The sequence below is a fragment of the Sorex fumeus genome, unplaced genomic scaffold, assembly GCF_029834395.1.
Source record: "Sorex fumeus unplaced genomic scaffold, SorFum_2.1 ptg000003l, whole genome shotgun sequence".
Taxonomy (NCBI): Eukaryota; Metazoa; Chordata; class Mammalia; order Eulipotyphla; family Soricidae; genus Sorex; species Sorex fumeus.
Genome location: NW_026606060.1, coordinates 4,261,198 through 4,403,633, shown reverse-complemented (window position 1 = coordinate 4,403,633; position 142,436 = coordinate 4,261,198). Strand labels below are relative to the sequence as shown.

General features: G+C 49.6%; 2 protein-coding genes across 2 annotated transcripts; both read left to right on the top strand.

Annotated features, from left to right (window-relative positions):
- The first annotated feature begins 64,480 nt into the window (after positions 1–64,480).
- On the top strand, positions 64,481–80,697 carry EPCAM (epithelial cell adhesion molecule). The gene is made up of 9 exons (XM_056116973.1): positions 64,481–64,682; positions 68,684–68,791; positions 69,045–69,285; positions 70,809–70,874; positions 72,303–72,366; positions 73,143–73,244; positions 75,200–75,400; positions 78,116–78,160; positions 80,251–80,697. Exons 1-9 carry the CDS (start codon positions 64,607–64,609, stop codon positions 80,287–80,289), a joined length of 942 nt encoding a protein of 313 aa, XP_055972948.1. The 5' UTR covers positions 64,481–64,606; the 3' UTR covers positions 80,290–80,697.
- Positions 80,698–85,933: 5,236 nt separating this feature from the next.
- MSH2 (mutS homolog 2) lies at positions 85,934–137,654 on the top strand. Its single transcript, XM_056116961.1, has 16 exons — positions 85,934–86,155; positions 88,445–88,599; positions 90,268–90,546; positions 94,803–94,949; positions 97,614–97,763; positions 99,740–99,873; positions 108,346–108,545; positions 112,484–112,593; positions 122,743–122,866; positions 123,609–123,759; positions 124,715–124,812; positions 126,000–126,245; positions 127,917–128,121; positions 131,590–131,837; positions 134,039–134,211; positions 137,342–137,654. The coding sequence occupies exons 1-16, from the start codon at positions 85,945–85,947 to the stop codon at positions 137,510–137,512; spliced, it is 2,802 nt and encodes a 933-aa protein (XP_055972936.1). The 5' UTR covers positions 85,934–85,944; the 3' UTR covers positions 137,513–137,654.
- Positions 137,655–142,436: the final 4,782 nt, after the last annotated feature.

Below are 142,436 nucleotides of genomic sequence, written 5' to 3'. Positions count from 1 at the left end.
CTCGGCTTCCCCGCGCACTTGCGGCCCCGGTCCCCAGCCCCCTGCCTCTGGCCGGGTGCGAGCAGCACAGACACTCTCAGTAGACCCGTGTCCTGGTGTGTCCTGGCGTGTCCTGGCGCGCACCTGAGCACTAGAAGGCAAGGCTGGGCAAGAGCGGAGACCGTCGTGTGTCCCCCCCCCCACCCCGCCCCCCATCCCACAGGACACTGTGAGTTCCTCTCTCGGTCCCTATCAACGTTATCTGCTGCTTGGGGGCGCTTATCTGCAAGCAGCAATTTAATCCCTTTTCCAGGAGGAGGGAGGGAGCGAGAAAGAGCGAAGTTTAGGGTTTCTCTTTGATAAGGATGCGTCTTGTCTAAACAAGATCCGCACAAAGGCTGGTCTGCTCCCACCTCCCTCCCCTCCCCGCTTGTCAGAAGACTGCTAGATCGTTCTAGAATATTGCCGGACCGTTCTTGCCAGTCTCCCTCCCAGCTTTCCAAGTCTGTCCCTCTGCCAGCGCTCTTGGCTGAGCCCCTTCCCCCACCTCCCTGCAGGTAGTGGATCACACACACACACACACACACACACACACACACACACGCACCAGAGGCTGGATGCTCAGACCTGCCTCTGGGCCCTTCCCCTTGGCTCTTGCTCATTTCCGTTCTTAAAGGAGAGCAAAGTTCAACCCTGTTGGCTTCTTCACCCTCTGAATTGCCCAACGCTGCCAAGAAAAAAGACAAATAGTGGCACCCTGGGGGAGCAGCACCCTGAACCGGTGCAGCAGCGTGGTGGTCTCTCAGGGGTCCTGGCCTTGACAAGGGGGAAACACCAGAGACTCCTGCAGCCCTGGCAAACGCCGTTCACACCGCGGGGTGCTTTCTTTTTTATTTTGAGGGCACTCCTAGGGCTTGCTCCAGCCTCTACCCAGAGGGTGCCCTTGGTGGTGCCTGGGGGAGCCTGTGACGAAAGGCAAGGGTCTGCCCTGCTGCACACTCCCTCCCTCCCTCCCTCCCTCTCTCCCTGCCTCCCTCCCTCCCCCTATCCTCTCATCTTTCTGTCTCTCTATCTCTCTTCTCCTCTTTTCTCTCTGTCTCTGTCTCTCTCTGTCTCTGTCTCTGTCCTTGTCTTTCTCTCTGTTCCCTCAGCCCCCAGTTGTGTGTTTTGTGGAAACTGTGTTGCCTGAGTGACACCCATTGTCTCCTGAGCTGAGGAAGCAGGGGGCAGGCAGAGATGCGGTTCTCTCTCTTTCCCTCTCTGGCTGCTGGCCCAGCCTGACCGGTCCTGTCCTCCCCCCACACACACACATACACATCTGAGTCCCCTGACCTTAAAGGGAGCAACCCATGGCCACGTGGAGGGGGCAGGTTCAGGCGGGCATCCAGGAGAGCCCCAAGGAAGGACCTGCACAGAGCCCAGCCCCACTGTGCTCTAGAAGCTTCCCCTTTATTCTCCAGGGTGAGTGAGCCCCAACACACACACACACACACACACACACACACACACACACACACACACACAGAGCACTGCATCCTGCCATCTTCCACCTTAGACAGATGTCAAATATTTGCTTTTGTGTGTGTGTGTAGGTGTGTTTTCTTCCTGTTTGTTTGGTTTGTGCTCAGGAGATCCCACCTTGGCCATCTCCCCCCAACACCCCCTTTGCTTTCTTATTCTAATGCTCCGCACTGGGGGTGCCCGGGGCTTCCTGCAGATGGCCACTCTCCAGAAGCTCTTTCCCGACCTGGAGCATCTGGGTCTGTTTGTGTTTGTTTTGGAACACATCTGGCTGCCCCAAGACTACACCTGGCTCAGGTCTGTGGTGACAGGATGCAGAGCAAGCTGGAGGCCACGGCCATAACCTGGGCACTCTCTCTCTGGCCTCGAGCCAGCCTTAAAGGACGACTGGGTGGAGACGTGCAGACTTGCATGGGCGCCCGGTTCAATCCCTGCACGCCTAAGGACCACCAGGAGTGACCTCAAGCTCAGAACCGGGAGGAGCCCCTCGAGTCCCCACAAGCATCCCTGCTGCCCCCCAAAGAGAGCCAGGTCAACGAGGGAGCAAAGGCCTGCGGGCACCCTGCACCCGGGGGTACCTCCTGCAAACACTGGCTCAGGGCTGCATCTGCACCGGCAAAAGGACCCGCCCGGCACCCTCAACATCCCGGGTGCCAGGCCGGGGCCCCAAGCCCTTGAGCACAGAACCTTTTGTACGTTCCTCCCCAACTGAAAGGACTTTTGTCTTCACACAGGAAGAACGAACAACAATGGCAGCTGTGTGTCTCCTCCAGCTGCTGGCCCGCCCAGTGGGGAAGAGAAACTTTCCCCAGGAGGACAGTTGGGCCTGAGTGACAGTGGCCACAGTGCAGGCCAGTGTCCATGGGTGCCCAGGGCTACACACACACATACACACACACACACACACACACACACACACACAGAGGCACAGACACAGACATTCAGACACAGACACGCACACTCGTATACACTCAGACACATACAGACACACAGAGACACAGACAATACAGAAACATACACAGACACACACTCATGCACAGACACACCTAGAGACATACACACACACAAACACACACAGAGAGAGAGACACTGACAACACAGAAGTATACACAAATGCTCTGACACACACAAAGACACACACATGCAGACAGAGACACACACTGACACACACAAACAGCCCCTGGGAATCTGGGCTGGTAGGTGGGGGAAGGCAACACCCATGCACCCCCACGCTCCAGCTCCCTCTTTCCCGGGTGAGCACCGACCATGCCCTTCTGTAGTCCCGAGACTCGTTCGGCCTGAACCCTGGTGGCACAGGGCGAGATGTGTGACCAGGCTGTGCTCCTTCCAAGCCCGCCTCCTGCCCTGAGAGCATGGACCCCCGAAGAGTCCCGTGTGGCTAAATCACGGTGGAGGGCAGGTGCCCCTTTGGCAGTTCTCTGCCCCCTCCTCACCTCTCCAGGCGGGCGAGGGGAGGCTGGCAGCCGGCGAGGGCTAACACTGTGCCAGGGATCCAATGCAGGGCCCCAGCTTTTATTTAATAACTTTTAGAACTCAGGCCCTCGGGTTTGTAAACCCATTATCAAATGAAAAGCTTTTTGTTTCATTTCAAGGCTTATTATTCCAAGTTTTAGGGAACTCTATTTTGTTTTGTTTGGGGCCACGCCTGGTGCTCAGGGCTGCTCCAGCAAGAGCTCAGGGACCGGGTGGCACCTGGAGATGGAACCATGTCCCCCACATGCGCGCCAAGTTTAACCCCTGTGCCACTGTGCCAGCCCCAAGGACTACTTTTATGGGGTCTTTTTTGGAGAGAGGGGTCTTGGGCACCCCTGGCAACGCTCTGGGTGCTTGGGGTACCATACCGGGATGCTGGGGATCACTCCTGGGTCTGTGGCGTGCAAGGCCACCCCCTTTCTGCTGTTCTGTCTCTCTGGCTCTCCCTAAGTGCAGCGTGTTCTCTCGTCTGTGTGGGACACTAAGAGAAGCCCAGGAAGGGAATAGCATGGTGAGTAGCAACAGGCTCGAGAGTTGGCCTGGGAAATGAGTACCAGAGGGGTGCAATAGGGCGGGAGGGGACTGGAGACACTGTGAAGGGATGAGGATCCAGGTAGTGGCACATCCCACACCCACAACTACCTCCTCAGACAGTATTGCAGGTCACAGTGCCTAAATCACATTGGGCAGAAAAGTTGAGCTTTTTTACTACTTCTTACAGCCTCCAGTCGCTTTTGACTGGGTCTTTCATGTGGAGGTGATTTAATCAAGATTATCACGTTCCGGGCTAGAGTGGTAGCACAGCAGGTGCTTTTTGCCTTGCACGCGGCCGACCCGGGTTCAATTCCCAGCATCTCATATCGTCCCCTGGGCACCGCCAAGAGTGATTCCTGCGTGCAGAGCCAGAAGTAACCCCTGTGCATCACGGGGTGTGACCCAAGAAGAAAAAAAAGAAAAGCACGTTGGCTACTTTCAAAATGAAAATGACAAAACAAAATTCCTAAGAACTGAAGGCAAATGGGCCAGAACAATAGTACAACATGGAAGGTGTTTGCTTGCCTGTGAGGAATAGAAAAACTTCAAAACCATAAATGATAATGCTATTGGTAACATCTTACCTAAACTACAATAATTAAAGGGAATTTGTTTAAACGGACCTTTGGGGCTAGGGAAATGGTACGCGGGAAGGGCACTTGCTTTGCACAGGGCCGACCAAGAGTCAAGAGGGAGCACCATATATGGGCAGTCCCCGGGGGAACTGCCAGGAATAAGCCCTGAGTATTACCGGCTGTGGCCCCCAAATAAAAAATTAAATAAACTGTCCTCTGGGGGTGGGGGTGGGAGAATAATCTGCAAATTCCACTTAAGAATAAATAGATCTGGTCAGGAATGCGGTTCATTCTGGTTATGGGTCCCCCTGGTGCTTGGGGGACCAGAATGGGATGCCGGGGATCGAACCTGGGTCAGTCATGTGCCTCCCTAAATCAGAAGAATGTTCTCTCTCCGGTGGCACATAAATCATTTCGCCTAATTTAGTGATTGTTGACGCCCCTTTGGTCTGTGAGAGGAAAAGTGTCTCTGAGGAAACGGCCTCGTCCGCCTCGTGTTCTGTGAACAGAGCGCTGGGCCCCGCCGCTCCCGAGACCTTCAGGGTGAGTTACAGGAGCTGACACTTGCCGGGAAACGCTCCGAAGGGCTCTGCCCGGGGTCTGTGTGTTGGGTGTCACCTGGCACTCTTAGTGCAGACAGCACGGGCCAGCCCTGTGCGAGCACTCCCACCCTCCTGGGAGAGCTGGGAGCCCGGGTGTGGGACTTCTGTCTAATCAGCAGTGCTACCGCGGGCAGGACACCTCCTCCAGGCAGCCTCAAGCTCCCCGTCCGTGACGCATCCGCACTGGCCTCTGACGGTTGCCATACCTGTTGTAGGGTCACCCAGGGCTTCTGTCTACCATGCAGATCTCCTGTCCCCTTCTCTGAATGGGGCAGGGTGGGAACGGGGCCAGAATCTGAATCCTGAAACCCAGTACCCAGTTGTTGAAAAAGAAATTACAAAATGGGGGGCCGTGTTGATAGTATAGCGGGTAGGGCTTGCAAACAGCCGATCCGGGTTCGATCCCGGCACCCCATCTGGTCTCCTGAGCCCCAGCAGTAATCCCTATGTAGAATCAGGAGGAATCCCTGAGGATCGCCGAGTATAATTCCCCAAAGCAAAGAAAATTACAACATGGAGTCACTTGGGCTAAGGTCACCAACCGACGGAGACTCTATGTCTAAGGTAGCTGTGGGTCAGCCTTGCCGAGAACGTCAACTTAACCAGTCAGTCTGGAATTTCCAGGCCCACAGCAGCAAGGTCATCTGCCCAATCTGCCCCAAAGAAGGTGACCTCATCCTGAAGCAGTTCCCTCTGCCCTCATCTCGCCCCAGACTGTACACACGCCTTTCATCTGGTCCAGCTATGAGCACTCAAAGGTTGCAGCCCCATTCACGAGTATTTGAATAAAGCAAGTTTCATTCTCTCATCCTCCCTCTCATTCTCTCTCCACACTCCCTCTCTCCCCCCTCTCCCCTTCCCCCCCTGTCCCTCTCTCTCCACAGTGGTGGTATCTTGTGGCAGTTTGGTAAACACTAACCCACAATTCATCTCTATAAACCCTTCCTTAGCGAGTCAATGGAGCAGGAGGCCTCCTGGTTGTGTTCTGAGAGTCTGTACCCCATCCCTCTCGGGTGTCAGGCTGCGATGCTCAGTGCCCATGAGCACCCCGCACCCCCTTGGCAAGAGCAGAGGGCTCCCTCCTCGGCAGTGCCCTGCTAGGCTTCAGCTCTCCCACCCAAGGAGGGGCCCTCCTCGGGGACTGCAGATGTTTCCCCAAACCCTCGCCTCAGCCCTGTGCCACTTCATGGGCGAGCTTCGCCAGGGTTAAACCATGTGCCTCTGCCCCACTCAGCCCTTCCCCTTTGCCCTCAGCACCACCCCCTCCGAATATGTCACTGTTCCTGTCGCGGTCTCTGTCACAACAGCACAGGCTTCTTTAGGGGCAGGAGTTTGCCCATTTCTGTCCTGGCAGGGACGGTTGGTGCCCAGTCAGCTTTGAGACGGAGGAATCAGATGCTCGCTGGTGGGCCCTAGCGCAGGGCTGAAGGCCAACCTAGGTTTTTGTTGTTGTTATTTTGGGGTCACACCTGGCGGTGCTCTGGGGTTACTCTGGAATTATTCCTGGCAGTGCTTAGGGGACTGCATGGGATGCTGGGGAGCAAACCCAGGTCACCACGTGCAAGGCAAATGCCCTCCCTGCTGGGCTATGACTCAGACCCCAACGCCAACCTAGGTTTGATCCCCGGCACCCCAGCTGGTCCCCTGAGCCCCGCCAGGAGTGATCCCTGAGCTCTGAGCCTGGAGTGAGCCCTGGGCACCTCCGGGTGTAGCCCCCAAAACAAACAAAAAAGTTGCTGGATGAACTGAAGAACAAATGACCTTCTGTGAAGCTCCCCCTGTCTGACCCCGGGGACAGCCCTCTGCATTCTCGCCCAGCTCTGGTTTCCACGGCTTTGGGTTTTTGAGCATTTGGGAGCCATGCCTGGCAGTGCTCAGGGTGTTCCTTGCTCCGTGGGGCTGGGAGGGGGCGGGGGCGGGGGTCCCCCCCCCCCAAGGTAGCCCTGGGGGAGGGCCAGGGCCAGGGAAAGGCCTTCACACCAGCAGGAGCTCAGCCCGCTGTGGGCACCCCTCCAGCTCCCAGCCCGTCTCCCCTGACTTCCTGGGTCAGCATGGAGACCCACAGTGAGCCCTTCCCACTGGGCATGGCTGTACGTGACTCCGACCTGCTTGCTCCGTCCTGAGCCCTGAGCGTGTCTCCCTGTGAGCTGAGCTGACGAGGGCGCGGTCTCTCTCTGCCTCCCACCAGGCTCAGGAGACCCAAGTCACCTCTGGGCACCTGGGTGTGTCCAGACTCAATGTCACTGCTGCACCTCAGCGAGCAAAATTCGCATGTCAGGAGAGAAAAGAGCTGAGAGCTGAGACTCATGTCACCCCTGGCGGGGGGAAGACAGAATCCCCATCAGGGGCATCGAGGGTGCCCCGAGCTGTTCACTTGGGTCATGCCAGCCACACGTGTTCAGTTACCTGTCACCCAACACACAGCCTCTCTCCCCAACAACGGCTTTATGTGTCTGCCTATGTTGCCTCTCTTTCAAACACTAGTGAAGTGAAATTAGGTTGACGCTTTTTCTTTCTTTCATTTTTCCCTCCCCGGGGCAGGAATCGAACCCAGAGCCCCGGCTGTTCAAGTGTGTGACAAGCTGAGCCTGGAGCAGGCCTATTATTCTTTTAGGAAGACTCAAGAAATAACTCGCGAGGGGAAAGGAACCAAATGTGCAAACATCCATCAAACCCCTAGGTCGAACCCGCCACACTGGGCCGCATGGGCAGGTCTCAGCCCAGGGTCCATCTGGGCACCAGCTAATGTCCACAGCCCATCGCTCTCAGGCCAGGGTCAGCTGAACGTGCTGGATTCACTGTAAGTGACACATGCCCGACAGAGTGAGCGCCGGGAGGGCCCTGCATGGCGCTTAGGGGACTGTGTGTCACCAGAGCTGCCTTGCACAAGACTCAGAACCCCCTTGAGCACTCCACATGCCCCTTCCATGCCATCCATGAGTCCCAGTGAAAAGCTGGTGACCCAGGTGGGCATCCAGCCTTCATAGCTCAGCAAAGAGAGGATGCAAAAGGGGATGGAGTAATAGTAGAGCAGGTAGTGTGTTTGGGCCGACCCAGGTTCGATTCCCAGCATCCCCTATGATCCCCCTAGCACTGCCTGGAGTAATTCCTGAGTGCAGAGCCAAAAAGCCAAAAAAAAAAAAAGAGAGAGAGAGAGAGAGAGAAAGGCTTCAAAATAGGAAATAAAAATTAGGACGGGGGAACTCGTGAGGTAAGGCATGTGCATGTGATTGATCAGGCTCCATTTCCAGTGCCACCTGCCCTTCCTGCAGCAGGGGTGTGGGCTGGAGGCCTCTGAGAGCCCCCGGAGGCCGGAGCACAGCAGCTGAGCTGAGGGTCCAATGGGCAGAGAATCTGTGGGGTGGGGGGTGGGGTCCCCTGAGCACTGCTTGGTAGGTGCCCCTCAGAGAATAGTCCTGAGGGTGGAGGCCAGAGAGACAGCCCAACCAGTTAGCATGCAGATTTCTATCCCCAGCGTCCCATATGCCACCTCTCTTCCCCAGCACCGCCAGGAGTCATTCCTGAGGACAGAGCCAGGAAGAACCCCTGAGCATTGCTAGGTGTGGCGCCCAAACAAATAATCCAATTCCATAAAAAATAAAAAACAGAGAAGCAAAAAGAAAACACACACACACACACACACACACACACACACCCCACATCTGCATATTTGCAATAACAATGGCCCCTTGGCAGAAGTTACTTCACGTGTGTGTGTGTGTGTGTGTGTGTGTGTGTGTGTGTTTTGCTTTTTGGGTCACACCCGGCGATGCTCAGGGGTTACTCTTGGTTCTGCACTCAGGAATTATCCCTGGGGTGCACAGGGGATCATATGGGATGCTGGGAATCAAACCTGGGTCAGCCGCGTGCAAGGTAAACGCCCTACCCACTGTGCTATCACCCCAGCGCCTGTGGTGAGCGTTTTAATCTGAGTTCTCTCAGTGCTATGGAAGAGGAGGTTTGGGGATCTACATGTCGCAGATTCCCTGAGGCCCGAAGCCCGAGGCTGAGGTGAGCTGCCTGCCTGCAGGGCTGCTTCACCCGGATCAGGGCTTGGCTGGGAGTTTGGCCCGCCGCCTGCTTTCTTCCCCTTCAAGGAACGCCCAGGCAGTGGCAAGGGTATGTGGGAGCCAGGGAGCTCTTTCGAGGGGCCAGAAATCTCAATCTGCTGGCAGCCTCCCGCTCCGGAGTTCCCGGCCCTCTGCAGCTGCCCTTCGTGCGTGTTGGAATTGCCTCATCCCTGCCAGCACGGAGTCTCAGGGAAACTCCCACAGGGCCGGGCAGAGCTGACTGGCCGGGCCTGGCCCTGAAGGTCCAGCTCCTGAAGGTCAAGGCAGGTGCCTTGAGAACCCACGTCTCACCAGCTTCCTTTGGTTCTGAAGGTGGCTAAGTAGGCAAGACCACCCAGACAGCTCAGAGGCCTTGGAGCAAAGACAGTTACTGACAGGACAAAGGTAAGAAGAATCTGTGATAGTACAGCGGCAAGGGCGTTTGCCCTGCACCCAGCTGACCCAGGTTTGATCCCCGGCATCCCTTATGGTCCCTCAAGCACCGCCAGGAGTAATTCCTGAGTGCAAAACCAGGAGTAACCCCTGAGCATCACTGGGTGTGGCCCAAAAAGAAAAAAAAAGACAAAGTCTGCGTAGGTTGGATCCCTGGGACCTTCTGTCCCTGAGCACAGCAGGAGAAGACACTGAGCAGCGCAGGGTGTGACCGATAGGAGAATATGGACACAGCCTGTGACAATGCTGGAAGGGCACTGGGGTGATTTGGAGTCCGAGGACAGACAGACAGGCCAGCCCCGGTGGAAGGTCGTCACGGAACAGGACCCAGCAAACGCACGTCCATCAGAACGTTGTCCTGCCGTGCATGACTCGAGCAGCCCGAGGGACCCCGGAGCAGTCAGCCCTGCAGCGAGGCAGAGGAGGGTCAGGGCCGGGAGTACCCACGGGTCACCTGCCCCGAGAGGCTGGCTCCCCATCCGTGTCGTCTAGCCCAGGGAGTTTATGGACTCGGGGCTCTGCTCCGGCGTCTGAGACCCCGGCCACGCTAGCCAGGGCCACCCGGAGCGTCCCGAGCTCGGCCCTGCTGGCCACCGCGTGGCTCTCGGCCCCGTGCCTAGCAGTCTGAATGGCAGCTTGAAGAAGAAAGGCCTGTATTTCTCCTCAGCCTCAGCGGACTCCAGAACAATGCCACTTCTGTTCTGATGCCCTAAAGTGACCTGCCTGGCCCTGCCCCTTTCCACGCACTTAGCAAGAATCTATCAGCTCCCGTCTGCAGAGGGCCTGAGCACCACGGCCATGTCGGAAGCCCGAAGACACCCAGAGCAGACTTTCCCCAAAAGGGGCACTGCATGACACCCCCCCCCCCCAGAGGGTGCTGGACCAGTGGGGGAGAGCCTGGCCTTGGAAACAATTGGGAACACTTTTTTGGTTTGGGGGCCACACTCAGCGGTGCTCGGGGTAAATCCAGGCTCTGCACTCAGGAATCACTCCTGGTGGTGCTCAGGGGACCCTCTGGGATGCCGGGGATTGAACCCGGGTCTGCCACATGCAAGGCAAGCGCTCTTCGAACTGATCTCTCTGGCCCCAAGGCAACACTTTTTGTTTGTTCCCTTAAGGAAGGCAGATTTCCAGGGAGGTACAAAGAGATGTTTGTCGTGGGTTGCTTTGGTTTGGGGGCACATCCAGTAGGACTCAGGACTGACCCCGGCTCTGAGTTCAGGGTTCACTCCCAGCAGTGTTGGGAGACCATATAGGGTGCTGGAAATCGAACCAGGCCAGCTGCATGCCAGACAAGTGCTTTATCCCCTGTACTCCCTCTGGTCCCAGATAGATCTGTTTGTTTTATTTACACCCTGCTGGGTTTTATAGTCTCTGGGTCTTGGCCTTTGATGGGATTACATGGGGGGACAGTTGGTGGGTGTAACGCCTACATACTGGAAGATGGGGGATCTGGGTGGAGGAGGCCCAGTCCCAATCCGAGCAGGCTTGGAGATCTACGCCCCGGGTCCCGCACACCTGGGTTCCTCTGCTGGTTCCTTCCTGCGTGAGGCTCGTCCGAACGTGTGGAGAGTGGTCTTGAGCATGGCTGTGGCTGGAACCGGAGGTCTTCAGCTGCCGGGGCTCTGCTCGGGGTGGGGAGGGAAACTCAACCTACCTCCTTCAAGGGGCCCCGGTGAGGATAGCCAGGCACGGAGGCAGGAGACTCTGCCATCTTATTATCTAGTTCTTACTCTGGAGAACCTGGCAGGCTACCAAAGTATCCTGCCCACACGGCAGAGTCTGGCAAACTCCCCGTGGCGTAACCAATATGCCAAAAACCAGTGACAGTGATGGGTCTCATTCTCCTGACCCTGAAAGAGCCTCAAATGTGGCACTTTCTAAAATCTCAGGGCTAGGACAAAGGAAGGAGACATTACTGGTGCCTGCTCGAGGAAATCGATGAACAACAGGATGACAGTGTTACAGTGTTACCCTGCAGGGGACTGGAAGCAGCAGTTGCCACAGCAAGCAAGTACCTCGCCCCTGATGCATTCTCCCTTCTGCCCTGTGGTGGTTTGTTTCCTTTCTGTAAAGGGGGGTAGCCGGGGCTGGAGAGAGAGTCCAGCGGGGAAGGCCTTTGTCTTGTACACATCCAAGCCTGGTTGGATCGCTGGCACCCCACAGAGTGTCCTGAATACCAGGAGAGATTCCTGAGCACAGACCCAGGAGTAAGCCCTGAGCACCGCCAGCTGTGACCCAAAACAAACAAATTGAAAGTGGCTCTTCCCCCGGGGTTACACAATCCAGTCGCTGTCCTCAAGGAGCTCAGCATCCAGACCTTGTCGCGGTCACCTTGGGGCTCCTCTGGACATGAGGAAAAAAAAAATCCAGGAAATACCTTCCTCGGTGTCAATGTCAGCAGAGGAACACTTTGCTGCTGACATTTGTCTGTTTGTAGCAGTGTTCACAGGCCTGTCGCACAGTGCAGCGTGTTCCACAACTGGAACTTGCCTTTGCAGCTTGGTTCATGCTGGCCAGGGCTGGAAAAGGCCAGGCAAGGCACCTTGGCGAGTTCCTGCCCAAGTAGAGCACTGTACGGGGAGCTCCAGAGCTGCCAGGGGGTGGCATGTGTGTCAGTTGTCTCTCCTGGACAGGGTTGCGGCCGTGGGCAGGGCTGCTGGGCTGGATCCTGTGCAGGTCGGGGGAGGACGGCCACTTGAGGGAGCTGGGCTGCATGAAGGCCATGGGCGCCTGCCGAGGGAGGGGCAGGTGGAAGAGGCCAGGTCGCAGAATGAGACAGGAGAGAAGGCTCTGGAAGGGCAGATCACACACACACACGCGCACACACACACACACACACACACACACACACACACACACACACACACAGACAATCTTTGATCCAAAGCAATCATTTGAATACCCAGATTTAAATGTCGGACCCAAGCCAGGGGCGCCTGCACCCATGTGAGTAGCAGAACTTGGCTTAGCCCAGCCCGCTCGGCCGTTCTGCAGCCCACCCTGACCGCCTGGGCCAGGGGAGGCCACCCGCGTTTGCAGTTGAGGTACTGGGCCCGTCACTGGAGAAAGGTGACTTTCTGGGGTCCTCTCTCCCTGTCCTGTAAAAGGGAGTCAGCTCTTCGTTTCTCTGGGTGGTGTGGACCTTAGCTGGCCCCTGGGGCTCAGGGACTCCCTGGACAGTGCCCGGCAGCCTGGCCTTCCCCGTGGAGCAACACTGCTCCCCAGCGGCCAAGAGAGGAACGACAGCCCCGCCAGGCCGCTCCTGCCCACAGCGCAAGTCCACAACCGTTTCCCTCTCCCCTCCCAGTGCCGCCCAAGCCTGGGGGCCCCGGACTGTGTAGCAGCGACCCTCAAACCCAGGGCAGCCTGGGCTCTGGGCAGGAAGAAGCACCCCAGAGCAGCCTGGGCACCTTTTCCTGCAGAAGGTCCCGGGCGGCCAGCCCCCATGCCCCGGCCCACTCCGGCCGGCGTAAAGGGACCCCCGGGCTGGGGGCCAGGGCCAGACAATGCGGGGCTCAAGGGGGCGGCAGGATGCATTGGCCACCAGGCTACTCGGCCCTATTCTGGTCACTGCGGAGGGGGCAGCTGCCGCACAGGGAGGCCGCGAGAAGACGGCGGGTTTCCAAAAGGCGCGTCCCGGATGGAGGGGCAGCACCGGGGCCACCTGCGGGCAGCTGACCCGGTCCCAGCCCCACCAGGGGCCAGGAGAGGGCCCTGGGCATGAGCCCCAACCCCTCCCCTGCCCCCAAAGGCCATCCCAGAGGCAGGGATCGTCTGTCCTCCCAGGACCCTCGCCGCCCAAGACGCCGTGAGTGTCCAGGCCACGCAGGAGGGACAGCCGCTTCCCTGGCTGTGCCGGAGCCCCCCACCCCTCAAGGCGAGGGGACACGGTGACCGATGGAACAAGCAGCCAATCGGCTCCGCTCTCGGCCCCTGGCCCCGCCCCACCGCGCTCGCTTGTCCCCGCGGGTGCCCGCGCTCTTGTTCAGACAGTGGACACAGGGCTGACCCACGCGGGTAGGGACACGAAGAGCCGAGCTAACCGGGGCCGGATGGCGAGCCGAGCCCTGGAACCTTCACTTCTGCATCGGAACCGACTCTAGGGGCCCCGCGGGCCATGCCCCGGGTGAGGGCCCCTTGGCGGAGTGCCACCAGGTGGTGAGCGTGAATCCTATGCTCTTCCTCCTCCCCTTCCTCCTCTTCTTCCTCTTCCTCTACTACCTTCTTTTTCTCTTCATTTCCTCCTCTTCCTCTTCTTCTTCTTCTTCTTCTTCTTCTTCTTCTTCTTCTTCTTCTTCTTCTTCTTCTTCTTCTTCTTCTTCTTCTTCTTCTTCTGCTCCCTCCTCTTCCTCCTCCTCCTCCTCCTCCTCCTCCTCCTCCTCCTCCTCCTCCTCCTCCTCCTCCTCCTCCTCCTCCTCCTCCTCCTTCTCCTCCTCCAGGGGGCCAAGGCCCTTGCACAGAGCAGATTGGTTGCTTGTTGGGTCGGTCATTGTGTCCCCTCGCTTCTGGAGCTGAGCTGGGCTTCGGGAACCAGCCAAAACTGCATTGTGCCGCCTGAGAAGCAGCTGCCAACTCCCAGGACACATGGGTATCAGGGCCCTCAGGAGTTTATTGGGTCAGACCAGCGATGCTCGGGGGCTGGAGAGTATTGCTCATTGCTCTGAAGCCAAGCCCAGGCCTGGGCGCCAGGTCCATTGACTCTCCTTTGTCCACTCAGCACTTCTGCCCACCCTACTGTCCCCCAGGAAGTCAGGCCTTAGCACTCCTCAGGACTGGTCCTTCCACTCTTGCTAGTGCCAATGTCTCCTCAGCATAAACTTCCCTGATCACACCACTGCACCCCCCAAACTTCAAACTCCCTTCACTCCCTCCTCTGCTCCCCAACTTAGCTTTCCTGCAAAGGACTGTCCCCGCGGGCATCCTATTCCTTTTCTTTCTAGAAACAACAACCTCTGAAAAGAGCGATTTCCTGCGGACTCCCAGCAGCCTCCCATTCTAGAACTATCCTGACACTAGTAAATGTGGATAAGACTCTTGCCTCGCACGCGGCCGACCCGGGTCCAATCCCCAGTATCCCACATGGCCCCTGAGTGCAGAGCCAGGAGTGAGCCTGCTGGTATGGCCCCCAAACAAAACCAAAAAACTACTATTTGGGCCAGAGCAGTGGGAGGGCTCTTGCCTTGCATGGGCCAACCTGAGTTCAATTCCCAGCACCTGGAACATCAAAACCCAAACCACGCCTGGGGCTGGAGTGCTGGAATGGTCGGGGCGGGAGCTGGCCCTGCACACGTCTGACCCGGGGGTGATGCACAATGTTCAGAGGAAGCCCTGCACCCAGATGTGGCCCCAAATCAAAAACCAGCCAAACAAGAACAAGAAACAAGCCTGCAACGGGGGAGTCCTGGCCCACACCGGAGTGGCAGAGCCCAGCGGGGGAGGCAGTGACTGGCACGGGCAGCCGTGGACACAGGTGTGCCCTGGGGCTCTGATTTTCCTGGTGCCCTGAGCAACCTGGAGGCTTTCAGGACCATCTGCAGAGGTGCAGGGAGACGCCTGCCCTTCCTCTTCACTAGGGGCTTCTTGGGGACGGACCAGACAAACAGCTCCAAGGCCGCTGGCATGAGTCTGGGTCAGCCCCTGGCCCTGCATGGTCTCCCAGCACCTGCATTAGCCCTGGTGGCCCCTGCTGTGTCAGGGAGGTCCTCTCCCCAGAGGGTGGTGATGTGACGAGTCGGCCATCACAGCTGGCCCTGCTCCGTCAGGCTTGGCCAGCCAAAGTCCTGTTCCGGTTGTTTGTTTGGGACCACACTCACCTATGTCTTCTATCTCTCTGGCCACTAGGGTCACTTTTGTGTAAATTTTTTTTTTTTTTTTTTTTTTTTTTTTTGCTTTTTGAGTCACACCTGGTGATTCACAGTGGTTACTCTTGGCTTTGCACTCAGGAATTACTACTGCCGGTGCTCAGGGGACCATATGGGATGCTGGGAATTGAACTTGGGTCGGCTGCATACAAGGCAAATGCCCTACCCACTGTACTATCACTCCAGCCCCCATATTAAGTTGTTTTTCTTTTTGGGTCACACCTGGCAATGCTCAGGGGTTACTCCTGGCGCTGCACTCAGGAATTACCCCTGACGATGCTCAGGGGACCATATAGGATGCTGGGAATCGAACTCGGGTTGGCCGCGTGCAAGGCAAGCGCCTTACCTGCTGTACTGTTGCTCCAGCCCCAGATATTATTTTTTTATGCAAATTTTCTTGTACACTTATGGCATTGATAGAAACAGTACAATTTATAAATGTAATTTCTCTTCCTTATGATATTTTTTTTGAGGGGCAGGTGTAGGGGGTGGGCTACACCTGGCAGTGCTCAGGGCTGACTCCTACATCTGTGCTCAAGGGTTACTCCTGGCGGAGCTCAGGGGACCTTATGGGATGTGGGGATCCAACCCAGGTCAGCTGTAAGCACCGCCAGCACCCTACCCGCCGGACTATCTTCAGCCTCCTATGTTGTCTGTCACCCCCACCTTGCCTTCCCTTTGCTGCTGCCGCTGCAATGACCAGATGTCACACGTGTCTGGGCTGCGGTTTCTGCTCCCAGACTCAGCGGAGCGTGCACCCTGTTCGTTACTGAGCTCTATGCTCTGGGCATGGTGCTCCCGGTGCTCCCGAGGGTCGCTGTGGCGCTCACACAGCTCGGAGGCAGGTCTGGCCACCTGGTCGCAGTGCCCCTGGACACACAGCTCTGGTTGCTGTGCGCCAGGCCAGCTCGGATTGGCTCCCCAGCACCGGCACCGTATATGGTTCCCCAAGCACCACCAGGAGTGGTGGCTGAATGCAGAGTCCTGAGTGCAGCTGGATGTGGCCCCCAAGTGAAAAGCCAAATTAAACCCCAACGAATAAATTTTGCCTCAGAAATCAGACGCTCGCTTCCTGCGGGCTCCTGGCCTCCCCTTGGCTACTCTCTCGCCTTTGCCCGACGGGGTGTGGGTATGTTAGACAGTGCGGCCAGCAGAGGGTAGCACTGCATTTCAGAGCTGCCGGCTGGGCACCGTGACGCAGTGGAAAGGATTGGGCACATTCGCCCCACTGAAAGACCAAAACTGCCCGCCAAAAATACTTTATCAGGCAAAATTAGCATCCAACTGTGATGGAAAAACAAAGGCTTCTTCAGACAAACAAAAGTTAATAGAGGGCTGGGGTTAGCAACAAAATAATAATAATATAAAGAATAATAACTGCACTGCACTGTCCTCCCGTTGTTCATCAATTAGCTTGAGTGGGCACCAGTAACGTCTCACAACAAATCGTGAGACTTGTTGTTACTGTTTTTGGCATATCGAATACATCATGGGTCGCTTGCCAGGCTCTACTGTGCGGGTGAGATACTCTCGGTAGCTTGCTGGGCTCTCCGAGAGGGGCGAAGGAATAGAACCCGGGTCGGCTGCATGCAAGGCAAATACTCCACCCGCTGTGCTATCACTCCAGCCCAGAAAATAATAATAAAATAATAAAAATTATAGAATGCAAAGGGCCGAGCACTGTGTTCGCACATGCTTTGCATGATGCCCAAAGTGATCCTCAGAGCCCCACCCCCCAAGCCTTAAGCCCATAGTAGCCTGTGAGTACTGTCAGGGCTAAAGCAAACTAACAAAAGCTAATTTTGTTTACTGCCACCTGCTCTACTGGAGATGTTGAAAGGGCTTCTTCTCTATGGAAAGATGTTGAAAGGGCTTTTTTCTCTGTGGACAGAAAAAACAAAGGACCCTGAAGTGTGAAGCAAGGGAAGAAACAGAATAAGAAACAAAAGCTGCCAGCAGCCCGGAGTGAGAGCATAAAGAAGGCAGGAAGTGCAGAGTTAGCATAGACAAAGGCTAAGCGTGGCTAGGCCTCTAGGTCGTGCACGTTGGGCTGGAGAGGGGCTTGCATCTGAGGGGCTGGACCCAATCTCCCCCATGCCATAGGCCCATGGAGCTTCCTTGGCACCCCCAAACTGGTACTATCCAAAAAACAGAGTCCAGGGACACAGATATGTTGAAGGACACAGTGCAGGGACAGTGTATCAGGGGACCCTGCCATGGGGAGTTGTGAATCACAGTGTCTCAATTAAAACTGAAAAAAAAAGGGGGAAAAAGCCAAAAATCATTTAAAGAGTATGATGCAGGGCTGGAGCGATAGCACAGTGGGAAGGGCCTTTGCCTTGCAAGCAGCCAACATGGCCGACCCGAGTTCGATTCCTCCGCCCCTCTCGGAGAGCCCGGCAAGCTACCGAGAGTATCTCGCCCGCACAGCAGAGCCTGGCAAGCTCCCTGAGACGTATTCGATATGCCAGACACAGTAACAACAAAGTCTCCGATGGAGACGTTACTGGGCCCGCTCGAGCAAATCGATGATCAACGGGAGGACAGTGACAGGATGCAGCCACAGTCCACCCCCCTTCCCCACCCCAATTTAACAAGAAAACAATGGCATTAAATTGAGTTTAGTCACAACTACAGAACAAGCACCCTCCCCCCCCACCCCCATACACTTTGGTTTTTGACCTCAGGGATTTCTCCAGACTCTGTGCTCAGGGATCACTTCTGGTGGAGTTCAGAGAGCCATAAGGGGCCCCAGGGATCAAACCTGGGCCTGCCATATACAAGGCAAGTACCCTACCCACTATATGACCTCGCTGGCTTAAAAATAGAGTTATTTAGAAGAAGGGAAAAAAAACTGAATAAGGGGCCAGAGCAATAGTATAGCAGGTAGGGCGTTTGCCTTGCACATGGCCAACCTGGGTTCAATCCCCGGCATCTCATATGGTCCCCCAAGTACTGCCAGGAGTAATTGCTGAGTGCAGAGCCAGGAGTAACCCCTGTGCATCGCCAGGTGTGACCCAAAAAGCAAAAAACAAACACAAAAAAAAACTGAATAAATAGAGAATCTCCAGGGTAAACCATTCACACGAAAAGTCAGAAACAAATGGGAGATGAACAACGGAAATATAAAACAACCAGAAAACAAAGGATACAAGTCAGTAAGACCCATATATCAATAAGCACCCTACATATGAATAGTTTGAGCTCACCAATCAAAAAGTAAAAATAAATAAGATGTGTCTATACTGGGCTGGAGCAATAGCACAGCGGGTAGGGCATTTGCCTTGCACGCCGCCAGCCTGGACGACCTGGGTTCGATTCCTCTGCCCCTCTCGGAGAGCCCGACAAGCTACCGAGAGTATCTCACCCGCACAGCAAAGCCTGGCAAGCTACCCCGACATATTCAATATGCTAAACACAGTAACAACAAGTCTCACAATGGAGATGTTACTGGGCCCTCTGGAGCAAATCAGGGAGGACAGTGCTACAGTGCTACAGTGTGTCTATACTATGCACACAAGTCTCATGTCAGACACAAAGGTAAACATAAACTCAGCATGAAGTGTTCCAAGCAACACAGCAGGGGCAGGAATATAGACTTTCAACTAAAACAGGTAATAGGAGATGACAGGCAGGGGCCAGAGAGATGGTACAGTGGGTAGCGCTTTTGCTTTGTGTGTGGCCAACTCAGGTTTCATCCCCAGCACCACACCGGATCTCCCAAGCCCTGTCCGGAGTGATCCTGGAGCACTGAATCAGGAGAAAGGACTGAGCACTGCTGGGTATAACCCTACACCAACCAACGAAACAAAAAGTGATGAGGCATATTGTATATTGAACAAAGGGTCAGTCTAGCAAGAAGATCTAACGATTATTAGTATGTATGCACATAATGTGGGGAATCCAAATCTTTAACACGATTATTAGCAGACTTCTAGGGCTGTCACATTGATGGCTATACAAAAATTTGTAAGGGATCTCACACAGCACCTAAGGTAAGGGACTAGTGACCCAGACAAAATCTTAATGAGACAGGCTGGATGGATCGCACTGCAGGTAAGGCGCTGCTCATCTTGCCTGCAGCCAACCCCAGTTTAATCCTCATGCTGTGTATGGTGTGAGGGACAGGCCCAAAATGGACCACCACCAGAATTAACTTAGCTTAGCTTAATAGGAACCTGCATTGCAAAATAACTGTTTTTTCAAGGAATAGGTCTAGATGAGCTTTTTCAGATCTGCTTTACAGGAGCCTGCACTGCAAAATAACTGGTTTTTCTGCCCCTGAGCAAGAAATTCAGAAACAGGTACTCGAGTTGCAAGTCACGAAAAGAGTGAGGGTCAGACCAGATAACCAGATGTCTCTCACAAGACCCAAGTTGCAAGACCCAGGACTACCCTAAAAACCAGGACATTCCTAAGCACTGACGCAAATGCTGATCTTTAAACTATAGGCTAAGAAGTGGTGTACCCTTAATTGGATTGGTTAGGAAAGTATTTGTGATTACAAATCTATTGGCTATGAAATGTGCGGGCTCTGCTGTAACGGTCAGTGAAGGCCTATATAAGATCTCCTTTGGAGAAGCTTGGGGTCTTTACCCAACCTGCCAGACCTGAGTGTCTGTGTAGGCGGTGGGACCCTGGCTAGCCAGTCTTGCAATAAACCCTGCTTGCTGTTTGCAGTCTCTGGAGTCTCTTTGTCATCAAAGGGAGATTTCGATCCGTGCCCTAACAATGGTCCCTTGAGCAGGACCCAAAGTGAGCCCCTAGCAGAGCCAGGAGAAAGCCTTGTGCACTGATGGGTGCGACCCAAAAACAAAAAATGATTTTTTTTACCCCTTAATTTAACAAGAAAATAATGGCATTCAATTGAGTAATGAGGTAGCTAGTACAAGAGTCTGAGGCCAGAGTGACAGTACAGCGGGAAGGGCACTTGCCTTGCACACAGCTGGCCGGGTTTGATCCCCGGCATCCCAAATGGTCCCAACACTGCCAGGAGTGACTGATGAGCCAGAGCTGGCCTCTCTGGGCCCCACATACCCGTTTCATCCTCGGTTACTGGTCTTGAGGAAGGGCCTTGTTCTTCTATTCCCTTGTTCAGGAAAGCAGAGAGCCTCTCTGAATGGATTCTGTAACTGTTGGAAAAGGGGGATAGCAGATTTTCCTTCGAGGTCAAATGGAACTGTCCTATGCCCCCAGGTCAAGACCTTGCAGGCTCCAGGAGACACCAGCAGCTGCGTGATCCCAGGAAGGCCTGGTGTCACAGGCCACGGTCTCTGGATCTTAGACAGGAGGAGGGTCGTCCGAGGCCCAGCCCTGCCCAAGCCTCTACCCACCCACAGCCGGCTCCCAGCTTGGCCGGACAAAGGCCCAGTCTCAGAACTGACCTCGGAGAGGCCAGTCACCTGCAGGGGGTGGTCCCAGCTCCAAAGGCTCTGAAGCACGCAGCCGCATATGTGACCACAGAAACGCCCAGATCCCCAGCGCCCAGCCCGGGAGAAAGCAGAACTTAGATGGAACACTGAGGAAGCCCGCAGAGCGCCACGAGGGAAAACAATGACCCAGGAGGCCCGGCTCTGGCTCTCGCAGGGCAGCTCAGGGGATCCTCAGGCCAGGACTCAGCAGCCCCATCCCGAGAAGATGCTGTAGCGAGCTGCACTGCAAGAATCCCTTCCTGCAGGGGGAGCGGCTGGGGGCCGGCAGGAAACTGGGGATGTGGGGGGAGGGGCGCATTGATGCTGGGGCTAGTGATGGAACATTGAACATAAGTCACATAAGTGATGGACATAAGTCACATAAGTGTGACTTATGTGAGGCGGGGTGGGGACCCAGAGTTACTGGGTTCTTTTTTTTTTTTTTTTTTTTTTTTGCTTTTTGGGTCACACCCGGCGATGCACAGGGGTTACTCCTGGCTGCTCAGGGGACCATATGGGATGCTGGGAATCGAACCCAGGTCCACTGTGTGCAAGGCAAACGCCCTATCCGCTACGCTATCTTCCCCCCTTCCTCCCCACCCCCTGCCCAGAGTTGCTGGATTCTTGTCTCACCTTGCAGGAAAGAATTTCAGGAGTTGACGAGCAGTGAAGTAAAACAGATTTTATTTGGAGGGTTTTGAAGGGGAGGAGAGAGAGAAAGTGGGAGGAGGTGGAAAGCAACGTGCTCAAGAGAGAGCCGGGGCTTCTCCAACGGTGGAGAAAGCCTCTACACACACCTCAGCATTAGACACGAAAGCAGAAAATCCGAATCTCTAGAGGGGAGATGTGAGCCACGAGGGCGGAAGGAGCACTTTGGCTCGGGCAGCATTAACACTCCCTTCCTTTGTTCCAGGTGGCCTTTATAGGGTTTCTCCGATCTGCCCCCACCAGGGGCTTCTCCGGAGGTCAAAGTCCGTTGCTAGGGAGGTTGCCAGGGGGGTAGGGCTGGGAGTGCTAACCGGCTTCTTTGAAATTCCTTTCCCGGCCTTTTGTTCCTGCCCAGCTTCTGTCGGAGGGGGGTCCAGCCTTTGGCCAGGTGAAAGTCTTATCAGGCCTTAGTTCCCATTTTCTGCAAGGCTGGCTTTTTGCAACTTCAGGGCTATTGATATTTCCCAGCAAATTCCTTGCCATTGCCTGGGGGGCGGGAGGGGGGGTTGGCTTCCCTACCTGCCCACCTCCCTCATTCCCATCTATTTCCACAGCACAGCCAGGAGTAACCCCAAGCATCTCTGGGTGTGACTCCCACCAAGAACAAACAGAAACAAAACAAACCAACCTAAGGTGGGACTCCGGGCTCTGGGGTGTATGGCGACCCCAGGCCTCTCTCCAGCCTCTCTGAAACTCCCACAGTCCAGCCATCTCCCATGAGGCTGCTGGGCAGGTGAGGGGCCAACCTGAGCGGTTCTGATCAGTTCTGAGGACCCAGTGAAATGGCCCCAAGCGCCGCCCCCTTCCTATCTCTGCCCCCAGGACCTCCCTTCCCGTCCCACATTTTTCTGGTGGATCCTCAGTGGGTGTCCCAGAAATTCCATGCCATTGAGCAACCTTGCAGGCTTACGACGTGACGTCAGCCGAGCATTACAAACCTCTTGGTGTAATACTTACACACACCCCGGGCTCACTCGGGAATGCAAGCCTTCCAAGGGCCTGTCTAGTTCCCACAGGAGCCCTGAGGGGAGGTGTGGGGCTCCTCTCTGTCTGGGAAGAACAGATGAGGAGAGACTTCCGGTCGCCTCTGGTATGAGACGAGAGATAGCCCAGGGGTCAAGGTGCTGATGTGGGTCAACAGGGTTCAGCAGCGCCTTAGACGGGCCCAGCACAGAGCCAGGAGTGAGCCCTTGGAGGAGGGAGAGAGGAAGGGAGGAAGGACGGAAAGAAGAAAGGAGGGAAGGAGGAAAGGAAGGAAGGAGGGAGGGAAGGAGAAAAGGAAGGAGGGACGGAGGGAGGGAGGGAAGATCGTGTGGATGGAGGGATAGTAGAGGGGCTAAGGTACTATCGGCCTTGCACACAGCTGACTTTGCTCCAACCCCCACCACTGAACACCTGAGTATGTTCTTCCGAGCACCACCAGGCGTCACTTCTGAGCACAGAGCCAGAAGGAAGCCCTGAGTATGATTGGGTGCAGCATGTGCTCGTGTACACACACACACACACACACACACACACGCACACACACACGCACACACACACGCACGCACACATGCACACACACGCACACATGCACGCATGCACACCTATGGAAGTGCGGACGGTGAGGGCAGCACCCCCAACTAGCAGGCAGACTGGCAAAGCAAGCTGATGAGTTTAGAGTAGGGAGTCAGGCGTGACAACGCTGAGCTGCAGAGGAGGTGGCCCTGGGCGGGGAGGGAGAAACTGCATCTCCCACTGTCCATGTCACACCGCCACCACCGCAGGCTCTCAGTTGTCGTGGACCCAGGAGTGTCGTGGGGCAAAGTGGGGTTCCCACCCTCCTCTCTTGAGCCAGGCACCAGCTCAAGCTCTTTCATTGTTTGGGGCCACACCTGATGATGCTCAGGGTTCTGCACTCAGGGACCGCTCCTGGCGGGCTCAGGAGACCATATGGGGTGCCGGGATGGAACTCGGGCTGGCCATATGCAGAGAGCGTCCTCCTCGCTGTACTATTGCTCCGGGGCCCCTCAAGCTTTTTTTTTTGCTTTTGGGGTCACACCCGGCAATGCACAGGGGTCACTCCTGGGTCTGCACTCAAGAGTTACCCCTGGCGGTGCTCAGGGGACCGTATGGGATGCTGGGAATCTAACTATGGTTGACCGCATGCAAAGCAAATGCACTACCCGCTGTGCTATCACTCCAGCCCCCCCCCTCAAACTTTTAAGCTGTAAGTTAATGTGGAGGATTCCAATCGGGTTTATCAGCTCTTTGACCTCTGACAGTTTATGTCTGTCTGCCTGTGTATATTCATTTACTAGGGGGATGGGCCACACCCAGCGGTGCTCAGGCTTACTCCTGGCCCTGTGCTCAAGGGATCACTCCTGGCAGAGTTCAGGGGACCATATGAGGGGCCAGGGTTGAACTCAGATCAATGTCATGCAAAGCAAGTGCCTTACCTGTAGTACTATCTCGCTGACCCAATGGAAGATAATATTTTAACGTAATTTCCAGGGATGGAATTAATGGGAGGCTAGGTACTGCAGTAGAAAAGATCAGGGCCAGAGGGATATACAGGGCTAAGGCCATACTAGCGTGAGATCACCCAGGTTTGATCCCGGCACGACATAAAATCTCCTGAGTTCTGCTAGAAACGATCCCTGAGCCCAGAGCCAGGAGCATAAAGTCAGGAATAGTCCTGAGCACTGCCTGGAATGCTGAAAAATCCTAAAGAGAGGCCAGAGCAACAGCAAGGAGGGCCCTAGCCTCACACAGGCACAGTCGACCTGGGTTCAATCCCCGGCACCCCATGGGGCCCTGAATCTGACACCAGTGACAGGAGCAAGCCCTGAGTCGCCAGGTGTGGTTCCCAAACCAACCATAATCATAAAAAGATAAAGAAAAGAGAAGAGATTTCCGGGGCCCCAGAGAGCAGAGCAGGGAGAGCCCAGGTTGGACTTCCCGGCAGCCATCCGGTCGCCAGGGCTGGGGCTGGGAGATGGGACAGCGGGGAGGGCCTCGCCTCACGTGCTTGACCCGGGTTCAATCCCTGGCAACCCAGAGGCTCCCCGGAGCACGGCCAGGCATGTAGAGCCAGGAGTATTCCCCTGAGCATTGCTGGATGTGGCCCAGAAAACAATCCCCAGAGCCACAGGGTCTCCAGGACTGGAGCCTCCCCAAGGTACCCAGCACCTGTCCTCGGGGTGGTTGGCTGGGGGTCAGTGGGGCTTGAGACCACCCCACCCCCAGGAAAAAGAAAGAAAGAAAGAAAGAAAGAAAGAAAGAAAGATTACTGCCCCTAAGTCACAGTAATAGAAACCAGTGACTAAAACAGAGATAAAAAAAAAAACAGAACAAAACTGAAAAATGAACCCGGGTCAGTGATGGTGAGGCAATAGAAATGAGCCCATTAAGATAGCCCCCAACCCCCAGCCCCAGCCCCCACCCCACCCCTGTCAAGGAGGGAGGAAAGACAAAAACATCTGAAGAGATGACAGCCAAGACGCTTCCCAAAGGGATGAGGGATGCTGTTCAAGAGAAAAGTACTAATGCAGGGGTGGGGGTGGGGGGCAGCACGGGACAGTACCTTGCACCTGTACAGGGAGGGTTTGGGTCCGCTCCCCATATGGTCCCAAAGTCCGTCCGTCCTTCCTTCCTTCCTTCCTTCCTTCCTTCCTTCCTTCCTTCCTTCCTTCCTTCCTTCCTTTCTTCCTTCCTTCCCTGCTTCCTTTCCTCCCTCCCTTCATGTTTCCTTTCTTCCTTCCTTCATTCCCCACTCTTTCCTTTCTTCCCTCCTTCCTTCCCTCCTTCCCTCCTTCCTTCCTCCCTCCCTCTCTCCCTCCTTCCTCTCTTTCTTTCTTTCTTTCTTTCTATTGTTTTCTGAAGTCTGAGGTCTTTGCTACAGAAAACCTGGGAGGCGAGTATCATCATAAACCTGGGTTGTACCTGATGGACCCACTGCTGAGGTAAGAAACAAGGAGAACAAAACCCAAGTTTTTGTTGGACCCAGTTGTAGTGCGTTGAGAGCAGCCCCGGCATCACAGCCTAGAGCTGCAGTGGGAGAAGCCCCAGGAGGGGACCGGTCAGACTGGTTTTCTCAGAAAAACCCTGTGACTTGAATCCCTGCTGGGTCAGATTTTAAAGTTAATTGATTCAGTGAGTAATGCCTGAGTGGCTTCAAGGGATGTGTGTGTGGCACTGTGTGTGTGGTTAAGTGTGTGTGTGTGTGTGTGGTTATGTGTGTGTGATTGTGTGTGTGCGATTGTGTACGTGTGTGAAAGTGTGTGGGTATGTGTGGGATGTATGTACGGAGTGTGATGTGTGTGGTTGTGTATGTGTCTGATAGTAAGTGGATATGTCTGTGGCGTGGTATCCAATAGTGTGTGGGGTGTATGTGTGTGGTTATGTATGTGAGTATGTGTGCGGTGTGGTGTATGTGGTTGTATATATGAATGTGTGGGTCTGTGTGGGTGTAGGGTTGTATATGTAGTGTGTATGTGTGTGTGTATATGTGTGATTGTGTGAGTGTATGTGTGGTGCATATGTGTATGGTTGTGTATGGTTGTGTGAGTGTATGTGTGGTGTGTATGTGTGTGCGCTTGTGTGTGGGTGGATGTGGTTGTGTGAGTGTATGTGTGGTGTGTATGTGTGTGTGCTTGTGTGTGGGTGGGCGTGGTTGTGTGAGTGTATATGTGGTGTGTATGTATGTGGGTGGGTGTGGTTATGTAAGTGTATGTATGTGTGTGGTTGTGTGAATGTATGTGTGGTGTGTATGTATGTGGTTGTGTGTGGGTATATGTGTGTGGTTGTGTGAGTGTATGATGTGTGTGGTTGTGTGAGTGTATGTGTGATGTGTATGTGTGTAGCTGTGTGTGGGTGTATGTATGTGATTGTGTGCGTGTATCTGTATGTGTGTTGTTGTGAGTGTGTGTATGGTGCGTATGTGTGTGGTTTTGCATGTGTGTATGTGTGTGGTGTGCATGGTGGGGAGTAGGCAGACAGCTGGGTCCGGGGACCCCTGGTCCCTGAGAGTCTGGTGCGACTGACTGACTGACCTTGGTGAGTGGCCAGCAGGTGCGAGAGGCAGGTGACTCATCTCATCCAGGGCAGGGCGGGCACTTGGCTTCACCAGGATGCACCTGCTGTGGGGCTGCGCCTAGCCCAGGCCGCTTCTCTTCTTCTTTTGGTTTTGTGTGTGTGTGGGGGGGGGGGGTGACACCCAGCAGTGTGGGGACTGACTCCTGAATCTGTGTTCAGGGGTCACACAGCACCAGGCATCAAACCTATGTCTCCCGCCCACAAAGCTCGCACCCTGCCTTCAGCTCTCCACAGCTCTCCAGGGGGTTGTTTCTTAAGCTTTCTCCAGTCTTAACCCTGTTCTACTGTGGCTGAAGGTTGCTGGACACCTCAGATTCATTATGTGTTAAAAGTCTGATCACTGAAGAAGCCCATGACAAACACTGACCTCAGTGAAGCAGAGTGGAAAGGTCCCCGCCCCCGCAGGTCAGGTACATGACAGGTGATACCCTACTCGGGTCGGTCAGGTGCTGAAGTCCGGACGGTAGCAATTAGTCAGGAAAGATACAAAGGCATTCGGACCACGGGGCGGAGAGAGTGAAAAGGGCACTTGCCTTCCGTGTGGCCGACCCAGGATCAGTTCCCACACAGTCCCCAGATCACCACCAGAAGCAGAGCCAGGAGTAACCCCTGAGTATGCAGCTGATCCAGGTTCGATCTCCAGAACCACATGTGGTCCCCCAAGCCCCTCCAGGAGTCATCTCTGAGTACAGAGCACAGAATCCCGAGCACTACTGGGTCTGGCTCAAAACACGTTCTTTTTTTTCTCATTTAAAAAAAAGTATATTGGCAGAAGAGAAATGTTTTATTATTTATTTATTTAATTTTTGCTTTTTGGGTCACACCCGGCAACGCACAGGGGTTATTCCTGGCTCATGCACTCAGGAATTACTCCTGGCGGTTCTCAGGGGACCATATGGGATGCTGGGAATCGAACCCAGGTCGACCACGGCCACGTGCAAGGCAAATGCCCTACCCGCTGTGCTATTGCTCCAGCACCAAGAGAAATGTTTTAAAGAGACAGCCTCTAACTAAAAGGAAATGTGATTCTTTGTCTTCCAAGACCTAGAAGGACACTCTAGGCATAATCGGATTAAAAGACTGGCCCGAGGGCTGTACTTAATAAATATGACCAAATACTCACTGAAATAGAGCCATCTTGCACTGATTTAACTAAATATAAAGTTTCAAATTATGACCTCAGTTCTCACTGTACCTATGCAAAATAATGCCAGGTTTACTGAAAACAAACTTAATCCGGCCCTGTAATTGTAAAGGTGGAGAGAAAAATCCCACTTCGCTTCAGGAACATGACTGTACGTTCCTAAAATAAAACTAGCTCCAACCGTATAACACAGGCAACGGGCTTGGTTTTAGGTGCCCAGGTTTCGGTTAAGGTTTTATTTTATTGAGTTGGTTTTCAGGCCACACTGCAATGCTTACTCCTGGCTCTGCACCCATTACTCCTGGCAGTGCTCTGGGAGCAATATGGGATGTCAGGGATGGAACCTGGGTTGGTCACGTGCAAGGCCCTTGTACTGTTGTACTATCCCCATTGTGCTGTTGGTCCTGCCCCAAGTACCCCGCTTCTAATGGATGGACAGAAGTAACCTCTGATTTCTCCTGTCTCCGTCACAGTTCTGCTCTAAGATCCCTGTCTCTTGTTTGGCTTTCTGAACCCAAAGGCTGAACTCCTGTGTCCCCCCCCCCCAGCTACTGTAATCAGACTGGCTTCGAACAATGGCTTCATGAGTGGGGACACCCATTCAACCAGGCTTTGGATTTTTTTAATAGAATAATAAACAGCTTTATTACATGAACAGAGGGTTTATTTTTCCTTTTTGGGCCTTGATCTTCCTCAGATAGAACTCCTGGATTTTTTTTATGGCGTTTATTTATTTATTTATTTATTTATTTGCTTTTTGGGTCACACCTGGCAATGCACAGGGGTTACTCCTGGCTCTGCACTCAGGAATTACTCCTGGCGGTGCTCAGGAGACCATATGGGATGCTGGGAATCGAACCCAGGTCGGCTGAGTGCAAGGCAAATGCCCTACCCGTTGTGCTATCACTCCAGCCCCCAGGCTTTGGATTTTTTCACTTCCTATCTCTGTCATACTTTCATTCCTAGTCTTAATATTTGGCCTATGTCTCCTAAATATGTTAATAAAACTTTTTTCTTCTTGCCTGAAAATGTTTCTGTTACGTTAGAGATGAGATACCGGTCAGATGGACAATCCATCTGGTTTCTACACAGGGACCATGGACAGGCCCTTTTTTTACTGGGAGGGTTTTGGGCCACACCCAGCCCTGTGTTCAGGAATCTCGCCTGGTGGGCTGAAGGGGACCACATGGGGTGCGAGGGATGGAACCTGGCTGGGTGAGTGCAAGGCTATAGCTGTACCTGATGTCCTCTCTGTGGCTCCTGGTTGGCCCTTTGTAGAGGAAGCTCCCCCTGTAATCTACTCCCCTGACCATTCAGCAGGAAGTAAACAAAGGGCATCATCTCAGTAACCTCCTGACACAGCTGGACCCCTGCTAGAGGAGAAATAGTATCGTGTGATAGGGACAGGAGAGAAATAGGGAAGATGAGATTAAAAAATAAATAAATAAAAGATGGACCCAAAGAAAAACTTCTCTGCGGGGCTGGAGAGATAATACAGTGGGTAAGGTGCTTACCCTACATGTTTCTGACCTGATTTGATTCCCAGCATTTCACACAGTCCCCTGAGCACTGCCAGGAGTAATACCTGAGTGCAGAGCCAGGAGTGACCCAAACACACACACACACACACACATACACACACACACACACACACAAAGATATCCCTATATGGAATGTCCTGAGAATGGGCTCAGTAAATATCCACAGAATAAATGTGCAAATGTGCAGGTGCTCACAGATAGAGCCTCCTAATTCAGAGTTTGTTTTTCTTTATTGTTTATTTTGTTTTTGGTCCACACCCAGTGGCTCTCGGACTTTCTACTGGCTCTGCACTCAGAAGTCACTCCTGGTGGGGTTTGGGGGACCATACGGGGTGCCAGGGACCAAACCCAGGTTGAACATGTACAAGACAAACGTCCTATCTGCTGTGCTATGGCTCAGACCTCCTTAAAAGATATTTTTAAAAATTTGGGACGGGGAGGGGGAGACACACAAATGAATCTCGGACCCGAGCAACTTGCTGCAGAGAGGGCCCTGGACTTCGCAATGGGCCGTTTCTGCTGGGCTGCTCCAGGCGGGGGCAGGTGTTGTCTCAACAGCCACCGTTTTCTAGAAGGCAGCGACAAGCTCCAGGTACGGGTGGTGGTGCCAGGAAACACCAGGACTCACAGGACAGGAAGGAGTACGTCCTTCTCCTTGCCCCCACATTGATGGGACTCTGAGATGACGCCATATCTGGCCACCATCAACTTAAGCTCCCACATGGCCATGATCCAGAGACTCACAAACAAATCTTGGACCCAAGCAACCTGCTGCGATCTCTTCAGACCCTATTTTTTTTTTTTTTTGCTTTTTGGGTCATACCTGGCAATGCACAGGTGTTACTCCTGGCTCTGCACTCAGGAGTTACTCCTGGTGGTGCTCAGGGGACCATATAGGATTCTGGGAATCGAACCCGGGTCGGCCACGTGCAAGGCAAGGCTCCAGCCCCAAGACTCTAATTATTAAAAATTTTAGAATTCTTAGAGCTCGAGGCTGCGACATTATATTGTATCCATAACAAGCAACACAAAACACATTGTCTAGCATTGCATTTTCGGCAGGTATGAGGGGTGGTGGGACTGGCCTCGAAATATCGAAGGTAACTAAGTAGAGAAAGAGTACTGTGCAAATTGTCTGCCACACAGGCAGGGAGAGGTGCGGAATGGGGTAGGGGGATACTGGAAATTTTGGTGGTGGAAAACGTGCACTGGTGAAGGGATGGGTGTTTGATGACTGTATGATCGCAGCTCAAACATGAAAGTTTTGTTACTGTACCTCACGGTGAGTCAATTAAAAAAAAGGGGGGGGGGGCGGATCAAAGAGGCAGTACCATAGGTAAGGCATAGGTTTGCAGGCAATCTTCCCGGATTTGACCCCTGGGAGCAGATATCATCACTCAAGCTCCACCCAGAGAACCTGAGTCAGGAGTAAGCCCTGAGTACAGCTGGCAGGGGCCCAAACCCAAATAAAAAACAAAGAGGTTTCTCACCTTTCCCAGTTGTTCGTTTAAGGACACCCCACACCACAGCTTTCATACTCACCTTCTCTTTCCAAATAAACTTGGCGCATGGAATCAGCCAGACTTGCCTCCTCAGTATTGTGGTCACCTGGGGCCTCTGCAGTGAGGCTATGGATCTGACCGGCAGCAAATGTGGCATGCATGGATGTCTCGCTAAGTTAGCATCTTGGCTCAGTCTACACTAACTCTATATGCTGTACTCATGGGCAGGCCCAGGGCGTAATTCTCCTGCTGATCTGTGAAGGGGCCTGAACATGTTCAGGCCAAAAATGACATTGTTGAAAATGGGGTCTGCCTTTGGTCCCTGGCAAGGTGGAGGTTTTCCTCTCCATCTGTACCGGAGTGGCTCCCCTAATTCCTGGGCCACTTGGCGCAACAACAGCTGAAGACGAAAAGCCAGTTTTGTATACTATCAATCCAAACAGACTCCAGAAAGATCGGCTTTTGGTTTTTCGACCACACCCAGGGGTGCTCAGGGGTTACTCCTGGTTCTGGGCTCTGCAGAGTCCTGCTGGGGCTCCTGCAGGTGGTGCCGGGGACAGAACCTGGTCAGCAGCAGGTAAGGCCAGGGCCTCACCCACTGGATTATCTCTCCAGCCCCTCGGAGAGTTTTTTTTAATGACAAGATTTTATTTATTTGCTTAACTATTTAAGTGCGGTTTGGGGCCACACCAAGAGGCGGGCAGAGGGCCCTGAGCTTGGGAATGTCCCCTGACCTTCAGGGGACCTTATTTGGGGGCAGGAACCAAACAGGGTGGGCAGGATACATACAAAGGCAAGTGCCTTCATCTTTGTTTCCTTCCTTCTCCTTTCTACCTCCAGCTGGGTCCTGACCCCAGGATTAAACACCCCAAACAAGAAAGGGTGGGAAATGCTGAGGGAATATTTGCCGCACATTTTTTTCAAGGCTGAAACCCCTGGGCCCTGGGAAATCTTTTTTTTTTTTTAACTTTGGGGTTTTTTTTGGGGGGGGGATATATACAGAAGTAGAGAAACGGGAAGTGGAGGATTCTGGGGTTCTGGCTGTTTCAGAACACCTGGTCTGGTGGTTTCCAACCGGCAACTGGGAGGCTTATCTCTCAAGATCTGGGACGCCGGCAGAGCATCCGTTTTGGGGAAGAAATAGAACAAAACATCCTTTCTGCAAGTAAGAACAGATGAGCTTAATGTTGCTTCTGGCAAAAAAAAAAAGAAAGAAAAAGTTTCCAGTGACCTTAAAAACATTGAAACCTAAGAAATGAGATTGTTCATGGGCGAGGTAAGGGGATCCCGGGCTACGGACAGACAGCGCGTCACCCGCAGAGCGCGCGGGTCGGGAAACGCGCGGCTGCCAACGGGGACGGTCGGCGCCACGTGACCCGCCTCGGCCGGACAAAGAGCCGGGAGCGCCGGCGGGCGGCGGAAGGTTGAGACTGAGAGCGGCCCTGCCGACCCCCACGGGGTGGACGGACCCCCCAGTCCCCTGCAGACCCCCGCGGGGTGGACGGACCCCCCAGTCCCCTGCAGACCCCTTGGGGGTGGACAGAACCCCCCAGGCCTCCCCCGACCGCGTGGATGTCCCGCAGGCCGGGCTCCTGGGGTCCCGGGGTCCCTTAGGGGCAGCTGGGCAGGAGAGGGCGCGCGCGGGGCCAGATGCTTTCCTTTGTGTCTCGGTGTGGGCCTGCCCAGAGGAGGAGCAACAAGACCTTGGGGTACTGTGAAACTCCAGCTCCCCAGGCCTGAAGGGTTCCATTGTTGAGGAGCTACCCGCCCCCTTTTTCCTCTTTCTTTTTATGTCGCATCCAGTGATCTCAGTGGGTTACTCCTGGCTTTGCAATCAGCAATTACTCCTGGCGGTGCGCTGGGGACCAGGTGGGATGCGCGGGTGGGGGATGGAACCCAGACCAGCTGCAAGGCAGAGCTGGACTATCCCCACTCCCACCTCTCCCCCCACCTCCCTTATCTCTCCTCCCTCCCTCTGTCTCCCTCCCACTTTATCCCACGCTCTCCCTCCCTCCTTCTCCCTCTCCGTCTTCCCCCTCTCCCTCTTGCATTGCGTCCCTCCCTCTCTCTTTCTCATTCTTTCACTCCCTCCCACTCTCCCTCTCCCTGTCCGCTGCCTCCTCCCCCGCCCCCAAACACACACACACACACTGGAGCTGACTGAATGAAAGCTGCCTCTTCAGAAGGGTCTGTGCCTGTTTCCCCCAGTTGGCAGCTGAGCCATTCCTGAGAAGCTCCAAGTGGGGCTTAAGGAGCATCTCCCCTGACTTCCCTGCTCCCGTCCCCCGAGGCTGTGCTAGGCTTAGTGGGCAGCCCTGTAAGGTCAGTCCATCCAAGTAGCCCCTCACGCGGGTGGAGGGAGCAGAGTGTGTGGCCGCTTAGTAGCCCTTAGCTCCAGTGGCACTTTGTTTTGTCTTGCCTTTTGGTTTGAATAATTTGGTTTGAATAATTTACGTGTTATTGAAATGGAAGGTCCTAGCAATGTCAGTGGGCCCCACGGGTGACTTATGTGAAGTGGGGAGGAGAAAGACAGTCACTTTCTCCCCACCCGCCTCTGCCACCTGGGACTCAGGGTTAGGAGTTGCGCTGGAGCTGGGAACAGTGGCAGGGCAGAGGGCGCTTGTCTTGCAGGGTTTGAATCTGGGCATCCCCACATGGTCCTCTGAGCCCCTCTAGGAGTGATTGCAGAGCTAGGAATAAACTCTGAGCACCCGGGGCTGTGGCCCCCAAATAAACAGATAATGACATTTCAAGGAGCCAGAGGGATGGTACAGCCCGTAAGTCTGAGTGGCTGACATGGGTTCAATCCCGGCACCTGTATGGTCCCCTGAGCCTCCCAGGAAGAAGCCCCGAGTGGAGCTCAGTGTGACCCCTCTCCCTGTAAAAACAAATCTGGGGGTCTGAGGGATAGTACAGCGGGTAAGGCATTCTCCTTGCACGTGGCCGACCCGGGTTCGATACCCGGCATCCCACATGGTCCCTTGAGCACTGCCAGGAGTAATTCCTGAGTGCAAATCCAGGAGTAACCCCTGTGCATTGCCAGGTGTGACCCAAAAAGCAAAAGAAAAAAAAACACAACAAAAAAACAAACAAGAAACCCAAATCTGGATGCATAGCTGACATCTCCTTTTCCTTCTCGGCCCCAGTTTCCTTGTGTCCCTTCCTAGCCGTGCCCCTCCCAGGCCTCGCCTTGTCCCTGCAGCTTTGTTTCAATTTTATCACCACAAATTACTTTTGTCTATTCTAAATACCCATGTGAGTGAAATCATACTGTGTGAATAATCCTTTATCTGGCTTTTATTGCTTGGCATTTTATGTCCTTGAGATTCATCTAGATTGTTGCAGATATCTGTGGATGAAAGTTTGCAGTTTGGGGCACAAAGATGAATGTGCAAAGGTTTGAAGTCAAACCTGGTAAGGGGATAAATTGAAGCTTTCTCTGTCTGTGGAGATCACCCCTCCTCCAGCCCCATCTGTGACTAGTCATAGCGCCTGGGAAGACGCTTTGCGTTGAGTTCCCACCTTGACGAAAATCCTGTATTCCTAATTTGTATTTCCCTCAAGTGATATCAGTCTGAGAAATAGCCTTCTGTGCATTAAAATGTGCACTTTCTTGTTCAGCCAGGATTTTAGGGATGTTCTTTGTTCTTAGGACAAAGGCTTTGCTACTTCTAATGACTAATGTAAATGTTTTCTCTATTAAGAATGGCCCATAGGGGCTGGAAGCACAGCGGGTAGGGCGTTTGCCTTGCATGCGGCCCACCCGGATTCCATTCCCAGCATCCCATATGGTCCCCCAGCACCGCCAGGAGTAATTCCTGAGTGCAGAGCTAAGAAGTAACCCCTGAACATCATCGGGGGTGACACAAAAAGCAAAAAAATAAAAAAGAATAGCCTATCCGGTTTTGATTCCTGGCATCCCATATGGTTCCTTGAGGGTTACCAGGATCCCTGAGTGCAAAGCAAGTAGGAAGTCCTGAGCATAGCCAAGAGTGACCCAGCCCCCAGATAGCCCATGGGCCTTGGAGAAATATGTGTGTGGGGGGAGGGGCGCTGGTTAAGACATCTACCTTACGTGCTGGCCCCAGTTAGATCCCAGCACCTTATATGAGCAGACTCAAAGAGTGATTCTGGAGCACAAAGCCAGGAGCAACCTCTGAGCATTTCCAAGTGTGGCCTAAACATAGAAGGAAATAGAAGCGGAGGAGGAGGAAGAGGAATTGCCTTGTATGTATGAAACCTGGGTTTGACCCCCAAGTTTGAGGGGAAAAAAGCCTGGGAACTAGGATAGCAAGAAGGGCTTGCCCAACTTGACTCAGGTTCGCATCCAGCGCCACGTGTAGTCAGCTGAGAACTGCTAGAAGTGATCCTTGAGCACTGCCAGGTGAGGCCCCAAAATAAACCGTAACAAAAAACAAAAAGCAAAGAAGAAAGAGACGCAGACCTGGGTTTTGTACGTCCTCGTACGTCCTCACGCAGTCCACTCTGCTGTTTGTGTGGTCAGCTGTAGTAACCAAAGGCTAACTAGACACGGTGGCCTTGCTGACTGTTTCCGGTTCCAGAATGATTCTCTATAATACCCTGTATCCCATCCTTCATACTCTTCCTTGATCTCTCTGGTCAAACCCTGACGGATTGGGGAAGCGGGAGAAGCCAATATTCAACAGACGCAGCCCTAGATTCTTGTCCGAGCCTTTCTCCCAGGAGTCCCCTTCAGACCTTGCTTCTTTCCTTGGATGCACCCTCCCTACGGGCTGGCCCCCAGTCTCGTGCCATGCCCCCGCCCACGTACACGACTTTTACCCTTAGCCCCCTTGGTATACGCTGGGACCCCCACAAGAGTCATCGGGTTCCCCATCGCCAGACGCTGCTCCAGTTCCTTCACTGCAGAAGGTGCTGTCCACAGCCCGCCCTGCTCTGCCCTAGGCTGGACTCCGGGCATCTCCCTATTGCCCGGCACAAACTGTACCTCCACTTTCTCACTCCTGTATGCTCCCACCTCCTGCTCTGGGGCCTGGTCCTGGCCACCTGACCCACAGTGTCCCCTTTGATCCCCTTATGTCTCCTCCAGCCTACACCTCACAAGTTGTTACTTGCACCACTTCCTGGCCAGCCGCTCCAGGTAGGCCCAAACAGCCCCCCTGGGAAGCCAAGCGAGAGGCAGACACTGTCCGTTCAGTGTTGATCCAGTCTGGGTGCAGTGGTGGCACGTGGGCTTCAACGCCCAGCGCCCGGGTTTGTCCAACAGGGCTTCGCTGCCTCAAAGAATGAATGAAGTTTGAGTTTGCTACTTGTTGCCGTGTCTAGCCCCACACTGTCGTGTTTCCTAGCAACTTGCAGGTTTTTGTCCAATCAAGATGCAAATGTTTTCTTCTGGTGGGAAAGATCAGCGATGGTTCTGTTCCCTGGAGCATAAGCTAGTTTGTACCTTCACAAACATATTCTAACATTCCCTCTCCCACCTTCCCCCCCACCCCGCACCATAATAACTGGTTCCTCAATGCTCTTAGACTAAATTTTACCATTTCGCTCATTGATGGATGACTTTTTAAATTTATTTTTATTTTTTAATGAATGACCGTGAGGTACAGTTACAGATTTGCAAACTTTCGTGCTTATGTTTCAGTCATACAATGTTCGAGTTCCCATCCCTCTACCAGTGCCCATTCTCCACCACCAATGATCCCAGTATCCCTCCCCCCACCCCCATCCCATCCCCCCACCCCGCCTCTGTGGCAGGGCATTCCCTTTTGCGCTCTCTCTCTCTCTCTCTCTCTCTCTGTCTCTCTCTCTCTCCCCTTTGGTTGTTGTGGTTTGCAATAGAGGTATTGAATGACCATCATTTGGTCTATAGTCTACTTTCAGCATGCATCTCCCATCCCAAGTGGGCCCTCCAAGCACCCTTTACTTGATAGTCCTTTCTCTATCTGAGTTGCTTTTTCCCCAAGCATGTGAGGCCGGCTTCCAAGCCATGGAGCGATCCTCCTGGTACTCCTCTCTATTATTCTTGGGTGTAAGATGTATGAATTTTTGATATGCATGCAATTTCTATTTCTATTAGAATTGTGCTTTTTAATTTGGGGGGGGGTTGTTTGTGGTACTGCTCTTGCTGTAATACTCTGTGGGAACAATTGTGAGATTTTAAAGTTTTGTTTGTTTTTTTTGGGGGGTGTCACACCCGGCGGTTCTCAGGGCTTCACTAGCACTGCTTCAGGGGTTCTGTGTGGTACAGAATTGGCCGTGTGCAAGGCAAGCACCCTCTACTCTCTCTCCAGCCTCTCAGCATCGGTTTTCAATAGTGACCTGACAATTGGAGGTACCACAAACACCTCAAGCTTCGAGACAAACTCTGCTCTTCTTTCTTTCTTTCTTTCCTTTCTTTCTTCCTTCCTTTCTTTCTCTCTCTCTCTTTCTTTTTCTTTTTTGCTTTTTGGGTCACACTGGGCGATGCCCTGGGGTTACTCCTGGCTCCGCACTCAGGAATTACTCTTAGTGGTGCTTGGGGGACCATATGGAATGTTGGGAATCGAACCTGGGTCAGCCACGTGCAAGGCAAACACCCTATCCACTGTACTATCACTCCATCCCAACTCTGCTCCTGGCCCTCCTCCCTGGCTCCTGTACGTGATGCCGTGGGTGACCGCTTCTCCTGTTGCCAGCTTGCTCTGTGGTCATCCCAGTCCTCTCCAGGGCCTCATTCCAGCCCTTGTTCGCTCTCTCCTCTCCCGAAGCTGCCTCGCTCCGGGCCTCTGTCACTCCAGTCGGTTCTGTCACTCCAAAGGAGTTTTCCATCTACACGACCACTTCACTTCCTGGATTAATCATCACTCAGGCAGAGTCCAAGCTCCCTGAACCCCGGGACTGTAGCTTCAGCCTCTTCTCTCAGTGTCTGGGCAGCTGCAGTTGCTTGCGGTTCCCCAGAATTGTCAGTTTTATTGTTAGGCCTTGGGATAAGTTGTTCCTCGGGTCCAAATGCCTTTCCCTCAGCTGTTGGCCTGACTACTTAGGCATCTTGCAGACCCTCTCAGCCTCCCTTCCGTGCTCTCCTGTGGCTGGCCTTTCCGCTGTGTGCCACTTACCTTCCCTATGATCATTTTGACCCACCTGAGTTCTGGACTACGAACTCTCTGGAGCAGAGTGAGTCTGTTTTATTGGCGTTAAAATCCCCCATGCCTAACGCTCTGAGTAACCTTGTAAACAGTGACTGGGAAGATAGACGATTACATGGACTGAAATTAATTATTGAGGGAGCAGGAGCTATATGCATGGGTAGGGCTCTTATCTTACATGCAGTGAACCTGGTTCAATCCCTGGCACCCCATGTGATCCTCTGAGCACTGCCAGGAGGAATCCCTGAGTGCAGAGCCAGGAGTAACTGCGAGGCGCTCCCCACTACTGCCAGAGAAAACAGGTATTATTCAGCATAGCATAAGCACCACCGTTTTGAAGTGGCAGCTATTCTGCACCCAGAGCTTGCTTAGTGTAAAATTTGTATGCTATTACCATGGCCTTGAGGCGTATCTAAGGACTAGGAGTTAGAAACCCTGATGCGCAGCAGGATGTGGAAACCTGCGGTCCATCAGTCCTTAGAGACCGATGAGAAGAACCCCTAGTGGTGACAACCAATAGGAGTTAGACACAGCATTTGTCCAGCACAAACCAGCTGGAGGTGGCCAATCAAGTCGAAGGTCACCAGGAAGTTAGCTAGACCACCGAGATATGGGCAACCTGCAGAAATCAGAGATTAAAAAAAGTGTGAGAACAAAGGAGGAGGGTCGCTCTACTACTAGAGGGGAGGACCCTGACCCTCAACTTCCTCAGCTTTCTCAGCTTTCTGAACCCAACGCTTGCTTGATTCATGCCAAATAAAACTTAGTGCTACAAAGCTCATTGCTTTGTGTGGTCTTTCGAATATTAGACCCGAACATAACCTCTGAGTGTGCCCCCTCACCAAAGAAAAATGTTAGGTAAAACTAATATATAAATTAAAATGGAAAAAGAAGGTATAGTTATGTACAAATCAATGCAAATTAAATAAAAGACAATTAGATAAAGATAATAATTTGCTGAAAATGGGGCAGGAGTACTATAGTACAGTGAGTAGGGCACTTGCCTTGCATGTGGCCAACCCAGGTCCGATCCCCCCTCATCCCATATGGACTTCTGAGTCCTCCAGGAGTGACCCCAGAGCACAGAGCCAGGAGTAAGTCCCGAGCACAACTGGGTGTGACCCAAAAACCAAAACAAAGTAAGAATTTGTTGATAAGACAAGCATCTTGAGCCTACTGGAAAGAGACAAAATACTTTTCCTGCGAGAGGAAAAGTATTGCTTTAGGACCCAGGCTGCTCAGCACCTACCTCGGGTTTGGGCCAGGAATATGGCTCAGAGGCAGAGACTTGCATGTTTGGAGTTCTAGGTTCAATCTCCAATTGCTGCCCCGGCACTGCTGGATGTGACCCCACCAAAAAATGACAAAGATTTGAATAGAAAATAAAGGACATCATTCATATAAAGGAAAGTATGTGGTTAATAAACAAATTAAGGAGATGGAGAGACAGTCCAGTGGGTAGGTCATTTGCTTTGCATGTTACCAACTCATCTTCCATACCACATGCGATCCCCTGATGTAGGATAACATTGCTTTGTCCTTTCTCCCTTGCCACAGGAGCTAAGGTTTATCATGTTATACCCATAGGGATAACAAAGATAGGGATAGGAAAGACTATCTGGCCTGAGCACTGTAGTCTGAGATCAAGATGGCCCTAGGAGAGCAATCCTATAAGTTTAAGGTATTTCTTACTGTATCCATACAAAATGATTTATATTATGTATGCTTGTATGTTTGTTGGTCAAGGAGAGGAGAAACACACCCAGCGGATTCTAGGGTGGGTCATCCTGCTGAGAGAGTATCTGTCCTAGAAGTGGGGAAAGCCCCAAGGGAAAGAATTCTACCCCTATTGATTGTGACCACACCTATGTGTAATTGTTACCCCAACCCCTCATGCTTTGGGATTTAACTGTACTGTAAGAGTGGGCTGGGGGATCAGGATCCAGACTCCAGAAGGAGGAGGAGAAATGGGATCCAGATTCCAGAGCCAGGAGAATGAAGGGGGATCGAGAAGGAGAATGAAGTAGCATGGGAGAGGCAAAGGAGATGGACAGGAGTGGATGGAGAAAGGATTGGAATAAACTGCAACTAAGACCAACCAACCTGACCCTCGTTTCCTTCCTTTGCCTGCCCATCACCACTGACCTCCCTGAGGTGGGGGAAACAGCATGAGACTACTACCGAACGTGGGTGGCAGAAAAGATAGAGCCGCCGCTGTCTCCTTTTTTGAGTTTACACACCCTGAAAACCTCCAGAAGTGATCCCTGAACACAGAACCAGTGTTAGCCCTGAACACCCCCAAACCAATAAATATCATTAAGTATCAATGAAAACAATGGTTGGGTACGACTTCTTGGTCTATCATATTGATAAAGATTTTGAGGAGACTGTGGGAAGGACACCCCAAACTCGGCTCTGAGACCTTGAGGCCCTCCTGGAGATTCTCAGCCAACCAAGTGGTTCAATGCAAGAGCCAAGGACACAGTGCAACTCACAAATCAATACAGATCCAGGGGGCCTGAGTGACAGTACAGCAGGGAGGGTGTTTGCCCTCACATGGCCCATCCAGGTACGATCCCCGGCATCCCATAAGGTCCCCTGAGCAGCGCCAGGAGTGATTCCTGAGTGCAGAGCCAGGACAACCCCTGAGCATCGCCAGGTGTGACTCTCACCCTGTGCTGCCAAATTGATTCAGATCTGAAAGATGACAAAGTCCGTGGAAATATGGTCCAGTGAGCCACATACCCATGTCAAGCAGTGGGAAATGTAAACAGAACTTTAGGAAAACACTGTGAAAATAAGTATTAAGAGGCTAATAGTCACATCTTCTTGCCTCTTGATTCAATTTCAAGAATGAGTTTTGTGGGGCCTGAGTGACAGTACAGTGGGTAGAGTGCTTGCCTTGCCTGCAGCTGACCCAGGTTTGATGACTGGCAACACACACACACACACACATATTGTATACACACCTGAAGTCAGCTGAGTATATTGCTGAGTGGTAGAACATTTGCTTTGCACACGTGAGACCCTCTCTGGTTTGATTCCCAGCATTAAAAGAAACAACAATACTGAACCATATAGTTTGGTATATGGTGTATACTGTACAGTTTTATAGGGATGTGTTTTATGACCAAATGGTTGCAATTTGTAAAAGCTGCATGAGAAATTAACATACAGTAATAGCAAAGCTTAATTATTAGCCAAAGTGCTCTCTCAGTGGAAATGTTTACTCTTTAGTCTGCAGTTTGCAGTGAATGTGCTCAAATAATAATCATTGCCCTTGGCGTTTGTGGGAAAGATCAGTAACCAGACAGGGTTTGGCAGCCCTGAGAGAAAAGCAGTTCATTCTCCCCCAAAGATACTCCCTGTCCCGGCAGCTAGCACCGAGGGTTCAAGTGAAGACCTTGCCTGTTTCTGTTCCTGATTCTTTCTTTTCCTTTTTTTTCAATTTTATTATTTAAAAAAAATTTTTTAAGTGTTTGGATCACACTGGATGATGCTCAGGAGTCACTCCCTCCTGGCTCTTCACTCAGAATTTACTCCTGGTGGTACATAGGGCCAGGGGTGTGGGATACCATAGGGGATACCAGGGATTTTTTTTTTTTTAATTTTTGCTCTTTGGCTCACACCCAGCAATGCTCAGGGTTCTCCTGGCTCTGCACTCAGGAATTATTCCTGGTAGTGCTCGAGGGATCATATGGGACGTCGGGGACCATATGGGATGTCAGGGATCGATCCTGCGTCAGCCGCATGCAAGGCAAACACCCTACCCGCTGTGCTATCACTCTGGCCCCTGGCCCCAATTCTGAGTGCCCCAAGCAAAAGCACAGAAGTTACTTGGAAAGAACACATGGAGTCGGCATTTATACTGGCCCAGGAGGAGACTTGAGAGCAGGTTTGCTTGCTTCCTCTTTGGCGGCGTGGGTGGTGGCGCTCAGCTCCAGGCTTGGGGGACGCCTGCTCGCCTGCCCAGCACTGTCCCTGCAGCCCTCGCTGTGAGTGTATGTGCAGTTCCCTGCTCCGTGTGAGTGTGTGTGCAGTTCCCTGCTCCGTGTGAGTGTGTGTGCAGTTCCCTGTTCCGTGTGAGTGTATGTGCAGTTCCCTGCTCCGTGTGAGTGTGTGTGCAGTTCCCTGCTCCGTGTGAGTGTGTGTGCAGTTCCCTGCTCCGTGTGACTGTGTGTGCAGTTCCCTGCTCCGTGTGAGTGTGTGTGCAGTTCCCTGCTCCGTGTGAGTGTGTGTGCAGTTCCCTGCTCCGTGTGAGTGTGTGTGCAGTTCCCTGCTCCGTGTGAGTGTGTGTGCAGTTCCCTGCTCCGTGTGAGTGTGTGTGCAGTTCCCTGCTCCGTGTGAGTGTATGTGCAGTTCCCTGCTCTGTGTGAGTGTATACGCAGTTCCCTGCTTGAACTCGTGAGAGTAGCTGGTCTCTAGGCTGTCCTGAGCCAACGAGGCAGCCGTGTGCCTCCGTGGAGCGAAGCGCCCTCACCCTGCAGTGCTCCCTCCTAGACCTGCCTCTTTTCACTTTGTCATCTGTATTGGGGGCCAGAGGCATAGTACAGGGTTTAAGGCACTTGCCTTGTAAGCAGCCGAGCCTGGTTGTATCCCGGCATCCCATAGGGTCCCCCCAGCCAGGAGGGATCCTTGAGCACAGAGCCAGAAGCAAGCCCTAAGCACCCCTGGGTGTGACCTTAGCCCTTCTACCCCCCCCAATAAAATGTTATCTAAATTGAGGGGTGTCAGCCAGCACTGTGTGCAGTAGTTTCTTAGAGGAGAACTTGGACCTAGGATTGTGTTGAAGACAGCAGAAAGCCTCAGGTGCCACTTTAGGGGCGGGGTGGGTGGCATCCACCACCGCAGTGGCGAGCAGGTGTGGGGCATGGGGCCTGAGTCTGTTGGGCCGGCACCTGTGGGTGAGGCAGGAGAATGACTCTGGGGGTTCAAGTGCCAGTGGACACAGCCAGAGCTGATCTGGAGCCCAGCGCCTTTCCAGATGAACCTGTTGGCAAGTCCTGGAGTTGGAACTCTCATCCAGGCAGCCAGACTGATGCCAGGTCCAGGACTGAGCGTGGCTGGGAGCGGGGTGGGACTTGGCCACTGCTCTCAGAGCTGTTGATCCCATTGCAGTGAGCAGGACCACACCCAGTGATGCTCAGGGGCTCTCCCAGCCCAGTGCTCAGCTTGTTCCCTGCCCTCATGGTCTCTCAGTGGTTCTATGTCATTTTTTTTTAATTTTAATTTTTTAAATTGAGTCACCATGAGAAACACAGCTGCAAAGCTGTTGATGATTGGGTCTCAGTTATACAGTGATACAATACCTGTCCCTTCTCGGTGGGCCTGGGCATGGAAACGGGCTGAATCTTAGTGCTGGCAGGCGAGGCACAACTCCAGCCATTTGGGACTTCTCCCCAGCCTTACGTTCTTATCAGGAGCTGGCCTGCAGGGTCATGTGGGGAGGGGTTAGCGTGAGATGGCCCTTGGTCCACAAACAATCTGGCCTCTGAATTCCCAGTAATCTGCAGAGGAGACATCTGTGCCTGGCCTGGTGTACCCGCGTTGAGGTGCCTTCATGTTCCAGGCTTTTCTGTTTTGCTCGCCAGGGAGATGGGGAGGATTTGTGAGCGAGCAGCGAGCAGCGTCCCAGGGGGAGCTGGAGGTCAAGGTGCTTCTCCCCTGCCCAGGCCCCAGAAGGAAGCGGAAGCAGAGGCCCCATTATCGTTGTCGTTCCTATGGCGACACAGGCTTGACTGCTTTATTGTGTTTACTCTTGTGGGTGTCTTTTTACAGGATGTCAGTAAGGTAGGAAATATTTATACCCCTTCAGATAGTGAGTCTGACATCCCGTTCTTTGCAAGAATGCATGTCTCTGTAGAGGATGGTGGCTGAGGACAGAGAGATAGGACAGGGGAGAAGGCATGTGCCTCACACAGAGCTGACTGAGCCTTGTTTGCAGGCGCCATATGTGGTCCTCCGGGCCCTCTAGTAGTGATCCCTGAGCACAGAGCCAGGAGTAAGTCCTGAGCACCACCAGGTGTGGCCCAGCCTACCTGACCCCCACCAAAATAAGATTACCTTACAATGAGATCTTGGGGAATTCATTAAAACTTGGGGACCAGAGTGTATCCAAGAAGATGTTTCTCTGCTTTCAGTATTCAGACATGAGCTGTAAGGGCCTGAAGCAAGGCGGTCGAGACAGAGCGCAAGTTTGGGGGCCGTACAGATCCAAGGTCAAGCCCCAGCACCACCGAGCGCCAAGGGCCGGGGCCTCCTGGGGACGACTTAGCTTTGTTCCCACAGTTTTTGTATTTGTAAAATGGAAATCAGTGTTAGCTAGCTCGCAGTACTGTGGTGGTTAAGATGAACAAAGCACCTTGAAAGAACGTACGAAATGTCCATTTCCCTTCCCTCCCCTCCCTTCCCTTCCCTCCCCTCCCCTCCCCTCCCTTCCCTTCCCTTCCCTTCCCTTCCCTTCCCTTCCCTTCCCTTCCCTTCCCTTCCCTTCTCTCCCCTTCTCTTCCCTCCCCTTCTTTTCCAGCTCCTTCCCCCTCCCCTCCCCTCCCTTTCCCTTTCCCTTTCCTTCCCTTCTTTTCCCTTCTTTTCCATTTATTCCTTCCCCCTGCTCTCTCTTTCTTACCACACATACACACACAATACACACACATATTTTTTCTCAGTCCTTCTCTTCCTTTCTGAAAACTTAGCTAGGGGCCAGATAGATAGTACAATGGTTAGAACATTTGCTTTGCATGTGGCTGACCCAGGTTCGATCCCTGGCACCACATATAGTCTCCTGAATATCACCAAGACTGATCCCTAAGCACAGAGCCAGGCATAAACCTTGAGCATCATTAGTTGAGGCTCAAAATAGAAAAATAAATAAATATAGCACTGTAGCATTGTAGCACTGTCCTCCTGTTGTTCATCAATTTGCTCGAGCGGGCACCAGTAATGTCTCCATTGTGAGACTTGTTGTTACTGTTTTTGGCATATCGAATACGCCACAGGGAGCTTGCCAGGCTCTGCCGTGTGGGTGGGATACTCTGAGTAGCTTGCTGTGCTCTCCGAGAGGGATGGAAGAATCAAACTCGGGTCAGCCGTGTGCAAGGCAAATGCCCTACCCACTGTGCTATCGCTCCAGCCCCCAAATAAATAAATATAATAATAAAAATTAAAACTCAGCTAATTAACTATGTACCAGAAAAGATTTTAGCCAGGTGCCAAATAAGGCTCTGAGAGCCCTGATGAGTCAGAGGAATACAGAAGAATATTAATATTAATTGTCTCTTTCATTAGCACTTACAATTATCTGCTACAGAGTAGCCAGGTGAATTCTGTCAATTTTATGGACTGGAGTAACCCACCAGTGAAGCTAGAAATTTGCGAGGAGGAGGGCTACATCATGAACAAGTAGCCCGTCCACTGAACCTGAGTCTTCATAAAGCATGGACCTTCATAGTTTGATTAAGACAGAATTGTTTTCTCTGGCCGTGAGTTGGTTCTGAAATACCATTCTTCCAGAGTGATTTTGAACCCCTCTCCCCCGTTTTTTGGGTGTGGCCCAGACCTGATTTCGCTTATTTCTGGCAGTCTCAGGGTACCATGTGATTGCTGAGGAGCAAACTCCGGTTGACCAACGTAAGGCAAACGCCCTACGCACTGGACTATCTCTCTGGCCTTTGAATCCTTTGAAAACTTAAATGTAGGCCCATGTTCACATTGCCCCCACTTTATGTTCAGTAAAATATACCAGGGCCAGAGAGGGGCAGGTGATTGTCTTGCACAGTCTGACCTGGATATGATCTCTGTCATCCCCTATGAGCCCCGAGCACTGCCAGTTGTGATCCCTGAGTGCAGAGCCAGGAGTAATCCCAGAGCACTGCTGGGTGTGACCCAAAACAAAAAACAAAAGAAAAAAAGAAAATGAAAAAAACAAAAATGCACAAAATGCTTTCTTGTACATTGTGCTCTGTGTGTGTCTGTGTGCGTGTGTGTGAGTGTGTGTGAGTGTGCGTGTGTGTGTGAGTATGCATGTGTGAGTATATGAGTGTGTGTGACTCTTGTGTGTGTGTGTGCTCGCCAGGGAACGAATGCAGGGCTGTAGACATGCAAGGCAGGTGCCCAGCCACAGACCCATAGCCCTGGCCTCTGCCTGTGCCTTTGGACAGATGCTGGGCAGGAGTGAGCCAGCCGGAGTGAGGTACAGACCAGGCTGCGCCTGTCCCTACCTACACATCGTGACTCCAGCAGACTTCATTCCAGGGACCGCTTGTTTTCTCCTACTACACCTTTTGTATCTATAGATAGAAGAAAATGTGATGTCCACAGAGTCAAGATGACTTGGAAACCTTTCACTGGGTCAGTATTCTGAGCTCTCTGTAGCATGTAGACTTACATGCTGCCCGTTCCCCTCTGATTTTCTCTTTGACTCAGAGGAGGTGAAGTGTGGTCCTCATGGTCCTAAGCAGTGCTCCCTTTGTAAGCAATTCACCTCACCACCTGACGGCTGCTAACTGCAAGCCAGCAAGTTCTGCTCGCTGCTGACAGGGAAACATAACTGCTGGTTTGTTTCAATGAAGAACTGGCCACTGTCACCGTCGTCACCAACATTAACAGGCACCAGTTTTTTTTCTTTTTTGGGTCATACCTGGCAATGCAGGCTAGAGCAATAGCACAGTGGGTAGGGAATTTGCCTTGCATACGACCGACCCTGCTGACGCGGGTTCGATTCTTCCACCCCTCTCGGAGAGCCTGGCAAGCTACCCGTGACGTATTCAATATGCCAAACACAGTCACAAGTCTCACAATGGAGACGTTACTGTGCCCACTCGAGCAAATCGATGAACAACGGGAGGACAGTGACAGTGACCCAGTGATGCATAGGGGTTATTCCTGGCTTATCCACTCCTGGCGGTGCTCAGGGGACCATATGGGATGCTGGGAATTGAACCCGGGTCGGCCGCATGCAAGGCAAACACCCTACCAGCTGTGCTATTGCTCCAGCCCCAAAGCACCAGTTTTTAATGTTTGTTGTTTACAAGCTGTATTTTAACCAGCTGCAAGGGAACAGCAATGTGATCATTAGTTTATAGGTTCATAAGACTTCCCTACAGGCTTCTGAAGCCTGCCTGCCTACTTTCTTTCTTTCTTTCTTTCTTTCTTTCTTTCTTTCTTTCTTTCTTTCTTTCTTTCTCTCTCTTTCTTTTCATTTTTTTCTTTCTTTTTCACTTCCTGCCACCACCCCAGGACACTCATCATCTCTCTTACTTGGTCCCCAGTGACTGTTGGTCCTTGTCAACAGCAGGATGGGGCAAAGCCTGGACTTCTACCCACATTGTCAAGGGAGGTAAATTCTGACTCAGTCTAGACCATAGTGATGTGTGTTCTGTACGGCCCAGTTGGACTCTGACACTCAGTAAGTCATGCATCCTGAGTTGGAGTGCCAATGAAATGAAGGTTGTCATTTGTTTCTTTCTTATCACACAGAGTGATTTTCTGGGTTCATCTCAGGAGTTTCCATTGAGCCATACAGAATTTTCCAGAAAGGAAAGTGATCTAAGTGCGTGTTTCCTTGGTGTAACATTCATCCTTATACTCCTCCTTATCATGATGTGCTGGTCTTCAGTGAACCCATTTCAACTAGCAAACTGGGACCCCACAGGGACAGCTTAGTTGCCCGGAAGCAGACCTGCACACCATGTCGTTAGCAGCCTGGGCCATTCCCAAGATGTCATTAACTATGAACTCTGTCGGAAAGCTCTCTGGTTTCATCAGGGCTGTGGCACACACCATAAATGACCCTCATAAAGACCCCACCTTCTCTTATCCTGACCATCCTGACAAAGCAAAGGTCAAGGTCCGTGGTTGTTTGCCACACTACTTCCTCCTGTGGTGATACCGACTTGTTCCTCTCCGGGAGAGGAGCCTAGGAACCTAGGCTCCTAGGAGAGGAGAACTCTAGGTTCTTTTTCGGGGTTCTCCTCAGAGCAAGTGTCCAGTAATTCTTCTGAGGATCACCAAATGTTCAGGTGATTTTTAAGCTAAGACGGACTTCCCGAAGCCCCCTACTTAAGCCATCCTCCAGAGAGAGTCCTGTTCCCTCTCTGGAAACGTTTGCCACTGTTCCCTGTGCAAGGGAGACGGCACCTTGACATCCCCTGAGCTTCCTTCTGTGTTCTTTTTTAAATTTTTTTTTTTTTTGCTGTTGTTCTTTGGGCCACACCTGGTGATAGATACTCAGGGCTTACTCCTGGCTCTGCGCTCAGAGATCACTCCTGGTGGGGCTCAGGAGACTGTACAGGACGCTAGGGATTGAACCTGGGTGGGCAAATGCTCTCCATCTCTCCAGTCAGCCCCACTTCCGACTATGTTCAGAACCCGCAAGGCTCAGGCCAATTCCCATCTCCCCCCAAGAGCCTCTAGGTTAGTTCCGTCCTGACTCATGCTTGCAGCTGCCCAGGGGCTGTCAGAAGAACCAGCCCTCCAGGTCAGCCTGCAGCAGTAGCCTTGTCTGATCATCCCAGGGCCCTGAGTTTGTCACCTGATGGAATCCACCCGCTCTTGCCTCTTGAACTCTTTCAGGCCGCACTGCAACTCCCGTCCTGTCATCAGCAGTCATGCAGTGGACACTCCCATTCTGTGGACACTGCCTCCTCTCCATGGCCGGAAGTGAGGCTCTGAGTCCCTCTACAAGGAGCCCCTTCATGGGGAAGCAAACCCTCCCCTTGCATCACAGAGTGTCTGTTGGCTCGCTGATTACAAACGATTTAGGTCCTGTTGTCAGCTTCTGTCCCTCAGGCCCCTCTGCTCAGGACTCCCATGGCCCCAAACTCCAGCCCTCTTGGACACTCCCTCCTTCTCGCCTATATTGTCTATACTTCCTGTTTCCAGACCCTCTGAGTCCAGCCTCCAGATCCCACTGGTTTTGTCTTGCTTTTGTTTGTTTGTTTGGGGGATTATGCCTAGCAATGCTCAGGGCTTACTCCTGGCAGGGGTCCAGGGACCATGTGAGGTGCTGGGGATCAGAGCTGGGTCAGGAGCCAGAGCAATAGTACAGCGGAGAGGGCATTTGTCTTGCATTCGGCTGACCTGGGTTGGATTCCCGGCATCCCATATTGTCACCCAAGTACCACTAGGAGTAATTCCTGAGTGCAGAGCCAGGAGTAACCCCTGAGCATTTCTGGGTGTGACACTGCCCCTTGCCCCTGCCCCAGCAAAAAGAGCAAAAAAACCAAACCCGGGTCGTCACATACAAGTAAAGTGCCCGAACTGCTGTACTGTCACTCTGTCAGGTTTTTTTTTTCCACAAAAATTTATTACATTTAATATTCCCATGCCAATCACACCACCATTACACCTTCCCACCACCATATTTGGAATGTTTCCACCCCGACCCCAAAAGCCTGCCCCCAGAGCGGGACCTAAATAATTTATTTTGTACTGCTTGTTATGAGTAATCCATTAAAAGTGATCCAAAAAAGTTTCCTTAGAGGAAAGTGTGTGAAGATTGTTGTATTTCACCTTGGAGCCATTATGAGAGAATTGTATGAGAAATTACTCACATGTTGTTAAGGGTTGAACCCGTGGGCTTTTATATATATATATTTTTGTTTCTTCCCCCACCCCAAGATTTGTTGTCTACTTTACACTCCATCAAATGTGGTGTGCTACTCTTGGTACATCAGTGGTATAGAGTATGAGATGTTTCCAGGACTTGGCCCTAGGAATTAAAAAATTTTAAATACAGTGAAACAGCTGAGATTACTTTACTTTTTTTTTTTAACTGGATGGTGACTTTGGGGTCTGGAGGCATCTCTGCGGTGTGTTGCTCTCGTGTTGCTCTTTTCCGAGGATTTTCTATTAGTGATCTCTGGATTATGGCTGTTAATGATCTTAGATGGCGCCAGAGACAGTTTGTGGGTGTGACTGCCAGGCTACCTGAAGCACAGGGAGATGGGGGGAGGTCACCCATTCTGGACTTCTTGTAAGCCTGGAGATTTCAGTCACGATTCTCACATATCTGGGTTTTTCAGCTGATTAATTCATGGGTGAGTCTTGTTCAAGCCTGTGGAGATCGGCCATGAGCATGGTGGCGAGTTCTCATCTCATCTCACTTCTTGCAAACACTTTCCCTGGCCATCTTCTGTTACACTGGCCTGGATTGTCCTGTTACAGTTCAGCCCCATCCCTGTGCTCTCAGAGCCTGCACCCTCACAGCTGGGAAAATAACAATATGCATTTTTACTTTGGCTCACACCATGTGATTTTACTTTGAATCACACCAGATGGTGTTCAGGTGTTACTCCTGGCTCTGCATTCAGTGATCACTCCTAGTAGTTCTCAGGGGATATGGGCTTGAACCTGGGTTGGCTGTGTGCAAGGCCAAGCATCCTGCTCGTTGCACTATTTCTGGCTCGATGGGTTTCATTTTGCACTGGCTGCCCTAGCTTCAACAGGTGTGTTTCTTTCCATGTGGACCCCTTTGGGGATCTCTCAACACCCTTGCTCGGGAGTTTTGTTACTCTTGTCTTTATTATTCCAATTTCAGTCTATGGGCTGCTGAAGTGAGCACAACTTTAACACTTTTAATCTTTGTTTTGTTTTGGGTCACACCCAGCAATGCTCAGAGCTTACTCCTGGCTCCGGTGCTCAGGGATCACTTCTGGCTGTGCTTAGGGTCCTGATGGAGTGCTGAGGAGCAAACGAGGATTGGCCGTGTGCAAGGCAACCCTAGTTGTTGGCTGTGTGTACTTTCCTGTCGTCGCTCTGGCTCCACTGGAAGTGTGGGATTGCTTGGTCCTCCTTGGCGCACCAACCTGGTTTCTTTTCCTCCCCTCCCCTTTGCTGTTCTGTATTGCTATGATGTTGTGTGTCACAGTTTAGTGGAACCTCTGTCAGTTGGAGTTTGCTGGATGTTTTCTCAGGAGGATCTTGAGGTCATGGATTTGCGGGGGAAATGGCTGCAGAGGAGGTCTGCCCTTCTGTTCAATTACGTCAGGCCGTAAATGACAGCAACAAGATCTGTTACTTGGCGACTTGATTCGTTTCATGACTCAGATCATAGGTGGAAGGTGTGGTCCCCAGCTTTCCCCTGTCACATCGTCACTTTTCTCTTTCCTACTCTCTTCAGTTCAGCAGGATCACATATGGAGCCCCCACTCTAGAGAGGAAAATAAAGCACCTCTCTTCAGCGGAAGACTGTGAAAGAACTTGTTATAAAGCAAATTTAACTAGGTTAAAAAAGCTATGCTGGAGAGATAGCTCAGCAGAAAGTGTGTTTGCCCTGCATGTGGATGGCCAGGTTTGATCCCTGGGGTGCCATATGGTCCCCGAGCCCCACCTGTCACCTCTCAATCCAAGAGGCACCAGTTTATAGTTTATCTTTCTCTGTTTGCTTTTCTCTGGGAGCTATTCTGCTTCACCAGGATGCTCCAGAGCTTGGACCGATTTTAATGTGTAGCGAGGTGATTCAATGGACAGAAGGCTGTCCTTGAATTGCATGGTGCTAAGACTGAGGCTGGAGGCAGGACAGGGGGTCAGGCACTAACCTGGCATCTGACCAACTCGAGTTTGATCCTAGCACCACATAGGGTCCCCTGAGCACCATGAGGAATGATCCCTGACCACTAGCCAGGGGCTGGGACATCTTCAGCAGGTTCTTCTTTCTGTCTGAGTCACTCTGAGTCATCTTAGTTTTTAGTTTCAGGTGAATCATGATTCTCCCCATCTCATATCAACTTCATCATGACCGCTAAGCCCAAGTCCACACCTGGTCAGTACCCTCCTCCCCACCGCTGAGACTAACATCCTATCTTGTCTTCTTCCTGTGCGCGGGAGTGAGATGCTGATTTATGGCCTCCTGGCCTGGTCATGAGCAACAGTTGTTTCCTCTCTCAGCCCATTAATCCCAAGAACATTATATTTTTTTGATTTTTGGGTCATCCCCAAAATCAGGACTTACTCCTGACTCTGCACTTGGGAATCACTCCTGGCACTTTTGGGGGACCATATGGGAGTGCTGGGAATCAAACCTGGCTCAACTACATGCCAGGCAAGTGCCCAACCCGCTGTACCATAACTCCAGCACCAAGAACATTCTTTTCCTTTCTTATGGCTGTCTCCCAACTTCAAGATCCCCTGGGGAGGCTGAACGCAGAAACCCTCCCAGGAAATGCCACATCCGACAGTGGATCCATGGTGCCATCTGTCTGGAGCCTGCCACCTGCCTGAGCGACCTCTGTTTTCTTTTTTAGATGGGGGAGCGGGGCCAGTCTGGGTGAAGCAGCCCTGCACTGCAGGCCTGACTGCAGTGCCCCCCACGATCTGTGCCCTGACAGGATGGCGGTGCTGGAGAATCATGTGTGCCATGGATCCAAGTCAGAGCCTCATGCATGCTGGACATGTGCTCTACTGCCAAAGTTACCTTCCCAGACCCTGAACTCTTCTGTTCTTCTTTTCTCTTTTGAGGTCCACTTCCAGCAGTGCCCAAGGCTTACCTACAAGGCTCAACTACAAGACTCTGTGCTCAGGGATCACTCCTCAAACAGTGCTCAGGGGGCCATATGTGGTCCTGGGGACTGAGGCCTGGTCAGTGCCTGGGAAGGCAAATGCCCTATCTGCTGTCCTATTGCTCTGGTTCTCTTCTTTCTTTCTTTTCCTTTTTTTTTTTCTTTTTGGGTCATACCCGGCGATGCACAGGGGTTACTTCTGGCTCATGCACTCAGGAATTATTCCTGGTGATGTTCGGGGGACCATATGGGATGCTGGGAATGGAACCCGGGTTGGCCGCGTGCAAGGCAAACGCCCTACCTGCTCTTTCTTTTCTTTTTTCCTCCAGCCCCTCTTTCTTTTGTTTTGTTTGTTTTTTGTCTTTGGTTCACATCTGGTGGTGCTCAGGCATTACTCCTGGCTGTACTCAGGATCACTCCTGATGGTACTCAGGGATCATATGCAGTGCCAGGGATTGAATTGAGGCTGATCATATGCAAGGTGAGAGCCTTAACCCCATGTACAAACCCCTCCTTTCTTCCTCTCGATGGCTATTTCCTATCAGTTTCTCTCCTTGCTCATCATGACTAAATCCAATAGACTGTTAGATGCCATCATTCTTGATTTTTTCATCAGTACTCAGCAAGGTGAATCAGTCATTCATTTAACTTTTTTTTTCTTTTTGGGTCACACCTGGCGATGCACAGGGGTTACTCCTGGCTCTGCACTCAGGAGTTGCTCCTCGCGGTGCTCAGGGGACCATATGGGTGCTGGGAATCGAACCCTGGGTCGGTTGCGTGCAAGGCAAACGCCCTACCCACTGTGCTGTTTCTCCAGCCCCTCATTTAACTTTTTTTCATTCATTCATTCATTGAAAAAAATCCTTTCTCTTTTTTGCGGGGGAGGAGGAGGAAAGGGCACACCTGGGTGTGCTCAGGACTTACTCCTGATTTCGTGCCCAGGGATCACTCCTGGTGTGGTTCAGGGGACCATATGGGGTGCCAGAAATCAAACCTGGGTCAGTTGCATGCAAGGCAAGTGCCTTCCATGTGGTGCCTTCCACGTGGTACTATCTCTCTGGCCTCTAAAAATCCTTTCTACGGTGACATGTCTCCTAGCTCGTTCCTGTCTCAGTGGCCACTGCTCTTCCGCATCCTTCCCTGCCTCCTCTCCTGGAGGGGAAGCGGGTGGGGAAAGACTCAGCTTCCAAACCCCTCTGTCCACAGACACTTGTTCCTGGTCCTTTCCTTAGGTCAAAGAAATAGTACAAGGGGCTGGGTGCATGCTGCATGTGGGCGACCCAGATTTGATTCCCGCCACAACACCATGCAGGACTGGCCACTGGGCACTGCCAGGTGTGGCACAACAACAAAAGAAAGGAAAAGTACAAAGCCCTGGGTTCCATCCCTGGGGTACACGCACACACACACACAAACGAAAAACCAGAACAAATCCCAAACTCAGTATGCAAATGGCTCCCATTTGAGGCCTGGTAGGCTTCCCTACGCGGCGCCTTCCTTCCCCAATAGTATCCTCAGCAAATGGTCCTATGGACCATAGCTGCTAGAGGTAAGAAGCTAGGAGTCAGCTCTGCTTGGCCACTTCCCCTCCAGTCTGGCTTGGCCTCTGCGACTGCTGCCCACTCCAAGCCTAGAGCGCTCGGGAATCTCTCTTCTCCTTCAGTGCGGCCTTCTGGTCCACGTTAACATGTGGTCCACGTTCGCTTCTCTCCTGGATCACAGATATAGCTGTGCAAAATGAAAACATGGGGTCCTTTATTAAAATATTTAAAATTTCAAGGACTGAAGAGATAGTTCTGGGGTTAAGGTTCTTGCCTTGCATGGGGCTGACCCTGGTTCAACTCCCCATAACTGCTTAAGGTCTCCTGAGTAGGTTGATCCCAGACAACAGAGCCAGAAAAAAGCCCTTACCAAGCACTGCCGACGTGGCCCAAAGCGTTGAGCACTGCTGGGCACCCCCTCCCCTCCACCCTTTTTCCTTTTTTTTTTTTTTTTTTTAGTTTCACAATTTTTGCCACGAGAAGCCGCTTGTGGTACTGGGTTGGAGATTGCAGAGCTGCTTACTTGGGACCCCAGGATTTGAGCGTGACCATACACTTGCAAGGCATCTGCGTTAAGCCTCGCATCATCCCTCTGGACCTGGAATCAATTCAACGTTATCCAATCCTGATGGAAATCTCAGAAGACCTCTTTTGAAAATGTTGATTGACTTGTTCTAAAATGGGTTCGATTCCCAGCATCCCATATGGTGCCCTGAGCATATCCAGTAGTGATTCCTGAGTGCAGAGTCAGGAGTAACCCCTGTGCATTACTGGGTGTGACCCAAAAAAAAAAAAGCAAAAATAAATAAATAAATAAAGTAAAATCTGTAGGGAATTGCAAAGGGTCAAGAATGGCCAAAAAAAAAAAATAATAATAATAATTTAAAAAAGAAGAGCCCAAAGAGGGCCAGAGTGATAGTACAATGGGTAGGGCCACCTGCTCTGCACATGACTGACCTGGGTTCAATCCCCAGCATCTCATAGGTCCCCTGAGCACCACTATAAGAAATTTCTTAGTGCAGAGGCAGGAGTAACCCTTGAGCACTGCCAAGTATGGCCAAAAGTTCAAAAAAAAGAAAAAAGAAAAAGGCCAAACCAACATGAAAAAGGTCAAAGATCCTGAGCACCACATATGGTTCCTTAGAGCACCTCTGGAATGGTCTTAAATGTGTCCCTTGGAGCATCTCTCATCCCCTAGCCAGGAGCAAACCCTGGGCACTACTGGCAAGGCAAGAACCTTAACCCCAGAACTATCTCTCCAGTCCTTGAAATTTTAAAGACTACCTAATTTTAAGACTCCAGTAATAAAGAGAGTGTAGGACTGGCGCAAGACAGACAGACAGACAGACAGATCAATGAAACTACCAAGTTTAGAAATAGACATGCCAACCTGCATATACCATTTACCTAATTTTTATGTATGGGGAGTTGATCCATTGGAGAAAAGATCAACTATCTTTTAATTGCATGGTTCTAGAACTATGGCTGGAGAGACAGTACAGAGGGTAAGGCACTTACCTTGCACGTGGCTGACCCCAGTTAGATCCTGAGCACCACATATGGTTCCTTAGAGCACCTCTGGAATGGGCTTAAATGTGTCCCTTGGAGCATCTCTCATCCCCTAGCCAGGAGCAAACCCTGGGCACTACTGGATGTGGCCCCAAACTGCCAACCCCACTCCCTACCCAAGAGGATAGAACAACTAGGCAGATATGGAAGGGAAAAAACTCAAACCTAGATCTAGGAAGTTGGTCCAAGGAGTTAGTCTGTATACTTTGCATGAGGGATGCTCTGGTTCAAACCCGGACACTCTCTAACCCTAACATAAAAAATAAACAACTCTCCCAAACATTGACTCTCACTTAATGCCATATACCAAAAAATGGAAATGAATTACAGAGCTAATCTTAACAGGGAAAACTGTGACGTTCTAGAAGAAAAAAGTGAGAAGTCAACAAGAAGTGGGATTATCTCCACATAAGCAATGACAGAGAGATGCTGGGAACAGGGCTTCCTAAGAGAGAAAAAGAATGTTTTCTACAATAGGAAGGTGAGAAATACCATGTGAATTTGGGGTGGGGGAGGGGAAGCAGGCAAACAGAGTGGGACAGCAGGAATCAGAAGGGGGTAGGAGTATACCTATTTTTATTTATCTATTTATTTATTGCTTTTTGGGTCACACCCAGCGATGCTCAGGGGTTACTCCTGGTTCTGCACTCAGGAATTACTCCTGGGGGGTGTTCGGGGGACCATATAGGATGCCAGGGATCGAACCCGGGTCGGCAGCATGCAAGGCAAATGCTCTCCCCACTGTGCTATCGCCCCAGTCCCCCATCTTTATTTTAACTTTGTAGGATGATTTGACTTTTATGATCTATATATGTATTTCTTTGATACAGAAACAGTTTATTATTTTACAGTATAATAGATATAATTTAGTAAGCACTTATATATTAATGAACTAGTGTACTAAATATTATATTTTGTTTTATAAAACAATTTCAGGACAAGGGATGGAGTGAGAGCTCAGCAAACTGAAGAATGTACTCTGCATGCAGAAGACCTGAGTTCTTTCCCCAGCATCATATGGTCCCCCCAGCAGGGCCAGGAGGGACCCCCTCCTGAGCACAGAACAGGGAGTAGCCCCTGAGCAACTGCCAGGTGTGACCCAAAGAAACAAAAACAATTTTAAAGTGTAGAGAGATATGAAAGGGGTTTTCTCTTGGTTCAGATTTTAGTTTTGGGACTTTCATTCATTGTTGGTGGGAATGCCAACTGGTACAGCCTTTTGGGAAAATAAAAATATGGACATTCCTCCAAAACCTAGAAATTGAGCTCCCATATGACCCAGCAATATCACTTATGTGACTATATCCTGGGGATGCAGCAAAGCACAGTAGAAATGACATCTGCACTTATTTTGTTGGGATCGGGAGTTCCCTGGCCCTGGGAGGCGCGGAGAGACCAGATAGACACAATTCCTGCAGGAGTAAAAACGGGGTTTATTTAGACCAGCATGCTGGGGCTCCGCAGCATACCCCAAAAATGGGCAGTGGCTGAGAGCCCCGAACTTCTTCAAAGGGGATCTTATATAGGCCTTCACTGGCCGTTACAGCAAAGCCCGCGCATTTCATAGCCAATAGATTTGTAACAACATATACTTTCTTAACCAATCCATTTAAAAGTACCTCACTCCTTAGCCTATAGATTCAAAGATCAGCATTTACGTACATCGATTGTCAGCACAAGCAAGGTTATAGCTGGAATCATTAAGCCTTAGGTAATCTCCCTTGACCATCCTCGTTTTGTGTTACCCAAGTCTGCAGGGTGCTTTAGTGAGACAATACATTCCAGGAAAGGGCAATTTCCCCCAACCACCAGCATCCTGAGTTAGCCTTTACCCAAATCTGCAGGGTGCTTTACTGAGACAATACATTTCAGGGACAGTAAATACACCTGAATCTTGTAGAAAGAAGTTATGCCCTGTTCACTTTGCAAGTGCCCTCTCCCCCAGGTGCAAAGCAGCCAAGCAGTTTTACAGAAAGCAATGTTGCAAGTTAGCTAAAGTACACAAAAATTTGATGCCCTAATATGGATTCTTTCAATTTGTTAACAGTGTTTATTGCAGCACTGTTCATAAAAGCCAGAATCTGGAAATAACCCGAGTGCCTGAGAACAGATGACTGGTTAAAGAAACTTTGGTACATCTACACAGTGGAATACTGTGCAGCTGTTAGAAAAGATGAAGTAATGAAATGTGCTTCTAAATGTGTGGACATGGAGAGTATCATGCTAAATGAAATTAATCAGAAAGAGAGGAACAGACATAGAATGACTGCACTCACTGTGAAATATAAAATAACATAATGTGAGACCAACACCCAAGGATAGTAGAGGCAAGGTCCAGGAGGATTGCTCTGTGGTTTGGAAGCCTGCCTCATGTGCTGGAGGAGAAGACAGCTGGGATCGAGAAGGGATCACTAAGTCAATGATGGTTGGAGAGGTTGCTCGGGATGGGAAATGTGTACTGAAAGTAGACTATGGACCAAATTATGATAGCCTCTCAGTATCTTTATTGCAAACCATGATGCCCCAAAGTAGAGAGAGAGAGTAAGAGGGAAGGTGTCTGCCACAGAGGCAGGGAATAGGTAACTGGGAACAATGACGGTGGAAAATGCACACTGGTGGAGGGTTGGGTGTTTGATCATTGTGACTGAAACTCAATCAAGAAACTATTTTTTGTTTTAAATTTTAATGTAGGAGTATTGCTATTTATTCAGCCATTGATTAGGCTGATTGAATTGGGCATGAACTCCACCTTACTTTTTTCCCCCCTTTTTATAAATTTATATATTGAATCACCGTGAGAGCAGTTACAAAGCTTTTGGGTTTGAGTCTCTGTCATACAGTGATGAAACACTCATCCCTTCACCAGTGCCCATTTTCCACCACCAAAAAACCTAGTATCCCCCTATCCCACACCCTCCTCCTACCTGTGGGGCAGATAATTTCCACATTACTCTCTCTCTACTTTGATTACATTCAATATTTTGACACCAGACCCACCACTATTATTTGGGATTTTACCCCAACACTCATATCTGCCAAAAAGGCAACCGTAGACAATTTGTTTTCTATTGCTTGTTATAAATAACATATGATGTCTTATGGCCTCAGTAATGGCCGTGTGATTTTGAGATTCTGAAATTTTAACTCACGACCTTCAGATTATAAGACCAGACTGGAGTGATAGCACAGCGGTAGGGCATTTGCCTTGTGTGGGGCCAGCCAGGCTGAGCCGGGTTCCTCTACCCCTCTCGGAGTGCCCAGCAAGCTACCGAGAGTATTTCGCCCACATGGCAAAGCCTGGCACGCTACTCGTGATGTATTCAATATGCCAAACACAGTAACAACAAGTCTCACAATGGAGACGTTACTGGGCCTGCTCGAGCAAATGGATGAGCAACGGGAGGACAGTGCTACAGTGCTACAGAAATTTTAACAATTAAATCTGGAGGGATTTCTGCCAAAACCTTCTGGGTTCTGAGATTTGTTCCTGAGTCTCTGGGATCATGGCTCTTAAGCAGCTTGATCAGGAGCCAGAGAGGTCCTTCGTAGGCGGTGACTTGGGGTCTCTTTGGGGCAGGGAGGAAAGGGCCCGCTCCACCCCCATTCCGTAAGGCCCTGTGTGTCTCGTTATTGTGGGCCCAAACCTGACTGTCCAATGACCTCTGGAGGATGGCGGCCACCAAGCTGCCAAGGGGGAGCATGCGGAGGGAGAGCACCCTCTCCCCCTGGGGTGGCCTGGCACTGGTAACCTACTGTGGGGACCAGACGCATTTCTGCAAAAAGCTGCTGGGTTCCGAGATTTGTTTCTGAGTCTCTGGGATCATGGCCATTAAGCAGTTTGATCAGGAACCAGAGAGGTCTTGCCTCTAATTATATAGCTGAGTTGGAGGTGATTTGTGGGTGTGTCTCCCACATACTTAACTTTTGGCAGTTTACTTTCTTGGGAAACTTGGCCCCAAGTTGTTGGGGTCTGGCCAAAGGCACAGCAGCAATTTTGGGTTACCTAGAAGTCTGAAGGCACCATCAGGCTGCTGATGCACTCGCCTTACAGATTGACCTGCTGGCGGCACCATACCCCAGTCAATCATGAAACTTTGTAACTGTATCTCACAGTGATTAAATAAAAAAATTAAAAAAAAATTTAGTTTTGTGGAAAAGTTAATTTTTGTTCTTTTTTTTTTTAAATTTGGGGGCCACACCCAGCAGAAGAATTTATTTATTTACTTATTTATTATTTTTCAAGCCTTTTCTAACAGATGGGTGAATAAAGAAACTATGGCACACCTACACAATGAACAGTACATAACTGTTAGGAAAACTGAAGTCATAAAATTTGCTCTACATGGATGGACATGGAGCATATGTACTAAGTGAAATGAATCGGAGGGAGAGTGACAGACAGAATTACTGCACTCCTTTGTGGGATCTTAAAAAAAAATCCAAAAACCAACATACTATGTGAATAATACCCAAGATAGTAGAAATAAGAGCGAGGAGGACTGGTCCATGATAGGAAGCTGGCCACTGAGGCGGAGGGACAGAGAAGGGAATACTATGACAATGATAGTTGGAAATGATCCCTCTGGACAAGAACTGAGTGCTAAAAGGAGGTAAAGTGATATGCATGATACCCTTTCAGTAAGAGTATTGCAAACCATTGTGGCCAAAAGGAAAATAAGAGAGAGAGACAGAGACAGAAGGGGGGGGGGGAGAGAGAGAGAGAGAGAGAGAGAGAGAGAGAGAAAAGTAACTGCCGTAATAGGCAGGCTGTGGGGTGGGAGAAGGTAGGCTTGGGACATTGGTGTCAGGAAATGTACACTGGTGAAGGGATGGGTGGGTGCTGGAACACTTTATGACTGCAACTCAATCATGAATAACTTTGTAACTGTATATCTCATGGTTATTCAATGAAAAAAAAAGTCACAGGAGTCCTAAATTAAATGTTTATCCAGGAGGGATGAATTTACTACATTACTAGATGATGTAGACAGGAAGAACTCTCATTCTAGATAGTTCTTTCCTACTTGTGTATTACTCATGAATTAACACAAGTTTCATGAACTAGTCACCCATGATAGCAAATATGTAAACATTACACTTTCCTAAGCACTTGCAAGAATGTCATTTACCCAATTTAACATTCGCATCCTACCTACCAATCAAACTGTCTATTTATTTGGGTTTTTTTTCGCCACACCCAGTGGTGCTCAGGGCTTAATTCCTGGCTCTGCACTCAGGAATCTCTCCTGGCAGTGCTCAGGGGACCATATGGGATGCTGGGGATTGACTGTGGGTCAGCTGCTTGCCTATGTGCTGTACTATTGCTCCGGCCCTATAAGATGCATTAACTTTATATCAGTAACTGTAAAGCACAGGGCAAAACCTTACCAAAAAAATCCATCTCTTAGAAGCAGACTTACTGGTGGGCCAGAGCGGGGGATTGGGGGGTTGAAGCGACAGGGGGAAGGGAGTAGAAACACTGTATGCCTGGTAGCTAATCATTGATAACTTGGTAATTTCATGTGACTAAAAAAATTCATTAAGGTTTTACAAGTATGTCTTTCTACATTTCTCCAGTGTACATCAGAAAATTGTGACAGAATTGATTGGCGCAATTTTTTTTCTACTATAAAGCTGAATTGCTTCCTTTCACATCTTTAAATTTTTGACTTTTTGGGTCACACCCAGCAATGCACAGGGGTTACTCATGGCTCTGCAGTCAGGAATTACTCCTGGTGGTGCTTGGGGGACCATATGGGATGCTGGGGATCAAACCCGGGTCTGCCTTGTGCAAGGCAAATGCCCTCCCCGCTATACCATTGCTCTGGCCCCTGATGTAGGCTTTTAAACGTAATTTTGTTTTGTTGTGTTTTGTGACTACACCCCCAATGCAGTGCGCAGGGCTTATTCCTGACTCTACACTCAGGGATTACTCCTGGTGGGCTTTGGGGATCATATGGGTAGCTGAGTTTCCAATCCAGGTCATTCATCTCCAAGGCAAGCACCCTATCCATTTTACTATTGCTCTGGCCCCTTTAATTGGAATTTTAAATGGATGGACTGCTGGAGTTTGGTTAGGAAAGTTTAGGTAGGTCTATATTTGTTTGTTTATTTGTTTGGGGGTCATACCAGTGGTGCTCAAGGCTCACTCCAGGCTCTGTGCTCAGGGATCACTCCTAGTGAGGCTCAGGGGGCCATATGGGGTACCGGGGATTGAACCTGGGCTGTGGTGTGCAAGGCAAGTACCTTACCGGCTACACTTAGTTGTCTTTTAGTCTTGTCATATTTCTTTAGGAATAAACTTGGCTTTGAAATTATACAAAAATATTAAAGAATGTTTAAAAATGTGGCACGAGGCCCGAGCGATAGTACCGCAGGTAGGGTGTTTGCCTTGCATGCAGCCGACCCAGATTCAATCTCTGGCATCCCATATAGTCCCCCAAGCACTGCCAGGAGTGATTCTTGAGTGCAGATCCAGGAATAACCCCTGAGCATCGCCGGGTGTGACCCACAAAGAAAAAAAAATAGTGGCACTAGAAGTCCAAAAGATCCACAAAGTCTAAAGTGATTGTTTTTGATTTCACTTTTGGGTCACACCTAGAGGTTCTCAGGGGAATATTAAGTCAAAATTGTAGTTAATCTTACAAGATCTTATTTTTTTTTTGCTTTTTTTGGGGGGGTCACACCCAGTGATGCATGGGGGTTACTCCTGGCTCTGCGCTCAGGAATTACCCCTGCGGTGTTCAGTGGACCATATGGGATGCTGGATATCAAACCCGGGTCAGCTGCGTGCAAGGCAAACGCTCTACCCGCTGTGCTATTGCTCCAACCCCACAAGATCTTATTTTTAACATTTTTTATTGAAGCAAGACAAAATGTATTGAATCACTACCGTGATGTAGACCCTTACAAAGCCGTTCATGATTAGGTTTCAGTCATACAGTGTTCCAGCACCCGTCCCTCCACCAGGGTACATTTCCCAGCACCAGTGTCCCCACATCCCTAATCTTACTAAGATTTTAATGGACACTTTGGAATGTACCTTTTTTTTTGCTTTTTGGGTCACACCCAGCGATGCACAGAGGTTACTCCTGGCTCTGCACTCAGGAATCACCCCTGGCAGTGCTCAGGGGATGCTGGGAATATGGGATGCTGGGAATTGAACCCGGGTCAGCCACGTGCAAGGCAAACGCGCTACCCACTGTGCTATTGCTCCAGCCCCTGGAATGTGCTTTTGAAGTATAAATGCAACCTCAGTTTTTGAATAATTTGTCTAAGGGGGACCCATCGTGATGAAATAAACTTCTGTCTTCCTCATCTCCATGTTCCAGACATCTCATTTAGTTATGATAAGCACAGTGAGTCAGAGTTTAGTTTGTGTGGAATATTGTCATTTATTTAATAGTCATGTTTATTCAATTTGTTATATTGCAATGAACAACTTAATCAACAGCTGTCAAGTTACAAGATGCAGCTTTTTTGGTTAGGTTGTAGATCTGGCAATAGAACACTAAGCAAATGAGGCCACAATAACCAGTTAGATTGTTCTTCTTGGTAAGTATGTGTAGTTTAGGGGCCGAACATGAGTGTGAAGCTTCACGAAAATATTCCAAATACAGAAGAAAACAACATTCCGGTTAAGAACTTGGTTTCTAATTTGATACATTCTTTTTCAAACTGATGACAATGTTCTGAAATTAAGGCTAGCAACTGGTATGTAGATGCCAAATAGCTTATTTATCTACAAGTAAAATTCCAATTAAACAGATTTATGTGGATATTTATGTGAATATTCACATAAACCATAGAAAAATACTTAAACAGTTGCTTCAGTAAAACCATATTTGGATTTGCATACATATTTGTAAAAATTAATCAAACTGGGGCTGGAGCGATAGCACAGCGGGTAGGGTGTTTGCCTTGCATGCGGCTGACCAGGGTTCGATTCCCAGCATCCCATATGATCCCCCAAGCACAGCCAGGAGTAATTCCTGAGTTCAGAGCTAGGAGTAACCCCTGAGCATCGCTGGGTGTGACCCCCCAAAATATTAGCCAAACTGTTGAATATTTTTTCTTTTTTAGTTTTTAAAAATTATTTTTTAATTGAATCATAGTGACATACACAGTTACAAAGTTGCTCTGTTCCAAAACCTGTCACTTCACCAGTGTACATTTCCATTCACCAATGTCCCCAATCTCCCTCCAGCCTGTCCCCCCTAGCCAGGGCAGACTCCCTCTCCCTCCCCTCTGGGCATTATGATTTACAATACAGACACTGAAAGGTTATCATGTACATCCCTTTACCTCCTTTCAACACTCTGTTCTTGTCCAGAGCGATCATTTCCATCTATTACTGTCTTATTGGCCCTTTCTCTATCCTAATATTTCTATTTCACCTTGTCTCTTTTGGACTCCTCTAGTGATTTCTTAAGCAGAAAAGTCTTTTAAAAAACGGGTTATAGTATCAGTTAACAAAAATAATTCCAAAAAGTGTTTATAACTTAACAGTTATTAAGGGCTTCATTATTAGTTCTTTGGAGACTGCAAGAATAGCGTATTGTTAAATCCTTTGGCACGGAAATAAATTTCTATACTTTTTCCAAGGCCGCAACGTAATTCTTCGTTTCGATTTTTCCGTCCCCGTCGGTGATGCTTAGTCCTGGCTCTGCACTCAAGGGACCACTCCCGAGGACGCTGCGGGGACCCAACTCGGGTGGGCGCAATTGCTCTACCCGCTGTGAATCTCTCCAGCCCTCCAATACTTCTTTCATGTTAATGAAACGGAATCATTTCACCTTCCAGCATTCGACTTGATGAGTCCACGTATCCTCCAGCCTTACAGGGCCGTCTTAAAAAAAAAGGCGGGGGGAACAGGACGGTTACAAAGAGGAGCCGGGTTAGTGGGAGGGGGGCGGCTCCCGCAGCCCCCCGTGGCAGAGGCGCGCGAGGTCGCCGCCCCGGACGCTCAAAGGTCGCCTCCTCGGCTGCGACCGCGCAGTTTCCTGCCCTCTTTGTCCCCGGGTAGGCGGCCGCCTCCGAGTCGGCCTCGCCACCCCCCCTGCGGCCCGGCCCCGGGGGAAAGCAGCCCCCGGGCGCCCCGCGTCGAGCCCGGCGCACCTGGCGGTGGCGGGGGAGGGGCGGCGGTGAGTCACGGCGGGAGGCGGCGGCCGGGGCGGGGCCGCCAGGTGGAGGCGGCAGGTGGGGCCGCGCCGCGCGCACTCGGAGCCCCGGCCCGGCCCGCGAGCACCTGCACCGACCCCGGCCCGCGCGCACTCGGTGTCCCCGGCCCGCGCGCACCAGCCCCGGCCCGACCCGCGAGCGCCTGCACCGACCCCGCCCGCGCGCACTCGGTGTCCCCGGCCCGACCCGGCCCGCGCGCACCGGCACCGACCCCGGCCGGCCCGACCCCGCGGAGCCCTGTCGCCGTCGCCGTCGCAGCATGGCGCCCCTGCAGGGCGGCGCGCTCGGGCTGCTGCTGGCCCTGGCCGCGGCCACGCTGGCCGGCGCGCAGCAAGGTGAGCGGGCGCGAGCGGCGGCGGCGGGAAGGGCCGGGGACCCGCGGGCCCGAGGGCTGCGGACGCGCCTCCCGCCCGCGCACCCACTGCGTCCCCGGGCGCCCGCGGGGGCGCGGAGTCGTTCTCTGCGGGGGCCGGGGGCCGGGGGAGCGGGGTCAGGGGCCCTCGGGGAGCGGGAGCGCTCGGGCTTCCCAGGACTCCGGAACCCGGGGCGCCCGGGGCTGCCGGGTCTCGGTCGGGGCCTGGGGCCGTCGGGGAGCGGGAGCGCTGGGGACTTCCTGGGACTCGGGGACGGGGACTCGGGGGCGCTGGGTGCCGCGAGGCCTCGGGGACAGGGACGCCGGGGGCAGTGGGGCCTCGGGGACAGCGGACGCCGGGGGCAGCGGGGCCTCGGGGACAGGGGACGCCGGGGGCAGCGGGACCTCGGGGATAGGGGATCTGGGCAGCGGGGCCTCGGGGACAGGGGATCTGGGCAGCGGGGCCTCGGGGACAGGGGATCTGGGCAGCGGGGCCTCGGGGACAGGGGACGCCGGGGTCAGCGAGGCCTCGGGGACAGCGGACGCCGGGGGCAGCGGGGCCTCGGGGACAGGGGATCGGGGCAGCGGGACCTCGGGGACAGGGGACGCCGGGGGCAGCGGGGCCTCGGGGACAGGGGATCGGGGCAGCGGGGCCTCGGGGACAGGGGATCTGGGCAGCGGGGCCTCGGGGACAGGGGATCTGGGCAGCGGGACCTCGGGGACAGGGGACGCCGGGGTCAGCGAGGCCTCGGGGACAGCGGACGCCGGGGGCAGCGGGGCCTCGGGGACAGGGCCCGGGCAGCGGGGCCTCGGGGACAGGGGCCGGGGGCAGCGGGGCCTCGGGGACAGGGGGCCGGGGGCAGCGGGACCTCGGGGACAGGGGATCTGGGCAGCGGGGCCTCGGGGACAGGGGACGCCGGGGGCAGCGGGGCCTCGGGGACAGTGGACGTCGGGAGCAGCGGAGCCTCGGGGACAGGGGCCCGGGGCAGCGGGGCCTCGGGGACAGCGGACGCCGGGGCAGCGGGGCCTCTGCTGGGGCGCCGGGAGCTGCCAGGCCGCTGTGCACCTGCGCCCGCAGGTCTCCCGGGCCCGTGAGGCGGCGGGCGGGCGGGCGGGCGGGCGGAGCGGGCGCTTTTCTAAGGATCGTTGAAGACTAAAGCCCGGCGTTCGTGGTTGGAAGCGCAGCAATATCGACAGTCTTAGATGCTAAAAGCAAACGTCGGACAAAAGCCTGAAAACCAGTTTCCACCACTTGGAGGAAATCCCGTAGTTAAATAATGGAGTATATTATTCTTTTAGACATCCCGTTAATCCTAAACATAGTTTTGTGTTAACAATGTGTACCCTTCCCTAAAGAGCAAGGTTTTCATTTCTTGTAGCTGTGCAAAGCACGGTTTATTGTGATTTTTGATTATTGTTTGGCGCCGCTGCCCTGCCCGCCTGCAGGATTTAAATGCGCGGCATCTCGTTGTCCAAACGTGGCCCTGGTTGGTTGAGGCTATTTTTTTCTTCTTAATCCAGGACAAACTTGCAGGCTATCGAATGTAGCCTGCCCACAGGGCAGAGTCTGGCAAACTCCCCGCGGCGTACCAAATATGCCAAATACCAGTAACAATGATGGGTCTCATTCTCCTAAAGAGCCTTGAATATAATCTCAGGGCTAGGATGAAGGAGACGTTACTGGGGCCTGCTCGAAGCAATGGACGAAGAAATCCAGAATAAATACCTTGACTGCTCTCTGTTGTGAGAAGGTGGCTAGAAGTGATGTGACAGCTGACAAAGCTTCTCGGGGAAAGTTAATTTGTTTCTTCATTTGTACCAAGACCTGAATTCATTTCACTTCAAAAGTCATCTTAATGTGTTTCTTGCCTCCAGTTTGAGGGGAAGAGACTAAACTTAAAGGGGCCAGAGGGATAGGACAGTGTGTAGGGCGTTTGCCTTGCACACAGTAGACCAGGGTTCCATCCCTGGCATCCCATATCGTCCCCAAGAAAGGGGGGGGGATGATTCCTGAGTGCAGAGCCGGAAATAGCCCCTGAGCATTGCTCAGTGTGACCAAAAACACGATTGATTAATTAATTAAGAAAAAATACTAAACTTAAAACCAAAGTGCCAGTACTTACTATGTATAGACCATTGTATCTGACAGGTCTTTTAGTTTAAAAAGAATTTTTTTGTGTGTGTTGGGGGGGGGGGGGCTACACCCGGTGCCTCTGTCTCCCGGCAGTGGGCTCACTCCCAATCGAGCTGGTGATCAAACCCAGGACCTTACACTAGCGAGGCCAGTGCTGGACCACTGAGCCCCATTCCCAGTGCTGAGAGCCTTTTAAATTTTGTGTTTCGGCTTGAAAAAATGTGCTTTGAGGTGGACCGTATGGTGCTGTATGACCACAGAGACTCAGCTTTTCCTTCTGGGATCTTCATACCGAATTGAGCGCTAGGCTGTTACAGATATGGTTCATAGTGATTATAATTTTAATCACTTAATCACTTAACTTCCCGTTAGTCGTCGATTTGCTCGAGCGGGCGCCAGTAACATCTCCATTTGTCCCTGTCGCGTGCTAGTGTAGCCCAATGGCATCTCTTCGCTCCGGGAACATGGAGGAGCGAAGAGATGGATTATAATTTAAACAGAAAAAATTAAAGACAACTTGTAAAATGAAGTCAATATAAAAATTCTTTGGTTTAGGGACCAGATAATACAGGAACCGAAAAGAATTAGTTGAACTTGTCAATTGGAAGTTAAAATGAATAATCGAGAGTCTTAGCTCTAACTACTAAACTAACATTAATACCCAAGATGGGCTGCTTGCGATCAGTTTCAAAATTTGGTATAGGGGAGCTGGGGCCAAGATACGGGTAGGGCACTTGCCTTCCACACAGCCAACCCAGGGTGGACCCCTGGCATCCCTCTGGTTCCTCAAGTACCACCAGGAGTGACCCCTGAATGTAGAGCCAGGAATAAGCCCAGAGCACTGCCGGATGTGACCTTCAAATCAAAAACAAATAAAACTGAGAAAATAATAAGAAATGTGGGGAGGGGACTTGGGGCCACGGGGTTGTGAATTATTCACAGATCCTAGAATTGCGATTTTGTCTTTTCGGACACTCTCAGCAGTGCTCTGGGCCTGCTCTGAGTTTGGTGTTGATGACCTTGCCATGAACCCGGCCTCCGGCGTGGGCTCCCGAGTTGGACTCATCTCCCCGGCCCGGGAGGGAGCTGGTGACTTCCAGCCAGTGGTTCATCTTGCAGGAGGAAACAAGCTGAAATTGGGCATCTTTTAAAGGCTGAAATTTGGAGAGCTGGATTATTCTTTGTTAAACAAAAAACATCCAAACAGGACCAGAGTGATAGTACAGCTGTAGGGTGTTTGCCTTGCACAGGGCTGACCCTGGTTTGAATCCCAGGTTCCCATTCCCTGTCAGGAATGAGCCCTGAGTGCTGCGGAGTGTGGCCCCCAAAACCCAACAAAATGAAGCAACCAAAATTAACTGTCCGACGTTAGATTGTATGTGAAATTAGCCCTCGGGAATGGTTTTTTTTTTTTTGGGCTTTTTGGGTCATACCTAGTGATATACAGTGCTCGGGGGTCGGGAGGACCATATGGGATGCTGGGCATTGAACCCAGGTTTGCCTCATACCTTGCAAGGCAAACGTCCTACCCACTGTGCTATTGCTCCAGCCCCCAGAAATGCCTTTTTAGATGGTTTCCCTATAAGTTGGACATTATTGTGAGAACAGAATTGATAGTTGTTGTGGGATTCACATTTTTTTTTGCCTTTTTTTGGGTCACACCTGGCGATGCTCAGGGGTTACTCCTGGCTCTGCACTCAGGAATTACCCCTGGCGGTGCTCGGGGGACCATATGGGATACTGGGAACCGAACTCGGTTTGGCTGTGTGCAAGGCAAATGCCCTACTCACTGTGCTATAGCTCCAGCCCCAGGATTCACATTTTAATGAGCATTTTTTTTCCTCCTGTAGACTGTGTCTGTGAAAATTATAAGCTGACAACTAACTGCTCCCTTAACATGAATGGTCAATGCCAGTGTACTTCCCTCGGCACGCAACATACTGTGATCTGCTCGAAATGTAAGTAGTGTATCCTCCTGGTTGGTGCATTTCAACTTGGGGAGCTTTTCTTTACACCTGGATTTGGAAGGTATCATCATGAGATCACGTGTGAAGGGGGTTATTTCCTAGAAAAGCTCTTGTCTTTAGAAAGTGAGAATGGGAATATCCAAGTCTGTCCTTGGCCTTAGGAGTTTGGAATTAAAACGTTCCCCCTTACGTGTAAAATTGCACTGTTGATTCTTCTCAGATTGACGGTAAATGTTCTTTCCAGTGGCTTCCAAATGTTTGGTGATGAAGGCTGAGATGAGCAGCAGCAAGTCTGGGAGACGAGTGAAGCCTGAGGGCGCCATTGAGAACAACGACGGGCTCTACGACCCTGAGTGCGATGACATGGGGCTCTTCAAGGCCAAGCAGTGCAACGGCACCACCACGTGCTGGTGTGTGAACAGCGCAGGTGTCCGCAGGACAGACAAGGCCACCGAAATGACCTGCTCCGAGAGAGTGCGGACCTAGTGAGTCAGGGCTGCCCGGGGCTGCTTGTTTCATGCTTTTCAAAGCCTTTCATCATGTTTATTTACTTTCTTTTTTCTTTTTGGATCACATCTGCCAATGCTTAGGGGTTATTCACTCAGGAATTACTCTTTTTTTTTTCTTTTTGGGTCACACCTGGTGATGCACAGGGATTACTCCTGGCTCATGCACTCAGGAATTGCTCCTGGCGGTGCTCGGGGGACCATATGGGATGCTGGGAATCGAATCTGTGTCGGCCACGTTGGCTGCGTGCAAGGCAAACACCTCCCTGCTGCCTGCTGTGCTATTGCTCCATCATCGTGTTTATTTTTTAAATATGCAGTTGGATGTTGTGGGGCCGCTTAGAAGCTCCCAAAGAGCTGTGCAGTGAGAGGTCTTGTCCCCAGGGCTCCCCAGGTGACCTGCCTCCCTAGGACTGATGTCGCCAGCTCATCAGCCTGGCAGGGATGGGTGCAAGTTTACTAACAATATAGTTTCCTCGTGCTTTTTGTTTTGGATGGTTCTTATTTTGCCGACTGAACTGATATCTCTAGTGTTTTTGTTTTGCCTAATGAACAATTTTCCTTTTATAATTTAGATTAAAACTCTTCAACATTTTACTGGGTTGGCGGTGCCAGGGGTTGAACAGGCAGGACCAGGGCTCTCCTGGCCCACCGCTAGCCAGTATTTTCAACTTAGTGTTTGGTATATAAAAATCTTTGATGCTGTTAGAATATTGGCTTATTGATGGTGTTGAAAAGTGATCAGTGGTTGTTGTCCAGATTGTGTAACATAAAGAAACAGAAAGCTAGTTTTAGCCTAAATGATTTTATTGGGAGGGACTGGAAACCGGAAAGAGGTCAAGGCAGGCACTTATTATTTCCTTCTGGGATTTTGAGGTCACTTGTCTTTTGGTGCCTGGTCTTTTCAGGTGGATATGGTCCAGCGTGCCAACTAAATTTGACTTGATGTGATCTAGTGTGATAGCCAGAGGCCAGAGAGTTGGTGTTGGGTACGGCACCCCCTCCCGGATAAATTCATTGGACCATACCAAGCTGTGCTTCGGGCTATTCCCAACTCTGCTTGGTGGCTGCTCCTGGCAGTACTGGGTGGCCCTCTGGTACTTGGCGTAGAAGCAGGGTCTGCAGCACAAAAGGCAGGAACCTCTACCCCTGTGTTATCTGTCTGGAATCGAGATAAGTGCTTTATGAAAGAGGTACGGGCTGAGGAGGAGATAAAAGGCACATCTATTGCATAAATACATTTTTTTTTCTCCTTTTTGGGTCAGACCCAGCAATGTTCAGGGTTACTCCTGGCTCTGCACTCAGGAATACTCCTGGCGGTGCTCGGGGGACCCTATGGGATGCTGGGAATCAAATCCGGGTCAGCTGCGTGCAAGGCAAATGCCCTACCCACTGTGTTTTCGCTCCAGCCCCCACATAAGTACTTTCTGTTAATTCTTCTGTAGTCCTAATAAAAGATTGAGTTGTTATTGTCAATCACTATTGTCTTTTTTACTCTACAGCTGGATCATCATTGAACTCAGACATAAAAAGAGAGAAAAGCCTTTTGAAGCTGAAAGTTTGAGAACGTAAGTGCTAAGAATATGAAATCCACTCTGTTTGCATAGGTGGGATTCACATCCATTCACCATTAGGAAGCTATAATAACTTTCAGTGCTTTTGCATTTTTTGAAAGGAAGACATTAAAAATAGTGTTTCTAACCTTTTAAAATTGATTTATAAGAATAGAACAGATGTCCGTCGTAGCCCTCACTTGTCACCCTCAGCAAGCATCTCGCCCTGTTTTCCTTGTATTCGTTCTTTCGCGGTGCTGGGGATTGGTCCCAGGCCTCCTGCACGCTGGGCTTGCTTCCACAGCTAAGCCGCTAAGCCACAGCCCGTATTTCCCCTGGATATGTGTATGCGTGTGTGTGTCTGCTGTGTAATTCCTCTTGCATGAGGAGCTTTCTCAGAACCATGTGAGAGCAAGTTGTGACATGTCCCCTGTGTGGGGTGGGAGGTTAGGCCCCCTGGATAGTGCTCAGGGAATCAGGTGAGGTCGTGCAGGAAACCATTGGGCTGCATGCAAAGCAAGCACGGGAACCCTGTGCTGTCTTTGGTCCCCACATTATGTCTTTCTTGGGTTGGGTTTTTGGGGGTCACAGTCATTATGCATGACCCCTGGTGGTGCTCAGGGGACTCTTACCCCAGGGATCAGGCCAGGCAATGTTTTTCCAGCCCAACATCATGCCCTTTCAGTCCTGGTGTATGTTTTTCTAGGAACAAAAGGCATTTGCTTACATAGTCAATGTACAGTTAGCAAGTTTGGGGAAAGTTTTGGCCTTGGGGTTAACTGACAGTACCCCAGGCATGCTCCCAGCTCGGTGCTCAGTGCTTGGGATCACTCTGGCTGTGACTGAGTCCATGTCTCTCTCTTGGAAAGCCTGCACTCAGTGTTCTGAGTGATCGGTCCAGCCCTAATTGCCCAAATTCTGAAATGTAATTTTACTGTCATTGTGTAAAGTTCACAAATTGTTCTTTGTAGCTGTTTGCTGTCCTCTGGTTCAGGAGCCAGATAGGATTATTTGTTGTATTTAGTTTGTTATTGCTTAGTTATTGTTATATCTTAATGGATGCTATCTTACTCTTTATTTTTTTTATTGTACTGATATTTTTGAAGAACATAGAGAAATTGTTTCTTTTTGCATTTTGGGCGACTCCTGGCTCTGCATTCAGGAGTCAGTTCTGGTAGTGCTTGGGACCATACAGGATACCGGGGATCGAACCTGGGTCAGCTGCCTGCAGTGCAAGTCCCCTACCTACTGTCCTATTGCTCTGGCCCTGGCAGATGGTTTCTTTACTGTCCCTGAGGTTCTAGGACTATGGTCTCTCATATTTACCACTGAGACCCTCCCTGAGTTCCACAGATTCTTCGAAAACAAACAAAGCGCCAAATGTGTTCTTAATGTTATAAATAAAATATAGACATTTTTTTAAACACAAATTTTTCCTTACAGAGCACTCACGCAAGTAATGTCATCTCGTTATCAACTGGATCCAAAATATATCCAAAACATTTTGGTAAGATATTTTTATTTATTTTTGGGGGTGTCATACCCGGCAGTGCTCAGGACTTACCCTAGCGGGGCTCAGGGGACCATAGGTGTGATGGGGATTGAACCAGGGCTAGCAGTGTGCAAGGCAGGCTGCACGATCCAGTCCAGTCCCCAGGTAAGATTTTTTGGATGTGTTAGAAAATTGGTAGACGGCATGGTTTGGTGCCCTTTTGGTAGTGGCTTTTAGTGATTCTGTCTATTTATTTATTTATGTGCTTTTTGGGCCATGATTCACAGAGGTTACTCAGGAATTACTCCTGGTGGTGCTCAGGGGACCCTAGGGGATGTTGGGAATCGAACCCAGGTTGGCCTTGTGCAAGACCGCAAGGGCTAGAGTGATAGCACAGCGGGTAGGGCGTTTGCCTTGCATGTGGCTGAGCTGGGTTTGATTCCCAGCATCCCATATGGTCCCCCGAGCACCGCCAGGAGTGATTCCTGAGTGCAGAGCCAGAAGTAACTGCTGAGCATCGCTGAGTGTGACCCAAAAATTAAAAAAAAAAAAAAAAGGAAAAAGAAAATGTTCATTGTAATTGCATTGTAGTCTTACTTCCTTCAATAGATTTACCCAGAGATTTAACAAAATGAAATGAGTGATAAACTGAGGTACTCACTAACGGAATAAAACACCCACCTGTTTAGGTTACAGAAAATTAAACTGTGATTGTTCCGCTCTTAGGACAATGAAACCTTCTTGTGATTTTGATTATGTTGTTAATTTGTGTTTTCCTGTTTTCTTCGCAGTATGAGAATGATGTTATCACTATTGATCTCATGCAAAACTCCACTCAAAAAAACCAGAATGATGTGGATATAGCTGATGTGGCTTATTACTTTGAAAAAGATGTGAGTATAATGTTCCCCAGGTTTTTTTTTGTTTGTTTGTTTATTTAATAATGTCTGTTATGCCTCAGTGGACTCAAGCTCTTTCACTGTTTCTCCTTTAGAGAGAAACCTCTCTTCTGGCTGATGTGTGTGCGGCTCTCTCCAAATCTCTCGGACTTCTCTGTTACGTACAGATAGCTCCCTCCTCTGCCTGACCCCTTGGAGACCTCTCCTGCCTAATCGATTTGCTCGAGCAGGCAACAGTAACGTCTCCATTGTGAGACTTGTTACTGTTTTTTGGCATATCAAATATGTCATGGTTAGCTTGCCAGGCTTTGCCAAGCAGGTGCGATACTCTCGGTAGCTTACCAGGTTCTCCGAGAGGGGCGGAGGAATTGAACCCGGGTCGGCCCAGGTCGGCTGCGTGCAAGGCAAGCACCCTACCCGCTGTGCTCTCGCTCCTGCCTAATAGACACACTTATCTCTGTCTCCTCTCCAAATGGCTCTTGTGCTGTGGTCGGTTCTGTCCCCGCTATTGTACTTTTTACTATAGCCTTTTTGCCTTTTTTGCCTTTTTTTTAAGGGTGCTCCCAGCAGTGTTTACGGGGTCCCAGGGTCCATGTCCAAGGTGCTGGGGCACCAAGGGCCCCTGCCGTATTGGGGATTGAACTTGGCCTCCTTCTGTCCGACTTGAGTTCCCGCCCTCTGAGCTGGCCCCTCTCTCCTCGGGGGTTGAAGGGGGGGGGGGCAGGGCGGTCTGTCCTTGTCTCTGATACCGGGGGGCTACTCTTTGCTTGTTTCTGGGGGGACTGCATGGTGTCAGGGCCTGACCCAGGCCTCCTGCAGCCTTCATGCGTGCTGCAGCTCTTGGGGCTGTTTCCCTGGCCCCGCAGTCCTCTTTCTTACCATAATTGTGGATTTATACCTTTTCATCAAACGGCTCTACCTAGAATATGTTCTTGTAATTCTTACCTCTTACCCTTGGCAGTTACTTAGTACTAGTTGGTTTAGTCTTCCCCTGTTGTATTTCTGTGAATGAGAGACCACATGAGAAGGTGCAGTGGAGAGGAGAGCCCACGCTTGGCTCAGGTTGGATCCTTGGCTCACAGCATCCTCCCCTGAGCCCTGGGCTGAAGTAGCCCTTGAATACCTCCAGGTGTGGCTCAAAAAAAAAGCAAAAAGCAACTCACCAAAGATACTATGTTAAAAATGTATGACTAATATGATTAAAGTCCTTCATCTGGGACCAGAGAGATCCTATAGTGGGTAAAGAGTTGTAGCACAGGAAGCTGTTTCCTGAGAATCTCAGATTTGCTTTAAATCTGGCCTGAGGGAGGCGGGCTGACAGGATAGAAAGAAGAATGAATGAAATGAGATAGACCACATGTTTGTATAGTTGATTCTGGGACATAAGCATGTGGACGTCACTACAAGGTTTATACTTTCGTGTGTGTTCGGCATTTGCCTGTAGTGTATTAGTTTCACTGTATTTATTTTATTTTAAGTTTTTGGGGCACACCTGGAGGTGCTCAGGAGTTACTCTTGGCTGTGCACTCAGGAATCATTCCTGGCGGTGCTCAGGGCACTATATGTGATACCAGGGTCAAGGCCAGGTTGGCTGTGTGCAGGCTTTACCTGCTGTACTATTGCTTCAGCCCCCATAGGAGATTATTATCACAGGAAACCACAGAGATTGTTGGCGGCAGTACTGCTGCTAGTCCATAATCATTGTGTAATTATATGTGTCCATGGTTGGTTTTCTTTTTTTTTGACCTTTGGGCCACATCCAGTGGTGCTCAGGGCTTGCTTCTGGCTCTGTGTGCAGGGGTTATTCCTGGCAGGGCTGTCGGGACCATGTGGGGTGCTGGGGATCAGATCAGGGGTGGCCGTGTGCAAGGCAAGTGCCTTAACTGCCGCACTAGCTCTCGGCCCTCAGTGGTTGATTTTGTTCCGAATTGCTTTTCTCCTCACTATAGGTCAAAGATGAATCCTTGTTCCTTAACAAAAAAATGGACCTGACAGTAGACGGGGAACTACTGGATTTGGACGCTGGTCGAACTTTAATTTATTACGTTGATGAAAAACCACCAGAGTTTTCAATGCAGGGTCTGCAAGCTGGGATCATTGCTGTCATTGTGGTTGTCACATTAGCACTTATCGCCGGAATTGTTGTGCTGGTGAGTATAACAAGTAAAATGTCATGAGAGGGCCATCTTCCAAGAAGAGAGGATAAAGGAAAGAGCTACATCTGTGCTCCAAAACAGAAATGAAATCAAATCTTCATTTTTAAAAACTCTCCACGTGAGTGAGCTGGTGGCTTTTTATCTAATAGGCATTTTATGAAGGATACTTATTTGAGACTAACTTAACATCTCAAAGGACAGTTTTGTTTGTTTCGTACAGCAAATTTCCTTCAGTTCTACTCACAGCAAACAATCAAACACTCCTACCAGAATTGGTATAAAATATTTGGATGCTGAATCCACTCAGTGAAATGGAGCCACCCCGAAATTCCAGTTAGCACAGAAAAGAATTAAGAGTCGTAAACATAAAGAGTTAAAAGTGAGAAACAGGGCCGGATCAATAGTACAGCGGGTAGGGCATTTGCCTTGTTAGCAGCTGACCTGGGTTCAATCCTCGACATCCCATATGATACCCCAAGCACTGCCAGTTGTAATTCCTGAGTGTGGAGCCAGGAATAACCCCTGAGCATTGCTGGTGTACCCAAAGAGCAGAAATAAATAGATAAAAAATAGAAGAGAAACATAAAGCGAAAATCTAAATAGAGGGACTGGAGAGCTAGTATAGAGGCAAAGTTGCTTCCCTTGCACACAGCTGACCCTCCACCTGTGGTCTGCTGAGCACTGCTAGGAGTGGCCCCTGAGCACAGAGCCAAGAGTAAGCCACTGAGCATTGCCAGGTATGACGCAAAGTCTGCCTCCTCACCCCTTAATACTAAATTTAATCTAGCACTACTTCAGGAAAACATTAATTGACAGAAGCAGTATTCTAGAAATGTAAAGATGCTTCAACATCAGCATTGCCAACACACAAGAATTCAGGAGTTTGAGGAAACTTGTATTTTCTGTTCAGGGTCCGAGAGATAGTGCAGGAGGTAAGGCGCTTGTCTTGGGTGCAGCTGATGCTGGTTGAGTCCCTGCTACTGCTTATGGCCTCCGAGTACTGCCAGGTGTGGTGCACAAACACACAAAGATCGGAAACAAAAACAACACCAAAATGAAACATCTTGGTTGCCGGAGAGAGAACTGGGTGGCTGAGTACGTGCATAAGTGCTCGGCTGAGTCCCATCCTGCTACCACATGGCCCCTAGCACTGCTGGCTATAGCCCTTCTAATAAAAAGGAATAGGGCATCCAGATAGCTTAGAGGGCTGGAACACTCTTAACCTGTACACAGACGCTGGGGTTTGGTCCCAGGCACTGATGGATATGACCCACCCCAGAAAGGAAAATGTTTGTCGTGGCAAAGCACAGTGAGAAATCAGTGCTGGGGGGCTGGAGAGCAGAGGAGCATGAACATGTCTCCGCATGAGCGTGTGGGAGGCCTGGGCACTGGCCTCCAGGCACATCAAGGGGTGGCCCCACAACAAAATAGGGGAAGTCAGCAATGGCCCAGCGTTAGTCCAGTGGTGGGTGCGTGCCTGCGTGTGGGGCTGTGTTCAGAAGAGCCAGGGAGGGCCAAGGCCATAGGACAGCAGGGAGGGCATCTGCCTAGCACACAGCCAACCTGGCTTCCGTCCCCGGCACCCCAGATGGTCCCCTGAGCACAGAGCCATGAGTAACCCCTGAGCATTGCCAAGCTGTGGCCCCAAAACAAAAAAGCCAATGATGAACTGGGGGAAATAGTCAAAGTACGAAAAGGAAAAAAAAAAAGACATGGGGCTGGAGTGATAGCACAGCGGGTAGGGCGTTTGCCTTGTATGCGGCCGACCTGGGTTCGAGTCCCAGCATCCCATATGGTCCCCCGAACACCACCAGGAGTAATTCCTGAGTGAAGAGCCAGGAGTAACCCCTGTGCATTGCCGGGTGTGACCCAAAAAGCAAAAAAAAAAAAAAAAAAAAAAAACCAAAACATCATTACTACTGTTGAAAAAAAAACCTACACCAGGAAATGGTATCTGTAATAAATTCTTAGAAACTGGGGTATAAATTAAAGAGTGGCAACAGGTATGAGTCAACAGTTTACAGAAGTGTTTGACATATCAAGTAGACATGGAAAACGGGGCATAGAAATCTACAATTGGCCAAAAGGCTGAGAAGCGATGAGCATAGAAATCTAATCTGTATAAATCGAACCCATTGCATAAGAATGCTGCTCAAGTTTATTAGCCAGGATGGGAAAATTTGGAAGCTTACTGAGTACATGTCAGTAGGGAATTAAGGAGTAAATTGCAGTACATATACAAGCTGCATACCACTTACTATACAAAAGCTACAAAGAAAAAAACACTTTCTGTAATAGCCCATTTTGATCTGGAAGGATTTTTGAGATACTGTTCTAGGCGGTACAGAAATGCAATGATGTCCCCATTGTTACATCTTTAAGACACGCATATGTGTACATGTTGGAGTGGAACACTAGTACAGATGCTAAAATACTAAGATATGAAAGGCTGCATAGCAGTCTATAAGCTGTGTTACAGGTTATTCATTGCTTTCTTGCAGCCTTTGGGTTTGTTTTTCTGCTTGTGATAAGCTTCCCTCTTTAGTAAAGAACTAGTAAGTTGAGAAATGATAGTTTATTGGATAGATTTTTAAGATTGAATTTGTTCCGATAGCATTATTTATGTTAAAAGCGTGAGGGCTGTTCACTTTACGTAAACTTTTCCTGGATAGCATATTGAAAGTTGTAATTAATCTTTCTCCCATTCAGGTTATATCCAGAAGGAGCAGAAAGACAAAGTACCAGAAGGCTGAGGTAAATGGTTGGCTTAATTCAAAAGGCACTTGTTTAATCTGATTTCTACTCTTATCTTAGCCAAAGGGCTGAGAAGCGATGCTTAATCTTATTTCTAAAAATCACTACATCTCCTCAGACCCAGGACTCTCAGTGACACTGCAGACCTTGCCTAGTGCAGTTCTAGAGTCAAGGACTCATGAGGGCTCTTACCTAAGTTTTTCTATGAGTTTCGTGGCATCTCACTTTATCCTGAGTTCTATCTCTAGAATCATGGGATTGGAAGTCTGATACTTTATTTCACAAGGTATCAAATTCAGTTCAATGCTCAATGTCGGGAGTCATACTTTAGTGAACTTACATCAAATCCACTGTGACTAATAGCCTCATTTATTTTGCCAGTGAATACTGAGGGCCAGGCCCAGAGTCTTGGTACAGTGAGTAGGGAGCTGGCCTTACATGTGGCCGACCCAGGTTCAGTCCCCCGCATCCCATGTGGTCCCCCAAGCACTGCTTGGATTGATCCCTGAGTGCGGAGCCAGGAGTAAGCCCTGAGCACTGCTTGGGTGTGACCCAAAACCAAAAAAAAAAAAAAAAAAAGGAAAGAAAAAAGAGGCAAGAGGCCCAGGGATGTGTGTCACTGATAGAACACCTTCTTTATATATGTAAGGCCCTGGGTTTGATTTTTGGCACCATATAGTCCCCCCACACATTGCTAGGTCTGATCCCAAAACCAAAAAATAAAAGAATTTCTTCCTTTTTTTTTTTTTAAGAATTTATTTCTTAGTAAATATGACACGTACTAGTGTGAAACTAAAGCGTGAGATTATCACTTAGAATAGAATCTGAATACACTTGACCTCGAAACCTATGACTTTCTCTTATGCCCATCAAGATTGGTATATTTATGTTTTTAAAATTCTATATATACTATTTACTAATATTTAACCATACTCAGAATGTAAAAGTACTGAAAAAAAACCTACATGGCTTACGGGTTTGGTGACCATAGGTCTAGGACACTGTCTAGGACTGAATAAGTCCAAATGTAGTGGGTCAGGGGCCATCCAGACACTAGCTGGTCCAGTAACTAAACTTCTGTTCAAACCTTCCTGTTGAAGTGGGGACAGAATAGACAGTTTCAGGGTGAAAGGAGTCAGCTGTTGAGTTGGTCCCGTGTTTGGCAAAATGCCCGCCAACAGTAGTGGTTGGCATCTGGTTCACTTGTGCCTGCCTGTCATTGTGAGACCTGGGACAAGTCATTTATTTTTGAACATCTATTTCCTCATGTATAGAAGACTGAGGGGTGTAGAAGAGAAAATGCAGGGGCAAGGTACTTCCCTTGCACGTGGCTGGCCCTGGTTTGAGTTCCCAGCACTGCATGGTTCGATAAGCTCTGATGGAGTAGCCTGCCAGGTCTGGTCCCAAACCCCCTCTCCTCCCTCTGTGACTCCCCACAACAGCGCAGCAAATGAAGATTCTAACAAAATGAATTGTTCTACCTAGATTTTAAAAATGGCACAAGTTTGGGCTGGAGCGACAGTACAGCGATAGGGCATTTGCTTTGCATGCAGTTGACCGGGTTCAATATCTGGCATCCCTTATGGTCCTCAGGGCACTGCTAGGAGTAATTTTTTTTTTTGCATTTTGGGTCACACCTGGCAATGCACAGGGGTTACTCCTGGCTCTGCGCTCAGGAATTACCCCTGGCGGTGCTCAGGGGACCATATGGGATGCTGGGAATTGAACCCTGGTTGGCTGTGTGCAAGGCAAACGCCCTACCCGCTGTGCTATTGCTCCAGCCCCCTAGGAGTAATTCTTGAGTTCAGAGCCAGTAGTAAGTCCTGAGCATGCCTGAGCATGCCCCCGTTCCCCCAACAAATAAAAGGCACAAGTTTAACAAGTGCCTTAACCATGTTAAAGGTCTGCCTTCTCTACTGCTTGTCTCCTTGGCCACCTTACCTCTAAATAGCTAAATCACATACCTAAAAGTCTCGGAAACGTAGAAGAGAATCATCTTGCTTTCTTTAATAGTTTCTCTTAAAATTTTTCTCCAGAGTTTACAAACGATTGAAAAGTTAACATATTGCCCCCTACCCCCTTTATTTCAGATAAAGGAGATGGGTGAGATGCGTCGGGAACTTTCGTGAGCTACTGTTTTCAAGAGTGCACAGAAGCAGACTGAGTAAATAGATTTGGATTACAGATAGATGATCTCTGGGACCAAGAGAAGATCTTCAAAGACTTCTGCTTCGTTAGTTCATAGCACGTTTGTAACAGTGACATGTGTACACAGATATAAGCAGCTTGAAATGGACTTTATCAATCTTAAAATTTACAGGTGTCATAGCTGTAGGCAGATTAGATCTGATGTAAAACCCAGAACTTGACTGCGTATTTTAAATTAGCATAATTTTGAAGTGTGCATTAACTACGCTTCCATTCTCTGTAGACTTTGAATAACGACTGCCTCATCCATTCATGATTGAAAGCTGCCTTTCAATTTACTTTGAGTCTTGTACATATAAACCTTTTTTTATGAACTATGAAATAAAACATTTTAAAACTGAATTTCCTAACTTTGAGTCATGATGAATCGTATTTCTTCCTGCTTTGCCTTCAAGAGGTTCGGGTTCTATCCTGGCACTGAATGGTCCTCTGTGCACTGCTAGGTGTGGTCCAAAGACTAAAGGGGGAAGAAAAATGTTTGGGAGGTGCTGGTACAGTGGGTTGGGTACTCGCCTTGCATGTAGCTCATCCTGGTTTGATCCCCAGCATCCCATATGGTCCCCTGAGCACCACCAGGAGTGATTCCTGAGTGCAGCAGAGCCAGGAGTAACCCCTCAGCAATGCTGGGTGTGGTCCCCTCCAAACCAAAAAGCTCTAGGTTACCCACTCCCCAGTAAGAGATGATTTGAATACCAGCGTGTTTTCAATATAAGATAAATGTCGAGGGATCTAAGGGCCAGAGAGAGAGTAAAGGAGGTAGCACACTTGACGTGTATGCAGCTGCTGGGTGTGCCCCCTACCCTGAAACCAAAAAAGACGTATACCGAGTAACATGTAATTTCATTGGATTCAATTTCATTTTTTTGAAATTTTTGGTTTTTGGGCCATACCTGGTGGTGCTCAGTGCTTACTCCTGCTCTGCACTCATTCTGGTGGTGCTCAGAGGTACATATGGGGTGCTGGTGATCCAATGAGTGAATCTAAAGTTCTGTTTTAGGGGCTGGAGCGATGGCACAGCGGGTAGGGCGTTTGCCTTGCCCGCGGCCAACCCGGGTTCAATTCCCAGCATCCCATATGGTACCCCGAGCACTGCCAGGGGTAATTCCTGAGTGCAGAGCCAGGAGTAACCTCTGTGCATCGCCAGATGTGACCCAAAAAGAAAAAAAACAAAAACAAAAAAAAAGTTCTGCTTTAGAGAAAGATTAGAATTTGACCAGCAGAATTGGAGAATGAACCTTGAATTCTATGGTTCGTTGAATTAGAAGCAGCACCTTACAGAAGAAATAATTATGGTTCTAACACATTTTATATGAAGTTACAGTATCCTGAACAGTTTTACTTTTGCTGGAAATTATAAAAAATAATGCGAGGGGTTGGTACTACCTATGGTCCTCTTCACCCCACCAGGAGTGATCCCTGAATGCAGAGCTAGGAATTAAGTCCTGAGCACCGCTGGGTGTGGCCTAAGCAAGGACATTAGGGGAATGGGAGAGTCTAGCAGGTAAGGCACTTGTCTTACCTGTACCTGATCCTGGTTTGATGTCTTGATCATCCCCTTAGCACCCCCAGGAGTGATCCCTGAGCAGAGTCAGGAAGTAACTCCTGAGCACTGCCTGGTGTGATCCAAAGCCCCCAGCTCTTAAAGTAGTTAGGAGATATATATATATATATATATATATATCTCAAACACTGTCCTCCCGTTGTTCATCCTCGGTAGCTTGCCAGGCTCTCCGAGAGGGGCAGAGGAATTGAACCTGGCTTGGCCATGGTGGCTGTGCGGAAGGCAAATGCCCTACCGCTGTGCTAGTCTCCAGTGTGTATATATATATATGTACATATATGTTTACATGTATGTATGTATATATGTATATATATTTTCTTTTTGGGTCACACCTGGTGATGCTCAGAGGTTACTCCTGGCTCTGCACTCAGGAATCACTCCTGGTGTTCGGGGGACCAGGTGGGATGCTGGGAATCAAACCCGGATTGGCTGCGTGCAAGGCAAACACCCTACCCGCTGTGCTATTGCTCCAGCCCCTAGGATATTTTTTAGTTTGTTTGTTTAGGGCCCACATCAGAGACGCTGGGAGACCAAATTTGCTGGGATTGAACTAGGGGTTCCTACAGGCAAAGCATGTGCTCAGCCCTTTGAGTTGTTGCCTGGCCCCCTAGACTTAACCGCTCATGCTTTGCAGATAGTCCCCAGGATTTCTTAGGCTTTTGTGTCAAATCTACTTAAGCCCCTCCCCTCTGACTGTCCTTCCAAGATTATGTTACTGTGACTAGAGTGAAAGCGTCCTGTAGATAAAGTTCCTTAAAGCACTGCCTGAAAGAGATTCTGGCAATGCTCTAGGCTCTACACTTAGGAATTATTCCAGACAGTGTTTGGGGGACCATATAGGATACTGGAGATCGAACCTAGGTTGGCCACCTGCCCCCTGTCCTATTTCTCTAGTCCCCGCTGGGCAAATATTTATTTTGATTTATTTTATTGAATCACCCGTGAGATAAGTTACAAAGCTTTCATGATTGAGTTTCAGCCATACAATGATCCATCACCCTTCCCTCCACCACCAGTGTCCCCTGTATCTCTCCTAACACCCCTACCCCATCCCACCCCCTGGGCAAATATTTAAAATGTAAATACACAGCAGGTTGTTCTATTAGCCATAAAGGATTATCTCAGGGCCTCAGGCTCCCAAACACAGGACTGGATTCAGCCCTCAGCCAGTGAACCTGGAAGAGCGCCCAGTTCCAGCTGGAGCCCAGTTCCAGCAGGATTGCAATACATCCTGAGACCAAAAACAGCCCAATTAGGCTCGGCCTGATTTCTGACCTATGGAAACAGGTTTCCATAAGTTTGTGGTATCTTGAGAAGGTAATTTTGTGATAATTTTGTGAGTAGTGTTAGCAGTTACAGCTAGTAGAAAATTACGGGATTTTTAAAAATTCTAGTTTTTGAAGCTGGAGCGAAAGTACAGCAGGTAGGGCATTTGCCTTGCAAGCGGCTGACCCAGGTTCGATTCTTCTGTCCCTTTTGGAGAGCCTGGCAAGCTACCGAGAGTATCCCGCCTGCACTTCAGAGCCTGGCAAGCTCCCTGTGGCATATTTGATACGCCAAAAACAGTAACAAATCTCACAATGGAGATGTTACTGATGCCCGCTCAAGCAGATCCATGAACAACGGAAGGACAGTGCTGCTACAGTGCTGGTTTTTGGAGGGTTTGCCGTTATATGCAGAGGTGCTCAGGGGCTATTTCTGGCTTAGTGCTTAAGGTCACTCCTGGCAGTTGTCAGGAGAAGGTAGTAGTGCTGAGGTTGAGCGTACCAGGCAAGCACCTTAACTCCTGTACTTTCACTCTGGCCCAAAGTTACAGATGTTTTTTTTCCCCTGGGGGGGGGGGAGGCACACCCTGATCTGTTCAGAGCTTACTCCTGATGGTCTCAAGAGATCCCATGGGTGCTGGGGATTGACCCTGGGCCTTCCACTACAGCTGTACTGTCTCTCCAATCCCCAAAGTTGCTGGGAATTCCCATCTGAGGCCTCCCGGTTTACTAAGGAGTTGTGAAGCTGGTGCCAAGCCTGAAATGACTTACTTGCTTTGTGGAAATTGCTGGAAACCTGCCCCTTAGGGCAGGGATCATCAGCTACAGCCCTTAGGCTGCCCCACCTGATTAATAGGGCTTAGAGTTTTTGCATTTCTAAAGGGTTGGGGGTGGAGGGGGGGAGGAGGATTGTGTCCACACACAAAATTGTATTGGAGCTCATTATACCCCATTGTTTTCATTAGGCTCTTGGCTGTTCTGCATTAGACAATGGCTGGTTTTGAGTAGCTGTAATAGACCTGTCCCAAGGGGCCCCAGCTGCAACCGACCCTTCACAGTGGTTGGTGACCTAGCCTGAGGTTTGACTCTGGTCCTGTACAGGAAGTCGGCTGGCCTGGGGCACCAGTAGCTCCCCTCTGCGGTGCCGCCTTTTCAGGGCTGGGAGGAGGGAGAGGGAGGGATGCACCTCGCCTCAGGCAGTGACTCTGCGCCCTCTGCTGACAAACTGCAGATACTCTAGCACAGGGGCAAGATGATGCATTTGCAGTTCAGGAAAACACCAAGGGTGGCGCGAGCGTCAGGACAGCAGGACACCAGGTGTGCACGCGGCCAATCCGGGTTCAATTCCCATAAGCCCCCCGGAGACCCTCCAGGAGTAATTCCTGAACACAGAGCCAGGAATAACCCCTGAGCATCGCTGGGTGTGGCCCAAAAAGACCAAAAAAAAAAAAAGTTGGGAATACAGCAAGCTGTAGCCAGTAGCTAGCTTCAACTTTCTCTGCTTGGATTTTAATCCGTTCATGTTGTAATTGCAATTTAATCAGGTCAGTGTTTCCTGAACAGAGGTGGTGGTCACTGTGCCCAGCTCCGGGTTGAGGGTCGACTTGGGAAAAGATCCAGACTCAGCCTTCACCATTCAGACCCCGGGCGCCTCTGAAAGGCTCGGGGATAATCCCCGAGATTAAGTTGAAGAAAGGGTGTTTAAATTGCCCAAACAATTTCCCGCCGCCTGGGATGCGCCCCCGGGCTCCCGGGCAGGGCGGACGGGGTGGGCTGCGGGGCGCCAACCGCTGCCAAGGTCCGGCTCCGCCGCCGGCCCAGGGACTCCAACACCTGTTGCAAAAGCAGGTAACTCTGGTGGAGCGTCCTTGCCATCGCTGTCGAATATTCACTCGGGCAAAGCAAAATCCGAGCCACACCCCCTCCAGCCCCCGCCCCACCCGGGGCCGGAGCCGTAGGACGGCGGGGAGGACGTCAGTCTTGCACGCGGCCGAGCCGGGTTCGATCCCCGGCATCCCACACGCTCCCCCAAGCACCGCCAGGAGTGATTCCCGAGTGCAGAGCCAGGAGGAACCCCGAGCATCACCGGGTGTGGGCTCCCCAAAACAAAAGCCTGAAACCACCCTTGTTTTCCTCTCTCCTTAATACTTACTTCCAAAAGGCTCCGAGTTGCCCCTCCCTCTGCTGAGTTCTGCATCTTCGGAGTCAACCTCAGACAGAAAATACCACTAGGTAGGACGCACTTCGGTCCGAGAAGGTCACATTTGTAGTGAGGATGCAAAGAGGTCAGATTTTAAAAAATTACTCAACAACGCAACACCTGGCTCCCCCGCCGGTGCAGCTCCCCCGCAACCCTTGAACTGATTTTTTTTTTAAATCTCAGGCCACACCCGGCGGTGCTCAGGGCTGACCAGTCATGGGAACCGAACCCGCAGCAACGGCATGCAAGGCGAGAGCCCGCTCTGCCCGGAGCAGCGACCTCAGGGACGGCCCCGCCACGGCCAGCGGCGACTTCGGCTGGAGCATGCGCAGTCGGGGGGGTCAGCAGCGTGCGCGGGAAGCCGGGCCACGTCTGCGTCTGATTGGCTGCCGGGGCGGACGCCCGCCCACCGGGGCTGGGAGCTGGGCGCTGATTGGGCGTTTCTGGGAGGCCGGCGGCTGCCCGGGGGTGCGGCCGCGGCGGCGGGAAAGCGCCGGGTGGGTGCGGGGTCGCTCGGCGTGGCGGACCCGGCGCCGGGGCGACCGCGACCATGGCGGTGCAGCCGAAGGACACGCTGCAGCTGGAGGGCGCGGCCGAGCTGGGCTTCGTGCGCTTCTTCCTGGGCATGGCCGAGAAGCCCGCCACCACGGTGCGCCTGTTCGACCGCGGCGACTTCTACACGGCGCACGGCGAGGACGCGCTGCTGGCCGCCCGCGAGGTGTTCAAGACGCAGGGGGTGGTCAAGCACCTGGGCCCGGCAGGTGAGGGTGGGGGCAGCTGGCCCGCCCCGGCCCTGCACCCCAGCGCGGCCCGCGCGGCCCGCGGCCTGGTCACGCCGCAGCATCCCGAGAGCCCCGGGTCGGCGGGGGCTGGGGCTGGGACCGCGTCGGGGCGCGGCATCCTTGCTCCTCCCGCTCGGCCGTCCTCCCGCCGCATCCTTGCTCCTCCCGCTCGTCCGTCCACCCGCCGCATCCTTGCTCCTCCCGCTCGTCCGTCCTCCCGCCGCATCCTTGCTCCTCCCGCTCGTCCGTCCTCCCGCCGCATCCTTGCTCCTCCCGCTCGTCCGTCCTCCCGCCGCATCCTTGCTCCTCCCGCTCGTCCGTCCTCCCGCCGCATCCTTGCTCCTCCCGCTCGTCCGTCCTCCCGCCGCATCCTTGCTCCCGCCGCCGGAGCCGGGGACCGGCCCTGGCTATCGTCCGCGAGCTGGACCTGGCCCCCGAGCCGGATCCCGGTTGTAGGGCTGCTGTATTCGGGCTCCGCAGCGAGCTGGAGGCTTAGCAGCGACACTTTTTAGCCGAAGATGTTCTTGGGCTAGTTTATAGACTGTCAAGTGTTGGTTTTCTTAAATTTACTTTTTCAGTTGAAAACTTTTATCATTTATATGTGTGGTTTTTTAAATTGATTTGAATTAATTTTTAGAAATGGAATCACCGTGAGATACTGTTACAAAGCTTTCATGATTGAGTTTCAGTCATGAAATGATCCAGCGTCCATCCCTCTACCAGTGTGCATTTCCCATCACCAATGTCCCCAGTATCCCCCCTGACACCCCCACCCATCCACCCCCTGCCTCTGTGGCGGACACCTTCCTTCTACTCTCTCTCTACTTTTGGGCTTTATGGTTAGCAGTACAGATACTGAGAGGCCATCACATTTGGTCCTTAGTCTACTTTCAGCACACAACTCCCATCCCCAGCGATCCTTCCAACCATCATTGACTCAGTGGTTCCTTCTCCATCCCAGCTGCCTTCTCCCCCATCTCATGAGGCAGCTTCCAACCAAGGACCTATATTCCTGGCCTTGTCTCTACTGTGCTTGGGTGTTAGTCTCCTGTTATGTAATTTGATATTCCACAAATGAGTGCAGTCATTCTATGTCTGTCCCTCTCTTTCTGATTCATTTCACTTAGCATGATACTCTCCGTGTCCGTCCACTTACAAGCAAATTTCATGAACTGTCAAGGGTTTAGGCAGGGAGCTCTGTGCTCTCCATAACCCCATCTCCACCATCTGCCCGAGAGCTGCAGGCTCCTCCTTGGGTGTGGGTACAGGCCTGTTAGCTGTTTGAGAGTGGGAAGGGAAAGAAATTCCTGGAGGCCAGGAGGAAGGCCTTGCGGAGTCTGGGGTTACTGCCCTTGGGAATGGGATGCTATGAAAGATGCTTCTTCATCAGGTAAAGTGTATTGAGCGAGGCATGTGTTGGAGTTTATTAGACACAGTCTTCACTCTTCTTTTTTTTTTTGCCACACCCAGTGATGCTGAGGACGTATTCCTGGCTGCGTGCTCAGGAATCACTCCTGGTGGTGTTCTGGAAACTATATGAGATGATGGGATGCTGGGGATTAAACCCAGGCTGGCTGTGTGCATGGCAAGCACCCTACCCACTGTACCAGTAGCATCTCTCCAGCCTCATTGGTCCTCATTGTTTTTGGGGGTGGTGGTGGGAGAGTCCAGCCCTGGCTTGTACTCAGGGATCACTCCTAAGGTCTCAGTGGACCATAGGAAATGCAGGGATATAACCTGGGTTGTCATATGCCCACCCACTATACTAGTTAACCTGATCCTTTTTTGGTGGGAAGGGTCTCACACCTGGTGGTGCTTGGGGGACCGCAAGTATGCTTGGATTCAAATCAGTGTTTTGCCTGCAACTGCCTTCAAGGCAGGTGCTTTAATCTCTACTGTCTCCCCCGCCCAGGACTCAATTAACCAGGTGCCTGGCACACCTGTCTGTTGAATGAGATATTGAGTGAGTACAGAGGGTACCCCATTGTCACTTTGGAAACATTTGTGTTGGGTGCTTTTTCTTTCTCTGTTTTTTGGGTCACACCTAGCAAAGCACAGGGGTTACTTCTGGCTCTGCACTCAGGAGTTATACTCCTGGTGGTGCTCAGAGGACCATATGGGATGCTGGGAATTGGACCCGTTGGCCGTGTGCAAGGCAAACGCCCTACCCGCTGTGCTATCTCTCCAGCACCCCTGTGTTGGGTGCTTGAACACTCGCGGCTTCACATCCTCAACTTGGTAACATGTGTTTTTAATATTTTTCTCTAGGAGCAAAGACGCTGGAGAGTGTTGTGCTGAGTAAGATGAACTTTGAGTCTTTTGTAAAAGATCTGCTTCTAGTTCGTCAGTATAGAGTTGAAGTGTTTAAGAACAGAGCTGGAAATAAGGCATCCAAGGAGAATGATTGGTATTTGGCATATAAGGTAATTTTCTTTCTTTAAAATTTTAAGAGTAGAAGAATGCGAGTACTCTGCATGTTAACTTTTTTTTGGGGGGGGTCACACCTGGCGATGCACAGGGGTTACTCCTGGCTCTGCACTCAGGAGTTACTCCTGGCTGTGCTCAGGGGACCATATGGGATGCTGGGAATCGAACCCGGGTCCGCTGCATGCAAGGCAAACGCCCTACCCGCTGTACTATGTCTCCAACCCCTGCATGTTAACATTTTAACTATTCTGGGATAGTAAAATACTTTGAGAAACTTTAATAGCTCTTAGCTTGTGTGGCTGGAGAGATAGTACAGTGGGTAGGGAGAGTGCATGCTTTGCATGTGATCTGGGTTTGAATCACGGCATCACTTATGGTCTCCGGAGCATCCCCAGGAGTGGTTCCTGAGCGTAAAGTCAGGAGTAACCCCTGAGCACTATTGGGTATGACCCCGAAGCAAAGTAAAGCAAACCAAGCCCCAAGACTGGAATTAGTAGATCTTTATTTTGCGTATGAATACTCTGATGTCCCTGTTTCTGAGCCAAATAATAATAGTTTTTACATAAAGTTGAATGCCAACATTAAAGTGTATGTTGTTACTGCTTCTGAGTATTACTCATATGTACAGTATTCAAATGTGTATCGTTTATACTCTTTGTCGCACACCATCTTTTTCTATCTAGTAGCTTGTACTTTTTATCAATCTGGAGTGTGTTTATTGGTCAGTGTATTCCTCTGTGTAACTTGAAAGGCTCATTAAATGCAAGTATTCAAGGAGCTAGATAGGATCGGGCGTGGTTCCTGAGCACAGAGCAGGAGTAAACCGCAAGCACTGCTGGGTGTGGCCCTAAAACTGAAAAATCCAGGAGATGGTATTACTTTGTTTTGCTTATTAAGTGGCTGTCTTAATTTCTCTAGGCCACATTTTTATGTATTTTTTAAAATTTCTTTTACTTTATGTATTTTTAATTAAGTTTTCCACCCACAAATGGTGCTGGCTCCTCCTGGTAAGGCTCAGGGGACCGTCTGGGGTACAGGGATCGAACCTGGATCAGCTGTGTGCAAGGCAGGTACCCTGCCCACCTTATTATTGCTCCAGCCCTGATGTGGTCATTTTCAGATGTGCTCAGGATCCTGAAAATAACTAGCAAAGCAGGGGAGATACTTTATTTTTTATTTTATTTTATTTTTTTCTTTTTGGGTCACACCTGGCGGTGCACAGGGGTTACTCCTGGCTCTGCACTCAGGAGTTACTCCTGGCGGTGCTCAGGGGACCATATGGGATGCTGGGAATCGAACCCGGGTCGGCCACGTGCAAGGCAAACGCCCTACCCGCTGTGCTATCTCTTCAGTCCCAGGGGAGATACTTTAGAGAAATGTTTATAATCAATGGAATCCATGTTATAAGCCACTTTGGGGGAAGAAATTATTTTATCAATAAAAATTCATCAAGGCTGTGGGTAATTCTGGTCTGCTGGTAATATTTTTTAAGAAATTAATTTTTTATTAAAAACACTGGTTTACAAAGTTGTTGATTTCAGAGTTGTTTCAAGCGTTCAGTGTTCCAACACCTCGAGTGTGACCTTCCTTCCACCAGTATCCCCTCTGCTGGTCACATTTCAAAGCGTCTCGAACAGTTGAACGTTACTCCTTATTTTCGCTAGGCTTCCCCTGGGAACCTTTCTCAGTTTGAAGACATCCTTTTTGGGAACAACGACACGTCGGCAGCCATTGGTGTGGTGGGTGTGAAGATGTCCTCCGTGGATGGCCAGCGGCAGGTGGGCATTGGCTACGTAGATGCCCTGGACAGGAAGCTCGGCCTGTGCGAGTTCCCGGATAATGATCAGTTCTCCAACCTGGAGGCGCTCCTGATTCAGATCGGGCCCAAGGAGTGTGTCCTCCCTGCCGGGGAGGCATCTGGAGAACTGGGGAAGCTGCGGCAGGTAAGGGGGCAGGGAGGGGGTAGGGAGGGGTTGGTGTGGTGCTGAGGGCTCAGACCCAAGAGGCTGCTCCTAGTATCTCCTGAGGAGTTTCTGGATGTGTCTCTGACAGAATTTTTTTTTTTTTCTCTTTGGGTCATACCCAGTGATGTTCAGGGGTTATTGCTGGCTCCGTACTCAGGACTTACTCCTGGCAGTGCTTGGGGACCTATATGAGATGCCAGGAATTGAACTCAGGTCGGCTGCGTGCAAGGCAAACACCTACTTGCTATACTATTGCTCTGGCCCCAGAAATTTTGTATTTTTAATAGAGCGTGTTGTGATCCTCCCGGCCCCCACTTTTTCTTCCTTGCTCTGTCTGTCCTTTTGTTTCTAAAAACATGGTGGTCTTTGCAAAGTGATGGGGGAAGAGGCGATTTAAGGCAGGGAAGGAGAAGAAACCGGTATTGCTTTATTAATCTTTGTGCGATTCGTCTAGCATGGTTTCATCAAATAAGATTCAGGTTTCTTGCTCTTTTTGAGGGGAGTCGGCCTCATCAGGCACTACTCGGGGCTTCTCTTGGCTCTGTGCTCAGGAATGGCCTCTGTAGGTGCTTGGGGACATATGTTGTGCCAGGGGTCGTCCTGGGGTCGGCTGCCTGCCAGGCAAGTGCCCTAACTCCAGTACTATCTCTCAGGCCCTGGGATGATTCTTTTTATTTTTTTTGTCTTGGGGCCACATCCAGCAGCACTCAGGTGTCACTCCTGGCTCCTCACTCAGGAATTACTCCTGGTGGTGCTCGGGGGAACCATATGGGATGCCGGGGATCGAACCCGGGTCGGCTGTGTTCAAGGCCAATGCTCTCCCGACTGTTCTATGGCTCTGGTCCCTGGGGTGGATTTTATTTACTTCATGTGATTTAAAGCCCAGTCATTAACAATAACGTTAATGATTGGGCTCCATGAACACGGCGTCCCAACACCAGTGCTCTGCCGAACATCCTTCCTTCCACTGTTGTCTAGGGGTTCCTTCCAACCACCCCCCAGCCCCCAGAATTATTTTTGATAGTTCAAGTAGGGCCTTATATTTAGTTTGTAAATTTTATTTTACCCTTTGGGCCATACCTGACCACCCCGCACTCAGGGATCACTTCTGGCAGGTTCAGGGGACCATATAGGGTGCTGGGGATCAAATCCGGGTCTGCCCCGTGCACCGCAGCCAACTGCACCCAACTGCCCCCCACCCCCCTCTGTATTAATGCTCTTGCCCCTTCCTCTCTTTTTTTTTGTTTGTTTTGTTTGTCCGTGGCAGTGCTGGGAGTATTTATAAAGCCTCGTTTCACATAGTGTAACAAAATTCTGAGTGTGCCATTGGTGTGAATACATGGGTAATTCGATATTCATTTTCTTTTTGGTTTTTGGATCAGACCCAGTAGGATGTTCTGAACCTGGGGCTCTGGCATGTAAGGAGGGTGTGAGCATGCCCCCCGCCCCCCCCAGCTCTTCCTGCCGTCTCCCTGGACCTTTATTATTCCTTTATTATTTCTTAAGGGATGGCATATCCCCTAGAGGTTCTTTTTGGGGAGGGACGTCAAACCGAGTTGAATAGCAAGTCTATGGTGGGCATGTTTTGTTTGTGTTTTTTTATGCCACATCTAGCGTGCTCAGGAACTACCCCTTAGGTAGTGCTCAGAGACATGTGATGCCAGGTATCAACCCAGATCTCTGGTGTGCAAAGCTTGTACTCAGCCTGGTGGACGCTCTCTCTGACCCTTATGAACATTTTTAGCATAGCTCTTTTTTATTTTATTTATTTTTTTATTTTGCTTTTTGGGTCACACCCGGCGATGCTCAGGGGTTATTCCTGGCTTTGCACTCAGGAATCACTCCTGGCGGTGCTCGGGGGACCATATGGGATGCTGGGAATCAAACCCAGGTCGGCTGCGTACAAGGCAAACGCCCTACCCACTGTGCCATTGCTCTAGCCCCTAAATAGCTCTTATCTACACAGTTTTATTTATTTTGGTTTTTGGGTCACACCCAGCAGTGCTCAGTGCTGTTTCCTGATTCTGTGCTCAGGAATCACTCCTGGAGGGGCTCTGGAAACCATTGGGTGGGGTTCTGGGGCTTGAGCCCGGGTCAGCTGCATGCAAGCTAAGTGCCAAACCCTCTACACTATGTCTCTGGCACCTACCTAAGCAATTTTATTTTAATTAATCTACTTATTTATTTTGGTTTTTGAATCACCAACTCTAGGAATCACTCCTGGTGGTGCTCAGGGGACCATGTGGGATGCTGGGGATCAAACCCAGGTGGGCTGCTTGCACGGCAAGCACTCTACCTGAGGTGTACTTTGGCCCCTATGTAAACAATTAAATTAAATTAATTAATTTATTTATGCTTTTTGGATCACACCCGGTGATACACAGGGGTTACTACTGGCTCTGCACTCAGGAATTACTCCTTGCCAGATGCTCAGGGGACCATATGGGATGCTGGGAATCAAACCCGGGTTGGCTGTGTGCAAGGCAAATGCCCTACCTGCTGTGCTATAGCTCCAGCCCCTATGTAAACAATTTTTTTTAATGTAGGAGTACTGCTATTTATTCAGCCACTGATTAGCTGATTGAATTGGGCATGAACTCCATCTTTTTTATTTTTTTATTTTTTATTTTATTTATTGAATCACCATGAGAGCAGTTACAAAGCTTTCGGGTTTAAGTCTCAGTCATATAATGAAACACCCGTACCTTCACCAGTGCCCATTCTCCACCCCCAAAAAGCCCACTATGCCTCCATTCCACACTCTCCCCCTACCTGTGGGGCAGATGATTTCTACATTACTCTCTCTCTACTTTGTTTACATTCAATATTTTTACACCAGATCCACCATTATTATTTGAGATTTTACCCCAACACTCAGATCTGCTGAAAAGGCAAAGGTAGACAATTTGTTTTCTATTGCTGGTTATGAATAACATATGATGTCATGTGGCTGCTGTAGTGGCCACGTGATTTTGAAATTTTGAAATTTTAACACTTAAATCTGGAAGGATTTCTCCAAAACCTGCTGGGTTCCGAGATTTGTTCCTGAGTCTCTGAGATCATGGCCGTTAAGCAGCTTGATCAGGAGCCAGAAAGACAGTTCATGGATGGCGACTCAGGGCCTCATTGGGATGGGGAGGAAAGGGCCGGCTCCACCCCCATCCCGTGAGGCCCCATCCCTGTGTGTCTCGTCACTGAAGGCTCAAACCTGACTGTCCAATGGCCTCTGCAGGATGACAGCCACCAAGTCGCCAAGAGGGAGCAGGCGGAGGGACAACACCCTTTCCTCCCTGGGGTGGCCCGGGGACAGTAACCTGCTGTGAGGTCCGGATGCATTTCTGCCAATCGCCACTGGGTTTTGAGATTTGTTTCTGAGTCTCTGGGATCATGGCCATTAAGCAGCTTGATCAGGAGCCAGAGAGGCCATTTGTGGGCAATGACTTGGGGTCTCGTTGGGGTGGGGAGGACAAGCCCGGCTCCACCCTCATCCCGTGAGGCCCTGTGTGTCTCGTCACTGGGGGCCCAAATGTGACTCTCCAGTGGCCTCAGACAGATGGCGGCCACTGGGCCGCCAGGGGGAATAGGCCAAGGCACGAAACCTATTCCCACCTGGGTTGGCCCAGCACCAGTAGCCTACTGCAGAGACCAGACGCATTTCTACCTAAAGCCACTGGGTTCTGAGATTCGTTTCTGAGTCTCTGGGATCATGTCCATTAAGCAGTTCAATCAGGAACCAAAGAGGCCTTGCCTCCAATTATATAGCTGAGCCGGAGGTGGTTTGTGGGTGTGTTTCCCACATACCTAACTTTTGGCCATTTACTTTCTTGGTAAACTTTGCCCCAAGTTTTTGGGGTCTGGCCAAAGGCACAGCAGCAATTTTGGGGTATCTGGAAGTCTGAAGGCTCCATCAGGTTGCAGATGCACTCGCCTCACAGGTACAGATTGACCTGCTCGTGGCACCATACCCCATATGTAAACAATTTTAAATGAAGTATTCTGTTAAGAGTTGTTGCTGTTGGGGCTATTTTTGAAAGACTTCATGTGAAGATAATTTTAAATTTATGTAAAAGTTTAGCTTGCAGATTTTAAGTGTTTATTATACATACGGTGAAATGTCTTGTCTATTGCCTATGAATTTAATGTGGGTTAGTACTTATTAAACTGTTGTCACACTGTAGTTGTCAGTTTCAGTTCCCCTTCTCCCACAGTAATTTAAAATGGTTCTTGTGAAACAGGTTATTCAAAGAAGTGGAATTCTGATCACAGAGAGAAAAAGAACCGACTTTTCCACAAAAGACATTTATCAGGACCTTAACCGACTACTGAAAGGCAAAAAAGGAGAGCAGGTGAATAGCGCTGTCTTGCCAGAAATGGAGAATCAGGTATGTGGATTGCCATTGTGTGTTTATTTTTAAATGAAAATCATGAGTTTTTAGAAGGTTTCTTTTCTTACTTATATCGCTAAAGTGAAAATATGGCTCACTGAAATTAAGCTTATTTTATCTTTCTGCAACTTTTTGAAAACTTGCAATGAATGGAAAAATTTTAATATACCATTAATGAAGAACCATGTAACAGCAATATAATAATAAAATGTCATTTCGTTGTACTCAGTATGTCTGCAGGGCAAAGAAGAGTTTCAGCGCCTTTAAAGGCTGGCAACTGTCACTTCTACAAGTACACAGGATAATGACCAAAGGAGGAAATTTATCAAAGTTTTAAAATGCACAAGCTGTGGAGGCGTTTTTCCCTCTGGGCGGTCCTGGATTTTGGACCAAATCTGGTGATACTCAGGACTTTCTCCTGGCTTGCACTCAGGGATCACTTCCGGAGGGCGTAGAGACCATATGAGATGCCGGGGGTCCAAATAGGTCAGCTGCATGCAAGGCAGAATGCCCTCCCCGCTCTACTATCACTTCGGCCCCTAAACTGTGAAGTCTTAAATAAATGGTTTTACCTTTATGAGATGCAGTTTTCATTGTTAAATAAGGTGAACAGTACCATGACTTGAAAGATTGTTAGAGAGATTGAGAAGGAAAAGTGAAAGTACATGTAGTAATTTGTAGCACACAGTCATTGTATATTTGTATGACATTATAATTTGTATAATATTTATAATTTGTATAATATGTATTATACAAATATATAGTGTGACTCAAAAGTTGGCATTGGTTGGTTATCTGTGCTCGGAGGCAGAAATGAATATTCAAACGCTGACTGCATGTGGGATTTTTTGTGGTTGAAGTTTTTCCCCTGTGCTACAAGGAATAGAACCCAAGTCTCATGTATGCTTTACAGTTTAGGTCCCTGGCCCAACTGAAGTTTTTCTCTTTTGGGGGTGTGAGGGGAGATTTGGGGCCACACCCAGCAGTTCTGGGTTATTCCTGTAAGTGCTCTGGGTACCATATTTCATGCTGTGGATTGAACGTGGGCTTCCTGTGTGCAAAAGCCCATGCTGCCAGTTGGCTGTCTCTCGGTCCTAGGAGTTTATTCTTACTACATGTTGGCTTAGGTACCTGGGGTCATAGACACTGACATGAAGAAAGTTAATGAAAATCGTTAAAGAAATCAAGTAGGGCTGGGGAGATAATATGAAGGCTGAGGCACTTGCCTTGCGTGAAGCTCCTACTTCCCATACTGCATTCCGTCCCCTTACACCCTGGGGGTGCGCCCTTCCCTCCACATAAGTCTAATATCAGTATGGATCACAGCAAACTTGAAAATCTGAAGAAGCTTTTAGAGCTGCCTGAGTTTTTTTTGTGTGTGTGTATTTCTGTATGTGTGGGGCACACTTGGTGATGCCAGGGATCACTCCTGGCTCTGCTGTTAGGAAGAATGTGTGGGGGTCTCGGGACCATACGGGATGCCGGAAGTTGAAGCCAGGTGGCTGTGTGCAAGGCCAGCACCTTCCCGTGTCCTACTCTTCAGCCCCGTATTACTGTGTGGTATTCTGTAGCACGGACAAGCCTAGTCATTTTGTTCTTGGTGGAGGGTAAAGGGTAAAGGGTAAAGGCCCTCCCGTTGATCATCGATTTGCTCGAGCGGGCCCAGTAACGTCTCCATTGGAGACTTTGTTGTTACTGTGTCTGGCATATCGAATACTCTCGGTAGCTTGCCGGGCTCTCCGAGAGGGGCGGAGGAATCGAACTCGGGTCGGCCATGTTGGCCGCGTGTAAGGCGAACGCCCTACCCGCTGTGCTATCGCTCCAGCCCTAGGACATTTGAGTAATTTCTACTTTTGGCTGATTCCTAATAATAGTTCTTTATAGTAGATGATCACTTTCTAAATAAAATAATTCTTTTCAATTGGTGTTATTATTATTTTTTTAATAGTGGTGGGGGGAAACTCCCACCTGGGGCCATTCCAACTGATAATTTAGCCAATTTGTTCCCTGGCTCATGATGCCATGTGATGACGAGTACTCGAACCCTATTCTAAATTCTTGGCCCTGAAATACTGTTTTCTTTTTTTTTTTTTTTTCTGCTTTTTGGGTCACACCCAGCGATGCACAGGGGTTACTCCTGGCTCTGCACTCAGGAGTTACTCCTGGCGGTGCTCAGGGGACCATATGGGATGCTGGGAATCGAAGTTGGGTTGGCCGCGTGCAAGGCAAATGCCCTCCCCGCTGTGCTATCTCTCCAGCCCCTGAAATACTGTTTTCTAACATTTTTTTTGTTTGGTTTTGTGCCACACCTGTTGATGCTCAAGGCTTACTCCTGGCTCTGCACTTGGGAATCGCTCCTAGTGGTGCTCAGGGGACCATACGGGATGCCGGGGAGCCAGCCTGGGTTGGCCGTGTGCAAGGCAAACCCCTACCTGCTGTGCTATTGCTCTGGCCCCAGTTTTCTAATCTTAAGGATTTGTTTAAACTTGGTTTGGTTTCCTTGGCTTGGACTGGGAAAGAACAATCAAGGCAAATGAAAGTGTTGAAAGTTCCTTGTACTTTGCTATTTGGAAATGTGTTTCTGTCTCTAGAATATAAGCTGTAATCATCAGCAGAATCTGTTCTAGTGTTTGGCTTCTTTTGTTTTATTCTTGATCTTAGGTTGCAGTTTCATCATTGTCTGCAGTCATCAAGTTTTTGGAACTCCTATCAGATGACTCAAACTTCGGGCAGTTTGAACTGACTACCTTTGACTTTGGCCAGTACATGAAATTGGACATTGCGGCAGTCAGAGCCCTTAACCTTTTCCAGGTAAAACACACACAGCACGCACACACGCATACACACACACACACACGTGTGCACACACACGCACATACAGATACATACGCAGACGTTGAAAAATATTAAATGGTTAGAACATGATATTTTTTGCTAGATACTGAGCATCTTATGGAGCTTAGATATTTTTAAACATTTAAAATATTTCGAGGGCCAGAGAGAGATACTGTATTGGCTAGGGTGCTTTACCTTGAATGCCGTTGACTTGGTCTCTGTCCCATATGCTCTGTCAAGTACTGCCAGTATTTCCTGAGTGCAGAGCCAGGAATAGCCCTGCACATAGTTGGGTGTGGTTCCAAAACAAAATAATTACACATTTAGAAAAGACAAAGAGGATTGAATTGCTATAATTTAGTAATATTTTATTAAAATATTAAAACTAGTTTGCATGTGATAGAAATAGAATGTCTTAAAAATTTGTATATTAACAATAATTTTATTTAGTTTTTAAATTTTGGGGGGCGGGAGTGGGTGGGTTTGGGTTTTCATGCCATACCTGGTGATGTTGGGGCTGCTCCTATCTGGTCAGGGGTTGCTCCTGGTGGTGCTTGGATATCGAGCGGGGTTGGCTGCATGCAAGGTGGATGATTTACCTGTTTAGTCTCTCCAGCCTCTGTTAATAGTAGTTTAAAACAGTTCTATTCAGGGCTGGAATGATATCACAGCAGGTAGGGCATTTGCCTTGTATGCGGCTGACTCTGGTTCAATTCCCAGCATCACATGTGGTCCCCTGAACACTACCAGGAGTGATTCCTGAGTGCAGAGCCAGGAGTAACCCCTGTGGCATCACTGGGTATGATCCAAAAAGCAAATAATATAAAATAAAAATAAAATAGTTATACCCTAGGGACTGGAGCGGGTAGGGTGTTTGCCTTATGATCCTGTAGCCTGCCAGGAGTGATTCCTGAACACAAAGTCAGGAGTAACCCCTGAGCATAGCTGGGTGTGACCCAGAAACCTGAAGGAAAAAAACATTTACATTTCAGGGACTGGAGAGATAGAACAGTGGGCAGGGCAGAGCACTTGCCTTGCTCGTTGCCCATTGGGTTCAATACCGGCACTCCTTATGGTCTTTATGGTTCCCTGAGCACAGCTGAGTGTGACCCAAAGCCCAACAAAAAAATGACATTCTAATCATTTTTTGGTTTGTTTTGCTATTTGGGCCACACCTAGTCATAATCAGAGGTTACTCCTGGCTCTGCACTCAGGGATCACTCCTGTTGGTGCTTGGGGACCATACGGTATGCCGGGGATGGGACCTGGGTTGGTCCCATACAAGGAAAGTGCCCTCCCCGCTGTACTATTGTCTGGCCCTTCTAATCAGTTGTATGTCTAGACCGTAGTAATTATTGGAGGGTGGGGTTTGTTGGAGCACACCCCACGGTGCTCAGGGGTTAGGTTATTCCTGGCTCTCCCCTGGCAGTGCTGGGGACTGTATGCAGTCCTGGGGATCAACTGGGTTGGTCACATACGTGGCCACACCTTATCTCCATATTATAGTAAGTATTGAAGTAGTTTTGGTTTGGGAAGAATCTACAGCAAAATATGCAGCTTAAAATATGCAGCTTAATCGGTTGAAAGTTCCGCCCCACTCCCCTCCTCTCCCCCCGCTCTTTTTGGGTCACACCCAGCGATGCACAGGGGTTACTTCTGGCTTTGTACTCAGGAATGAAAGTTTTTTTTTTTTTAAAGAAAGAGGACTTATTTACAAGTTTGGCCTTTTTCAGCAATATTTTATTGGGCTGGGTACATGGCTCAAAGGCTGCAGTGCGTGCAAGAGACCTGCGTGATTACCTGGCACCGTTTGGTCCCTGAGCACTGCTGAATGTGGTCCCAACCCTTTCTCTCTGACCCGAAGTGTTCTAGTGTTCTTGTCTCTGAAGTTACCTATTTTCACGCACAGTAGGGTTTTCCTTAGTAAATGCGCTCTTCTGGTTTTGCTATAGGGTTCTGTTGAAGATACTTCCGGCTCTCAGTCCCTGGCCGCATTGCTGAATAAATGCAAAACCCCTCAAGGACAGAGACTGGTTAACCAGTGGATCAAGCAGCCGCTCATGGACAGGAGCAGAATAGAGGAGAGGTACGCTCCTGGGCTAGCCGTGGGATGCTTTTAGTTGCTGCCAATTACTCTATACCATTATATCGCTGTAATGTGCAGTTTTCACCCCTTAGAGTTTTATGTGTAATTGTGCAGGGAGCTATATAATGATTTAGCTTGATTTAAAAGTAATTAAACTGGGCTGGAGTGATAGTACAGTGGTAAGGGCATTTGCCTTGCATGTGGCCGACCCGAGTTCAATCCCCGGCATCCCATATTGTCCCCTGAGTACCACCAGGAGTGATTCCTGAGTGCAGAGTGAGGAGAACCCCCTGAGCATTGCTGGGTGTGACCCAAAAAGCAAAAAAAAAAAAAAAACCCAATAAACAAAAAACAATTAAACTGGGGCTGGAGTAAGAGTAAAGTGGGCCGGGATCATGGCCCACCCAGGTGTGATTCCCCAGAACCTGTGTGGTCCTCTAGCTCCTCCCAGGAGTAATCCCTTAGCACCAAAAACAAAAGAAGAAAACCTGAAAAAAGTCATCAGCTCATGTGATTGATAACGTCTTTATCTGATTAGGATTTTGTTTGTTTTGTTTATTGGGCTGCATTCTAGCAGTGTTCTTTTTCTTTCCCCCCTGGGAGTAGGAGGCACCCCCATGGATGCTTAGCGCTCTGTACTCACGGATCACTCCTGGTGGCACTCAGAGGACCCTGTGGGATGTTGGGGATCAAACTCAGTTTGGCCACTTGCAAGATGAGTGCTGTCCCTGCTGTCTCCCCTCTCGGGCCCCCGCCAACGTTGTTTGTGGCTACTGGCCCTGCTCGGGGACCATATATTGAGCTGGGCATGCGAAACAGACGCCCGTCCTTGGAGTCTCTCCCCAGCACTCTGAGTGGTTATATGCCTGTCTTCCGTTTGTGATATATTTTCACAGTGGTTAAGGAAATTGAGTATATTTATGACTTTGGTGTTGTCAAATCATTCAGGAATTTTTTGCTTTTCTACTGAATATTGATGGTATACAAAAGCATAGTGACTGGGTAACTACTTGGGAAAATGCCAGACAAGCATACATTGATCAATATTTCCTAGGACATCTGCCTCTAGTTACCAAACTATATTGATTCTGTAGATTTCACGGAGGAATAGAATAACTTTCTAAGTAATTTTCGCATAAAAATCATTTAGGAAATTACCAGGTTGGAAGTATGTTGATATTTTATTGAAAATGAAAAGGTTTATTTCAAAAGTTACTTTTGATTTGTTTTGTTTTGGGGTCACACCTGTGGTGCTCAGGTCTACTCCTGGCTCTGTGCTCAGGAATCAGTCCTGGCGGGGGGTGCCAGGGATCCGCCCTGGGTCGGTTACCTGCATGGCAGGCACCTGACCTGCTGTTCTCTCTCCAGACCTCTCTCAGTCTCTACCATTTCAGACATTTCTCCCTTTGTTCATTGACCATTTTCTTTCTCAGAGGAAGGAACGAACTTTTCTTTGCCAAGTCTCGGGTTGCCAGACCGTTTCCCGTTCCTTCCCTGCTTAACTTCTCTCCAGTGTGGCCTCTTCTTTCCTCTCCATTCTCTTCTCTGCCCTCTGCTCCACGTTTTCTCCCCCGAACGTCATCCCTAAAAATCGCAGGCAGATGGAATGCCCCCAATCCAGTTTCTCAGCTCCTTGGATTTTCCTGCTTTCTTTCCCTTACATCATTTTACTGCGTTTGGAACCTTCACTGCATTTGGAACTGCATTCGGTACTCGCTGTAACGTGGCCCCGTCCTTTGCTTGATTGATGATTCCTTCGAAGCACGATCCTCTCTTTATCCTGCCACATGCTTTGTTTTGTCTTGTTTCCTTTGGGTCTCCCAGGCCGGGCTGGTGGTTCCATGCATGGGTCAGGGGATGTGATGATGCTCGGGCTGCACCTGGCAGTGCCCCGGGAAGTGTGAGCTACTAGAAGTCAGACCCAGTGTGGGTGCACCTTGCACCCTCACCGCTGGGCTATCTCTTGGTTCCCCCTTCCCTTTTACAGTATCTTTGCAATTCTAGCTTCGGATGAGTCACTCTTACTGTGAGGACCAGGTAAAGCGGAGTCTTGACATCGTTCTCATTCCTAGGTACCAACTCTGTTCTCCACCATCTCAGTGTTCCTGTCCAGCTCTGCCAGCTGTTCTTGGGACGGGAGATCAGACATGCCAGCTAAAGAATCTCATGTTGATTTTTAACTATCTTGAGTTCCACGATGAATTTCCTGGTTCAGTCTGTTGGAATTTTGGAGATTAACACCCTCAGCATCATCATATAATCTAGTCATTTTGTAAATCATCATATCCAGTCGCATGCAGCTGAGTAATTTTATTGAGTAGGGTTGACAGCGCACCATATTATGCCAACAGTAACTTTAGAACTTCTAAAATTGCAATTTAAAGTGCATTGTCATGGAAACAGTTAGCAGAGCAGTCTTGGAAAGAAATTTGTTAGCCAGAACATGAACTGACACTGTAATTATTTCTGAAATGGCATGTTGAAGACTTGTGAAACTAGCAATTTGTTAAGCTTTTAATGATGTTCAGACCAAAGACTGAGGGGTTATGCATAGTATTGCTTTGTGCTGGGGTTTTAGGAGGTTTTTCATCCCTTTGTTTTGTTTTTTGTTTTTGTTTTTGGGTAATACCCGGCAGTGTTCGGCAGGGCTTACTCCTGGTTCAGTGATCACTCCTGTTGGGCTCAGCGGACCACGAGGGTTGCTGAGAATGGAACCTGGGCCAGCTGCGTGCAAGGCAGGTACCCTCCTTGCAATACTATTGCCTAGGCCCAGATTCCCTTTTTCCGTTTTTCGTTTCTTGGGCCACAACTGGCATTATCAGGGCGAGTTTCCCCTGGCTCAGAGCTTAGGGATCACTCCTGGGGGCATGCAGGGGGCCACTTGTGATTCTGGGGATTGAACCTCGATCAACTGTGGATAGGCAGGTACCCTGCCTGCTGTCCTGGCTCTCCAGGTCTACCTTTGCTTTTAGCTGGTTAAGACTTTTTTTTTTTTTTACTTTGAGTCTCCCAGGCCAGGCTGGTGTTGCACAGGGGTTACTCCTGGCTCATGCACTCAGGAATTACTCCTGGTGGTGCTTGGGGGACCATATGGGGTGCTGAGAATCAAACCAGGGTCGGCCGCGTGCAAGGCAAATGCCCCACCTGCTGTACTATCGCTCCAGGCCCCAAGACTTTATTTCTTAAGAAAAAAAAAAGACTTTGTTTACTGTGATTCTGGAAATCAAACCCAGACCCTCACACATGCAAAGCAAGTCTCTGCCACTGAGTGGCATTCCTTGTTAGTACTTGTTAGTACTCTGAGTGGAACCTCTTGTTCTGAAGAGAGAATATGGCGGGTTAGGGCACTGCCCTTGCACACGGCTGGCCTGGGTTTGAATTCCGGCACAGTCTATCATTTCATTCCTGAGCATTCCCAGGTGTGATCCCTGAGTGCAGAGCAGGGGTGAGCCCTGAGCACTGCATGTGTGGTCCAAAAGTCAAAAAAGAAAAAGAAGTGTTAACTACTTAGGATTCATTCACTTGTCGGTTTGAGAAGACACAGTGGTAAGAGATCGAGCCAGGGAAGAAGAGTAGGAAAAATCTTTAAAGTCATTATTAATGTTTTTTTGTGGGGCCTCATATGTTGGGGCACAGGAATCACTCTTGGCTTAGTGCTGGGGACCATAGCAAGGCCTCCTGTGTGCCATGCTGTGACCCCAGCCCCATGTGTCGTCTCAGTGGCCCTGCATGTTGAGTTTTGGCAAGAAATATCTTCCTTATTGGTTCTTTTCGCTTGCCTGGGTGGGTTTGGCAGCAGGAGGCAAAGGATCAGTTCGCGTTCCTTCCCTGCCTCTCCCTGTCCTGAGATGGGAGCAGTCAGCTGTCCTTCCCTGCCTCTCTGGAGCTGTGTGTGTCCAGCCAATGTATGCAGAAGAACCCCTTGAGATGCTCATTGCCTGCCTCAGTGAGGGCCTCAGCTCAGGGCTTCCTCTTTTGTTTTGGCCACACTCGGCGATGCTCAGGGCTTGCTCCTGGCTCTGTGCTCAGGGATCACTGCTGGCAGGTGTCAGGGGACAGTATGGGGTGCCGGGGATTAACCCAGGTCGGCTGTGTGCAGGGCAGATGCCTCCCCACTGTACTGTTGCTCCGGCCCTTTAAAAAGGGGCCATTCTCAGTGGCCTTTGAGCCTGGGGGCACTGCATGCATGAGGACCGGGCCTCGGCCTGCTGGTCACGTGCCCAGCGCTGGAGCCGCGTATTCGCAGCAGCTGGCCGGGATGCGAGTTTCGCAGCAGCTCGTTTTCCCGCTGCTTCTGTTCGCCACAAGCAGCGCCTGCCAGCTGCTTGCATGGTATCTGGGCGGTTTATGGAATTTTACTTAGTTTTCTTTTTATTTTCATCCTTTCCCCCCCTTTCCCCTTTTTTGAGGGTGGGGGGATGGGGCTGGCCCACACCTGATGGTGCTCAGGGTGGACTCCTGGCTCTGTGCTGCGGATCTCGCTGCGTGGGGAGCTAGTGGGTCAGGGCACCTTCCCTGCTGTGCGCCCCATTGGTGAGTTGGTGTCGCATGCGCGTGGTGTGGCAGTGCCTGTGTGCCTGTGTGTCGCATGCGCGTGGCGTGGCAGTGCCACGTACCCTGGTGGCAGCGCTGGCAGGGCCTCGGGGGCCGTGGTCCAGGACCAGGCTGGTGCCTGAATCTGCATGGGAACCGCTCTGCCTCCGAACCGCCTGAGGGTCTTTCCATCTCTTACAAGGGCCAGAGCGGGGCGGCCACACCTAGCAGGGGTCACTCCTGGTGAAGCGCAGGGGATGTTTTGGGGGTCCTCGGGTTGGCTGTGTGCAAGGCAAGTGCCCTGCCTGCTCTGCTGTCTCCCCAGCCCCTCACAGTTTCTGCCCAGTACATCTGTATTCCTCTCGGCCTTGGTGGAGAAGTTCCTTTGGCTCTTCCCCAAGCAGGAAGCCAAAGTTGCCTCTCTCTTGACATGTTGCACTCCTCTTTCTCTCTCCCTCTTGCTCTCTGTCCCTCTCCCTCCCTCTTGTTCTCTCTCTCCCTCTCTCTCCTCCTTCTCTCCCCCCTCTCCCCTTCCTCCCCGCCTCCTCCTGCATTCCATAATCAAGACTGTTTGCCTGTAGAAAGTGTGTTTTCAGGGCCAGGGAGGTCTCTGGCTGCAGCTGGCCCAGCTCAACCCTCAGCACTGCTGGGTGGGAGAAGCCGCAAGAGCACAGCGCTGGGTCAGGCTTCTGTGGGCCCTTCCTGAGGGGCCCACAGGGAAAAATAAAAGGGCATTTTAACCTGTGGTTCTTGAGCTGGGACATTCATTCTCCTTCCACCCCCGCCCCCTTGCCAGAGTGGGGGGGTATTGGTAGTTTCTGGAGGACTTTTGTGGAGAGTGGAGAATGGGTTGGTGGCTGCCCGGGGTGCTGGCCAGTGGCGCAAGCGGCCTTTCACAGCTCAGGGTCAGGCCCTGGGTGGGAGTGTTGCTGAGGTCCGAAAAACCGTCACTCGGTGGTGACAGCTGTCACTCGGTGGTGCTCAGTGATGGGGGAATACAGTGTTATTATTTTCCTGATTCGAACATGCTGGTTGAGCATTTTGATGGTGCAGGAACAGTGAATGCTGATGGAACTCGCAGTCACTAGAGATTTAGGAAGGGGGCGCGGTTCTTCTCCATGGCCCTATGTCACTGGAGGGTTAGTTTTCTGCTTGTGTAGTTAACAAATAGAATCAGATCGTTGCCATCATGTGCTGTGTCCAAGCGATTTTCCCTATCTTTGTGGAACTCTGCCTTCTAGCTATGACTTCAGTAAAACCCACAGCTTTCGAGAGAGAGATCGGGGGTGTAGCGGGGGTGGCTTGGAGTGTGGAGTTTGTGTGTGAGGGGCCAGTGTTACGCCCCGTGTGGGCCAAGAGCAAAAGCAGAACCAAAGTCCCGCAAACCTGAGGGGCTGGAGCGATCGTACAGTAGGCTTGCCTTGCACGTGGGTCACCCTGGTTTGATCCCTGGCAACCTATACAATCCTCCGAGCACTGCCAGGAGTGATCCCTGAGTGCAGAGCCAGGAAGAACCCTTGAGCAATGCTGGGGCCATAAAACAACACAAAAAAGTGACAACAACAACAAAAAATCAAACTCTAGGTGCGGGAGAGTGTTGAGCGTCCGAGTGCCGGCTTTGTGAGTGGGGACGTGGTCAGTCCCTAAGCACCACGGGGAATAATCCCTGCGCACTGAGCTGGAAGGTGCTCCTGAGCCCTTTGGAGTATGGACCTCCTCTCCCCAAGGAAAATCAGACTTCAAATTACGAGCCATTCACGAGCTGTGGGGTTAGTATAGTGGGTGACAGCACGCATTTTTAAAACTTAAGCACAATCAAAAGATAAAAGTACCACAGGCACTCAGGTAAAGTAAGCATTGTTTTGTGACAGCTTTTATTTTATAGGAGTGGAAATTACTGTTCCTTACTATCCTCTGGGTTCTCTGACTGGGGCCCTATAAATTGATATTGGAAGATATAATCCCATTCTGCCGTGTGCAGGGCAAGCGCCTTCCCCACTGTGCTGTCATTCCGGCCCTGAAAAACAAGTTTTGAGGGGACCTGTGAGAGCACTCAGAGATCTGCACCTCCAGAGGGGTTAGAGCCCGTTTTGAGAGCACCTTCGCGAAGGGGTAGTGATGAGGGGGAGGACTGAGTACCTTGGGCCCCGAAGCTGGGGGCAAGCAAATTCAGGGATTGTGGGGGGGGTCGCTGGGATGCGGTGGCCTCCAGGTGAATGGGATCAAGTCGCCCAGAGTGACGTGAGGGGGGGCGGTGAGGAGTGACTGGGCACCTGTGCGAGGCCCTGGGTTTGAGCCTCCTCCAGATCCATGCAGGCACCATAAAAAAGGAAGAGAGGCCCTAGGAGGGAGCACGGGGTGAGGTGCCTGCCATGCCTAAGATGCACCCGCTTTCATCCTCTCTGTCCCCACGTGGTCCTCGTGGTCCTCGGAGCATCCCCGGAGCACAGAGATGGGAGGCGCCCTTGAACACCTCTTGGTGTGGCCCACACAGAGCAAAAAAGAAGGGGAGCCTTTTTTTCAGTTTACGTCCTGTTTGCATGCAAACAAGGGTCCGACCGGGCTTTCCTTTCTTCTGTTTCTGAGTTTTCTTTAGCTCAGAATAGTTCTGTGAGCTGTATTGGCATATTTTGCGGGGTGTATTCTGCTCCTGCAAAATATATGCATGCATGTGGGGGTCATGCTGTCAAAATATATTTCTTGCTGTGGATTGCAGTGATAGAGGCAGAAAATGATTAGCATCCCATAAATGGCAAAAGCACTATGAATCACCTCTTTCATAATCGCCTCTTTTTTTTTTTCCCTGTCTTATGGTTCTTAAAACAAGCTGAGATTTTCTTTATTGACCTTGAGAGACAATATAACAGTTTTATGTTTTCAATTAGGAAGTTTTGGTTTTGTTCTATCTTGAAGTATTTCGAGAATGCATTCTGAGAATTTAAAGACCTTTTAATCAAATAAGTTGAATTTGTCAGTTGTTGATTTGTAATTGTTTTGTAAAATATTTCGCCTTGTGCAATAATGTGTCCTTGGCACCAGTGTCCCAATAATGAAATTATTTTTTCAGTTAATTTTAATTAAAAGCACCACAATTTACAATGTTGTTCATAAGGCACATCCCAAGTTTACTTTATATTGCTTATTCCAGCAAAACTTTAGAAATGGCTAATTAGAATGATCAGAAAATAAATCAGTGAGAACCAATTTGTGATTATTCTATGATTTTGACATACGTAAATAAGAAAATTAAAATCGTTTAATACAATATAGTAAATGCCTATTCTTATTTACATATATAAGCTTTCAACTCGAATCTAAAGTATATCATAATAATGAAATTATTTTACTTAAGAAAAATGTTCATTTGATGAGACTCAGAACAGGGTATACAGTTTAGTACCTTTTGTCATTAATTGAACATTGATTTGGTTGCCAGCCAATGAGAAACTAGGTCCCAGTTTTCTTGAGCATTTCACACTAAAAAAAGCTGCATTACAGAATGAAAGCATTATCACATGAAAATTTTTGTTCAGGTAGTTGAGAGTTATGTGCCTAATTGGTCAATTTGAATTTTAGGGGTTGGAGCAGTATTACAGCGGGTAGGGCCTTGCACACTGCCAACCCGGGTTCGATTCCCAGCATCCCATATGGTTCCCCAGATAACTGCCAGGAGTAATTCCTGAGTGCAGAGCCAGGAGTAAGCCCTGAGCATCGCTGGGTGTGACCCCCAAAAAGAAAAAAATATTGGATTTTAACACTAAAATATTTCAGGGGCCAGTGTGATGGTACTGTGGGGAAGGTGCTTGCCCTGCCCTGGCTGACCTGGATTCGATCCCTGGCATCTAACATGATCCTGAGCACCACCAGGGGTAACCCTGAGCATTGTGTGTGTGGCCCAAAAAGAAAATTTTCCAAAGTTATTTTTGTGATTTCTTCCAGGTTGAATTTGGTGGAAGCTTTCGTTGAAGATGCAGAACTGAGGCAGAGCCTACAGGAAGATTTACTTCGGAGATTTCCAGATCTTAACCGACTTGCTAAGAAATTTCAAAGGCAAGCAGCAAATTTGCAGGATTGCTACCGACTGTATCAGGGCATAAACCAACTCCCTAATGTTATCCGAGTTCTGGAGAAATACGAAGGTAACCAAATGTTGGTTTTCCTTCTCTCTTCTTCTCACTGGGAATGCACTGTCCTTAGAAAGTTGGCTTCAGAGAACCTCTTTTTCAGGTTTTGGGGGTTTGGGAATTTTCTTTTTTTGCTTTTTGAGTCACACCAGGCAACGCTCGGGGGCTACCCCTGCCTCTGCACTCAGGGATGACATGCCCGTTATGCTCGGGAGACCACGTGGATGCCAGGGATGGAACTGGGTTGGCTGCGTGCAAGGCAAGCGCCCTTCCTGCTGTACTATCGCTCTGGTCCCTCTTTTTAAGTTTTTCCGACAGGTTTTTATTTGGCCTATAGTTCAAAGTGTACAAGTCAAGATGCATGAGAAAATTTGGACTGTTTGCTTTTGCATTTCGGTTTTGGGGGGTTCCACATTTCCAGGGGTGCTTAGGGGCTCTTTCTGGCACTAGGCTCAGGAATGACCCCTGGCAGTGCTTGCGGAACTGCATGTGGTGCCAGGGATGTGAATGGGGCCCTATGTGAGTGGGTGCCTCCGCTTCCGTGTCCTGTCTCTCAGCCCTGCCTCTGCTGTTCAGAAAGGACTGTCAGGGTTGCTCCGTTTACTGACTAGGCCTAGGGCTGCTTGGATGGGGGTTGACTGCTAAGGACTCAGTGCCCAACCTTGACAGTGCTCACAGCACAATGAGAAGATGCTTCACAGCAAAGAAGGCGGGAGGGGCAGGGAACGGAGGCATCCGGGCAGCTTCCTGCTGTAGGCCTGTGTGAGGTGGATTTTTTTCTCTAGTCTGGAGACCTTGAGCCCTTTTTGGTGAGTCTCTCCTCCAGCTAGGAGAGTAGTTCAATGTGAGGGCCCTAGGATGTCAGGGGCGAGGTGGTGCGAGGATCATCCTAGCTCCCAAGAGTGCTGGGAGGGACCCTCAGAGGCCTCCAGGGCTGTATCTGGTAATGCTGGTGTTGGGTGGCAAGGAGTAGGGCACTGAACCAAAGTTGTCTGCATGTAAGGCAAGTACCTAACCCCCGTACTGTCTGCCTAGCCACCCTCAATTTATTATTACTATTTTTTAAAATTTTATTCTAATAGTTCATGTCATTTTATTTACTTATTTATTTATTTGCTTTTTGGGTCACACCCAGCGATGCTCAGGGGTTATTCCTGGCTCTGCACTCAGGATTTACTCCTGGCGGTGCTTAGGGGACCATATGGGATGCTGAGGATTGAACCCGGGTCTGCCATGTGCAAGGCAAATGCCCTACCCGCTGTGCTGTTGCTCCAGCCCCGCACCCCTCAGTTTAAGTGGAGAAAGCAACGAACTGTCATTGCAGGGTTCAGCATAGCTCCTTGGTCTTATGATATGGGGTGGGGCGGGGGGGGGCAAAAGTGAGGGTGAATTTTGAGGAAAATAAACTAAGCGTATTATCTTGACACGAAGAAGTGTGACCTAATAAAAGTGTTTCAGTATGCTGCTAGGAACTGAGTATGTTCCACTATCTTCTGATGATCTGTCATTGCAGGGTTCAGCATAGTTTGTTTTCTTTTTAAACATGTGATTTCTGACTAACACGAAAATGCATTCAGACACGCAGAGGGCAGCAATAGTATCGAAGGTCGATTTGCATTGAGTGAGAAAAGCTTTGCTCCAGAGATCCTTTTCCTTCCATCAGGAATTGCTATCTGAAAGTTCTGAACAACCGTCTTTATTCCTTGTGTATTTGTGGGGGTCGGGGGGGTGCGGGTTGGACCCATCTACCCTGTGAAGGGACTTTATTTCTGGCGCTGTGCTCGGGAGTGACCCGTCACTCTGACCTCACTCATGTGCAGGTCTCAGTTCAGATCACGAGTGGGAGGGCAGGTTCCATTGAATCTTGGTCCTCCCTACTATGTGAGTGAAGGTGAGCCAGTGGTGCGGGGGGAGAGATGTGTCGGGGCTGACAGGCTCTGGAACGTACAGAAAGTGGTTTCCACATTCACGCCACAGATGGATCTTGGAAAACACTTCAAATCACATGCTTATAGAAGAATGAAGGTTAAGGTAGGACCCCATATCTATCTGTCTACACACACACACACACACACACACACACACACACACACACAGCACAAAAAAAAAGAGTTAGCGCCAACTCTGGTCCTCATGGCTATGCACAGGACTCCTCTGCCCCTGGTACCACGTAGGAAAACCCTTCCTCCCCATTAAAAAAAAATGATTGCTAACTAAAGCATTAGCAGGCTTTAACCAGAGAGGTTGGCACAGCTCTTCGTGCGGCCCCAGGATCCACATCAGGCCCCTCTGTCCCCTCAGAGTCAGGACGCGGTTTCTTCCTTTGGATGCTCTTCTGGGACATTTATTGCTCTGGAAGGCCGGTTTTATTGAGATGGAGCACAGTGGTAGGTGTGGTCCTGTCAGTCCCTGGTCCAGCCCGACACGTTGAGAAGCATCTTCTAGGTCGGAGCGATGATGCAAAGAGCAGGAGCCCAAGCTCCGTATGCAGGAGACCCGGGTTCGATCCCTGGCACCACATAGTCCCCAATGCAGAGCCCCCAAGCACAGCTGGGTGTGGTCCCAGCCCCGCCAGCCCTCATCCACTCACCCAAAGTCTGTATTAGGGTAGGAATTCAGTAAAGGGGGGAACCTTTTTAGCAGTAGCAAATGTGTGGGCCCTTTCCCCATCCATCCAGGATGTGGACGTACAGTGTCACTCGCCAGCCTCTCTGAGGTCTCGAGTGGTGCTGACTATCCTCAATTGGACGAGAGCTTACCCTTGTTGCTTTGAAACATTAACAGGCCAGGGGAGAAATCGTTAGTGAGCTGGGTACCTCCCGCCTCCCGCCGTCCTTCCCGCTTCCCACAGCACGTGAACTCAGGGGATAAAGCACCACGCCGTGGGCCAAGTGTTTTTTACAGACTGTCTAAGTAAGGCTTCCCACATATGGACTGTTTTCTAAATACATGGAGGTACTGTTGTGATTAATAATCTCGGAGCGACTTGGCTGACTTCATAATGGCTTTGCATCATTTCCTCGGTCGGGAGCTGGCGATGCTTCTGAGGAAGTCCGGGAACTGGAGGTTTCCCTTGGGGGAAGGTTTGCTACAGACTTTCTCGTGGGAATTGGCTGGAGCCCAAAAGGGAGCCCCGGAATGAGGAGTGACCCGCACTGACCTGCTGGCTTCCTCTCTCTGTCCAGCCCTGCCTGAGCGTCCACTCATTCATCTTGGGACTTGCTAGCGTTAAACTGTGGGCTCAGTAGTTCTGGGGCTGGTGTCAGCACCCACATCTTCCCCTGAACTTGCCACGCCTCAAGGCTGCTCTTCACTTACTCCTCACGTGATTTCCCACTGTAAGTAAAGTGGAGCAGATCTCCAGTGTGGACATCCATGGTTTGATTTAATCCCTGTTGGAACACTGCATTATTAATGGAAATCAGGGTTATAAAGGTCAGTTTAGAGATACTTTATTTTGATGATTGATGCTGGGTTATCAAGTCCGTAAAAAAATAGGGTTTACTTAGCCGTAATTTGGGTCATGTGCCTGCATCTCTGGTACTTGATAAGGGTGATTTTTAGATGGGGGAGGCAGTGTTTCATTAGTAGGGACTTTAGAGTGTCAGATCATCTATAGACATTAAGCCCATTTATAAAATTAAATTCTCCGCCTGGTGAGATAGTGCAGGGGTTAAGGCACTTTGCACATGGCTGACCCCAGCTCAATTCCTACTTCCTGGCATGGTCCCGTGTCCCCGAACACCCACCCACCCCCACACACACACACACACAGAGATCAAATTGTGTTTTAAAACACTTTTGAAAATGAGTAACATTGGAGACCTATTGTGTTATTTGTGCTCTTTGCATCAGTTGATGCTAATTATCTCTGGAATTTTTATGATTCACTGTTTTAAAAAGAAAAAATAGAACCTTTTGCTGATGTGTTTTCCTCTTTTGCTTTCCTTTAGGCAAACACCAGACGTTGTTGCTGGCTGTTTTTGTGACCCCTCTAAGTGATCTTCGTTCTGATTTCTCCAAATTCCAGGAAATGATAGAAACAACGTTAGATATGGATCAGGTACATATAACATACTCTTTTCTTCAAGGAGCAGAACGTCCAACTCCGAACTCATGAGTTTTGCTTTTTGTGTTTCATTTTTGTCATTTTGTCATTTTGCAAGGCACCTTTGAAAGAGGAGAGTAAGATTAAGTAGTGGGAAAAAGTTTTCTATTTTCAATTTTATTTAGAGATCTGCCATTTCAGTAAAAGTTAAAAAGATGTAATAGAGGAAGAGTATCTGACTTAACTGGATAGCACTGTAGCACTGTCCTCCCGTTGTTCATCAGTTTGCTTGAGTGGGCACCAGTAATGTCTCCATTGTGAGACTTGTTACTGTTTTTGGCATCTCGAATATGCCACAGGGAGCTTGCCAGGCTCTGCTGTGTGGTCGGGATACTCTAAGTAGCTTGCCGGGCTCTCTGAGAGGAACAGAGGAATCGAGCCCGGGTCGGCTGTGTGCAGGGCAAACACTCTACCCGCTGTGTTATCGCTCCAGTCCTCATAACTGGATATGGATAAAGAAATCTCATGAGGGGTTGGAGTGATAATACAGCTAGCAGGGTGCTTATCTTGCATGCAGTTGATCCTGGTTCGATCCCCAGCATCCCATATGGTCCCCCGAGCACTGCCGGGAGTGATTCCTGAGTGCAGAGCCAGGAGTAACCCCTGAGCACTGCTGGATAGGGCCCCCAAACAAAACAAATCTCACACATAAAAGATTTTCACATGCAGCAGCTAAAGGAAAATTGCCGTCACAGGAAAAGAAAGAGACTGGTAGTAAATGTGGAACACAAAAGAAAACAACTTTCCGTAGTATTTTTGTCGTTTTAGCGGTGCTAAATGTGTGGTGCCAGGGATCAAACCGGGGGCTCCCACATGCAAAGCATGTCCTGGGGCCAGAGCACTAGTCCAGCGGGTGTTTGCCTTGAAAGTGGCAGCCAGCCTACGTTCCATCTCCAGCACACATGTGGTTCCAACATGCCCGCCAGCAGTGATCCCTGAGTGCCACGGGGTGTGACCCCCGCCAGCGTAATGAAATTGGATCATTTCTGAAGTAGTTGGAAATAGCCTCGTGTGAAAATGAATCTGAAGCTTTTCTTTAATAAAAGAATGTGTAGGAAATAAATGCTCACGAGTTCTTATACTGAGGTAATTTGGTAGATTCTTTGTATTCTTTGTTCTGGGGCCGCTCCTGGCTTTCTGCTTGGGGTCAGTCGTGGTGTCCCAGGACCACTTCTCCACACGCAACGTAGCATGCAGGACACGCACTACCGAAGGCCTTCTTTGACTCATATCAAGCCTTCTCTTTCCCTTCGTTCTTCCCATCTTCCCTCTCTCCCCCCCTTCCCTCTCTCCTGTCACGCGACATTTTTTGACAGCGTAGATTTAGCCCCTGGGATGTCTCTGCCTGACAAGTCAGCCGAAGCATTCTTCTCTCCCAAACGCAGAACCACCATTAGTGAGCTAATGGGCTCCTATTTATAGTTTTCGTTTAGTGTGTGGGGGGGTCATTTTTTCAGAATGATATTTATAATGCCAGCATATGAATTTTTAGAGTGTTTTTCTTGATGCTTTTCTCCTTGGAAATATTGTCGCACACTATGAGAGCAAAGACACGTAGCGGCCAGGGTGCCACCTGGCTAGTTCACTTGGGTGCTCTTCCAGCTCTCCCATTCCTGTAAAGGAGCTTAGTTATCCGAGATAGGGTTTTCAGTCCTGACTGCTGGCTGGGCTGTTGTAACATTTTATTCTGTCTCATTTTTCAGTTCTGTTTTGGAGCCACACCAGGCGGTGCTCAGGGCTTACTCCTGGCTCTGCGGTCAGGGCTCACTCCTGGTGGCCAGCTCAGGGGACTGTGTGGGGTGTGGGAGATCAAACCTGGGTCAGCTGAGTGCAGGGCAAGCACTAGATGACAACTCCAGCTCCTCGTACCATTGTAGAAGTGTTCTGTAAGAGTGTGGGCTTAGGATGGTACGCAGCGCAGTTAGACAGACCCAGATCTGAGAAAAGGGCTGGGGTCATTCATTTTCATTTCATTGCAGGTTGCCTCCACCATTAGATTTTCGTGTTTCGGGGGGCCCACACACCTGGCTATGCATAGGGCTTACTTCTGGCTCTGCTCACACTCAGGGATAACTCCTTCGAGGGGCTCAGAAACCTGTGGTGTCAAGAGTCTTTCTCCGGGTTGGCAAGCGTCCTGCCCTCTGTGCTGTTGCTCTGGTCCCCTTTTGGAATTTTAATTTCCACTTCAGGCGTGTTCTTCTTTGGGTCTCATAACACTGCTGCATTCCTGCAGTTTTCCTCGATGGGATAGTTGACACAGTGATCGTGGCCAGGGAAGGCAAAGGCTGGTGGCCAGAGGGTTACCTCTGGTCTGAGAGATGGTCAGAATCAGGAGAGGGAAGGAGGGGCTGACCAGTGGCATCTGCTGAGGCACTTGTTACTCTCACTTTCCATATTTGATAGTACGAGTTTTTAGGTAAACCAGATTCCCAATTCTAACCTGTTAGGTTCCTTGGATAGCTGACCATGCAAAATGCGCTGTAGCACTGTCTTCCCGTTGTCCATCAATTTGCTTCAGCGGGCACCAGTAATGTCTCCATTGTGAGGCTGTTTTTACTGTTTTTGGCATATCAAACATACCACGGGGAGCTTTCCAGGCTCTGCCCTGTGGGCGGGATACTCTCGGTAACTTGCTGGGCTGTCTGAGAGGGGCAGAGGAATCGAACTTGGGTCAGCCGTGTGCAAGGCAAACACCCTACCTGCTGTGCTATCGCTCCAGCCTGGGTTCGAGTCCCAGCATCCCATATGGTCCCCCGAGCACTGCCAGGAGTGATTCCTGAGTACAGAGCCAGGAGTAACCCCTGAGTATTGCCGGGTGTGACCCAAAAAGCCAAAGACCTTGCATAATATAGTCCTTATTCTTTTCCAAACTTTTCAGCTTCCATCAGGTGATAAGGTGCATTCAGCCCTTCACTGTCATCGTAGGTATTTGTCATGAGTTCAGGCGTTTAACTTGCATGATTCAGAACCATCTTGGGGAAACTGCTCCTTTTCCAGCTGTGAGCAAGGGAACGGATATTAACATGAGCTGGATTACTCCTTTTTCCCACCCAGGCATAGCTTTGTAGTATATGATACTTCAGGTGGGCTTTATGGATAATTTCATAAATCTTTTTGGGGGGCGCAGGGGGCACTCTAGTGATGCTCCGGGCTTGCTCCTTGCTCTGAACTCAAGAGTCACTCCTGGTGGTGCTCAGGGAACACTAGGGATGCCAGGGATTGAACCCGGCTGGCTGCGTACAAGGCAAGCACCCTACCTGCTGTCCTATCACTCCAGACCCAGATTTATAAATCTTTTGGTGGGGGTTGGAGGGGGCATTTGGGGGCTGCCCCCAGCAGTGCTCAGAGACTATTCCTGGCTCTGTACTGGGGAGTGATCCCCGGTGGTGCTCAGGTCATGCCAGGAATTTGAGCCGGCTGCAGATCTTACTCCCTATTTTGTTATTTCACTTGTTGCTGGTCATGGAGGTTGTTTGGTTTTTGCCTTTGGTTGTTCGGACCTGTGGGCGGCCTTGTGCAGGCCATGCTTTTCCCCTTTCTCTTTGTCCTGCCTGTTCACTTTTGCAGGTGTCACTACAAAAGGTTTCCAGAGCGGCTGCCCCTCTTATGTGCCTACCAGCAATATTTGAAGATCTCAGATTCCCATTTTCTGGAATTTGGTTACTCGTAGTTTTCATAGCCGTCCTAGTGGGTTTGTAGTCTTTTGGGGTCCTGAGAGCAGTTCCAGTGTGTGTGTGTGGGGGGGGTCTTTAGCTGGTAAGCAGTTCTTGGGACACGGGGTGGACATCCTGCAGTATTGACCTCAATTCTGACACTAGCCAGGGCCAACCAACTGTGGTTTCACTGAGAGCAAACCCCCCCCCGCCCCCCCTTAGCCTGGAATGTTCCCTCAGATGTTAACAGAAAGTGCCGAATTAGCCAAAGTAAAACTAGTGGATCACCGTGATGGTCATAACTAAGAGTTTGCGGATCCGCTGACCCAAACTGGGCCCGGGCTGGGGTAATATAGGTGCCAGGCGTCTAGGCAGCGGAGGCTGAGATTTCTTTCTCTTGGCATGGGCATGGGAGGTGTTGGGATTTTCTGAAATAATAGGGACTGTTGGCAGTTGTGGAAAACAGAATCACATGTGTGAAGTGACCCAGGTCAACATCACGCTGAGCTAAACTCTGCTTCTCTGACCCCCACGGCTCTGCCTTCTCGGCACATTTTCAAGGCTGTAGTTCTTTTGTTTTATATATTTTTTAGTATCGCCTGTTCTTGCGACTGAATGGCTATCAGTCAGAGAGGTTCTGGAACAGCTCGTGGAATTCAGGGAAACCTTTTACTTTGTCGACTCCTAGTCACCTTATTCTCTTCCCCTCCCCCCCTCCCCTCTCAGTCAGTTTTATAAAAGAACATGGCTCAGGGGCTTGAGTGATTTTCCAGTGGGGAGGGCTCTTGCCTTGCTCGTGGCTGACCTGGGTTCAATTTCCAGCGTTCCTTATCCCCCAAGCACTGCCAGGAGTAAGCCCTGACCATCACAGGGTGTGTTCCCCCGCCCTGGGCAAAAAGAATATAACTCAGGAGCAGCGCTGGGTCCTAGTCTAGGGGGATTGTGTGGCCTTGGCAGGGGTGTGTGTCTGTGTATGTCTGTCAGTCTGTGTGTCTGTGTTTCATCCCTCCAGATGGCCCACTAGTAGCACTTCCTGTGTCCCCTAGCTTGGAAAACCTTAAAAAAAACTGTCTGTTTGAGAGCCCAGGGCCTCACCAGGTGTTCCTGGGGATGGGTCCAGGTGCTCTGGGGCCCTGGGCCAGGCCCACTCAAGGTGTGTTGGTGGGGGTTCCGTTTCCTCGTCCTCACTAGCTTGTTCTCCAGCCCCTCTCCCCTCTGAGTGCAGGACATGAGAGGGCAACCCAGCCTCTGACCCCTGCCTGGGGCCTCAGAGGGCAGCCTTGGCTTCTGTTAGTCACCTCCAAGTCATCTTTGTCTATTCTCAGGAAAAGGCTTTAGGAGCTGTGACAGAGATCAGACACCTATGAGAAGTGCATCTGGTCTTTGAAATGCCCAAACTTGTGTTTATTATAGATGATCATGTTACCAAGTGACATTTTCATTGTGTTCTGAATTTGTGTTTCTCTGCTGGCTCTTGATGTCCTTACATTTGCCACATTTGACGTTTTTTTGCATGTCATCTCAGAAAAACGTGTGTTGAGGGCTGGCCAATGTTTGAATTGTCCTCTTTGTCTTTGGGTTGAGTTGGTAAGAGTTCCATATGATGGGTACTGGGCCCTTTTCCTGGGAAATAATTTCTTGAGTTTTTCTGTTGCCAAAAGTTGTTCTTACTGATTGCTTATTACTTTTAAAAGCACTACTGTATTTTTAGATTCTGTTTTAAAATAATTTGTGTATCACCTCATACTTCCTTCTTGTCATATATATATTTTTTTTGTAAAGAATCCGCTGCTTCTCCCTCCCTCCCTCCCTTCCTCCCTCCCTCCCTCCCTTCCTCCCTCCCTCCCTCCCTCAAACCTCCCCACCCCCAGCCTCCCTCTATGGGAGGCACTTTTCTTCTTGCTCTCTCTCTCCTTTTCTTTTTGTGCATTATGGTTGCAATACAGGTGCTAAGAGGTTCTGGCGTTTGTTCAGCGCATTCAGTATTTTTATCGGAATGGTAAGGCTGGAGTAGCTTTTCAGTTGGGTGGCTGCTTTGGGGTGTAGATGACTGCTGAGGCTTCTGGAAGTACAAGGGAGGTGAGGGAGAGTACCCCGTCCCAACGGCGAGAAAGATTCAGTCACAAAAAATTTTAATTTTTAAAATTATTTTTATTTTTGTTTGTTCTGGGGCCACACCTGGCATTGCTCAGCGCTTCCTCCAGGCTCTGCACTCAGGAGTTCCTCCTGGTGGTGCCTGGGGGACCATGAATGTGTCAGGAATGGAACTAAGGTCACCGCACGAGGCAGGCGCCGTACTTCCTGTACTTTCTGGTCCACGCATTGAGGAACACACTTTTCCTTCTGTGCCGCCTAGTTGCATATATTCATAAGATTTATTTGTGGTTTTTTTTTGTTTGTTCTTTTTGGTTTTTGGAGGGCCACACCAAGTGATGCTAAGGGTTCCTCCTGGCTCTCCACTCAGGAATTCCTCTTGGCGGTGCTTGGGGGATCAAACCCAGCCGGGCATCGAACCCTGGTCGGCAGTGGCCGTGTGCGGGCAAGTGCCTTCTCGCTGTACTCGCTCCAGTCCCATCCCTGAGTGGTAGGAGGCGTCATTTCTTACTTAGTGGGAAGCATTTCATTCCCGTTACGATTTGTTCCTAGGTTTGTCGCTTGTCTAAGTTTTTAATTGTCAGTTGTTGGGCCCCACCCAGCTGTTCTCAGGGTTCGCTCCTGGCTCCGTGCTCAGGGACTGCTCCTAGCAGGATGCAGGGGGCCACAGGGGTGGCGGGGAGCAAACCTGGGTTGGCCCTGTGTGAGGCTTGCGTCTTACTCATTTTCAGTTGTCGTGTGTGTTTGTGAGGGTTCTTCAGGTAATTGAGGCTGTGTGTACCCCCTGCCCCCCATTTCTAGTTGCAGAGTTCTCCAGTTCTCCACATGTCCATCCCATAAAGCTTATTTTGTTATACCCACATTGTCTGTGCTTACTGGTTTTTGATCCATGAGAGAAACATGGAATTCTTTTTTTTTTGCTTTTTGGCTAACACCCGGTGATGCACAGGGGTTATTCCTGGCTGTTCACTCAGGAATCACTCCTGGCGGTGCTCGGGGGAGCATATGGGATGCTGGGAATTGAACCCAAGTCAGTCGTGTGCAAGGCAAACTCCCTACCTGCTGTGCTATCGCTCTAGCCCCGAAACATGGAATTCTTGAGAGAAGTGACTGCACTTGCTTGGTGCTTCTCGGGCCAAGGAACTGTTGTTTCCTTGCTGTGGCCTCACTGTCATTGCGCTCTCGGGACCTTGTCTTTAGCCGTGCTCTGGGCCTTAAGTGAGTGCTGTCCCCTAGCCAGAGAGCTGTGCCCTCATCCTTATCAGGGCACCCTACCACTGAGCCATTCCCCCGCCCTGACCCAAAATGTCACCTGCCCCGAGCTTTCCAGATTCTAACTGAGGGCAAAGATTTTACAGCCACAGAAGGAAGATCCGCAGAAAAGATAAACAGTAGTGACTTAAGCAGTCTGTGGGTTCAGTTCTGGCTCCTGGAGGTGTGACTCACCCTGTCACAGGCCCGGGAGGCATTGTCTTCTCCTGCAGAGGCCGTGACTCACTGACTTAGTTCCTTTCAGCTTCTTCTTTGCAGTTGTTCGACATCTTCAGTAAGCAGTTAATCTCTCACCACCGCTTTTGTTTTGTTCTTGGGGTGCAGCTGGCCGTGTGCTCCGGGTCGCTGTTGCAGTGTCTCTGTAAGGCGCCTGTGGCAGTGAGGGGGTATGCCTTGCCAAGACTTGGATTGTACGTGTTTTTGTGTATGTTTTTGGCATTGTAGATGAGATGGATTTATCATTATGGTTTCTGCTCATTATTATTGGCAAGAATTTAGCTAAACGGGGTTGGAGCCATAGCACAGTGAGTCAGGCATTTACCTTGCACGCTGCCAGCCCGGGTTCGATCCCTGGCATCGCATATGGTCCCTGGAGCACCGCTAGGAGTAATTCCTGAGTGCAGAGCCAGGAGTAACCCCTGAGCACTGCTGGATGAGATCCCAAAACAAAAACAACTGCAAAAATCTGAAAATAAAGTTCATAATTTAAAGCATACTCCAAGTACTTTGGCTAAATTTTTAGGGGTTGTGGGGGGCACACTTGATAGGCTTGCTCCTGCTTTTACACTCCACTCCTGGCTTAAAAGTGCCATACCCGAGCATATTCCTTGCCTGGTCCAGTACCTCTGAGCCCCCAGTTTTGACCTGCTGGGCATGGCCCCAGGGGAGGCAGTGGAAAGAAAACAAGAATATTGTCTATTATATACTTGCTTGACTTGGGGGCCACATCCAGCAATGCATCAGGTCTTACTCCTGAGTCTACACTCCAGATTACTCCTGGCAGTATTCAGGGGATCATACGGAATGCCGGGGATTGAACCCGTGCCAGCCATGTGGAAGGCAAGCACCCTGAACTATGGCTGTACTCACTCTGGCCCCCTGAAAATCGTCTTTTTTTGGGGGGGGTCACACCCGGTAATGCACAGGGGTTACTCCTGGCTCTGCACTCAGGAATTACTCCTGGTGGTGCTCAGGGGAGCATATGGGATGCTGGGAATTGAACCTGGGTCGGCCGCATGCAAGGCAAACGCCCCATCTGCTGTGCTATCACTCTAGGCCCCCATGTCTTTTTTTCTTTTTTTAATTAGAGCCAGTGCTATTTTGAAACCAATTCTTTTGTTTGAGCAAGTGTGTACATTTGTTAAAGATACTGAGTGTTGAACATTTCTAGGTTTGTTTAAGAAAAATGTTTCAGGGGCTGGAGCAATAGCACAGCGGGTAGGGCGTTTACCTTACCCCTACCTGACACAGGTTCAAGTCCCAGCATCCCATATGGTTGGTCCCCTGAGCACTGCCAGGAGTAATTCCTGAGTCCAGAGTCAGGAGTAACCCCTGGGCATCACTGGGTGTGACGAACGAAAGAAAGAAAGAAAGAAAGAAAGAAAGAAAGAAAGAAAGAAAGAAAGAAAGATTCAAATATTGTTTCATGAAATAGTTAAAGAAAAATAGAGCAGTTCCTTGTGACATCCTTTTGCTTACTGTTGATTTATCATAACATCGATGAGGAAAAGACTCATCTAGCTTCATGGAAGAGTGCTTTCACTACATTTAAATGTCGCTTTCCTTGATGTTGAGGCCCTAGGATCCTGCCAGTCATTCAGGAAGACTTACTGTCATACTCTTAGTGTCTTGCATGTCTTTAGCTGGAAGCACTAGACTTTTTTTTTTTCTTAAATCATTGTGAGATGCAGTTACAAAGCTTTCATGTTTGAGTTTCAGTCATACAGTGATTGAACACCCATCCCTCCACCAGTGTATGTTTTCCACGACTAATGTCCCCAGTATCCCTCCCCGCTTTCCAACCCTCCCCCTGCTTCTGTGGCAGACAATTTCTCGCATACTCTCTCTACTTAGGGGCATTATGGTTTGCAGTACAGATACTGAGAGGCCATTACGTTTGGTCCTTTATCTACTTTCAGCACACGTCTCTCATCCCTACTGATCCCTCCAACCATCATTGACTAGTGGTTCCTTCTCCATCCCAGCTGCCTTCTCCCCCAGCTCATGAGGCAGCCCTCCAACCAAGGAGCAGTCTTCCTGGCCCTTGCCTCTACTGTCCTTGGGTGTCAGTCTCCTATTATGTTATTTGATATTCCACAAATGACTGCAGTCATTCTATGTCTGTCCCTCTCTTTCTGACTCATTTCACTTATCATAATACTCTCCATGTCCATGTACTTATAAGCAAATTTCATGACTTCATCTTTCCTAACAGCTGCATAGTATTCCATTGTGTTAAACTTCTTCTTTTTTTTTCCACATAATTTCTATTCTTTGGGGCATGGGGAAAGGACCCCACTCCTGGCAGAGTAAGACCTTAGCACATGTGCTATCTCTCTGGCCCAAGATGGAGTTTTTAGTTTTGGGCTTGGTTTGGTTTCGGAGGGGGGGCACACCCTGCTGTGCCCAGGGGCTCTTCCCGGCTCTGTTTGAGTGACCCCTATTGGCTCTTGAGGGCTCTTCTGTGGTACTTGGGCTTTGAACAGGGGTCAGCAGGATGCCAGATGAACACCTTAACCCGTGCTCTCTCCAACTCCGTGACTGTGTGCTGAAGAAAGCAAGTGATTCCGTTCAATATTAGGTGAATTCCATTAAGTACTTGATTTATGATTTTCTTTTCTTTCTTTCTTTATTTTTGGCTTTTTGCGTCACACCTATGTGATGCTCGGAGGTTAGTCTTGACTCTGCATTCAGGAATTACTCCTGGTGGTGCTCGGGGGACCACATGGGATGCCAGGGATTGAACCCAAACTCAGGTCGACTGTGGACAAAGTAAACCCCCTGACCTCTGTACTGTCGTTTTGGCCCTGCTTGTATAATTTTCATTTTACCTGTAATTCATAAATTTTGCCTATTTTGTCTCTAGGTGGAAAACCATGAGTTCCTTGTGAAACCTTCATTCGATCCTAATCTGAGCGAGTTAAGAGAAATAATGGATGACTTGGAAAAGAAGATGCAGTCCACGTTAGTAAGTGCAGCTCGAGAGCTAGGTAAGACGGGTTATTCGGATGTTAAGGTACATGTGATCCCTCACGTCAGGTGTTTGGGACTGTAAGAGTGTGGAGACAGTCTGCATTCCGCAGAAACTAAACTCAGGTGTTGCCCAGTGGTCTTTTCCTAGGCTGAGCAATATTCCCTGCTGGTTTTATTTCTGCATGGGTCTGTCCACCCATTCTCTCTCCTGGTCAAGTGAACATTTGGGAGTCATTCTTTAGCAAATAAGCTTGTAGATGTTCTCTGTCCTGGTCTGTGGGCTAGAATTCTCTTGGCTGCATGAGATGATGAGAGAGAAACCCCCACAAGATCTTGGGTGCGTCATCTAGCTGATGGCCATTACTTGCTTTGTGCTGTTTCCTGCCCATTACAGAAAATACAGATCCTAGTTTTTCTAGAGATCGTGGCCAGGCTCCAGCTTTCGTTTGCAAGGTCTGTGTGTTGGCTGTAGTTATGTTGTGTCTACCCACTGTATTCTGAGCTCCCCTCCTGCTTGCAGCCCTGGTGGACACACCCTTACGGTGTGTCCACTTTAGTAGTTGATGTTAATGAGGAAGTCTGGGGATTGTGGTGCTTGTGGATGTTGAGGGGAGTAAGCTGGCTTGGAATCTCGACTCACAGTTGTGAGCATTTCCCATTTAGATTCTGTTGTTTTAAACGTTGACACTGAAAAATACCCATCTGCGTCTCTTACATACTTTTTTTCTTTCCTCCCCTGCCTCATCCCTGGCCATGAAGGCTTGGATGCTGGCAAGCAGATTAAACTGGATTCCAGCGCCCAGTTAGGATATTATTTTCGTGTAACCTGTAAGGAAGAAAAAGTTCTTCGTAACAATAAAAACTTCAGTACGGTGGATATCCAGAAGAATGGTGTTAAATTTACAAACAGGTTTGTGACAGTGTTATAGAGTTACCCCCCCCAAAAAATTTTTTTTCCTGATGCTGGGGGTCTAGCAGGGCTTTCTCATAGGGGGGAAGTGCCCACTCCCCCCCACCTGGTTCCTAGTTTCTGAGCTTTCTTTCCTTTAAACAGGTTTCATATTGTGGTTTCCGCAGTGGTTGCAACAGTGTTCGTTTATGGGCTTGCTATAAAAAGTTTCTGCACCACCCCACCAAGTGCCGTGACTTTCCACCACTGTCCCTGGCACATCCGATTTCCTTTTGCTTGTTAGATTTTGGGCCACACCTGGTGATGCTCAGGGGACCATATGGGATACCAGGGATGGAACCCAGGTTGGTCACATGCAAGGCAAACGCCTTCCCAGCTGGGCTATGATTGCTCTGTCCCCTCAAGCTTGATTTTCATTCCCTCTCACCTCCCCACTGTTCAGGGCGATGGGTTGGTAGGATGGAGTTGGGTCACACTTAGCAGCGCTCAGGGGACCACGTGGGGTGCCAGGGATCACATGGCCTGCCCACTGTACTCTCTCTCTGGCCTGATAACCCCTTATGATCAAAGGTCAGGTATGATCTCTGAGTGCAAAGCCAGGAGTAAGCCCTGAGCCCTGCTAGATGTGGCCCCCAAACTAAACCACTACATCCTTCAGAATCAGACGGTTATCCTAGAGTAATGGGGGAAACTTGTGATATTATGAATGTGTTTAAGTTGTGGGTCATAATTTTACTCAAGGCAGTAACAGTTGCAAGCAAGAGTTATGCCAGAATAAACATTACTACACTGAATTTTATGAATTTTATGCTCCTAATGAGTAGAACATTTTACACTGATATTTTCATTGTAATCATTGTTTTGATACTTTATTTGATACTCTGGCTGTGTTTTATTTGGTACACATTATCTCCAGTGCCGGTATTTTTCATAATGGCTTTTTCTTGATTTCCAGTAAATTGACTTCTCTCAATGAAGAGTACATAAAAAATAAAACCGAGTATGAGGATGCCCAGGATGCAATCGTTAAAGAAATTGTCAATATTTCTTCAGGTAAAATCAGCATTAAACGTTTGGAATTTTGTTAGTAGAAAAAAGTATGAAAACACTTGGGGAGGCTTTTCCTTGTGATATACCACGACTGTTTCCTCCAGGCTCTCTGGAGTTGAGCAGAAGCTGTTTTGTGGTAGGAAGAGTCACACTCTGTCGGGTGACGTCACAGGGTGTGTGATTCTGGGGAGCAGGAAGATGATGCCTGTTGCTGTCATTGAACCTTTGGAAAGTCACCAGCTGGTCCAAGCTCGCCCCCTCAACGATAGGACAGATCAGATTAATTTCTAGGGTGTGAGCTAGTGTTATCTGGGTGGTGTTTGTTTTCATTTTACTGTTTTTGTGTAGTTTTCTCCCCCCACCCCCCAGGGGAAGGGTTGGGCCACTCTCAGTGGTGCTTGGGGGACCGTATGTGGTCTGAGGGATCAAACTGGGGTTAGCTATGTGCACTTTCTCTCTGGCTCCCACCTGTGTGGTAGTTGATAAAAATATCTATGTTGAGGCTGGAGCATGCTTTGCAATAGGGCGGCCCAGGTTGTATACCCATCACCGCATGGTTCCCCTGAGCAACACCTTGGCAATGCTCAGGGGTTTAACCCTGGCTCTGCACTCAGGAATCACTCCTGGCGGTGCTGGGGGACCGTATGGGATGCCGGGGATCGAACCCGGGTTGGCCATGTGCAAGGCAAATGCCCTCCTACTGCACTATCACTCCAGCCCCAAGCCCTGAATTCTTTTAAAATGTTGGATCGTGGTAGCAAAAATCTTCTAGATTCAAAGAGAAACTTAAAGAGGACAGTCAGATGCCGAGGGGCTGGAGTTGGTTGTAACTGTGGACACTATTAGGACCATTAGGATCCATTTAATATGAGACAGTCTGCTGCCCTGTGTCAGATGGTGTGGGGGGTGGGCCGCAGCCGACAGTGCTCAGAGCTCACGCCTGGTTCTGAGCACTCTTGGCAGTGCATGGTCAAACCTGGGTCAGCTGTATTGCACGGCACACTCATTACTCCTGTACTGCCTCCCACCCCTGTAGTTTTGAAGAAATCTTGTTCAGAGGCTGCTAACCTCAGGAGTCTTAGGTGTTCGTTGTGCTCGAGCAAAGTTCTGCTGATTTTCCTAGAACCAATCCGTTTGGAGCTGGGCTTTGTTGTTCAGTGTGACTCCCGCATACCCTCTGTCTTGGCCAGGCTATGTGGAACCAATGCAGATCTTCAATGACGTGCTGGCCCAGCTCGACGCAGTCGTCAGCTTTGCCCACGTGTCGAATGGAGCGCCTGTCCCCTACGTCCGGCCCGTGATTTTGGAGAAGGGACAGGGCAGAGTGACTTTGAAAGCATCCAGACACGCTTGTGTGGAAGTGCAAGATGACGTTGCCTTTATTCCTAATGATGTTGAGTTTGAAAAAGATAAACAGATGTTCCACATCATCACAGGTAAAAAAACAAACTCTGGTTCACAGGGGTTTGCGGAGTCATGTTTTATTTTATATGTATAAATTAAAAATATATATCGAAGAGGAGATTTAGGATTGATGCAGAAAATCCTCAGCTTTGCAGTTAGAAAGAGAATATATTACTCATACTGTTGTTTGTACTCTCTCTCTCTCTATATATATATATACATATATATACATATATATGTGTATATATGTATATACATATATGTGTGTGTATATGTATGTATATGTATCTCTATATATATACATATATACATATATATATAGAGAGAGAGTACAAACAACAGTATGAGTTTTTATATATATATAGAGAGAGAGAGAGAGTATACTCTATATCAGCATTCCTCCAGTTGAGAGGGGAATTAATGTTTTTGTTTATTTATTTATTTATTTATTTATTTGCTTTTTTGGACCATACCCAGCAGCACCCAGGGCTTACCCCTGGCTCTGCACTCAGGGATCACTCCTGGCCGGCTTGGAGGACCATTTGGGATGCTGAGGCTGGAACCTGGGTCGGTGTAATTGTACTGCTGTACTATCCCTCTGGCGCCAACTTAGAGGGGACTTTAGAACCGAGAGAACCTTAGGAGAAGCTCCAGTACTTGTGTGAATGTTCTGTTTCAGTTCAGTGCACTTAAAAATAAATCCTTAATCCGAACAACTCACCTGGAGCCAGGCCTTCCAGGGATCGGGCTCTTGACTTCCAGCTGAAACAGCTGGGGGCCAGACCTCAGCCGCTTTGGGGCTCCCTGAGGCCTTGCTGGGGGTCGATGAATTAAAGTAGAGCAGAGGGTGCGGGTGCATTCGGTTAAAGTGTTTTGAGAGATCTTTATTGATTGATTGATTTTTACTATTTGAGAGATCTTAAGCAAGTTCTAGAAAACAAAAATTGACGATGATCTAAGCAATTTTAGTTTTCCGCCTAATGTTTGAGGTATTATAACACTACTTAAGGTATACAGTAAATTGTCGTATATCTATCTTGAAGTGACAACACGATAGTTTAAATAAATATACATCAATTGCATCAATTGCAAAAATGAACTGTGGCTACATCCATGAAGTGTAATACTGTGCAAAAGCATATATTAACATATAAAACCACTGTAGTCAAGACAGGTGAATATAAGAATATTAAAGTAATTTACATAAAATATTTTATGCTTTCATTTAAATAAAATTTAATGCATTTGTGGTTAGGGCTGGAGCGATAGCACAGCAGGCAGGATGTTTGCCTTGCACGTGGCCAACCCGGGTTCGATTCCTCCACCCCTCTCGGAGAGCCCGGCAAGCTACCAAGAGTATCTTGCCCACACAGCAGAGCCTGGCAAGCTACCCGTGATGTATTCGATATGCCCAAAACAGTAACAAGTCTCACAATTTGTTGTGAGATGTTATTGGTGCCTTGCTCGAGCAAATCGATGAACAACGGGAGGATAGTACTACAGTGCATTTGTGGAGACACTGTTATTTAGGAACAATAATAAAATACAAAAATAAACATTAAAGTTATAACAATGTGTGAATAAGAAAAGAGACTTGAGAAGGACATAAAGTTTTATGATGTATTTAGATTAAATACTAGTTTAGGGGACTTATTAGATTGTTCTTTGTGTTTCGTATTTATGAATATTCAATTGTTTTGCAGGCCCCAACATGGGAGGCAAGTCCACGTATATTCGGCAGACCGGGCTGATAGTGCTCATGGCTCAGATTGGATGTTTTGTGCCTTGTGCCTTTGCCGAGGTGTCCATTGTGGACTGCATCCTGGCCCGGGTGGGGGCTGGCGACAGTCAGCTCAAAGGAGTGTCCACGTTCATGGCTGAAATGCTGGAGACTGCCTCCATTCTCAGGTGAGGCCTCCCATCTCTTGAGAATGGGTACAAATGTCCATCCTTTAAGACACACTCCTTGGACTTACATTGAGAACCTTTATCCAGTTGCATAGTTTTCCTATGAGCGTGCGAGGCAAGCATCTTATTCTCTGTGCTACGTCTCCAGCCCCTTGTTTTTTATTTGTAAGTTACTGAAGTCTTTTGACTTTATTTTTTTTTTACTTTTTTTTCATTTTTTATAATTTTATTTATTGAATCACCATGAGAGCAGTTACAAAGCTTTCGGGTCTAAGTCTCGGTCATACAATGAAATACCCGTACCTTCACCAGTGCCCATTCTCCACCCCCAACAACCCCAGTATACCCCTATCCCACACCCTCCCCCTACCTGTGGGACAGATGATTTCCACATTACTCTCTCTCTAGTTTGATCACATTCAATATTTTGATACCGACCTACCATTATTATTTGAGATTTTATCCCAGCACTCAGATCTGCTGAAAAGGCAATAGTAGACAATTTGTGTTCTATTGCTGGTTATGAATAACATATGCTGTCGCGTGGCTGCAGTAGTGGCTGCATGATTTTGAAATTCCTAAATTTTAACACTTAAATCTGGAGGGATTTCTGCCCAAACCTGCTGGGTTCTGAGAAGGAAAGGCCCGGCTCCACCCCCATCCCGTGAGGCCCCCTGTGTCTCAACACTGTGGGCCCAAACCCGACTGTTAAATGGCCTCTGGAGGATGACGGCCACCGAGCGGCCAGGGGGAAATAGGTGGAGGGTCAACACCCTTTCCCCCCTGGGGTGTCCTGGCAACAGTAACGTACTGTGTGGTCCGGACGCATTTCTGCCAAAAGCCACTGGGTTTTGAGATTTGTTTCTGAGTCTCTGGGATCATGGCCGTTAAGCAGCTTGATCAGGAGTCAGAGAGGCCGTTCGTGGGTGATGACTTGGGGTCTCATTGGGGCAGGGAGGACAGGACCCGACTCCACCCCCATCCCTTGAGGCCCAACAAGTTCCATCACTGCGGGCCCAAACCTGACTGTCCAATGGCGTCTGAGGATGACGGCCACCGACCCGCCAGGGGAAAGCAGGCAGAAGGACAGCACCCTTTACCCGCTGGGGTGGCCCGGAGACAGTAACCTACTGCGGGGTCCGGATGCATTTCTGCCAAAAGTCGCTGGGTTTCGAGATTTGTTTCTGAGTCTCTGGGATCATGGCCGTTAAGCAGCTTGATCAGGAGCCAGAGAGGCCATTCGTGGGCTTATGACTTGGGGTCTCGTTGGGGTGGGGAGGACAGGACTGGCTCCATCCCCATCTTGTGAGGCCCTGTGTGTCTCATCCCTGCGGGCCCAAACCTGACTGTCCAGTGGCCTCTGGAGAATGGCAGCCACTGGGCCGCCAGCGAGAACAGCCCAAGGCACGAAACCTATTTCCACCTGGGTTGGCCCAGCACCAGTAACCTACTGCAGGGACCGGACACATTTCTACCAAAAGCCGTTGGGTTTCGAGATTTGTTTCTGAGTCTCTGGGATCATGGCCATTAAGCAGTTCAATCAGGAACCAGAGAGGCCATGCCTCCAATTATATAGCTGAGTCGGAGGTGGTTTGTGGGTGTGTCTCCCACATACCTAACTTTTGGCCTTTTACTTTCTTGGTAAACTTTGCCCCATGTTTTTGGGGTCTGGCCAAAGGCACAGTAGCAATTTTGGGGTATCTGAAAGTTGAAGGTGCCATCAGGCTGCTGATGCACTTGCCTCACAGGTACAGATTGACCTGCTGGCGGCACCATACCCCCGAGTCTTTTGACTTTAAAAACTACTTTTAAATACAGCGGATCCTTGGTGCATTACAAAACTGGGGTATACAGGGAATCATAAAAATAATTTTCTGTATAGTAGTCAACAAGTTAATATTCCTAGCTTCAAAGAGTAAAGAAATAAAAGTTGTCTGTGGGAATTGACAGGAAAAGAAGTAGACGAGCAATAAGACGGACCTTGCTGCCTTGCTTTGTCTATCATTAACCTCTGCTCTGTCTGCCCTAAAACAAAAAAAGATTGTTAGGTTTGCTGAAATTAAAAAAAAATGTGAAGCCCCTTTTCCCATGTGGCTAGGGCTAAGAGGAGAACGTGCCCGTGGGCCTGTCTGGCAGTGGTGGCTGTGGCACTGGTGTCCTTTCCTCACTCCTTGTCCCAGCCTCATTTGGGGAGATATTTTTAAAAAATTTTTGACTGATTCAGGGCAGAGCAGTAGTACAACGGGTAGGGCTCTTGCATGCTGCCAACACCGATCTTGGTGCCCCGTATGGTTCCCCCGAACCTGCCAGGAGTGATCCCTGAGCACAGAGCCGGGAGTAAACCCTGAGCACCGCCGAATGTGGCTATAAAACAACCCCTCCCAAACCCCAACTTTTTCTCCTTGATTCATTTGGCTAGAAATGACTATTAGCTGCTTTATCTGGAAATTCTCTGGTTACTGCTGGTGAGATTAGTAAATTAGTGTTCAGAGGGCCGTGTGTGGCCAGGGTTTGAACCCTGGGTTCCCACATGAGAAGCATGTACTAAGCCCTTTGAGCTGTCTCCCTGGCCTGAAATGGGAACTTTTATTTATTTTTAATTTTTTTTTTTATTGAACCACCGTGAGATATAGTTACAAAGCGTTCATGGTTGATATTCAGCTATACAGTGATCGATCACCCATCCCTCTACCAGTGCAAACTTTCCCCCCAATGGCAATATCCCCATTATCCCCTCCACTTCCATCCCAGTCCTTACCCTGCCTCTACAGCAGACAGTTGCTCAGATATTCTCTCTCTAGTTTGGGGCATTATATTTTGCTCGGCTATTCCCACCACCATTCATGTCTGCCCTAAAGGGGCAGACGCTAATGATTTATTTTGCATTGCTTACTGTGCATATCAGGATAGGTCATGCGGCCGTGCAGTTTGGAGGAATAGTCCTGATAGCCACATACCGGAGCCATGCTTGTAGAAGCTCATGGTCGCCGGGATTCCGTCTGGAGAAGGTGGGGAGACTGCACCTGCTCCGTCTGGGCACCCTGGTGATGTCGGCTCGGTATGGGGCCCAGAGAATTCTCCGGTGTGGTGCCTGCCAGGACTCTTCACTGCTGTGTGTGGCAAGATGGCACAGGGGCAGGTTGAGGGTGTGACTTCTGGCATCAGGGGCAGACTGGGAGCCGGGATGGAACTGCCCCGTTCCAGTGCCACCATGCGAGATGGGCACTTTCAGAAATAATTGTTCAGTGTTTGTTTTCTCTTCCATTGATTGCTGGTATTCATGCGTCTTTTTTTACTAGGGTTTTTTTGTATTTTGTTTTTCCTCTGTTGAGTCTTGTATGTTAAGATGACCTGTCAGTGCTGTGGCACGTCTTCTCTATTCTCTTTGGAGTATTTCTTCCACTGCTTTTGCTTTGGCATCACCACGTGCCATGTCATGGGAAGATTTCTCATGCCACCTTGTTTCAGGTCCGCGACCAAAGACTCTCTGATAATCATAGACGAGTTGGGAAGAGGAACTTCGACCTACGATGGATTCGGGCTCGCCTGGGCCATCTCCGAGTACATTGCGACCAAGATTGGTGCATTCTGCATGTTTGCGACCCACTTCCACGAGCTCACAGCCTTGGCCAGTCAGGTGCCAACGGTGAACAACCTCCACGTCACGGCTCTCACCACCGAGGAGACCCTGATCATGCTGTACCAGGTGAAGAAAGGTGGGTGTGACTGGCGGGCTCTGCCCCCATCCTGCCACCTCATCGCTCTGCGTGCCCACGGACTATTCATGCACATTTAGAGTGTTTTACCGAGTTCAGTCTGGAGGCCAGGGGCACGTGCATCATCTGTATTTCTGTGGCCAGCAATAGAACTCACATGCTGTCATAGCTACGGAAAGAGAGGTCTCCACTCTGCAACCTCATCCTGGAGAGGTTTTGTGCTGCCTTTCATGGCAGTATGTTTTTGTCAGATAGTTACTAGATAGTGAAAGACTTTCAAGACTTATTTGATTGTATTATTGTTATTATTATTATTGATTTGGGGGCTCCTCCCAGCTGTGTTCTGGACTTCTTAGGGATCTCTCCTGGCAGGGATCGGGGAAATATAAGGAGTTCTGGGGATAGAATCTAGGTCAGACATGTACAGGGCAAGTACCCTACCTGCTATATGATCTTTCTGATTTTGATTTTTTTTTTTTTTTTTTTTTTTTTTTTTGCTTTTTGGGTCACACCCAGTAATGCTCAGGGGCTACTCCTGGCTTTGTACTCAGGCTTTCACTCAGGGAACCACATCCCGCCCTCACGGCAGAGCCTGGCAAGTTCCCCGTGGTGTGTTTGATATGCCAAAAACACTAGCAAGTCTCACAGTGGAGATATTACTGGTGCCCGCTCAAGCAAATCGATGAACAACAGGAGAACAGTGCTACAGTTATATAAAGAGATTCACTTCAAGCTAGGGTTTCTGGTTAGTTGTAATCACATATGGAAGTGCTTGTTGGCATTACAGATGATTGGGTTTATGAAGGTAGCATTTTGTTAATTTTTTCAGAATTTAAATATAATTTAACAGCCATCAGAATACCTTTTTCAGATTTTTCTGATTTTTGGCTTTTTGGTTTTTCTGTGACTGTTTTCATGCATCAGTTGATTGTACATATAAGAAACTATTTTTGGTCCTTTTAGTTTGTTATGCTTCAGTGGAAATCATTTTGAGCTACTGTATTTATTGACACAGACTATATGTACTTTCAGATGAATGTTCATGCCAACTTTCAGCCTGAAGTTCAAGTTTTGCTTTTAGATTGCCATGTTTTGTGTGATTCAGAAATGGTTTTAAAGTATAAAAAAAAGTGCAGCTGAAGAACAGAATATAAAAACGAGTTCATCCTTCATTGTGGATGTGTATCGTCTATTCTTCTTTTCTATAGTTCTTTCTCTTCTTAGATGTGCAAAATATCTAGCTCTAGAATGTATGGGATATGTAGCTAAACCAAAACAAATATTTTTCAGAAATGTGTATTTTTGGAAATCTGATATATTCAAAGTGGGTAGGGCGTTTGCCTTGCACACAGCCAACATGGCCAGCCCGAGTTCGATTCCTCCGCCCCTCTCGGAGAGCCCGGCAAGCTACCGAGAGTATCTCGCCCGCACGGCAAAGCCTGGCAAACTACCCGTGACGTATTCAATATGCCAGAAACAGTAACAAAATCTCCAATGGAGACGTTACTGGGCCCGCTCGAGCAAAATCGATGAACAGTGACAGTGACAATATATTAAGTGTATGGGCGAATGTCTTTTACCAGCTTATTTTCTGTAAGTAATTTATGAAATTAAGCTACCCTGTCTCTAAATTTACTAGTAATAGGATAAAAAAAAAAATTGTTCTTTCAAATTTGTTTGTGGTAGCCTAGGATCAAAATGAGATTATGTAGAAACAGTTAGATAACTTTTCTCAGAATTTATCTCACAGTTTTCTGGATTCAGCATTTCTGGAAAATTATTATGGAATATGATATTAAATACTCCTCCCAATTAATGGTCCAGTTTTTCTACCCCCTCTCCCTAGGAACTTATTTAGTTCTTCTGTTACACAATGAGAAAACCTCAAAGATACTGAGTTGATTAATTTTTCTCAAATTCAGATCTTTATCTAGGCCTTTGAGAAGTTATTTACAAGTTTTTCCTCTGCTATTTTTATTTTTCCTGCATTTGTCAAGGATAAAATATGGCACTGTGTGCCAAGGCATAATCACTTTTCATTGGAGGCTTAATTAAAATTCCTTGATCTGAGTTACTTTGAATTATTTGGCTAATGTATTTGAAATAACACAAAATTAAGTTTCCTGGCAACGGGGAGAGGATGTTTCATTTCCATAAATTGCTTTCTTCCTACCTTGCCCCTCCCCTCTAATTTTTTCTAGGTGTCTGTGATCAAAGTTTCGGGATTCACGTGGCAGAGCTTGCTAACTTCCCGAGGCATGTGATCGAGTGCGCCAAGCAGAAGGCCCTGGAACTCGAGGAGTTTCAGAATATTGGAGAACCGCAGTACGACGACATGGGACCAGCAGCGAAGAGATGCCATCTGGAGAGAGAGGTGTGGCAGCTAGCCTCCGAGGGGGTCCCCGCTCCGTCGCCTCCGGGTGCTAGGTTCCCCCCAAGGTTCTGGTGTTCGCTACAGGCTTTCACCTGACATTTCTTGGATAGTGAAGTACCCACCGGTGTCCTTTGAAACAGAGGACGCCTTCAGTGCCAGACCTTGTTGTGGGGAAGGCCGGCGGTCTCCGTTTGAGATCAGTGATTGGGGGAGCTGTGATGTCCTTGTACATCTATGGTTCCCTCCGAAACAAATCCAGCGGCCTTGCATGCTTCCTCAGTGCTCTGTTAGGCTGCTGCCAAAAGGGTAAAGTGCTCTGGCGCCTGCTCTCGCCTTGTTGTTTGGACTCAGCTGGGAATATGAGAAGAATGAGAGTGGAGAGATACTATGGAAGTCAAAGCGCTGGCTGGCCTTGCACAGATGTCCTGGGGCGGATTCCTGGCCGGATCCCCACTGTGAGATGTCCCCGGATGGATCCCTGTCGTGAGATGTCCCCAAGTGGATCCTTGGCGCACTTGGTCTCTCAAGCAGAGGAGTTGCCAGTAACCTCCTGAGCAGCACTTGGTGTGGCCCCAAATCCATCCCCCTCACACCCCAGTCCCCCCAGAAGAAAAGAGCAGTGACTGTAATGGAGCACCAGAGGCCCCTGACACGTGAGGAGTGTCTTGTGGCCGGGCTGTTCGCGTCCAGGGGGAGCAGCAGCTGTTAAGTCAGGCGTCCTGGGTGGTGGTGAGCGTGGCTCTGCTTCCCGGGCACTGAGGGCATCTCTCTGCCCTGCTGGGCCCCATGGGCGTTCGGCACTGCTTCTTACTGACCTGCCCTCATTTGAGAGTCTTGCTGTTGGTGAAAGAAAGCTGACTGTTCAGATAGATGGCACCTGGGCCAGAGAGACAGGGCAGCGGGGGTGGGGGGAGGAGGGGGGCGCGTTGACCTTGCAAGCCCCAGCACCCCATAAAGCCCCTCCCGGAGTGGTTCCTGGTGCACAGCCAGGAAGTGACCCCCGAGCAGTGCTGGGTGTGGCCCAAAAACAAAATCAATGGTGCCTGTGGCTTTTCCCTCTAGCAGATACGCCGTCACCTGTGGGGCCTGAGTGGCTGTTTAGTCTGTGCAGTGGGAGGACGCTCCCTCCCGCGTCTCCTCCCGCTCAGTGCTCTGGGCTCCTGAATGTGATCTCGGCCTCAGTCAGAACAGAAATTGGGTTCTTTTCGATAATATTAATTGCAGCTGACTTTGCTGAAAGATTTTTTTTCTAGAGCTTAAAGAGAAAACTAAATCTTTGTAATTCCATCCAGATTTTATCTTGGAAAAAGTGCCCTTGTTATTTCACAGAGAAAAATTTCTCTTTTAAAATCTGATCTACCTTTCACCTTAAGGTATATTACCGATGGTTCCCGATGTGAAGAGCAGGCGGCAGTCCTACTTCCTTTGCGGAAGAGCATTTAGATCCGGCCACGCTTACTTGTTCTTTGCCAGGCACTGTTCTAAGCAGCACTGCAGTCGAATGGACAGCAGCCTGCTGGGGAGGGGAGTATTAGCCTCACTTTCTGGGTGACAGGTGTGGGTTGAGGAATTTGCCCATGTGCCATGTTCCTTAGGCTTTGAGTCACTGGACTGTAAAAGAAAAAGTTCCACAGGGGCTGGAGAGCTGATACAGCAAGTAAGGTGCTTACCTTACACGCACCAGGTTCAGGTTCAGTCCCCGGCATCCTGTATGGTTCCCGCAGCGCCACCAGGAGTAATTCCTGAATGCAGAGCCAGGAGTAAGCCCTGAACATCACCGGGTAGGACCCAAACCAACTCCCCCGCCCCCCTCCCCCAGTGTTGAGTTTTGAGTGGTTTTGTGCCTTACAGTATTAAAAACCTTAATTTCTCTTTTTCCTCTAAAAAAGTGAAGTTTGTGTGTCCAGTGCACTTTGGAACTCCGTCCATAGGGGGTCGGTGACTGGGAATGAGACAGACAGCTGCAGTGCTGGCCAAGCCTAGGGTGGCCTGAGGCTCACAGGGCTTGGGGGTCGCTGCCCCCCAGAAACATTAACATGCAGTGGGCACAAGGGGACCAGAGGCTGCTCCCAGGAGGCTCCTCAGCGGGCACCCTTACAAGTGTAGGGCCTGGCTGTCCCCTCTTCTATTTCTCCCAGGTCACCCTACATCTGAAAGGCCCTAAAGGAGTCTTACTCCACCCTTCTTGGCAGACGCCCCTCGCATGCGGGTCATCGATTCTCTGCGCACATTAGCAAACCCTTGGCTGTTTTACAGACCCGAGCTGCTTTACCTAGGGGCCCATCTCATCCTTGGGGGCAAATCCCCACATTTGTGGATCAGTGATAAACATTGACAGATTTGGGAACTACTAAAGTAATTACCCTTTTGTCATCAGCTGCTCATATTTAAAATTTTGTTTGTTTTTGGGCCCCACCCAGACCCGGGGCTTACTCCTGGCCCTGCGCTCAGGAGCTCAGGAATTGCTCTTGTCGGGCTCAGGCGGCCGTATGGGGTGTAGGGGGTCGAACCTGGGTCAGCCTGGTGCAAGGCAAGCGCCCTCCCCGCTTTGCTGTCTCTCTGGCCCCACCCCTCCCCATGTTTGGTGGCTGTTGTTTCAGTGACAGTGTTTGCACAGTGTGGGCTCTGGAAGTCTCTCACCTGTTGTGGCCCGGGGTGGGGTGGGAGGGGTGTCTCATGGCGGAGCCGCTGGGAAATGAGCTGGCACACATGGAAGGCGAGAGGGGTCAAACTTAGGGCCTCAGGCTGCTGGAGCCACCCCAGGGGCCCTGTAAATATTTCATTTCTCTATTTGGTTGGGTGGCCCCACCTGGTGATGCTCAGGGGTTCCTGGTGCTCAGGAGATTCGGGGTGCAGGGAACCGAACCCAGGTTGACCATGTGCAAGGCCAGCACCTTACCCACCGAATTATCTCTCCGGCTCTGTGACCACCTTTCCAAGTGAAATGGAATAAAGAGACATAGGGCCAACCGAGAGACTGCTCTGTATTCTGTACAGTGCATGTTTGTATATGCATAAGAATAATCTTTAATATTAGGGGGTGTGTTTGGGTTAAAATGTCACTGCCACATTTTGTGACCTTTAAGGAAATCACTTCAGAGACTAATGGAGATGTTCATATGTTTTCCAGCAAGGTGAAAAAATTATCCAAGAGTTTCTATACAAGGTGAAGCAAGTGCCGTTTACCAAAATGTCAGAAGAAAACATCATGAAGAGGCTCAAGCAGCTGAAGGCCGAGGTGGTAGCACAGAATAATAGTTTTGTGAATGAACTCATCAAGCGAATAAAGGTCACTTCGTGAGAAGAGCGAAGAGGAGTGGATAAGCTGGTGGTCTCTACTGCTTTTGTATTCTTTTATATTAGCCCTTTCCCATAGTTCTGTCAATTGGTGCTCGGGGGTATCGTTTTAATAAAACATTTCTCAATACTTTGCTCAACCTGAATATGTCTTGAAAGATCTTCATTTTGAAATGTGATGGTTGTAACTGAGAAATACTCAAATAGACGCAGACAATATGTTGAGCTTCAGAAATAGAATCGTGTAGTCTGTGGGGTTTGTAATTGGTGTTGTATTACTTTGTAATGGAACCCCTACGTGTTTATTCCCACATGGTAAGGAGGAAGCAGGCAGGCTCCGTAGAGGATCTGAGGGCTAAAATTAGCCCTGGAAACTGCTCCCAGGGATTTTTCTCTGGTGTCCATCGGCTGGCAGGAGTCAGGTTGGCTGCTGCGTGTGAGCCTGTAAATCCAGAGTCTGGGGTCACAGGCAGGGCAGGGGGTGGGCTGTTTGCCTAGCATTCGGCCGACCCCAGTTTGATCCCCGGCATACTGTCCCCGATGAGCACCGCCGGGAGTGATTCCTGAGTGCCGAGCCAGGAGTAGCCCCTAGGTGTGACTCAAAAACAAAGCATACAAAACGCAGGGTCCCGTGTAAGTCCCCTCATCAGCTTTACTTCCTTTGCATGCGTGATGAACTTGGAACTTTGGTGTGAATAGAACCTTTCGGGTTGGAAATACTGTCCAGAGAGAGAGAGAAGAGAGAGTCTGCTGAGCTGGGGGGAGGCTTAAGAGTAGAGGAGTCAGTAAGTGGTGATTGATTGGGGACGGAATCCCCAACTTCATACCAGGTATAGAAATGCAGCGGCAGTGCTCAGGGCTTACTTCTGGCTGTGCTGAGGGGACTGTCTGAGGTTACAGACCTGGACCCTGGCCTGGCCACGCTCCCCGCCATACCGTCTCCTCGGCTCAGCTCAAGTGAGTCTCGAGCTTAACTGGATAAGGCTAAACGATCGCTTTTTAGTGTCTAGTTGTGTAATTCTATAGAAGATAATGTAGGAAAATATTTTTGTGACATCAGCTTTAAGGAAGGTTTTTTGTTGTTGCTCGGGGTCATACTTGGTATTGAGTCACCCTGGCAGTGCCCAGGGTCTGACCCTGACATGTGCTCTAACCCTGGGAAAGGTTTCCTGGCTTGCTTTGTTTCTGCCTTCTTTGGTTTAGGGCCGTGCAGTGCTGTGCTGCTCCACTTTCTGAGCCCTGGGGGTGGTGGGAACGCACCCAGCTGTGCTTATTATGAGGTGCTGGGGATGAACCACCTTGGTTGCAGGCACTTGTACTATTTCTCTGGCCCCAGCAATGATTTATTTTTTTGATTTGGGGCCACATTTGTGGTGCTTAGGGCTTACTGCTTACTCATGACTCTATACTCAGGGGTCACTCCTGGCGGGACTCGTGGTCATCTGGGGTGTCAGGGGATAAACTTGGCAGCGCCCTTCACACCAGACTGTCACTCCAGCCCTCCAGTATGATTTCTTTCTTTCTTTCTTTCTTTCTTTCTTTCTTTCTTTCTTTTTTATGCTTTTAGGGTCACACCCAGAAATTTTCAGGGGTCACTCCTGGCTCTGCACTCAGGAATTACTCCTGGTCATGCTTGGGCGACCATGTGGGATGTTGGGAATCGAACCTGGGTTGGCCACGTGCAAAGCAAACGCCCTCCTGCAACACCCTCCTGCTATGCTATTGCTCCAGTCTCCAACTCCCCCCGCATGATTTCTTAAGTCGCAAATACTAGTCAAAGTTTGACATGGTCAAATGATACTGAAATTTAGAACCTTTTTTCATTAAAGGGTAAAAACACTAGATCCATTCTTGGAAAATCTATAAATATATTGGTACCATATTAAAGTAAAGTAAAATATTAAAGGTACCAATTATATATATATTTTATATATATATATCCAGAATATATAAAGAACTGCCATAAAAGTCTCCAAAAAAACAATTAGGAGTCTTATTAAAATTAACTTCCACAAAGATAGCACAATTAAAAAGAACACAATTTTTAAATTTTTTATAAGGTTGCTCACATTAATTGATTACATCCAATATTTCAACACCAATCCCACCACCATTACACTTTCCCACCACCATTATTTTTAATTTTCTCACCACGATTCAAGCCTGCCAGCCAGGGGCAGATGCTAGATAATTACTATTGCTTGTTACGAATATTATGAGAGGTTGCGCACTCACTTTTGGATTCTAAAATTGTGAGTGGTTGGGGTCCAGAGACATCACTGAAGGGAGCTAATCCATTTTGAAATTCATTTGGGAGTCTCTGGATCAAGGCCTTAATACCCTGGGATGGCGAATGGGCCGGCCCGTCTGCGTTGCTGCCACCATGTGGCCTGGAGTCTTAGTCCCTGAACCCTCGTACCTGGACTTTGCTTCTGGAAGCTGTGGCCATGGGTGGGTGGCGGGGCGGTGGGGGGGAGTTTCATCTGGAGTGGGCAGAGAGCAAACCCGGAGAGGACAAACCCGCTCCATCTGGGGCGAAAGGGCACAGTTTGAATAATTGCTTTTCGGAGCATGCAAATAAGCACAGGGGAGTGTGCAAGATGTTTTAGGGGAAACAGATTAGAACTCACACCTATTAAGTAACAGATTAAAGCAAGTATTGGCAAGGGTGTGGAAATAGAAAACCGCTTTCTTGATCGTTCCCAGCGGGTATCTACAGCTCACTGGGGTGAGTGCAGTCTTGCATCCCTGGTTTATTTAGCATGACCTCTGTGGACCTCCAGGAGCAAGTCCTGAGCACAAATTGGGAGTGGCTGTGAGTTGCCAGGCCTGCTGGTGTCATACAGTGGCTTAGAACACTTGCCACCTTCAAGCCCTGTGTCCATGGGTTCAAATCTCCGGCGCCCCACACTCACTGGCCCAGTCCTTGTTCCCGGACCCAGCGCTTCTCTCATAGGTGTGTATGAAGAGAAGCCTGTCACACCCCTTCGGGTTTTGTGCTTGTTTGTTTGTTGGGGTCACATGTTGTGGTGCTCAGGGCTTACTCCTGACTCTGCACTCAGGCATCTCTCCTGGAGGGGCCCAGGGGACTCTGAGGGGTGCCGGGGTTGGAACCCGTGTTAGCTGCACACGTGGCAAGCCGTGCAAGTGCCTTCCAGCAAGTGCTGTATTCTCTAGCCCCTTCACACAATTATTTCTGATGGGTGGAAGGTTGAAAAAATTCAGGTGTCCATCAAAGAATGATGAATGGATATACAAACATTGCTATGGCTACAGTGGCATATTGGGGCTTAAAAGGGAGGAAAGGGGCCAGAGAGTATAGAGGCTAGGGTGCTTGCCTTGAACATGACTGACGCAGGTTCGATCCCTGGCATCCCATATGGTCCCCTGAGCACCACCAGTGTGGCACGAAACAAAACAAAACAAAACAAAAAAACAAAAACTATTTTGCTTCACTAAAATAAACAGGGACTTGGGGTACTAGCACAGCAGGGAAGGGGCTTACCTTGCAATGAACAGACCCAGGTGCAATCCCTGGCACCCTGAGCCCTGCCCAGGAGTAAGCTCTGAGCACAGAGCTAGGAGTAAGCTCTGAACACTGCCAGTAGCCCAAAAACCTAAATAATAATAATAATAATAAAATTAAAATTTTTTTTAAAAAGTAAAATTATAACCAATTAGCACTGTAGCACTGTCCTCCTGTTCATAGATTTGCTCAAGTGGGCACCAGTAACATTTCCATTGTGAGACTTATTGTTACTGTTTTTGGCATATGGAATACACCACAGGGAGCTTGCCAGGCTCTGCTGTGTGGGCGGGATACTCTTGGTAGCTTGCCGGGCTCTCCTAGAGGGACGGAGGAATCAAACCCGGGTTGGCCGTGAACAAGGCAAATGCCCTACCCACTGTGCTATCGCTCCAGCCCTATAACCAATTATAATGATAAAATTATAACCAACGGAGAGTTGTTTTTTCCCCTGAAGAATGGAGAAAGTCTCTCAGGGGTATATTCGTGACGAGCCTGCAGAGGAGGCTAAGGAGTGCCTGTCCCTGGCACGTGGGGGTCGCCTGAAGAGGGGTCTGACGGACGCTTCTGGAGCCTGTGGCCTGCAGGCATCCGACCTGGCTGGTGGTTACTCGGGTGCTTCCTTCACGGTAATTCTGGAAGTGCAATTACATTTATGTGCTTACACTGCGGAGTCAGAACAAATGAAAATTGAAGACTAATGAGCCTTTTAAAGTGTTCATCATAATTTGACTGTGTCCTTCTTCACCATCCTTGATTATTTGCAGTAAGTTACATCATTTTCTTCCGGAATATCAAAAGTATCAGAAGATAGGAAACTTACAGAGGAAAATGAAGGTGGAATTTTGTTGTTCACAGAATCAGTTAATTCTAAAGAGACTTAGCAGTCAAGAGCAATTTTTTTTTTTAGGTCACACTCCTGGCTCTGCACTCAGGAATTACTCCTGGCCAGTGCTCAGGGCACTATAGGGGATGCTGGGGATTGAACCCAGGTCGACTGTGTGCAAGGCAAATGCCCTACCTGTTGTACCATCGCTCCAGTTGCCCAAAAGCAGTTTTTAAAATTATAATAAAATACTTAACTCCCTGAATTTTAGATTTCCCCAAAAATCACATTAAAATGGAAATCAGTCTCTGGTTTTTATTGTAGGGCTGAAAGAAATGGGCATAATGGTGCAGGAGCCGATGATTCCAAGGTAACGTGTAGTTAAGTGGCTCTGTTACATGACAGCTTTCACTTCTCTAAGAGATACAGTGTTTACCTCTAAGATGTTTTGGAAAATAAAAAAAACAGGACTGGAGTGTTAGCAGAGCTGGTTAGGTATTTGCCTTGCACGCGGCTGACCTGCGTGCAGAGCCAGGAATAAGCCCTGAGCATTGCTGGGTGTGACCCAAAAACAAC

Excerpts from the sequence above, each read along its gene's own strand:
- EPCAM (XM_056116973.1), top strand. The coding sequence starts at position 64,607 with ATGGCGCCCCTGCAGGGCGGCGCGCTCGGGCTGCTGCTGGCCCTGGCC. Across the intron at positions 68,792-69,044 it reads TACTGTGATCTGCTCGAAAT|TGGCTTCCAAATGTTTGGTG; the intron begins GTAAGTAGTGTA and ends TGTTCTTTCCAG. Across the intron at positions 72,367-73,142 it reads AATATATCCAAAACATTTTG|TATGAGAATGATGTTATCAC; the intron begins GTAAGATATTTT and ends TTTTCTTCGCAG.
- MSH2 (XM_056116961.1), top strand. The coding sequence starts at position 85,945 with ATGGCGGTGCAGCCGAAGGACACGCTGCAGCTGGAGGGCGCGGCCGAG. Across the intron at positions 123,760-124,714 it reads GGTGTTAAATTTACAAACAG|TAAATTGACTTCTCTCAATG; the intron begins GTTTGTGACAGT and ends CTTGATTTCCAG. Across the intron at positions 128,122-131,589 it reads GAGACTGCCTCCATTCTCAG|GTCCGCGACCAAAGACTCTC; the intron begins GTGAGGCCTCCC and ends ACCTTGTTTCAG.